The following is a 143,915-nucleotide window of genomic DNA, read 5'->3' on the forward strand; positions in this document are numbered from 1 at the left end:
GTTTAGGTCCCAACACTGACCTTCCCCCATATCGTAACACTATATAGTACACTACTGTTAAATCAGTGCCCACATAGGTCTCTTGTCAAAAGTAGTGTACTACAGTGCCATCCACAACTATTCATCCCCTTTGGTGTTTCTCCTATTTTGTTGCATTACAACTTGTAATTTAAATGGATTTTTATTTGGATTTCATGCAATGGACATAAACAAAATAGTCCAAATTGGTGAAGTGAAATGAAAAAAATTCAACAACAAAAAAAGACCCGGAAAAGTGTATTCACCCCTTTTGCTATGAAGCCCCTAAATAAGATCTGGTGCAACCAATTACCTTCAGAAGTCGCATAATTAGTTAAATAAAGTCCACCTGTGTGCAATCTAAGTGTCACATGATCTGTCACATGATCTCAGTATATAGACACCTGTTCTGAAGGGCCCCAGAGTCTGCAACACCACTAAGCAAGGGGCACCACCAAGCAAGCGGCACCATGACCAAGGAGCATGACCAAGGTCAGGGACAAAGTTGTGGAGAAGTCCAGATCAGGGTTGGGTTAAAAAAAATATCAGAAACTATTAACATCCCACGGAGTACCATTAAATCCATTATTAAAAAATTGAAAGAATATGGCACCACAACAAACGTGCCAAGAGAGGGCTGCCCACCAAAACTCACGGACCAGGCAAGGAGGGCATTGATCAGAGAGGCAACAAAGAGACCAAAGATAACTCTGAAGGAGCTGCAAAGCGCCACAGCGGAGATTGGAGTGTCTGTCCATAGGATCACTTTAATCCATACATTCCACAGAGCTGGGCTTTACGGAAGAGTGGCAAGAAAAAAGCCATTGCTTAAAGAAGAAAATAATCAAAGACGTTTGGTGTTCACCAAAAGGCATGCGGGAGACACCCCAAACATATGGAAGAAGGTACTCTGGTCAGATGACACTAAAATTAAGGTTTTTGGCCATCAAGGAAAACACTATGTCTGGCGCAAACCCAACACCTCTCATCACCACGAGAACCTCATGTTTGATGTTTTTCATCGGCAGGGACTGAAAAACTGGTCAGAATTGAAGGAATGATGAATTGCGCTACAGGGAAGTTCTTGAGGGAAACCTGTTTCAGTCTTCCAGAGATTGGGACGGAGGTTCACCTTCCAACAGGACAATGACCCTAAGCATACTGCTAAAGCAACACTCGAGTGGTTTAAGGGGAAACATTTAAACGTCTTGGAATGGCCTAGTCAAAGCCCAGACCTCAATCCAATTGAGAATCTGTGGTATGACTTAAAGATTGCTGTACACCAGTGGAACCCATCCAACTTGAAGGAGCTGGAGCAGTTTTGCCTTGAAGAATGGGAAAAACCCCCAGTAGCTAGATGTGCCAAGCTTATAGAGACATACCCCAAGAGACTTGCAGCTGTAATTGCTGCAAAAGGGGGCTCTACAACGTATTGACTTTGGGGGTGAATAGTTATGCACGTTCACGTTTTCTATTTTTTTGTCTTATTTCTTGTTTGTTTCACAAGAAAACATATTTTGCATCTTCAAAGTGGTAGGCACGTTGCATAAATCAAATGATACAAACCCCCCCAAAAAAATCAATTTTAATTCCAGGTTGTAAGGCAACAAATTAGGACGAATGCCAAAGGGGTGAATACTTTCGCAAGCCACTGTATATAGGGAATAGGGAGCTATTTGGGATGAAGCCTAAGTAGAGATGCAACTGTTGTCTCAAGAGTCTGCCACCAGTAGTCTGCCACCAGTAGTCTGCCACCAGTATTCTACCACCAGTAGTCTGCCACCAGTAGTATGCTACCAGTAGTCTGCCACCAGTAGTCTACCACCAGTAGTCTGCCACCGGTAGTCTGTCACCAGTAGTCTGCCACCAGTAGTCTACCACCAGTAGTCTGCCACCGGTAGTCTGTCACCAGTAGTCTGCCACCAGTAGTCTACCACCAGTAGTCTGCTACCAGTAGTCTGCCACCAGTAGTCTACCACCAATAGTCTGCCACCAGTAGTCTGCCACCAGTAGTCTACCACCAGTAGTCTACCACCAGTAGTCTGCCACCAGTAGTCTACCACCAATAGTCTGCCACCAGTAGTCTGCCACCAGTAGTCTACCACCAGTAGTCTGCTACCAGTAGTCTACCAGTAGTCTACCAGTAGTCTACCACCAGTAGTCTGCCACCGGTAGTCTGCCACCGGTAGTCTGCCACCGGTAGTCTACCACCGGTAGTCTACCACCGGTAGTCTGCCACCGGTAGTCTGCCACCAGTAGTCTGCCACCAGTAGTCTGCCACCAGTAGTCTGCCACCATTAGTCTACCACCAGTAGTCTGCCACCAGTAGTCTACCACCAGTAGTCTGCCACCAGTAGTCTACCAGTAGTCTGCCACCAGTAGTCTACCACCAGTAGTCTGCCACCAGTAGTCTACCAGTAGTCTGCCACCAGTAGTATGCCACCAGTAATCTACCACCAGTAGTCTGCCACCAGTAGTCTACCACCAATAGTCTACCAGTAGTCTGCCACCAGTAGTCTACCACCAATAGTCTGCCACCAGTAGTCTGCCACCAGTAGTCTACCACCAGTAGTCTACCACCAGTAGTCTATCACCAATAGTCTGCCACCAGTAGTCTGCCACCAGTAGTCTGCCACCAGTAGTCTGCCACCAGTAGTCTACCACCAGTAGTCTACCACCAGTAGTCTGCCACCAGTAGTCTGCCACCAGTAGTCTGCCACCAGTAGTCTGCCACCAGTAGTCTACCACCAGTAGTCTATCACCAATAGTCTGCCACCAGTAGTCTGCCACCAGTAGTCTGCCACCAGTAGTCTACCACCAGTAGTCTACCACCAGTAGTCTGCCACCAGTAGTCTGCCACCAGTAGTCTGCCACCAGTAGTCTGGTAGACCAGTAGTCTGCCACCAGTAGTCTGCCACCAGTAGTCTGCCACCAGTAGTCTGCCACTAGTAGTCTGCCACCAGTAGTCAACCACCAGTAGTCTATCACCAGTAGTCTGCCACCAGTAGTCTATCACCAATAGTCTGCCACCAGTAGTCTGCCACCAGTAGTCTACCACCAGTAGTCTGCCACCAGTAGTCTACCACCAGTAGTCTGCCACCAGTAGTCTGCCACCAGTAGTCTACCACCAGTAGTCTGCCACCAGTAGTCTGCCACCAGTAGTCTACCACCAGTAGTCTGCCACCAGTAGTCTACCACCAGTAGTCTGCCACCAGTAGTCTACCACCAGTAGTCTGCCACCAGTAGTCTGCCACCAGTAGTCTACCACCAGTAGTCTACCACCAGTAGTCTGCCACCAGTAGTCTGCCACCAGTAGTCTGCCACCAGTAGTCTACCACCAGTAGTCTATCACCAGTAGTCTGCCACCAGTAGTCTGCCACCAATAGTCTGCCACCAGTAGTCTGCCACCAGTAGTCTACCACCAGTAGTCTGCCACCAGTAGTCTGCCACCAGTAGTCTACCACCAGTAGTCTGCCACCAGTAGTCTACCACCAGTAGTCTACCACCAGTAGTCTGCCACCAGTAGTCTATCACCAGTAGTCTGCCACCAGTAGTCTGCCACCAGTAGTCTGCCACCAGTAGTCTGCCACCAGTAGTCTACCACCAGTAGTCTGCCACCAGTAGTCTACCACCAGTAGTCTATCACCAGTAGTCTACCACCAGTAGTCTACCACCAGTAGTCTGCCACCAGTAGTCTACCACCAGTAGTCTATCACCAGTAGTCTGCCACCAGTAGTCTGCCACCAGTAGTCTGCCACCAGTAGTCTGCCACCAGTAGTCTGGTGAGACCCCCATTTAACAACAGTTTCACAACTTTGTCAATTAACACACTAATAACGCCTATGAAATTTTTACCAATATAATCTGGCTACACCAGAAGAATAAAACCCTGTATGGTTCTTCAAAAGGATCTACGACCAGTAACCTTCACAAGATCTTCAAGAAGGTTCTTTATAGAAACATTGATCCTAAAAGTTCCATAAAGAACCATCAAAAAGGGTTCTATATAGCACCCACAAAGGGTGGTAACCATAGCGCTGCCCTTCTAGAACCACCAGTAGTCTGCCACCAGTAGTCTACCACCAGTAGTCTATCACCAGTAGTCTGCCACCAGTAGTCTGCCACCAATAGTCTGCCACCAGTAGTCTGCCACCAGTAGTCTACCACCAGTAGTCTGCCACCAGTAGTCTGCCACCAGTAGTCTACCACCAGTAGTCTGCCACCAGTAGTCTACCACCAGTAGTCTACCACCAGTAGTCTGCCACCAGTAGTCTATCACCAGTAGTCTGCCACCAGTAGTCTGCCACCAGTAGTCTGCCACCAGTAGTCTGCCACCAGTAGTCTACCACCAGTAGTCTGCCACCAGTAGTCTACCACCAGTAGTCTATCACCAGTAGTCTACCACCAGTAGTCTACCACCAGTAGTCTGCCACCAGTAGTCTACCACCAGTAGTCTATCACCAGTAGTCTGCCACCAGTAGTCTGCCACCAGTAGTCTGCCACCAGTAGTCTGCCACCAGTAGTCTGGTGAGACCCCCATTTAACAACATTTCACAACTTTGTCAATTAACACACTAATAACGCCTATGAAATTTTTACAATATAATCTGGCTAACCAGAAGAATAAAACCCTGTATGGTTCTTCAAAAGGATCTACGAAGAACCTTAAAGATTTAAGAAGGTTCTTTATAGAAACATTGATCCTAAAAGTTCCATAAAGAACCATCAAAAAGGGTTCTATATAGCACCCACAAAGGGTGGTAACCATAGCGCTGCCCTTCTAGAACCTTTTATTGATGTTTCTGCATAGAACCTTTTGGAAACAGTTATTTATAGCACCGTAAAGGTTCCATTTAGAACCGTATTCATGAGCATGGTTCTTTAAAGAACCTTAAAAAATGATTCTATATAGCACAAATAAGGGATGCTATGGTTACAAGCCAAAGAACCCTTATTTGGCACGATTTAGTGTGTATAAAATAGACTTATTTCCATGTACTGTATTCTTTCAATGTTAATAACTTGTGTAATAATCACTATGTATATTCAGTTATTTGAAATTATTAGGTTCTGGTCGGAAAATAGAATCAGAGTTTGTTAGTCAATGTTTTTGTAGTATAATCATTTCATCTTTCACGTCAATAATTAGACCTGAACGTAAATGTCTAAATACTCATTTGTTTTTTGTTGATATTCAGGAGGTAGTTGTGTGAAGTGGATCAGATCCTCTGTTTTCACCGCGGTAACATCATGGACAATGTGCCTCTTGTGTTATTCTTATACACAGCTTATTTTTCCTAACGGAGTTTGTCCTCACAAACAAAGGACGTCCTTGGAGGGAGTCGTGATGAGATGTGTGTGTGTGTTGGGGGGGAGGGGGGGTGCGTATGTGCGTGGGGGTGTGTGTGTGGGGGTGCATGCGTGCGTGTGTGTGTGGGGATGTGTGGGTGCGTGTGGACGGTGGGGAGTGCGTGTGTGGGGGAGGGTGCGTGTGTGTGTGTGTGTGTGTACATTTTTGCAGATGTATAAAAAATATACTAATTAAATATCACATTTACATAAGTATTCAGACCCTTTACTCAGTACTTTGTTGAAGCACCTTTGGCAACGATTACAGCCTCGAGTCTTCTTGGGTATGACGCTACAAACTTGGCACACCTGTATTTGGGGAGTTTCTCCCATTCTTTTCTGCAGATCCTCTCAAGCTCTGTCAGGTTGGCTCGGGAGCGTTGCTGCACAGCAATTTTCAGGTCTCTCCAGAGATGTTAGATCTGGTTCAAGTCCGGGCTCTGGCTGGGCCACTCAAGGACATTCAGAGACTTGTCCCGAAGCCACTCCTGCATTGGCGTGGCTGTGTGCTTAGGGTCATTGTCCTGTTGGAAGGTGAACCTTCGCCCCAGTCTGAGGTCCTGAGTGCTCTGGAGCAGGTTTTCATCAAGGATCTCTCTGTACTTTGCTCCGTTTATCTTTCCCTCGATCCTGCCTAGTCTCCCAGTCCCTGCCACTGAAAAAAATCCCCACAGCCTGATGCTGCCTCAACCATGCTTCACCGTAGGGATGGTGCCTGGTTTCCTCCAGACGTGACGCTCGGCATTCAGGCCAAAGAGTTCAATCTTGGTTTCCTCAGACCAGAGAGTCTTGTTTCTCATGCTCTAAGAGTCCTTTAGGTGCATTTCGGCAAACTCCAAGCGGGCTGTCATGTTCCTTTTACTGAGGAATGGCTTCCGTCTGGCCACTCTATCATAAAGGCCTGATTGGTGGAGTGCTGCAGAGATGGTTCTCCTTCTGGAAGGTTCTCCCATCTCCACAGAGTGACCAATGTGTTCTTTGTCACCTCTCTGACCAATGCCCTTCTTCCATTATTGCTCAGTTTGGCCGGGTGGTTTTGTGGTTCCAAACTTCTTCCATTTAAGAATAATAGAGGCCACTGTATTCGTTGGTACACTTCCCCAGATCTGTGCCTCGACAAAATCCTGTCTTTGAGCTCTACGGACAATTCCTTCAACCTCATGACTTAGTTTTTGCTCTGACATGCACTGTCAACTGTTGGACCTTATATAGACAGGTGTGTGCCTTTCCAAATCATGTCCAATCAATTGAATTTACCACAGGTCGACTCCAATCAAGTTGTAGAAACATCTCTAGGATGATCAATGGAAACAAGATGCAACTGAGCTCAATTTCGAGTCTCATAGCAAAGGGTCTGAATACTTATGTAAATAAGGTATTTCTGTTTTATATTTTTAATACATTTGCAAAAAAATCTAAAAACTCATGATTTTGCTTTGTCATTATGGGTTATTGTGTGTAGAGTGCCGAGGAAAATGTTTTATTTAATCCATTTTAAAATAAGGCTGTAACGTTACAAAATGTGGAGAAGGGGTCTGAATACTTTCCCGAATGCACTGTACATGTCCTCAAAGATGGAACGCAGGGAGAAGGTGAGAGCAAGAGGGACCATTCTAGCCAATGAGAGGGCATATATGCGTGGACAACATACACCAAATATTCCTCACTCTGTGGTCTTATTGTTGTGGACAGACTTTGGGTGGAGTAATCCCTCTCTTCCTCTCTGGTCCCACCCAGTTGACTACTTCAAAATGGTGGAAGCCTTCAAAGGTAATGTTTAATCCGTCTATCTAGCTTCACTACATGACCAAAAGTATGTGGGCCCCTGCTTGTTGAACATTTCATTTCAAAATCATGGGCATTAATATGGAGTTGGTCCCCCCTTTGATGCTATAACAGCCTCCACTCTTCTGGGAAGACTTTCCACTAGATGTTGGGACATTGCTGAGGGGACTTGTTTCCATTCAGCCACAAGAGCATTAGTGAGGTCGGGCACTGATGTTGGGCGATTAGGCTCCTGACTAACAGTTATTGTGCTGACATTGCATCCAGAGGCAGTTTGGAGCTCGGTAGTGAGTTTTGCAACGGGGGACAGATGATTTTTACGTGCTTCAGCACTCGGCGGTCCCGTTCTATGAGCTTGTGTGGTCTACCACTTCACGGCTGAGCCGTTGTTGCTCCTAGATGTTTTTACTTCATAATATCTGCTCTTACGGTTGACCAGGGCAGCTCCAGCAGGGCAGAACTTTGATGAACTGACTTGTTGGAAAGGTGGCATCCTATGACGGTGCCACGTTGAAAGTCACTGAGCTCTTCAGTAAGGCCATTCTACAGCCAATGTTTGTCTATGGAGATTGCATTGCTATGTGCTCGATTTTATACACCGGTCAGCAGCAGGTGTGGCTGAAATAGCCGAGTCCACTCATTTGAAGGGGTGTCCACATACTTTGATAGTATATATGGTTCCACCATGGTTTAATACTGTATGAAAGTGCCATCTTTTTCCAGGAAGTAGACTTGTCGTTTTTTAAACTTTTGTAGGGTTTTTGAGTGGTATTCAATTGGCGAAATTATCTTCAGAGCAAAAACTTCATAAAATTGCATCTGGTAGAAGTAAATCCATCCACAAACACAAATATATTTGTATTTGTACAGTAACAGTCACACCTACTCATTCAAGGGTTTTTCTTTATTTTCACAATTTTCTACATTGTAGAATAAACTATGAAATAACACATATGGAATCATGTAGTAACCAAAGAAGTGTTAAACAAATCAAAATATATTTTCGATTTTAGATTCTTCAAAAGTGGCCACCCTTTGCCTTGAAGACAGCTTTGCACCCGCTTGGTATTCTCTCAACCAGCTTCATGAGGAATGCCGTGGTCCCGTGTGGCTCAGTTGGTAGAGCATGGCGCTTGCAACGCCAGGGTTGTGGGTTCATTCCCCACGGGGGGACCAGGACCAATTTTGTAAGTCGCTCTGGATAAGAGTGTCTGCTAAATGACTTAAATGTAAATGTAAATGAATGCTTTTCCAACAGTCTTGAAGGAGTTCCCACATATGCTGAGCACTTGTTGGCTGCTTTTCCTTCACTCTGCGGTCCAACTGATCCCAAACCATCTCAATTGGGTTGAGGTCGGGTGATTGTGGTGGCCAGGTAATCTGATGCAGCACTCCATCACTCTCCTTCTTGGTCAAATAGCCCTTACACAGCCTGGAGGTGTGTTTTGGGTCATTGTCCTGTTGAAAAACAAATGATAGTCCCACTAAGCGCAAACCAGATGGGATGGCGTATTGCTGCAGAATGTTGTGGTAGCCATGCTGGTTAAGAGTGCCTTGAATTCTAAATAAATCACAGACAGTGGCACCAGCAAAGCACCCCTACACCATCACACCTCCTCCTCCATGCTTCACGGTGGGAACCACACATGTGGAGATCATCCGTTCACCACCTCTGCATCTCATAAAGACACGGCGGTTGGTGGCAAAAATCTCAATTTTTGACTCATCAGACCAAAGGACAGATTTCCAGCGGACTAATGTCCATCGCTCGTGTTTCTTGTCCCAAGGGCAAATCTCTTCTTCTTATTGGTGTCCTTTAGTAGTGGTTTCTTTACAGCAATTCGACCATGAAGGCCTGATTCACGTAGTCTCATCTGAACAGTTGATGTTACTTTAGAGTTACTTTAACTCTGTGAAGTATTTATTTGGGCTGCAAGCTGAGGTGTAGTTAACTCTAATGAACTTATCCTCTGCAGCAGAGGTAACTCTGGGTCTTCCTTTCCTGTGGCGGTCCTCGTGATAGCCAGTTTCATCTTAGTACTTGATGGTTTTTGCGATTGCACTTGAAGAAACTTGAAAAGTTATTGACATTTTCCGGATTGACAGGCCATGTCGTAAAGTAATGATGGACTGTTGTTTCTCTTTGCTTATTTGAGCTGTTCTTGCCATAATATGAACTTGGTCTTTTACCAAATAGGGCTTTCTTCTGTATACCACCCCTACCTTGTCACAACCCAACTGATTGGCTCAAAAGCATTAAGAAGGGAAGAAATTCCACAAATTAACTTTTAACAAGGCACACCTGTTAATTGAAATGCATTACAGGTGACTACCGTATGAAGCTGATTGAGAGAATGCCAAGAGTGTGCAAAGCTGTCATCAAGGCAAAGGGTGGCTACTTTGAAGAATCTCAAATATAAAATATATTTTGATTTGTTTAACACTTTTTTTGGTTACTACATGATTCCATATGTGTTATTTCATAATTCTGATGTCTTCACTATTATTCTACAATTTAGAAAATAGTAAAAAAAAAATACAGAAAAACAACCTGGAATGAGGAGGTGTGTCCAAACTTTTCTCTGGGACTGTGTCTAAATCTTAAATGACAGCGTTGTCATGGATTTGATGATGTAATTATCAAGCCCATTGAAACGATTTATGGGATCCAGAAGTATGAGACGTCAGAAATACCACGTCAGTGTAGTGGAGGTCTGTGGAGACTGATGCCACTGTTATGCTGTGGCTCGTTGCTATGACACCTTGACTGAAAAACAACATTTCTTCCTCCCCACTTCATTAAAGGTGAAATCCACCTGTGAGCGAAAAGAAGAAGAAGAATGGAATATAATTCTAGCATTGGAGGAGGAAGAAAAAGAGTGTTTCGTTTTCAGTTTCCTTTCAAGTCCGAGTCCAAGTCCAAGGACGAACAGGTTCTCTCAAACCTTTTTCTCTGTTCTTGATTATGGTGATATTGTTTATCAAAGTGCAGCTGCTACTCCTCTTAAACTTTTGGATGCCATCTCCCATAATGCCCTTCGTTTTGTTACAGACAACAATTTTGATACTCATCACTGTATCCTGTATCTATAGGTTGGCTGGACTTGGACTACAGATCCATAGATCTCTACATTACCCCCTTTTTTTGTTTTTCAAGGCACTACTAAATTAAACTTCTATCTTATCTAACTTTGCTGTTGAAGAATATAGACACTTGAGTTGTTTAAACCCGTTCACAGGATTGGGGTTCCTCGGGTCTCCACCCAGCTAAGTAAAATCAGATTTTAGTTTTAATGTTTTGTATTATAGCTATACAGACTGGAACCCAGGCTAACAGTTGGCTGTTTGAATTGGAAGGATCGGGTGTTTAGTTTTAATGTTTTGTATTATAGCTATACAGACTGGAACCCAGGCTAACAGTTGGCTGTTTAAATTGGAAGGATCGGGTGTTTGGTTTTAATGTTTCGTATTATAGCTATACAGACTGGAACCCAGGCTAACAGTTGGCTGTTTGAAGTGGAAGGATCGGGTGTTTAGTTGTAATGTTTCGTATTATAGCTATACAGACTGGAACCCAGGCTAACAGTTGGCTGTTTGAATTGGAAGGATCGGGTGTTTAGTTTTAATGTTTCGTATTATAGCTATACAGACTGGAACCCAGGCTAACAGTTGGCTGTTTGAAGTGGAAGGATCGGGTGTTTAGTTTTAATGTTTCGTATTATAGCTATACAGACTGGAACCCAGGCTAACAGTTGGCTGTTTGAATTGGAAGGATCGGGTGTTTAGTTTTAATGTTTTGTATTATAGCTATACAGACTGGAACCCAGGCTAACAGTTGGCTGTTTAAATTGGAAGGATCGGGTGTTTGGTTTTAATGTTTCGTATTATAGCTATACAGACTGGAACCCAGGCTAACAGTTGGCTGTTTGAAGTGGAAGGATCGGGTGTTTAGTTGTAATGTTTCGTATTATAGCTATACAGACTGGAACCCAGGCTAACAGTTGGCTGTTTGAATTGGAAGGATCGGGTGTTTAGTTTTAATGTTTCGTATTATAGCTATACAGACTGGAACCCAGGCTAACAGTTGGCTGTTTGAATTGGAAGGATCGGGTGTTTAGTTTTAATGTTTCGTATTATAGCTATACAGACTGGAACCCAGGCTAACAGTTGGCTGTTTGAAGTGGAAGGATCGGGTGTTTAGTTTTAATGTTTCGTATTATAGCTATACAGACTGGAACCCAGGCTAACAGTTGGCTGTTTGAATTGGAAGGATCGGGTGTTTAGTTTTAATGTTTTGTATTATAGCTATACAGACTGGAACCCAGGCTAACAGTTGGCTGTTTGAATTGGAAGGATCGGGTGTTTAGTTTTAATGTTTCGTATTATAGCTATACAGACTGGAACCCAGGCTAACAGTTGGGTTTAGTTTTAATGTTCCGTATTATAGCTATACAGACTGGAACCCAGGCTAACAGTTGGGTTTAGTTTTAATGTGTTGTATTATAGCTATACAGACTGGAACCCAGGCTAACAGTTGGCTGTTTGAATTGGAAGGATCGGGTGTTTGGTTTTAATGTTTCGTATTATAGCTATACAGACTGGAACCCAGGCTAACAGTTGGGTTTAGTTTTAATGTGTTGTATTATAGCTATACAGACTGGAACCCAGGCTAACAGTTGGGTTTAGTTTTAATGTTCCCTATTGGAACGTTCCCAATACATTTCATCTCGATGTTCTGGTGTCACTCAGGCAGTTTAGAGTTTTGATTGGGGACTTATTTGTGGAGGAATGTAACTGTTTTTCTGGGTGATTTGTGCTGTTTTATTTGTGCTTCCCATGACAGTGTTTTTGTATTTAATGTGTGTATATATATATATATATATATATATATATATATATATATATATATATATGTGTGTGTGTATATAGACACTGAGGAAACCAAACATTAGAAACACCTACCTAATATTGAGTTGCATCCCCTTTTTTGCCCTCAGAACAGCCTCAATTCATCAGGACATGGACTCTACAAGGTGTGGAAAGCGTTCCACAGGGATGCTGGCCCATGTTGACTCCAATGCTTCCTAAAGTTGTGTCAAGTTAGTTGGATGTCCTTTGGGTGTTGGACCATTCTTGATACACACAGGAAAACCGGCAGCGTTGCAGTTCTTGATTACAAACCTGGCATATACTACCGTACCCCGTTCAAAGAAACGTAAATATTTTGTCTTGCCGATTCACCCTCTGAATGGCACACATACACAATCCATGTCTCAATTGTCTCAAGTCTTAAAAAATCCTTCTTTAACCCGTCTCCTCCCCTTCATCTACACTGATTAAATTTTAACAGGTGCCATCATTAAGGGATCATATCTTTCACCTGGATTCACCTGGTCAGTCTATGTCATGGAAAGAGCAGGTGTCCTTAATCTTCTGTACACTCAGTGTCTATATCTTGTGTATAATGTGTATATTTATATTGTATTATACAGTGCACATTTGGATAAACCATATAGGGCACTACTATCCTATAGGTCCTGGTCAAAAGTAGTGCACTAAATAGGGAGTAGGGTGCATTTGGCCCAAGTTGAAGTGAAGCTTTCCACTCTGGAGGAACTGTTTTGATCACCAGCAGTTACCTCAACCTGTGTGTGTGTGTGTGTGTGTGTGTGTGTGTGTGTGTGTGTGTGTGTGTGTGTGTGTGTGTGTGTGTGTGTGTGTGTGTGTGTGTGTGTGTGTGTGTGTGTGTGTGTGTGTGTGTGTGTGTGTGTGTGTGCACGCACGCATATTTTAACATGGCGAGTTGGACTCCATCTAACAGGGAGAGATCTTCATGTGAGCTGTGTTCCCTAGCAACACTCGGAAAATGGGTTTCAAAATGGCACAGGATCAATAAACTAAACCAATATCTGGAGTAACAGATAAGCAATATACCAGATGAGTTATTCACAATCTCCTTTGTGAGACTGTCTTGATAAACTATTCAAATGAATAAAGAGAGAACGTTTGTGTCCCCCCCCCCCCCAAATACAATTTAAATACTATTACAGTACAGGATTAAAATGTCTGACTATTGATCAAACAAACCATCATGTTGTAGATGTAATCCTAATCCTAATCCCAACCGGGCAGAATACCAGATCTTTAATCTTCAAGTAAAATCCGTTAACGATGAAGTCATCCTATACATTATCCTTTAGGTCATGTTTAAAAACAAAAACACTTTTCATTTAAAAAAGGAGAATAGATTAGATCTGTCTCGAGATAAATTTGTAATGAAGTTTATCGTTTTATCGTTTTAGTCTATTTTTACAAAGGACGGTGTTTTAGTTTTGCTGAGGTCTATGCAGTAGTTGGATTTCCGTGAACAATGTTGGGATATTATCATCTGTGAAGAACTGTGTTGCAGTGTCCTGACCATGTAAAGGAACCTTTTGTACAGACTTTGTACAGAGAACGTTTTTTGGTTTCATAAACAATAATGCATAATAAAGGACTTTGTTCAAGTATAGAATGTTGTTATTACTGTGATTTATACAAGGATGTTCGACATAAAGCTGCATTGTCGCCGAGCACACTGCACTTGACTTTTTAAGGTTAATTACGCTTCAGTGGGTAGCATTTTTCCGTGAATGTGATATCTGCGATATGTCAGGGAAATTGTCTAAGTTCAGATATTTCAGATAAAGATATTTTTAAACCTCACAGCTGAGCCTAGGCGCTTTAACATTGCTTATTGTAACCCTTAGTAATAGACAGTGCTACATCGTGTGTGTGTGTGTGTGTGTGTGTGTGTGTGTGTGTGTGTGTGTGTGTGTGTGTGTGTGTGTGTGTGTGTGTGTGTGTGTGTGTGTGTGTGTGTGTGTGTGTGTGTGTGTGTGTGTGTGTGTGTGTGTGTGTGTGAGAGAGAGCGGGTGTTCTCTGTGTAATTGGCTGCTGGAGATTTATAAAGGTGCCAATCTGTGTGATCTCTTGGACACCACACACACACACACACACACACACACCTGTGATGTAGCTCTGTCCACACTTTAATATCCCCAAATAAACCTTGTCTTCATTCTCCACCCGATGCTATTCTTTGCTGTGGAGTGTTTAGACTACTTTCCACAATATACTATATTATACTATATATATATATATATATATATATATATATAATATATTAACTATATTAACTTATATTATTATATTAACTATATAACTATATTAACTATACTATAATATATATCACTCGCAGCACCGCTGTCTTTACAGTCGGTAAATCATAGGACATTAATAATTCAATTTGATGCAATTCTCTCCTCCAGCAAATCAAAAATCTGCCTTTTGTTCTCTGGATACACCAATACTCTCAGCTCAAGTTGTTTCATGATCAATATATTTTGATGTGCAATACCTAAACCATTGATTGCATTCATTTTGGGTTTGACAATTAGGCTATTGTTGCTATAATGTTACTGTCAAAATTGGGCTCCAGAATTGCAGATTTATTTTGTTCAATAGATTTATTTTCTTACATATTTGTGTGTACAAATAGGCTATCACATAGGCTAATCCACTTGGGGCTAATCACGAAGGAAAGGTTCAACTTTAAACCAAAACCACAAAAGTAGCCTATTGTTTTTTCATGTGATTGCATTTTTAAATGTTGCACAATAATTGAATTTTCTCCTCTCCATCTAGGCTGCTAGGAGCACACAGGGAGAAACCGGGACAGGGTAACACTGTAATACAGGGAGAAACCGGGACAGGACAACACTGCAATACAGGGAGAAACAGAGAGAGGGCAACACTGTAATACAGGGAGAAACAGGGACAGGGCAACACTGTAATACAGGGAGAAACAGGGACAGGGCAACACTGTAATACAGGGAGAAACAGAGAGAGGACAACACTGTAATACAGGGAGAAACAGGGACAGGGCAACACTGTAATACAGGGAGAAACAGGGACAGGGCAACACTGCAATACAGGGAGAAACAGAGAGAGGGCAACACTGTAATACAGGGAGAAACAGAGACAGGACAACACTGTAATACAGCGATAAACAGGGACAGCACTGTAATACAGGGAGAAACAGGGACAGCACTGTAATACAGGGAGAAACAGAGAGAGGGCAACACTGTAATACAGGGAGAAACAGGGACAGGCAACACTGTAATACAGGGAGAAACAGAGAGAGGGCAACACTGTAATACAGGGAGAAACAGGGACAGGGCAACACTGTAATACAGGGAGAAACAGGGACAGGGCAACACTGCAATACAGGGAGAAACAGAGAGAGGGCAACACTGTAATACAGGGAGAAACAGAGACAGGACAACACTGTAATACAGCGAGAAACAGGGACAGCACTGTAATACAGGGAGAAACAGGGACAGCACTGTAATACAGGGAGAAACAGAGAGAGGGCAACACTGTAATACAGGGAGATACAGGGACAGGGCAACACTGTAATACAGGGAGAAACAGGGACAGGGCAACACTGCAATACAGGGAGAAACAGAGAGAGGGCAACACTGTAATACAGGGAGAAACAGGGACAGGGCAACACTGTAATACAGGGAGAAACAGGGACAGGGCAACACTGTAATACAGGGAGAAACAGAGACAGGACAACACTGTAATACAGGGAGAAACAGGGACAGGGCAACACTGTAATACAGGGAGAAACAGGGACAGGGCAACACTGTAATACAGGGAGAAACAGGGACAGGGCAACACTGTAATACAGGGAGAAACCGGGACAGGGCAACACTGCAATACAGGGAGAAACAGGGACAGGGCAACACTGTAATACAGGGAGAAACAGGGACAGGACAACACTGTAATACAGGGAGAAACAGGGACAGGACAACACTGTAATACAGGGAGAAACAGAGACAGGGCAACACTGTAATACAGGGAGAAACAGAGACAGGGCAACACTGTAATACAGGGAGAAACAGAGACAGGACAACACTGTAATACAGGGAGAAACAGAGACAGGGCAACACTGTAATACAGGGAGAAACAGGGACAGGACAACACTGTAATACAGGGAGAAACAGGGACAGGACAACACTGTAATACAGGGAGAAACAGGGACAGGACAACACTGTAATACAGGGAGAAACAGGGACAGGGCAACACTAATACAGGGAGAAACAGGGACAGGACAACACTGTAATACAGGGAGAAACAGAGACAACACTGTAATACAGGGAGAAACAGGGACAGGACAACACTGTAATACAGGGAGAAACAGAGACAGGGTAATACAGGGAGAAACAGGGACAGCACTGTAATACAGGGAGAAACAGGGACAGCACTGTAATACAGGGAGAAACAGGGACAGCACTGTAATACAGGGAGAAACAGGGACAGCACTGTAATACAGGGAGAAACAGGGACCGGGCAACACTGTAATACAGGGAGAAACAGGGACAGGACAACACTGTAATACAGGGAGAAACCGGGACAGGGCAACACTGTAATACAGGGAGAAACAGGGACAGGACAACACTGTAATACAGGGAGAAACAGAGACAGGACAACACTGTAATACAGGGAGAAACAGGGACAGGACAACACTGTAATACAGGGAGAAACAGGGACCGGGCAACACTGTAATACAGGGAGAAACAGAGACAGCACTGTAATACAGGGAGAAACAGGGACAGCACTGTAATACAGGGAGAAGCAGGGACCGGACAACACTGTAATACAGGGAGAAACAGAGACAGCACTGTAATACAGGGAGAAACAGAGACAGCACTGTAATACAGGGAGAAACAGGGACAGGACAACACTGTAATACAGGGAGAAACAGGGACAGCACTGTAATACAGGGAGAAACAGGGACCGGACAACACTGTAATACAGGGAGAAACAGGGACAGGACAACACTGTAATACAGGGAGAAACAGGGACAGCACTGTAATACAGGGAGAAACAGGGACAGGGCAACACTGTAATACAGGGAGAAACAGGGACAGCACTGTAATACAGGGAGAAACAGGGACAGGACAACACTGTAATACAGGGAGAAACAGGGACAGTCCACATCACCTACAAACTATCATGGTTCAAACACACCAAGACAGCCATGAACAGGGCACAACAAAGCCTTTTCCCCCTCAGGAGACTGAAAAGATTTTATATGGGTTGCCAGATCCTCAAAAAATTCTACAGCTGCACCATCGAGAGCATCCTGACCAGTTGCATCACCGCCTGGTATGGCAACTGCTCTGCATCTGAACGTAAGGCTCTACAGAGGGTAGTGCGTTCGGCCCAGTACATCACTGGAGCCAAACTTCCTGCCATCCAGGACCTATACACTAGGCGATGTCAGAGGAAAGGCCCAAAAAATTGTCTAAGACTCCAGTCACCCAAGTCATAGACTTGTATCTCTGCTACAGCACGGCGAGCGGTACCAGAGGTCCAAAAGGCTCCTTCACGACTTCTAACACAAAACCATTTAGAAATGTATTCATTCCTTTCTTTCACTTTTAGATGTGTGTGTTTTGTTGTAAATTGTTAGATACTACTGCACTGTTGGAGCTAGGAACACAAGCAGTTAGTTAGATACTACTGCACTGTTGGAGCTAGGAACACAAGCATTTAGTTAGATACTACTGCACTGTTGGAGCTAGGAACACAAGCAGTTAGTTAGATACTACTGCACTGTTGGAGCTAGGAACACAAGCATTTAGTTAGATACTACTGTACTGTTGGAGCTAGGAACACAAGCATTTAGTTAGATACTACTGCACTGTTGGAGCTAGGAACACAAGCATTTAGTTAGATATTACTGTACTGTTGGAGCTAGGAACACAAGCATTTAGTTAGGTATTACTGCACTGTTGGAGCTAGGAACACAAGCATGTAGTTAGATATTACTGCACTGTTGGAGCTAGGAACACAAGCATTTAGTTAGATACTACTGCACTGTTGGAGCTAGGAACACAAGCATTTAGTTAGATATTACTGCACTGTTGGAGCTAGGAACACAAGCATTTAGTTAGATACTACTGCACTGTTGGAGCTAGGAACACAAGCATTTAGTTAGATACTACTGCACTGTTGGAGCTAGGAACACAAGCATTTAGTTAGATATTACTGCACTGTTGGAGCTAGGAACACAAGCATTTAGTTAGATACTACTGCACTGTTGGAGCTAGGAACACAAGCATTTAGTTAGATACTACTGCACTGTTGGAGCTAGGAACACAAGCATTTAGTTAGATACTACTGCACTGTTGGAGCTAGGAACACAAGCATTTAGTTAGATACTACTGCACTGTTGGAGCTAGGAACACAAGCATTTAGTTAGATATTACTGCACTGTTGGAGCTAGGAACACAAGCATTTAGTTAGATACTACTGCACTGTTGGAGCTAGGAACACAAGCATTTAGTTAGATACTACTGCACTGTTGGAGCTAGGAACACACGCATTTAGTTAGATACTACTGCACTGTTGGAGCTAGGAACACAAGCATTTAGTTAGATACTACTGCACTGTTGGAGCTAGGAACACAAGCATTTAGTTAGATACTACTGCACTGTTGGAGCTAGGAACACAAGCATTTAGTTAGATACTACTGCACTGTTGGAGCTAGGAACACAAGCATTTAGTTAGATACTACTGCACTGTTGGAGCTAGGAACACAAGCATTTAGTTAGATACTACTGCACTGTTGGAGCTAGGAACACAAGCATTTAGTTAGATACTACTGCACTGTTGGAGCTAGGAACACAAGCATTTAGTTAGATACTACTGCAATGTTGGAGCTAGAAACACAAGCATTTAGTTAGGTATTATTGCACTGTTGGAGCTAGGAACACAAGCATTTCGCTACACAGTGTTTTTACACTGCTGCTGCTCTCTGTTTATTATCTATGCATAGTCACTTTACCCCTGCCTACATGTACAAATTACCTCAACTAACCTGTACCCCAGCTTATTGAGCGGTACCCTCTGTATATAGCCTCGTTATTGTTATTTTATTGTGTTACTTTAATAAAAAAGGGTTTACTTTAGTTTATTTAGTAAATGTTTTCTTAACTATATTTTCTTAAAACTGCATTGTTGGTTAAGGGCTTGTAAGTAAGCATTTCACGGGTAAGGTTGTATTCGGCGCATGTGACAAGTAAACTTTGATTTGATTTTGACCAAATCATGGTAGCTGCCCCAAATTAGAAGATTTTGAGTGAGGTGACCAACCACTGTGTCACGCCCTGACCATAGAGAGCCTTTGTTTTTCTATGGTATAGTAGGTCAGGGTGTGACTGGGGGGTATTCTAGTTTATTATTTCTATGTGGGGTTCTAGGTTATTATTTCTATGTGGGGTTCTAGTTTTGTTTTCTATGTTGGTGATTGGTGTGATTCCCAATTAGAGGCAGCTGGTAATCGTTGTCTCTAATTGAGGATCATATTTAAGTAGCATTTTTTCCACCTATGTTTTATGGGATATTGTTTTGAGTTAGGGCACGTAGCATCTCTGTAGTCACAGTTCGTTGTTTGTTTATTGTTTATTTGTTTTCGTTTTTGCTAAGTTTCACTTTATTATTAAATGATGTGGAACTCAACATCCGCTGCGCCTTGGTCCGATCATTATTCCAGCGAACGTGACAGAATATCCCATCACAACAGGACCAAGCAGCGTGCAAAAACGTATTTAATTAACATTGTTTCCACATAATTTCAACAACAATTAAATCAATCTGATGACTTTGAATCAACGTTGAAAACTGATTGGATCATCAACATAAGGGGATTTCGTATTTTTTCCCAAACAACTTTTAACCTAAATCCAATGACATGGTGAAATGTTTTGTTGCTTTCACGTTGAATTCACATTAGCTGACAACTCAACTAAATGTAAATCAAAACTAGACATTGGAACTGAAGTCTGTGCCGGGTGGGCAGCTAGAATTTGTAGTTCACACGGATGCGACTACATCCAAGCGTGGAAGTTTCATTTCCACAGGTGCTCAGCATATGTGGGAACTCCTTCAAGATTGTTGGAAAAGTCTATGTTTTAGGCCTAGTGCTTATTTCTCATTATATACCTTGCTTTATTTCACAGCAGGGCAGCGGGTCATAAGATTAACGAATATAAACACAACAGCACAGTTGATACTGTACCGTAGATTGCTGCATGTTGCTAAATTAATATTACTACTGTGATGCATATTTGCCACGGTAGTTAGGGATGTGCAGTAAATGAGCATTATGGGTAATATTCCCAGTCGGTGTTAGATAGAACTTCGCGGCCCCGCCCACCTCTGGGGAACACAGCAACAAAAAAATAAAACTTTTTCAATCTCCGTTTTCTTGTTGTCGGCTTGTTTTAGACAATTACAAAACAACATTTAAGAAAAGTACAACATGTCTAAAGATGACTTTTCGACATTGCCTGCTCCCGAGCGTTCTCACTACTTAGAGAAATCTAATATGGTAGGGGGTTTTCCCTCATGCCCCTTTCATGACGGTGCTAGCTAGCTACCGACCACAAGACCTAGAACACAAACAAACGGACTGTACAGCTACAAGTAGAGAGTGGTGTTACAAACGGACTGTACAGCTACAAGTAGAGAGTGGCGTTACAAACGGACTGTACTAAACAAGCTAAATTTCTTACATGTGATGAAATATTTTCCACACACGTGTAGTCTACTTAGACACCGGGTCCCACAGTTCCCACTCTCCCACGCCGAATAGCTTGAAGAGACACCAGGCTTTTTTCCCCGCAGGCTCTATTTCCCTACGGGGAGCATTGTGAACCGCAGGTCAGGATATTTGACCTGGTTACATGTACATTGGACACAGCATTTTTTTTGGCATGTTTTTTTATTTCTTGATAACAAAAAACTGACAACGAAGTTGGCTCTTTTACACTGGGGGTCAAGGGGAAATAATGTTTGTTTCCCCAATTGGTGTGGAATTCCTTATTATTATGTGAATATCGTCATGGACTACAGTACCGTTCAAAAGTTTGGACACACCTACTCATTCAAGGGTTTTTCTTTATTTTTACGTTTTTCTACATTGCAGAATAATAGTAAAGACATCAAAACTATGAAATAACACATATGGAATTATGCAGTAACCAAAAAGTGTTAAACAAATATGTTTTATATTTGAGATTCATCAAAGAATCTTTGTCTTTGTTGATAGCTTTGCACACTCTTGGTATTCTCTCAACCAGCTTCACCTGGAATACTTTTCCAACAACCTTGAAGGAGTTCCCACATATGTTGAGCACCTGTTGACTGCTTTTCCTTCACTCTGCAGTCCAACTCATCCCAAACCATCTCAATTGGGTTGAGGTCGGGTGATTGTGGAGGCCAGGTCATCTGATGCAGCACTCCATCACTCTCCTTGGTCAAATAACCCTTACACACCCAGGAGATGTGTTTTGGGTCATTGTCCTGTTGAAAAACAAATGATAGTCCCACTAAGCGCAAACCAGACGGGATGACGTATCGCTGCAGAATGTTGTGGTAGCCATGCTGGTTAAGTGTGCCATGAATTCAAAATAAATCACAGACAGTGTCACCAGCAAAGCACCCCCACACCATCACACCTCCTCCTCTATGCTTCACAGTGGGAACCACACATGCAGAGATCATCCATTCACCTACTCTGCGTCCCACAAAGACACGGCGGTTGGAACCAAAAATCTCAAATTTGGACTCAAAGGACAGAATTCCACCGCTCTAATGTCCATTGCAGTTCCATCAAAGCGATTGATGGTTGTTGTGACTGCACTTGAAGAAACGTTCAAAGTTCTTTAAATGTTCCTGATTGACTGACCTTCATGTCTTAAAGTAATGATGGACTGTTGTTTCTCTTTGCTTATTTGAGCTGTTCTTGCCATAATATGGACTTAATACATTATAGACATATTATAATATAGATAACATGAATACAATACAGATATATAATAATGTAGATAACATGAATACAATACAGATATATAATAATGTAGATAACATGAATACAATACAGATATATAATAATGTAGATAACATCAATACAATATAGATATATAATAATGTAGATAACATCAATACAATACAGATATATAATAATATAGATAACATCAATACAATACAGATATATAATAATGTAGATAACATCAATACAATACAGATATATAATAATGTAGATAACATCAATACAATACAGATATATAATAATGTAGATAACATCAATATAGATATATAATAATATAGATATATAATAATATAGATACCATTAATACAATACAGATATATAATAATGTAGATAACATCAATACAATACAGATATATAATAATCTAGATAACATTAATACAATTTAGATATTTTATAATATAGATATATTATAATATAGATAACATTAATACAATATAGATATATAATAATGTAGATAACATCAATACAATACAGATATATAATAATGTAGATAACATCAATACAATATAGATATATAATAATGTAGATAACATCAATACAATACAGATATATAATAATATAGATAACATTAATACAATATAGATATTTTATAATATAGATATATTATAATACAGATAACATCAATACAATACAGATATATAATAATATAGATATGTTATGATATAGATAACATTATACAATAATATAGATAACATCAAAACAATATAGATATATGATAATATAGATAACATTAATACAATATATTATAATGTAGATAACATCAATATTATAACATAGACAGCATCAATATTTGTCTGTTTTGGCTGCCACAATATCTCTGCCTTGCAAAAGCACAATAATACTGACTCATATTCTGCTTCATAATATGCCAAACAGGCAACCTCCCAACAACCTCCAAACAACCTCCCAACCAGGCAACCTCCCAACCAGGCAACCTCCCAACAACCTCCAAACAACCTCCCAACCAGGCAACCTCAAAACCAGTCAACATCCCAACCAGTCAACCTCCCAACCAGTCAACCTCCCAACCAGGCAACCTCCCACCAGTCAACCAGTCATACTCCCAACCAGTCAACCTCCCAACCAGGCAACCTCCCACCAGTCAACCAGTCAACCTCCCAACCAGTCAACCTCCCAACCAGGCATCTCCCAACCAGTCAACCTCCCAACAATCTCCCAACCAGTCAACCTCCCAACCAGTCAACCTCCCAACCAGGCAACCTCCCACCAGTCAACCAGTCAACCTCCCAACCAGTCAACCTCCCACCAGTCAACCTCCCAATCAGGCATCTCCCAACCAGGCAACTTCCCAACAACCTCCCAACCAGTCAAACTCCCAACCAGGCAACCTCCCAAACCAGGCAACCTCCCAACAACCTCCCAACCAGTCAACCTCCCAACCAGTCAACCTCCCAACCAGTCAACCTCCCAACAACCTCCCAACCAGTCAACCTCCCAACCAGGCAACCAACCAGGCAACCTCCCAATCAGTCAACCTCCCAATCAGTCAACCTCCCAACCAGTCAACCTCCCAACATCCTCCCAACCAGTCAACCTCCCAACCAGTCAACCTCCCAACCAGTCAACCTCCCAACCAGTCAAGCTCCCAACCAGGCAACCTCCCAACCAGGCAACTTCCTAACAACCTCCCACCAGTCAACCTCCCAACCAGTCAAACTCCCAACCAGGCAACTTCCCAACAACCTCCCACCAGGCAACCTCCCAAACAGGCAACTTCCCAATAACCTCCCAAACAGGCAACCTCCCAACATCTCCCAAACATGCAACTTCCCAACCAGGCAACCTCCCAACAACCTCCCAACCAGTCAACCTCCCAACCAGTCAACCTCCCAACCAGGCAACCTCCCAACCAGTCAACCTCCCAACCAGGCAACCTCCCAACATCCTCCCAAACCAGGCAACCTCCCAACATCCTCCCAACCAGGCAACCTCCCAACCACCTCCCAACCAGTCAACCTCCCAACCAGTCAACCTCCCAACCAGGCAACCTCCCAACCAGTCAACCTCCCAACCAGGCAACCTCCCAACATCCTCCCAAACCAGGCAACCTCCCAACATCCTCCCAAACCAGGCAACCTCCCAACATCCTCCCAACCACGCAACCTCCCAACCAGTCAACCTCCCAACCAGACAACCTCCCAACCAGTCAACCTCCCAACAACCTCCCAACCAGTCAACCTCCCAACATCCTCCCAACCAGACAACCTCCCAACCAGGCAAACTCCCAACAATCTCCCAAACCAGGCAACCTCCCAACATGCTCCCAACCAGGCAACCTCCCAAACAGTCAACCTCCCAACCAGTCAACCTCCCAACATCCTCCCAAACCAGGCAACCTCCCAACATCCTCCCAACCAGGCAACCTCCCAACCAGACAACCTCCCAACCAGTCAACCTCCCAACCAGTCAACCTCCCAACAACCTCCCAACCAGTCAACCTCCCAACCAGTCAACCTCCCAACATCCTCCCAACCAGTCAACCTCCCAACCAGTCAACCTCCCAACCAGACATCCTCCCAACCAGTCAACCTCCCAACCAGTCAACCTCCCAACCAGACATCCTCCCAACCAGTCAACCTCCCAACCAGTCAACCTCCCAACCAGACAACCTCCCAACCAGGCAACCTCCCAACCAGTCAACCTCCCAACCAGGCAACCTCCCAACATCCTCCCAACCAGTCAACCTCCCAACCAGTCAACCTCCCAACCAGTCAACCTCCCAACCAGTCAACCTCCCAACCAGGCAACCTCCCAACCAGGCAACTTCCCAACAACCTCCCACCAGTCAACCTCCCAACCAGTCAAACTCCCAACCAGGCAACTTCCCAACAACCTCCCACCAGGCAACCTCCCAAACAGGCAACTTCCCAATAACCTCCCAAACAGGCAACCTCCCAACATCTCCCAACCAGTCAACTTCCCAACCAGGCAACCTCCCAACCAGGCAACCTCCCAACCAGGCAACCTCCCAACCAGTCAACCTCCCAACCAGTCAACCTCCCAACATCCTCCCAAACCAGGCAACCTCCCAACATCCTCCCAACCAGTCAACCTCCCAACCAGACAACCTCCCAACCAGTCAACCTCCCAACCAGTCAACCTCCCAACCAGTCAACCTCCCAACAACCTCCCAACCAATCAACCTCCCAACATCCTCCCAACCAGGCAACCTCCCAACCAGTCAACCTCCCAACCAGTCAACCTCCCAACATCCTCCCAACCAGTCAACCTCCCAACCAGACAACCTCCCAACCAGTCAACCTCCCAACCAGGCAACCTCCCAACATCCTCCCAACCAGTCAACCTCCCAACCAGTCAACCTCCCAACCAGACAACCTCCCAACCAGTCAACCTCCCAACCAGGCAACCTCCCAACATCCTCCCAAACCAGGCAACCTCCCAACCAGTCAACCTCCCAACCAGTCAACCTCCCAACACCCTCCCAAACCAGGCAACCTCCCAACCAGTCAACATCCCAACCAGTCAACCTCCCAACCAGACAACCTCCCAACCAGTCAACCTCCCAACCAGGCATCCTCCCAACATCCTCCCAAACCAGGCAACCTCCCAACCAGACAACCTCCCAACCAGTCAACCTCCCAACCAGGCAACCTCCCAACATCCTCCCAACCAGGCAACCTCCCAACCAGACAACCTCCCAACCAGTCAACCTCCCAACCAGGCAACCTCCCAACATCCTCCCAACCAGGCAAACTCCCAACCAGACAACCTCCCAACCAGTCAACCTCCCAACATCCTCCCAACCAGACAACCTCCCAACCAGGCAAACTCCCAACAATCTCCCAAACCAGGCAACCTCCCAACCAGACAACCTCCCAACCAGTCAACCTCCCAACCAGTCAACCTCCCAACAACCTCCCAACCAGTCAACCTCCCAACATCCTCCCAACCAGGCAACCTCCCAACCAGTCAACCTCCCAACCAGTCAACCTCCCAACATCCTCCCAACCAGTCAACCTCCCAACCAGACAACCTCCCAACCAGTCAACCTCCCAACCAGGCAACCTCCCAACATCCTCCCAACCAGTCAACCTCCCAACCAGTCAACCTCCCAACCAGACAACCTCCCAACCAGTCAACCTCCCAACCAGGCAACCTCCCAACATCCTCCCAAACCAGGCAACCTCCCAACCAGTCAACCTCCCAACCAGTCAACCTCCCAACATCCTCCCAAACCAGGCAACCTCCCAACCAGTCAACCTCCCAACCAGTCAACCTCCCAACCAGACAACCTCCCAACCAGTCAACCTCCCAACCAGGCATCCTCCCAACATCCTCCCAAACCAGGCAACCTCCCAACCAGACAACCTCCCAACCAGTCAACCTCCCAACCAGGCAACCTCCCAACCAGTCAACCTCCCAACCAGTCAACCTCCCAACCAGTCAACCTCCCAACCAGACAACCTCCCAACCAGTCAACCTCCCAACCAGGCAACCTCCCAACATCCTCCCAACCAGGCAACCTCCCAACCAGACAACCTCCCAACCAGTCAACCTCCCAACCAGGCAACCTCCCAACATCCTCCCAACCAGGCAAACTCCCAACCAGACAACCTCCCAACCAGTCAACCTCCCAACATCCTCCCAACCAGACAACCTCCCAACCAGGCAACCTCCCAACCAGACAACCTCCCAACCAGTCAACCTCCCAACCAGTCAACCTCCCAACCAGGCAACCTCCCAACCAGTCAACCTCCCAACCAGTCAACCTCCCAACCAGTCAACCTCCCAACCAGGCAACCTCCCAACATCCTCCCAACCAGTCAACCTCCCAACCATTCAACCTCCCAACCAGACAACCTCCCAACCAGTCAACCTCCCAACCAGGCAACCTCCCAACATCCTCCCAAACCAGGCAACCTCCCAACCAGTCAACCTCCCAACCAGTCAACCTCCCAACATCCTCCCAACCAGTCAACCTCCCAACCAGTCAACCTCCCAACCAGTCAACCTCCCAACCAGTCAACCTCCCAACCAGTCAACCTCCCAACCAGACATCCTCCCAACCAGTCAACCTCCCAACCAGTCAACCTCCCAACCAGTCAACCTCCCAACCAGTCAACCTCCCAACCAGACATCCTCCCAACCAGTCAACCTCCCAACCAGTCAACCTCCCAACCAGACATCCTCCCAACCAGTCAACCTCCCAACCAGTCAACCTCCCAACCAGACAACCTCCCAACCAGGCAACCTCCCAACCAGTCAACCTCCCAACCAGTCAACCTCCCAACATCCTCCCAACCAGTCAACCTCCCAACCAGTCAACCTCCCAACCAGTCAACCTCCCAACCAGTCAACCTCCCAACCAGGCAACCTCCCAACCAGGCAACTTCCCAACAACCTCCCACCAGTCAACCTCCCAACCAGTCTAACTCCCAACCAGGCAACTTCCCAACAACCTCCCACCAGGCAACCTCCCAAACAGGCAACTTCCCAATAACCTCCCAAACAGGCAACCTCCCAACATCTCCCAACCAGTCAACTTCCCAACCAGGCAACCTCCCAACCAGGCAACCTCCCAACCAGGCAACCTCCCAACCAGTCAACCTCCCAACCAGTCAACCTCCCAACATCCTCCCAAACCAGGCAACCTCCCAACATCCTCCCAACCAGTCAACCTCCCAACCAGACAACCTCCCAACCAGTCAACCTCCCAACCAGTCAACCTCCCAACCAGGCAACCTCCCAACATCCTCCCAAACCAGGCAACCTCCCAACCAGTCAACCTCCCAACCAGTCAACCTCCCAACACCCTCCCAAACCAGGCAACCTCCCAACCAGTCAACATCCCAACCAGTCAACCTCCCAACCAGACAACCTCCCAACCAGTCAACCTCCCAACCAGGCATCCTCCCAACATCCTCCCAAACCAGGCAACCTCCCAACCAGACAACCTCCCAACCAGTCAACCTCCCAACCAGGCAACCTCCCAACATCCTCCCAACCAGGCAACCTCCCAACCAGACAACCTCCCAACCAGTCAACCTCCCAACCAGGCAACCTCCCAACATCCTCCCAACCAGGCAAACTCCCAACCAGACAACCTCCCAACCAGTCAACCTCCCAACCAGTCAACCTCCCAACATCCTCCCAACCAGTCAACCTCCCAACCAGTCAACCTCCCAACCAGACATCCTCCCAACCAGTCAACCTCCCAACCAGTCAACCTCCCAACCAGACATCCTCCCAACCAGTCAACCTCCCAACCAGTCAACCTCCCAACCAGACAACCTCCCAACCAGGCAACCTCCCAACCAGTCAACCTCCCAACCAGTCAACCTCCCAACATCCTCCCAACCAGTCAACCTCCCAACCAGTCAACCTCCCAACCAGTCAACCTCCCAACCAGTCAACCTCCCAACCAGGCAACCTCCCAACCAGGCAACTTCCCAACAACCTCCCACCAGTCAACCTCCCAACCAGTCAAACTCCCAACCAGGCAACTTCCCAACAACCTCCCACCAGGCAACCTCCCAAACAGGCAACTTCCCAATAACCTCCCAAACAGGCAACCTCCCAACATCTCCCAACCAGTCAACTTCCCAACCAGGCAACCTCCCAACCAGGCAACCTCCCAACCAGGCAACCTCCCAACCAGTCAACCTCCCAACCAGTCAACCTCCCAACATCCTCCCAAACCAGGCAACCTCCCAACATCCTCCCAACCAGTCAACCTCCCAACCAGACAACCTCCCAACCAGTCAACCTCCCAACCAGTCAACCTCCCAACCAGTCAACCTCCCAACAACCTCCCAACCAATCAACCTCCCAACATCCTCCCAACCAGGCAACCTCCCAACCAGTCAACCTCCCAACCAGTCAACCTCCCAACATCCTCCCAACCAGTCAACCTCCCAACCAGACAACCTCCCAACCAGTCAACCTCCCAACCAGGCAACCTCCCAACATCCTCCCAACCAGTCAACCTCCCAACCAGTCAACCTCCCAACCAGACAACCTCCCAACCAGTCAACCTCCCAACCAGGCAACCTCCCAACATCCTCCCAAACCAGGCAACCTCCCAACCAGTCAACCTCCCAACCAGTCAACCTCCCAACACCCTCCCAAACCAGGCAACCTCCCAACCAGTCAACATCCCAACCAGTCAACCTCCCAACCAGACAACCTCCCAACCAGTCAACCTCCCAACCAGGCATCCTCCCAACATCCTCCCAAACCAGGCAACCTCCCAACCAGACAACCTCCCAACCAGTCAACCTCCCAACCAGGCAACCTCCCAACATCCTCCCAACCAGGCAACCTCCCAACCAGACAACCTCCCAACCAGTCAACCTCCCAACCAGGCAACCTCCCAACATCCTCCCAACCAGGCAAACTCCCAACCAGACAACCTCCCAACCAGTCAACCTCCCAACATCCTCCCAACCAGACAACCTCCCAACCAGGCAAACTCCCAACAATCTCCCAAACCAGGCAACCTCCCAACCAGACAACCTCCCAACCAGTCAACCTCCCAACCAGTCAACCTCCCAACAACCTCCCAACCAGTCAACCTCCCAACATCCTCCCAACCAGGCAACCTCCCAACCAGTCAACCTCCCAACCAGTCAACCTCCCAACATCCTCCCAACCAGTCAACCTCCCAACCAGACAACCTCCCAACCAGTCAACCTCCCAACCAGGCAACCTCCCAACATCCTCCCAACCAGTCAACCTCCCAACCAGTCAACCTCCCAACCAGACAACCTCCCAACCAGTCAACCTCCCAACCAGGCAACCTCCCAACATCCTCCCAAACCAGGCAACCTCCCAACCAGTCAACCTCCCAACCAGTCAACCTCCCAACATCCTCCCAAACCAGGCAACCTCCCAACCAGTCAACCTCCCAACCAGTCAACCTCCCAACCAGACAACCTCCCAACCAGTCAACCTCCCAACCAGGCATCCTCCCAACATCCTCCCAAACCAGGCAACCTCCCAACCAGACAACCTCCCAACCAGTCAACCTCCCAACCAGGCAACCTCCCAACCAGTCAACCTCCCAACCAGTCAACCTCCCAACCAGTCAACCTCCCAACCAGACAACCTCCCAACCAGTCAACCTCCCAACCAGGCAACCTCCCAACATCCTCCCAACCAGGCAACCTCCCAACCAGACAACCTCCCAACCAGTCAACCTCCCAACCAGGCAACCTCCCAACATCCTCCCAACCAGGCAAACTCCCAACCAGACAACCTCCCAACCAGTCAACCTCCCAACATCCTCCCAACCAGACAACCTCCCAACCAGGCAACCTCCCAACCAGACAACCTCCCAACCAGTCAACCTCCCAACCAGTCAACCTCCCAACCAGTCAACCTCCCAACCAGTCAACCTCCCAACCAGTCAACCTCCCAACCAGGCAACCTCCCAACATCCTCCCAACCAGTCAACCTCCCAACCATTCAACCTCCCAACCAGACAACCTCCCAACCAGTCAACCTCCCAACCAGGCAACCTCCCAACATCCTCCCAAACCAGGCAACCTCCCAACCAGTCAACCTCCCAACCAGTCAACCTCCCAACATCCTCCCAAACCAGGCAACCTCCCAACCAGTCAACCTCCCAACCAGTCAACCTCCCAACCAGACAACCTCCCAACCAGTCAACCTCCCAACCAGGCATCCTCCCAACATCCTCCCAAACCAGGCAACCTCCCAACCAGACAACCTCCCAACCAGTCAACCTCCCAACCAGGCAACCTCCCAACCAGTCAACCTTCCAACCAGTCAACCTCCCAACCAGTCAACCTCCCAACCAGACAACCTCCCAACCAGTCAACCTCCCAACCAGGCAACCTCCCAACATCCTCCCAACCAGGCAACCTCCCAACCAGACAACCTCCCAACCAGTCAACCTCCCAACCAGGCAACCTCCCAACATCCTCCCAACCAGGCAAACTCCCAACCAGACAACCTCCCAACCAGTCAACCTCCCAACATCCTCCCAACCAGACAACCTCCCAACCAGGCAAACTCCCAACAATCTCCCAAACCAGGCAACCTCCCAACCAGTCAACCTCCCAACATCCTCCCAACCAGGCAACCTCCCAACCAGTCAACCTCCCAACCAGACAACCTCCCAACCAGTCAACCTCCCAACCAGGCAACCTCCCAACATCCTCCCAACCAGGCAACCTCCCAACCAGACAACCTCCCAACCAGTCAACCTCCCAACATCCTCCCAACCAGACAACCTCCCAACCAGGCAAACTCCCAACAATCTCCCAAACCAGGCAATCTCCCAACCAGTCAACCTCCCAACCAGTCAACCTCCCAACATCCTCCCAACCAGGCAACCTCCCAACCAGTCAACCTCCCAACCAGACAACCTCCCAACCAGACATCCTCCCAACCAGTCAACCTCCCAACCAGACATCCTCCCAACCAGACATCCTCCCAACCAGGCAACCTCCCAACCAGTCAACCTCCCAACCAGTCAACCTCCCAACATCTTCCCAACCAGGCAACCTCCCAACCAGTCAACCTCCCAACCAGACATCCTCCCAACCAGACATCCTCCCAACCAGTCAACCTCCCAACCAGACAACCTCCCAACCAGTCAACCTCCCAACCAGGCAACCTCCCAACCAGTCAACCTCCCAACCAGACATCCTCCCAACCAGTCAACCTCCCAACCAGACATCCTCCCAACCAGGCAACCTCCCAATCAGTCAACCTCCCAACATCCTCCCAATCAGTCAACCTCCCAACCAGTCAACCTCCCAACCAGACAACCTCCCAACAACCTCCCAACCAGGCAACCTCTTAAGCAAACCAGACGGCACAATTTTCTTGATTTTTTTATTTACGGATAGCCAGGGGCACACTCCAACACTCAGACATCATTTACAAACGAAGCATTTGTGTTTAATGAGTCTGCCAGATCAGAGGCAGTAGGGATGACCAGGGATGTTCTCTTGAGAAGTGTGTGAATTGGACCATTTTCCTGTCCTCTTAAGCATTTAAATTGTAACGAGTACTTTTGGGTATATATGGAGTAAAAAGTACATGATTTTCTTTAGGAACGTAGTGAAGTAAAAGTAAAAATTGTCAAAAATACTTTAAAGTACTACTTAATTCGTTTTTTGGGGTAACTATACTTTACTATTTATATTTTTGACCATTTTTACTTTTACTTCACTACGTTCCTAAAGAAAATCATGTATAATCAATATAGAAAACAATATAGAAAACGTGTCATCTGTTTAAGCAGTAGTCAATTGACTAGAACTTGGATCACTTCCTGTTACATCATAATCGTACCTTCTGGGCAGCTGAAAAAAAACAGACTCTGGTTCGATAAGTCAGGTAAAACACAGGGATAAGGATATTTACAATATGGTCAAAACACAAAGGTATGAACAGACAAACAAGTTCCTCACTAAGAGGAAGGAGGACAATAATAACATAAATAACATTTATTTTCGGGCATCTTTTGATGCTAACCCGACAGGTGAAAGACTAGCATGCGCCCTCCAGTAATCAACGTATGGAACCTTTCTTTACCATACTGTACAGTCATGGGTTATTAATGTGTTGGGGAATGGTCTGCTGTTTCATCCACAACTACATATGTCCACAACTACTTCATGTCATTTACACATGTTAACATTGTTTGGCTATATTCTACGGTTTGATTCCAATCACAATATTTCACCTGTGATAACTACCTGAAGAATTATCAAATGATTTGTAGCAACCAAATTGGATCATATTGACTGTACAAAAGCGATCTAAGGATGAGGAGGATTAGGAAAAGCAGAAACATTTCCTAAGGGGGAAGAGGGTTGGGATAAGCAAAAACCTGAAAACTATCTAAGTGGGAATAGGATTAGGAAAAGCAGAAAAACTAACTGAAAGGGAAGAGAATTAGGATAAGCAGAACAACTAAGGGGGAAGAGAATTAGGAGAAACAAAAAGCTGAAAAATGACAGGATATTTAACCAAGAATAGAAGAGCAGGGAGTCAGTCCAGTTAGGCAATATCACAAATAACCTGCTCATGAAATCATGACGACACAGATGGCCACAAGTGTTTTGCAATTGCAAACCAAGTATCTATATGGCGAATGCTTTAACGTTAACTGAAACATGGGTTAACATTACAGTATGCACAATGAACCTGCAGGAGAAAGTGTGTCTGTTTATGTGTGCATGGCTGTGTTTGCTTAGCTGTGTGTGTGTGTGTGTGTGTGTGTGTGTGTGTGTGTGTGTGTGTGTGTGTGTGTGTGTGTGTGTGTGTGTGTGTGTGTGTGTGTGTGTGTGTGTGTGTGTGTGTGTGTGTGTGTGTGTGTCCTTTGCTGGAATAACGTGGCCGACGGGCATTGCCAGTCGCTCCTCGTGGTGGCAGTTAAGATAATGGCTTGTTCCGTCCAACGTTCTGTCTTCATCAGAGAGGAGGAGGAGGAGGAGAGAAGGAAAGGAGGGAGGAGGATGAGGAGAGAAGGAAAGGAGGGATGAGGAGGAGGAGAGAAGGAAAGGAGGGATGAGGAGGAGGAGAGAAGGAAAGGAGGGATGAGGAGGAGGAGAGAAGGAAAGGAGGGATGAGGAGGAGAGAAGGAAAGGAGGGATGAGGAGGAGGAGGAGGAGAGAAGAAAAGGAGGAGGAGGAGAGAAGGAAAGGAGGAGGAGAGAAGGAAAGGAGGAATGAGGAGGAGGAGAAGGAGGAGGGGGGAAGTTGACTTCTTCACTTTTCCCATCAAACCTCCATGATGTTGATAGATTGTAGCGATGGATGAAACTGCAATAGATAGGGAGAGAGAAATGGATGCATGTTATTGTTGTTAAGCAGCTCTATCCTGTCCTGTCAGAGGAAGAGGACTGAGACATCACCTGTTACCAGTCCTGTTAGAGGAAGAGGACTGAGACATCACCTGTTACCAGTCCTGTCAGAGGAAGAGGACTGAGACATCACCTGTTACCAGTCCTGTTAGAGGAAGAGGACTGAGACATCACCTGTTACCAGTCCTGTCAGAGGAAGAGGACTGAGACATCACCTGTTACCAGTCCTGTCAGAGGAAGAGGACTGAGACATCACCTGTTACCAGTCCTGTCAGAGGAAGAGGACTGAGACATCACCTGTTACCAGTCCTGTCAGATGAAGAGGACTGAGGCATCACCTGTTACCAGTCCTGTCAGAGGAAGAGGACTGAGACATCATCTGTTACCAGTCCTGTCAGAGGAAGAGGACTGAGACATCACCTGTTACCAGTCCTGTTAGAGGACTGAGACATCACCTGTTGCCAGTCCTGTCAGAGGAAGAGGACTGAGACATCACCTGTTACCAGTCCTGTTAGAGGACTGAGACATCACCTGTTACCAGTCCTGTCAGAGGAAGAGGACTGAGACATCACCTGTTACCAATCCTGTCAGAGGAAGAGGACTGAGACATCATCTGTTACCAGTCCTGTCAGAGGAAGAGGACTGAGACATCACCTGTTACCAGTCCTGTCAGAGGAAGAGGACTGAGACATCATCTGTTACCAGTCCTGTCAGAGGAAGAGGACTGAGACATCACCTGTTACCAGTCCTGTCAGAGGAAGAGGACTGAGACATCACCTGTTACCAGTCCTGTCAGAGGAAGAGGACTGAGACATCATCTGTTACCAGTCCTGTCAGAGGAAGAGGACAGACATCACCTGTTACCAGTCCTGTTAGAGGACTGAGACATCACCTGTTACCAGTCCTGCCAGAGGAAGAGGACTGAGACATCATCTGTTACCAGTCCTGTCAGAGGAAGAGGACTGAGACATCACCTGTTACCAGTCCTGTTAGAGGACTGAGACATCACCTGTTACCAGTCCTGTCAGAGGAAGAGGACTGAGACATCATCTGTTACCAGTCCTGTCAGAGGAAGAGGACTGAGACATCACCTGTTACCAGTCCTGTCAGAGGAAGAGGACTGAGACATCACCTGTTACCAGTCCTGTTAGAGGACTGAGACATCACCTGTTACCAGTCCTGTTAGAGGAAGAGGACTGAGACATCATCTGTTACCAGTCCTGTCAGAGGAAGAGGACTGAGACATCACCTGTTACCAGTCCTGTCAGAGGAAGAGGACTGAGACATCACCTGTTACCAGTCCTGTCAGAGGAAGAGGACTGAGACATCACCTGTTACCAGTCCTGTAAGAGGAAGAGGACTGAGACATCACCTGTTACCAGTCCTGTCAGAGGAAGAGGACTGAGACATCACCTGTTACCAGTCCTGTCAGAGGAAGAGGACTGAGACATCACCTGTTACCAGTCCTGTCAGAGGAAGAGGACTGAGACATCATCTGTTACCAGTCCTGTCAGAGGAAGAAGACTGAGACATCACCTGTTACCAGTCCTGTCAGAGGAAGAGGACTGAGACATCACCTGTTACCAGTCCTGTCAGAGGAAGAGGACTGAGACATCATCTGTTACCAGTCCTGTCAGAGGAAGAGGACTGAGATATCATCTGTTACCAGTCCTGTCAGAGGAAGAGGACTGAGACATCACCTGTTACCAGTCCTGTCAGAGGAAGAGGACTGAGACATCACCTGTTACCAGTCCTGTCAGAGGAAGAGGACTGAGACATCATCTGTTACCAGTCCTGTCAGAGGAAGAGGACTGAGACATCATCTGTTACCAGTCCTGTCAGAGGAAGAAGACTGAGACATCACCTGTTACCAGTCCTGTCAGAGGAAGAGGACTGAGACATCATCTGTTACCAGTCCTGTCAGAGGAAGAGGACTGAGACATCATCTGTTACCAGTCCTGTCAGAGGAAGAAGACTGAGACATCACCTGTTACCAGTCCTGTCAGAGGAAGAGGACTGAGACATCATCTGTTACCAGTCCTGTCAGAGGAAGAGGACTGAGATATCATCTGTTACCAGTCCTGTTAGAGGACTGAGACATCACCTGTTACCAGTCCTGTCAGAGGAAGAGGACTGAGACATCACCTGTTACCAGTCCTGTCAGAGGAAGAGGACTGAGACATCATCTGTTACCAGTCCTGTCAGAGGAAGAGGACTGAGACATCATCTGTTACCAGTCCTGTTAGAGGAAGAGGACTGAGACATCACCTGTTACCAGTCCTGTTAGAGGAAGAGGACTGAGACATCACCTGTTACCAGTCCTGTCAGAGGAAGAGGACTGAGACATCACCTGTTACCAGTCCTGTCAGAGGAAGAGGACTGAGACATCACCTGTTACCAGTCCTGTCAGAGGAAGAGGACTGAGACATCACCTGTTACCAGTCCTGTCAGAGGAAGAGGACTGAGACATCACCTGTTACCAGTCCTGTTAGAGGACTGAGACATCACCTGTTACCAGTCCTGTTAGAGGAAGAGGACTGAGACATCATCTGTTACCAGTCCTGTCAGAGGAAGAGGACTGAGACATCACCTGTTACCAGTCCTGTCAGAGGAAGAGGACTGAGATATCATCTGTTACCAGTCCTGTTAGAGGAAGAGGACTGAGACATCATATGTTACCAGTCCTGTTAGAGGACTGAGACATCACCTGTTACCAGTCCTGTCAGAGGAAGAGGACTGAGACATCACCTGTTACCAGTCCTGTAAGAGGAAGAGGACTGAGACATCACCTGTTACCAGTCCTGTCAGAGGAAGAGGACTGAGACATCACCTGTTACCAGTCCTGTCAGAGGAAGAGGACTGAGACATCACCTGTTACCAGTCCTGTCAGAGGAAGAGGACTGAGACATCATCTGTTACCAGTCCTGTCAGAGGAAGAAGACTGAGACATCACCTGTTACCAGTCCTGTCAGAGGAAGAGGACTGAGACATCATCTGTTACCAGTCCTGTCAGAGGAAGAGGACTGAGATATCATCTGTTACCAGTCCTGTCAGAGGACTGAGACATCACCTGTTACCAGTCCTGTCAGAGGAAGAGGACTGAGACATCACCTGTTACCAGTCCTGTCAGAGGAAGAGGACTGAGACATCACCTGTTACCAGTCCTGTCAGAGGAAGAGGACTGAGACATCACCTGTTACCAGTCCTGTCAGAGGAAGAGGACTGAGACATCACCTGTTACCAGTCCTGTCAGAGGAAGAGGACTGAGACATCATCTGTTACCAGTCCTGTCAGAGGAAGAGGACTGAGACATCATCTGTTACCAGTCCTGTCAGAGGAAGAAGACTGAGACATCACCTGTTACCAGTCCTGTCAGAGGAAGAGGACTGAGACATCATCTGTTACCAGTCCTGTCAGAGGAAGAGGACTGAGATATCATCTGTTACCAGTCCTGTTAGAGGACTGAGACATCACCTGTTACCAGTCCTGTCAGAGGAAGAGGACTGAGACATCACCTGTTACCAGTCCTGTCAGAGGAAGAGGACTGAGACATCATCTGTTACCAGTCCTGTCAGAGGAAGAGGACTGAGACATCATCTGTTACCAGTCCTGTTAGAGGAAGAGGACTGAGACATCACCTGTTACCAGTCCTGTTAGAGGAAGAGGACTGAGACATCACCTGTTACCAGTCCTGTCAGAGGAAGAGGACTGAGACATCACCTGTTACCAGTCCTGTCAGAGGAAGAGGACTGAGACATCACCTGTTACCAGTCCTGTCAGAGGAAGAGGACTGAGACATCATCTGTTACCAGTCCTGTCAGAGGAAGAGGACTGAGACATCACCTGTTACCAGTCCTGTCAGAGGAAGAGGACTGAGACATCATCTGTTACCAGTCCTGTCAGAGGAAGAGGACTGAGACATCACCTGTTACCATTCCTGTCAGAGGAAGAGGACTGAGACATCATCTGTTACCAGTCCTGTCAGAGGAAGAGGACTGAGACATCACCTGTTACCAGTCCTGTCAGAGGAAGAGGACTGAGACATCACCTGTTACCAGTCCTGTCAGAGGAAGAGGACTGAGACATCATCTGTTACCAGTCCTGTCAGAGGAAGAGGACTGAGACATCACCTGTTACCAGTCCTGTCAGAGGAAGAGGACGGAGACATCACCTGTTACCAGTCCTGTCAGAGGAAGAGGACTGAGGCGTCACCTGCATCCAAAATGGCACCCTATTCCCTATACCCTATATAGTGTACTACTTTTGTCCAGGGCCCATAGGGTGTAGGGTGCCATTTGAGACACCCACTGCAGAAAGAGGTAGAGGGGATGACATGACGTTTAAAAGAACATGCTAATCTGACGTCGTTGCCTCAGCTAACCAATCAGAACATGTGTTGGGTTTCTCTGTAGGAAAAGAGGAAGGTTCAACAACATAACACCACCACATTGTCTCTGTCAGTTATCATACATATTCATAACACCACCACATTTTCTCTGTCACTAATCATACATATTCATAACACCACCACATTGTCTCTGTCAGTAATCATACATATTCATAACACCACCACATGGGCTCTGTCACTAATCATACATATTCATAACACCACCACATTGTCTCTGTCAGTAATCATACATATTCATAACACCACCACATTGTCTCTGTCACTAATCATACATATTCATAACACCACCACATTGTCTCTGTCACTAATCATACATATTCATAACACCACCACATTGTCTCTGTCACTAATCATACATATTCATAACACCACCACATTGTCTCTGTCACTAATCATACATATTCATAACACCACCACATTGTCTCTGTCAGTAATCATACATATTCATAACACCACCACATTGTCTCTGTCACTAATCATACATATTCATAACACCACCACATTGTCTCTGTCACTAATCATACATATTCATAACACCACCACATTGTCTCTGTCAGTTATCATACATATTCATAACACCACCACATTGTCTCTGTCACTAATCATACATATTCATAACACCACCACATTGTCTCTGTCACTAATCATACATATTCATAACACCACCACATTGTCTCTGTCACTAATCATACATATTCATAACACCACCACATTGTCTCTGTCACTAATCATACATATTCATAACACCACCACATTGTCTCTGTCACTAATCATACATATTCATAACACCACCACATTGTCTCTGTCAGTAATCATACATATTCATAACACCACCACATTGTCTCTGTCACTAATCATACATATTCATAACACCACCACATTGTCTCTGTCAGTTATCATACATATTCATAACACCACCACATTGTCTCTGTCACTAATCATACATATTCATAACACCACCACATTGTCTCTGTCACTAATCATACATATTCATAACACGACCACATTGTCTCTGTCAGTAATCATACATATTCATAACACCACCACATTGTCTCTGTCACTAATCATACATATTCATAACACCACCACATTGTCTCTGTCACTAATCATACATATGCATAACACCACCACATTGTCTCTGTCACTAATCATACATATTCATAACACCACCACATTGTCTCTGTCAGTAATCATACATATTCATAACACCACCACATTGTCTCTGTCACTAATCATACATATTCATAACACCACCACATTGTCTCTGTCAGTTATCATACATATTCATAACACCACCACATTGTCTCTGTCACTAATCATACATATTCATAACACCACCACATGGGCTCTGTCACTAATCATACATATTCATAACACCACCACATTGTCTCTGTCACTAATCATACATATTCATAACACCACCACATGGGCTCTGTCACTAATCATACATATTCATAACACCACCACATTGTCTCTGTCACTAATCATACATATTCATAACACCACCACATTGTCTCTGTCAGTAATCATACATATTCATAACACCACCACATTGTCTCTGTCAGTTATCATACATATTCATAACACCACCACATTGTCTCTGTCACTAATCATACATATTCATAACACCACCACATTGTCTCTGTCACTAATCATACATATTCATAACACCACCACATTGTCTCTGTCACTAATCATACATATTCATGTATTGTTGTCAGAGCAGTTATGTTGTCTCCTGCTCTGTCCTTGTCAGTCTCAGCGATCTGTCCAGCCAACTTTGGTCTTTGACAGATAAAACCATCATCACCATTGATCACAATAGGTCATCGGTTAGTGAAGCCTGGCAAGAACACTTATCGATGTCAGACTAGATCGTTTAGGTGAGACGAGGAGGAAGGGAATCGATCTCTATAAAAGCCACTTTCCTATCCAGCCCCCCCCCCCTCAGCAGTACCGCGTTTTATTAAGTCACCCCTTAAAATTAAAAAATATATTTAACCTTTCTGAACAATACATTTGTGACAGAAAAATAATTATCGTAATGCTTCAACTAGTAAATTCTGGAAAATTGTCATGATCCTCATCAGAAACCCTCTCTTTCCCCATCGACCTCCTAATGAGAAGTGGAACAGAGGTTTACGTCTGATCTTCTTCAAACAGAACGAAGTGGAACAGAGGTTTACCCCTGAGCTTCTTCAAACAGGAGGAAGAGGAACAGAGGTTTACCCCTGAGCTTCTTCAAACAGAACGAAGAGGAACAGAGGTTTACCCCTGAGCTTCTTCAAACAGAACGAAGAGGAACAGAGGTTTACCCCTGAGCTTCTTCAAACAGGAGGAAGAGGAACAGAGGTTTACCCCTGAGCTTCTTCAAACAGGAGGAAGAGGAACAGAGGTTTACCCCTGAGCTTCTTCAAACAGGAGAGAGCTCAGTACCTCACTCAGTTCATTTCTCTCTACCCTGGCATGGTGTTCTTTCTGATGCAGATGACCCCTCTGATCGATTGGCTGGTGGCTTCAGTACAGAGACTAAGGATCCTCCCCAAATAGCATTATCCCCATAGCGACTGTAGTGCACTATATAGGGAATGAAAAGTAGTGCACTATATAGGGAATGAAAAGTAGTGCACTATACGGGGAATGACAAGTAGTGCACTATACAGGGAATGACAAGTAGTGCACTATACAGGGAATGAAAAGTAGTGCACTATATAGGGAATTAAAAGTAGTGCACTATACAGGGAATAGGGTGCCAATTGAGAGGCATCCTAAATCTGTTGAAACATGTATGGAGAGCTGCACACTAGGAGCTCAAAAGGAATAATTTAATAACCTAATATTCAACGTTTTCGACAGACAAGCTGTCTTCATCAGTTTGGTTATTTGGTTATTAAATTATTCCTTCTGAGCTCCTAGAGTGTGTGAATCTCCTTTTCTTTCTCAAGTGTTCTACTCCGCTAGCCAGCACCTCTCCTAAACAGGTGTTCTACTCTGCTAGCCAGCACCTCTCCTAAACAGGTGTTCTACTCTGCTAGCCAGCACCTCTCCTAAACAGGTGTTCTACTCCGCTAGCCAGCACCTCTCCTAAACAGGTGTTCTACTCTGCTAGTCAGCACCTCTCCTAAACAGGTGTTCTACTCTGCTAGCCAGCACCTCTCCTAAACAGGTGTTCTACTCCGCTAGCCAGCACCTCTCCTAAACAGGTGTTCTACTCCGCTAGCCAGCCCCTCTCCTAAACAGGTGTTCTACTCCGCTAGCCAGCACCTCTCCTAAACAGGTGTTCTACTCCGCTAGCCAGCACCTCTCCTAAACAGGTGTTCTACTCCGCTAGCCAGCACCTCTCCTAAACAGGTGTTCTACTCCGCTAGCCAGCACCTCTCCTAAACAGGTGTTCTACTCCGCTAGCCAGCACCTCTCCTAAACAGGTGTTCTACTCTGCTAGCCAGCACCTCTCCTAAACAGGTGTTCTACTCTGCTAGCCAGCACCTCTCCTAAACAGGTGTTCTACTCTGCTAGTCAGCACCTCTCCTAAACAGGTGTTCTACTCCACTAGCCAGCACCTCTCCTAAACAGGTGTTCTACTCCTCTAGCCAGCACCTCTCCTAAACAGGTGTTCTACTCTGCTAGCCAGCACCTCTCCTAAACAGGTGTTCTACTCTGCTAGTCAGCACCTCTCCTAAACAGGTGTTCTACTCTGCTAGCCAGCACCTCTCCTAAACAGGTGTTCTACTCTGCTAGCCAGCACCTCTCCTAAACAGGTGTTCTACTCTGCTAGCCAGCACCTCTCCTAAACAGGTGTTCTACTCTGCTAGCCAGCACCTCTCCTAAACAGGTGTTCTACTCCACTAGCCAGCACCTCTCCTAAACAGGTGTTCTACTCTGCTAGCCAGCACCTCTCCTAAACAGGTGTTCTACTCTGCTAGCCAGCACCTCTCCTAAACAGGTGTTCTACTCTGCTAGCCAGCACCTCTCCTAAACAGGTGTTCTACTCCACTAGACAGCACCTCTCCTAAACAGGTGTTCTACTCTGCTAGTCAGCACCTCTCCTAAACAGGTGTTCTACTCCGCTAGCCAGCACCTCTCCTAGACAGGTGTTATATTCCACTAGCCAGCACCTTTCCTAACCAAGAGTTCTACTCTGCTAGCCAGCACCTCTCCTAAACAGGTGTTCTACTCTGCTAGCCAGCACCTCTCCTAAACAGGTGTTCTACTCTGCTAGTCAGCACCTCTCCTAAACAGGTGTTCTACTCTGCTAGCCAGCACCTCTCCTAGACAGGTGTTATATTCCGCTAGCCAGCACCTCTTCTAACCAGGAGTTCTACTCTGCTAGCCAGCACCTCTCCTAAACAGGTGTTCTACTCCGCTAGCCAGCACCTCTCCTAAACAGGTGTTCTACTCTGCTAGCCAGCACCTCTCCTAAACAGGTGTTCTACTCTGCTAGCCAGCACCTCTCCTAAACAGGTGTTCTACTCTGCTAGCCAGCACCTCTCCTAAACAGGTGTTCTACTCCGCTAGCCAGCACCTCTCCTAAACAGGTGTTCTACTCTGCTAGCCAGCACCTCTCCTAAACAGGTGTTCTACTCTGCTAGCCAGCACCTCTCCTAAACAGGTGTTCTACTCTGTTAGCCAGCACCTCTCCTAAACAGGTGTTCTACTCTGTTAGCCAGCACCTCTCCTAAACAGGTGTTCTACTCTGCTAGCCAGCACCTCTCCTAAACAGGTGTTCTACTCTGCTAGCCAGCACCTCTCCTAAACAGGTGTTCTACTCCGCTAGCCAGCACCTCTCCTAAACAGGTGTTCTACTCTGCTAGCCAGCACCTCTCCTAAACAGGTGTTTTACTCTGCTAGCCAGCACCTCTCCTAAACAGGTGTTCTACTCTGTTAGCCAGCACCTCTCCTAAACAGGTGTTCTACTCTGTTAGCCAGCACCTCTCCTAAGCAGGTGTTCTACTCTGTTAGCCAGCACCTCTCCTAAGCAGGTGTTCTACTCCGCTAGCCAGCACCTCTCCTAAACAGGTGTTCTACTCCGCTAGCCAGCACCTCTCCTAAACAGGTGTTCTACTCCGCTAGCCAGCACCTCTCCTAAACAGGTGTTCTACTCCGCTAGCCAGCACCTCTCCTAAACAGGTGTTCTACTCCACTAGCCAGCACCTCTCCTAAACAGGTGTTCTACTCCACTAGCCAGCACCTCTCCTAAACAGGTGTTCTACTCCACTAGCCAGCACCTCTCCTAAACAGGTGTTCTACTCCGCTAGCCAGCACCTCTCCTAAACAGGTGTTCTACTCCGCTAGCCAGCACCTCTCCTAAACAGGTGTTCTACTCCGCTAGCCAGCACCTCTCCTAAATAAGTGTGCGTTTCTTTCGCCTCCAGATGATCCTAAATCTGCTGCCCATCATCCAGTGCTATCCAGTGTTCCTATAAGCCAGGGTTCAGCATTTTTTTTTACTTTTAGGTTTTGTTAAAAAAATGTATCTGTTCCTACGTATTCCCACAAATAACAACAGAAATGGACACCACTATAGATGTTACTGAGAGGGCAGCAACAGAAATGGACACCACTATAGACGTTACTGAGAGGACAGCAACAGAAATGGACACCACTATAGACGTTACTGAGAGGAAAGCAACAGAAATGGACACCACTATAGATGTTACTGAGAGGACAGCAACAGAAATGGACACCACTATAGACGTTACTGAGAGGACAGCAACAGAAATGGACACCACTATAGACGTTACTGAGAGGACAGCAACAGAAATGGACACCACTATAGATGTTACTGAGAGGACAGCAACAGAAATGGACACCACTATAGAGGTTACTGAGAGGGCAGCAACAGAAATGGACACCACTATAGACGTTACTGAGAGGACAGCAACAGAAATGGACACCACTATAGATGTTACTGAGAGGGCAGCAACAGAAATGGACACCACTATAGACGTTACTGAGAGGGCAGCAACAGAAATGGACACCACTATAGACGTTACTTAGAGGACAGCAACAGAAATGGACACCACTATAGATGTTACTGAGAGGACAGCAACAGAAATGGACACCACTATAGATGTTACTGAGAGGGCAGCAACAGAAATGGACACCACTATAGACGTTACTGAGAGGACAGCAACAGAAATGGACACCACTATAGATGTTACTGAGAGGGCAGCAACAGAAATGGACACCACTATAGACGTTACTGAGAGGGCAGCAACAGAAATGGACACCACTATAGACGTTACTTAGAGGACAGCAACAGAAATGGACACCACTATAGATGTTACTGAGAGGACAGCAACAGAAATGGACACCACTATAGATGTTACTGAGAGGGCAGCAACAGAAATGGACACCACTATAGACGTTACTGAGAGGGCAGCAACAGAAATGGACACCACTATAGACGTTACTGAGAGGGCAGCAACAGAAATGGACACCACTATAGATGTTACTGAGAGGGCAGCAACAGAAATGGACACCACTATAGACGTTACTGAGAGGGCAGCAACAGAAATGGACACCACTATAGACGTTACTGAGAGGACAGCAACAGAAATGGACACCACTATAGACGTTACTGAGAGGGCAGCAACAGAAATGGACACCACTATAGACGTTACTGAGAGGGCAGCAACAGAAATGGACACCACTATAGACGTTACTGAGAGGGCAGCAACAGAAATGGACACCACTATAGACGTTACTGAGAGGGCAGCAACAGAATTGGACACCACTATAGATGTTACTGAGAGGGCAGCAACAGAAATGGACACCACTATAGACGTTACTGAGAGGGCAGCAACAGAAATGGACACCACTATAGACGTTACTGAGAGGGCAGCAACAGAAATGGACACCACTATAGATGTTACTGAGAGGGCAGCAACAGAAATGGACACCACTATAGACGTTACTGAGACGATAGCAACAGAAATGGACACCACTATAGACGTTACTGAGAGGGCAGCAACAGAAATGGACACCACTATAGACGTTACTGAGACGATAGCAACAGAAATGGACACCACTATAGAGGTTACTGAGAGGGCAGCAACAGAAATGGACACCACTATAGACGTTACTGAGAGGGCAGCAACAGAAATGGACACCACTATAGATGTTACTGAGAGGGCAGCAACAGAAATGGACACCACTATAGACGTTACTGAGAGGGCAGCAACAGAAATGGACACCACTATAGAGGTTACTGAGAGGGCAGCAACAGAAATGGACACCACTATAGATGTTACTGAGAGGACAGCAACAGAAATGGACACCACTATAGACGTTACTGAGACAATAGCAACAGAAATGGACACCACTATAGATGTTACTGAGACAACAGCAACAGAAATGGACACCACTATAGACGTTACTGAGACAATAGCAACAGAAATGGACACCACTATAGATGTTACTGAGAGGACAGCAACAGAAATGGACACCACTATAGACGTTACTGAGACAATAGCAACAGAAATGGACACCACTATAGATGTTACTGAGAGGACAGCAACAGAAATGGACACCACTATAGACGTTACTGAGAGGGCAGCAACAGAAATGGACACCACTATAGACGTTACTGAGAGGGCAGCAACAGAAATGGACACCACTATAGATGTTACTGAGACAATAGCAACAGAAATGGACACCACTATAGATGTTACTGAGAGGACAGCAACAGAAATGGACACCACTATAGATGTTACTGAGAGGACAGCAACAGAAATGGACACCACTATAGACGTTACTGAGAGGACAGCAACAGAAATGGACACCACTATAGACGTTACTGAGAGGGCAGCAACAGAAATGGACACCACTATAGAGGTTACTGAGAGGGCAGCAACAGAAATGGACACCACTATAGACGTTACTGAGAAGGATCACAACAACAGTAACTGGTGGTATATAGAGGTCACAGTGCTCCAAATGGACTCTGGGAAATAAGGTCTGTGGATGAGGGTGGGTTCCGGTAACCACGGCTATGGAGCAGCAGCCATTCAGCCCAGCTCGATGTGGAAACAGTTCTAGTGTGAAGTGCAGAGAAGAGGAGATGCAGAGTGCCTGCAGGTGTTGCTGCTTAGCCTTTTGACTGCTTCTGTATTCATATGATGTAGGTACATGAATGCATCATCAGGTAGACAGCGTGGTGCTAAATGTAGCACATGAAGTGATTGTTTACTACAGTGTGTGATACGTACTTGTTGACTACGACCTACAAACTGTGTCTCATGGTCTACCATGCCCACCTTGCTCTGTGGCACTCCTCCGCCGCGGTGTTCATTCATTCATTCATCCATACATCTCTCTCTCTCTCTCTCTCTCTTTCCATCGATTCAGTCATTCATCTATGTACCTTGCTCCGTAGCAGTCCTCCGGAGCAGTGTTCTGGCGTGCTCGCCAACGACGACGGTTTAACCTTGTCTTTACCGGAGCTGGAGTCGTTGTCCTTGATGATGTCATACTGCCGACAGAACAAGGCGATTACAGCTGCGGGGAGGGGGGAAGAGGAGGGGGGGGGGGGGGGGGGTTAGACAAGAGAGATGGGGATTAACATACTGTCATTGTCACTCACATGCCTGTCATCACTTCCTGTTGTTGTAACCTGGGCTAGTAGAGGCATGTTGAAAAGGTAGCTGTCTCATTCCCCAGGGAGTGTATGGTGGAGATCACAATGGTGGAGATCACAATGGCGGAGATCACAATGGTGGAGATCACAATGGTGGAGATCACAATGGCGGAGATCACAATGGTGGAGATCACAATGGCGGAGATCACAATGGTGGTGATCACAATGGAGGAGATCACAATGGTGGAGATCATAATGGCGGTGATCACAATGGTGGAGATCACAATGGTGGAGATCACAATGGTGGAGTCGATGGTGATGTCTTTATCTTTCAGCAGGGAAGATTAGTATTTTGCAACACAGTGTTTTCAGAACCAGCAGTAGACTGATGCTCACCGCCTGAGAGGTGGTCGTAGAGTTGCAGAATTTTGGAAAACGTTCCCGTAATTCCATTTGAAATCTGGGACTCTTCTAAATCAAATCAGATTGTATTTCTCACAAGTTTCGTAAAACAAAAGGAGTAGACTAACAGTGAAATGCTTACTTACGAGCCTTTCCCAACAATGAAAAATTATAGAAAAATAATAACACAAGGAATATATACACAATGAGTAACGATAACTTGGCTATGTACATGGAGTACCAGTACTGAGTTGATGTGCAGGGGTAACGTAATTGACGTAGGTATGTACATATAGGTAGGTATAAAATGACTAGGCAACAGGATAGATAATAAACAGTAACAGCAGCTTATGTGATGAGTCAAAAGAGTTGGGAGTCAATGCAGATTCTCCGGGTAGCCATTGATTAACTATTGAACTATTGATCAGTCTTATGGCATGGAGGTAGAAGCTGTTCAGGGTTCTTTTTGTCCCACACTTGGCACTACGGTACCGCTTGCCGTACGGTAGCAGAGATATCAGTCTACAACTTGGGTGGCTGGAGTGTTTGATCATTTTTAGTGCCTTCCTCAGACACCGCCTGGCAGGGAGGTCGGTCCCAGTGATGTAGTGGGCCGAACACACAACCCTGTGTAGAGCCTTGCGGTCAGATGCTAAGCAGGTCCTGGATGAGAATGTTAGCTGGTTGATGTGACTGTGTGGTTCCCTGGATTTTAATGGTACAGTAGCTGTGAGTGTATATAATAGTATATATAATAGTGTATATAATAGTATATATAATAGTGTATATAATAAATCAAATCAAATCAAATCAAATTTTATTAGTCACATACACATGGTTAGCAGATGTTAATGCGAGTGTAGCGAAATGCTTGTGCTTCTAGTTCCGACAATGCAGTAATAACCAACAGTAATCTAACCTAACAATTCCACACTACTACCTTACACACACACACAAGTGTAAAGGGATAAAGAATATGTACATAAAGATATATGGATGAGTGGTGGTACAGAACGGCATGGCAGATGCAGTAGATGGTATAGAGTACGGTATATACATATGAGATGAGTACTGTAGGGTATGTAAACATAAAGTGGCATAGTTTAAAGTGGCTAGTGGTACATGTATTGCATAAAGATGGCAAGATGCAGTAGATGATATAGAGTACAGTATATATACATATGAGATGGGTAATGTAGGGTATGTAAACATTGTATTAAGTGGCATTGCTTAAAGTGGCTAGTGGTACATTTTTACATAATTTCCATCAATTCCCATTTTTAAAGTGGCTGGAGTTGAGTCAGTATGTTGGCAGCGGCCGCTAAATGTTAGTGGTGGCTGTTTAACAGTCTGATGGCCTTGAGATAGAAGCTGTTTTTCAGTCTCTCGGTCCCTGCTTTGATGCACCTGTACTGACCTCGCCTTCTGGATGATAGCGGGGTGAACAGGCAGTGGCTTGGGTGGTTGTTGTCCTTGATGATCTTTATGGCCTTCCTGTGACATCGGGTGGTGTAGGTGTCCTGGAGGGCAGGTAGTTTGCCCCTGGTGATGCGTTCTGCAGACCTCACTACCCTCTGGAGAGCCTTACGGTTGTGGGCGGAGCAGTTGCCGTACCAGGCGGTGATACAGCCCGACAGGATGCTCTCGATTGTGCATCTGTAGAAGTTTGTGAGTGCTTTTGGTGACAAGCCGAATTTCTTCAGCCTCCTAAGGTTGAAGAGGCGCTGCTGCGTGCATTGACATCGTCAATGCACTTCCTAATGAACTCGCTCACCGAATCAGCATATTCGTCAATATTGTTGTTGGACGCGATGCGGAACATATTCCAATCTGCGTGATCGAAGCAGTCTTGAAGCGTGGATTCAGATTGGTCGGACCAGCGTTGAACAGACCTGAGCGCGGGAGCTTGTTGTTTGAGTTTTTGTTTGTAGGCTGGAATCAACAAAATGGAGTCGTGGTCAGCTTTTCCGAAAGGGGGGCGGGGGAGGGCCTTATAAGCGTCGCGGAAATTAGTATAACAATGGTCTAGTGTTTTTCCAGCCCTGGTAGCACAATCGATATGCTGATAGAATTTAGGGAGTTTTGTTTTTAGATTAGCCTTGTTAAAATCCCCAGCTACGATGAATGCAGCCTCAGGGTGTGTGGTTTCCAGTTTACAAAGAGTCAGATAAAGTTCGTTCAGGGCCATCGATGTGTCTGCTTGGGGGGGAATGTATACGGCTGTGATTATGATTGACGAGAATTCCCTTGGTAGATAATGCGGTCGACATTTGATTGTGAGGAGTTCTAGATCAGGTGAACAGAACGACTTGAGTTCTTGTGTGTTGTTATGATGATCACACCACTTCTCGTTAATCATAAGGCATACCCCCCCGCCCCTCTTCTTACCGGAAAGATGTTTGTTTCTGTCGGCGCGATGCATGAAGAAACCAGCTGGCTGCACCGACTCCGTTAGCGTCCCTTGAGTTAGCCATGTTTCCGTGAAGCAGAGCACGTTGCAATCCCTGATGTCTCTCTGGAATGCTACCCGTGCTCGGATTTCATCAACCTTATTTTCAAGAGACTGGACATTGGCGAGTAGTATGCTAGGGAGTGGAGCGCGATGTGCCCGTCTCCGAAGCCTGACCACGAGACCGCCACGTTTTCCCCTTTTTCGGCGTCGCACAGGGTCGCCGGCTGGGATCAGATCCATTGTATTGTGTGGAAGGCAAAACACTGGATCCGTTTCGGGAAAGTCATATTCCTGGTAGGAACGATGATGAGTTGACGTTAATCGTATATTCAGTAGTTCCTCCCGACTGTATGTAATGAAACCTAAGATTACCCGGGGTACCGATGTAAGAAATAACACGTAAAAAAACAAAATACTGCATATTTTCCAAGGAACACGAAGCGAGGCAGCCATCTCTTTTCGGCGCCGGACTAATAGTATATATAATAGTGTATATAATAGTATATATAATAGTGTATATATAATAGTGTATATATAATAGTGTATATAATAGTGTATATAATAGTATATATATAATAGTGTATATAATAGTTTATATAATAGTGTATATAATAGTATATATAATAGTGTATATAATAGTATATATAATAGTGTATATATAATAGTGTATATAATAGTGTATATAATAGTGTATATAATAGTATATATAATAGTGTATATAATAGTATATATAATAGTGTATATATAATAGTGTATATAATAGTGTATATAATAGTATATATAATAGGGCATATAGTAGTATATATAATAGTGTATATACTAGTATATATAATAGGGTATATAATAGTATATATAATAGTGTATATAATAGTATATATAATTGGTTATATAATAGTGTACATATAATAGTATATATAATAGGGTATAAAGTAGTGTATATAGTAGGGTGTATAATAGTATATATAATAGGGTATATAGTAGTATATATATATAATAGTTTATGTAATAATGTATATATAATAGTGTACATATAATAGGGTATATAATAGTATATATAATAGGGTATTTAGTAGTATATATAATAGTTTATGTAATAATGTATATATAATAGTGTACATATAATAGGGTATATAATAGTGTATATATAATAGTGTATATATAATAGTTTATGTAATAATGTATATATACTAGTGTATACATAAAAGGGTTTATAATGCTGTGTATATATTAGGGTATTTAATAGTGTTTATAATATGTTAAGGGCAGGGACACAGAGATCTCACCGCCAAGACCATCAGTAGCACTGAGATTGACGTAGCTAGCAGAACGTCACGTACCTTCCTATACAGGGGTACTATAGTAACACATATATATATATAGTAGTGTATATACAGTGGGGAGAACAAGTATTTGATACACTGCCGATTTTGCAGGTTTTCCTACTTACAAAGCATGTAGAGGTCTGTAATTTTTATCATAGGTACACTTCAACTATGAGAGACGGAATCTAAAACAAAAATCCAGAAAATCACATTGTATGATTTTTAAGTAATTAATTTGCATTTTATTGCATGACATAAGTATTTGATCACCTACCAACCAGTAAGAATTCCGGCTCTCACAGACCTGTTAGTTTTTCTTTAAGAAGCCCTCCTGTTCTCCACTCATTACCTGTATTAACTGCACCTGTTTGAACTCGTTACCTGTATAAAAGACACCTGTCCACACACTCAATCAAACAGATTCCAACCTCTCCACAATGGCCAAGACCAGAGAGCTGTGTAAGGACATCAGGGATAAAATTGTAGACCTGCACAAGGCTGGGATGGGCTACAGGACAATAGGCAAGCAGCTTGGTGAGAAGGAAACAACTGTTGGCGCAATTATTAGAAAATGGAAGAAGTTCAATGACGGTCAATCACCCTCGGTCTGGGGCTCCATGCAAGATTTCACCTCGTGGGGCATCAATGATCATGAGGAAGGAGAGACAGGAGCCTCTGAATAGAGGAGCCTCTGAAGACAGGAGCCTCTGAATAGAGGAGCCTCTGAAGACAGGAACCTCTTAAGACAGGAGATAAGACAGGAGCCTCTGAATAGAGGAGCCTCTGAAGACAGGAGAGAAGACAGGAGCCTCTGAATAGAGGAGCCTCTGAAGACAGGAGAGAAGACAGGAGCCTCTGTCCCAAATGGCACCATACTCACTATATAGAGAGCATCCTATGAAGGGAATAGGGTGCTACGGTGCTATTTGAAGGGAATAGGGTGCTATTTGAAGGGAATAGGGTGATAGGGTGCTATTTGAAGGGAATAGGGTGCTATTTGAAGGGAATAGGGTGCTATCTGAAGGGAATAGGGTGATAGGGTGCTATTTGAAGGGAATAGGGTGCTATTTGAAGGGAATAGGGTGATAGGGTGCTATTTGAAGGGAATAGGGTGCTATTTGAAGGGAAAAGCGTGATAGGGCGCTATTTGAAGGGAATAGGGTGCTATTTGAAGGGAAAAGCGTGATAGGGCGCTATTTGAAGGGAATAGGGTGATATTTGAAGGGAATAGGGTGCTATTTGAAGGGAATAGCGTGATAGGGCGCTATTTGGAAGGAAATAGGGTGCTATTTGAAGGGAATAGGGTGCTATTTGAAGGGACTAGGGGTGCTATTTGGGAGGCAGTAACTGTCAGCTCCATCACCAACTCTACATCTCTTAGTGTATGGTGTAATGGGACGAAGGCGTATAAATTCTTATTGAATAGCTTATAAATGTGTTATGAGTGCTTTATAAACTAGCAATATCATCGTGACACCATTGGCTTTTCTCTGGCGTAGGAAATGAACAGCTACGCTATACCCTCATAAAGTACAGAAGTACAGAAACCTTTGTTTGCAATTACAGAGATCATACGTTTCCTGTAGTTCTTGACTAGGTTTGCACACACTGCAGCAGGGATTTTGGCCCACTCCTCCCTACAGATCTTCTCCAGATCCTTCAGGTTTCGGGGCTGTCGCTGGGCAATACGGACTTTCAGCTCCCTCCAAAGATTTTCTATTGGGTTCAGGTCTGGAGACTGGCTAGGCCACTCCAGGACCTTGAGATGCTTCTTACGGAGCCACTCCTTAGTTGCCATGGCTGTGTGCTTCGTGTCGTTGTCATGCTGGAAGACCCAGCCACGACCCATCTTCAATGCTCTTACTGAGGGAAGGAGGTTGTTGGCCAAGATCTCGCGATACATGGCCCCATCCATCCTCCCCTCAATACGGTGCAGTCGTCCTGTCCCCTTTGCAGAAAAGCATCCCCAAAGAATGATGTTTCCACCTCCATGCTTCACGGTTGGGATGGTGTTCTTGGGGTTGTACTCATACTTCTTCTTCCTCCAAACACGGCGAGTGGAGTTAGACCAAAAAGCTCTATTTTTGTCTCATCAGACCACATGACCTTCTCCCATTCCTCCTCTTGATCATCCAGATGGTCATTGGCAAACTTCAGACGGGCCTGGACATGCACTGGCTTAAGCAGGGGGACCTTGCGTGCGCTGCAGGATTTTAATCCATGACGGCGTAGTGTGTTACTAATGGTTTTCTTTGAGACTGTGGTCCCAGCTCTCTTCAGGTCATTGACCAGGTCCTGCCGTGTAGTTCTGGGCTGATCCCTCACCTTCCTCATGATCATTGATGCCCCACGAGGTGAAATCTTGCATGGAGCCCCAGACCGAGGGTGATTGACCGTCATTGAACTTCTTCCATTTTCTAATAATTGCGCCAACAGTTGTTTCCTTCTCACCAAGCTGCTTGCCTATTGTCCTGTAGCCCATCCCAGCCTTGTGCAGGTCTACAATTTTATCCCTGATGTCCTTACACAGCTCTCTGGTCTTGGCCATTGTGGAGAGGTTGGAATCTGTTTGATTGAGTGTGTAGACAGGTGTCTTTTATACAGGTAACGAGTTCAAACAGGTGCAGTTAATACAGGTAATGAGTGGAGAACAGGAGGGCTTCTTAAAGAAAAACTAACAGGTCTGTGAGAGCCGGAATTCTTACTGGTTGGTAGGTGATCAAATACTTATGTCATGCAATAAAATGCAAATTAATTACTTAAAAATCATACAATGTGATTTTCTGGATTTTTGTTTTAGATTCCGTCTCTCACAGTTGAAGTGTACCTATGATAAAAATGACAGACCTCTACATGCTTTGTAAGTAGGAAAAGCTGCAAAATCGGCAGTGTATCAAATACTTGTTCTCCCCACTGTATATTAGGGTATATAATAGTGTTTAGATCTCACCGCCAAGACCATCAGTAGCACTGAGATTGACGTAGCTAGCTGAACAACCACTGAGATTATTATTATTTGACCATGCTGGTCATCTATGAACGTTTGAACATATTGGCCATGTTCTGTTATAATCTCCACCCGGCACAGCCAGAAGAGGACTGGCCACCCCTCATAGCCTGGTTCCTCTCTAGGTTTCTTCCTAGGTTTTGGCCTTTCTAGGGAGTTTTTCCTAGCCACCGTGCTTCTACACCTGCATTGCTTGCTGTTTGGGGGGTTTTAGGCTGGGTTTCTGTACAGCACTTTGAGATATCAGCTGATGTACGAAGGGCTATATAAATACATTTGATTTGATTTGATGTTTGATTTGTTTTGATTTGAACGTCACGTACCTTCCTATACAGGGGTACTATAGTAACACTGCTGGAAGCCAGCAAGGAAAGACTAGATGACGTTGTTGTCCAGACACACACAACAATGTTGGACAAATTCCCTCTATTATAAAGCAACACCAAATGTGTTCTCATTGCAATTTCATGTCGGTATTTTCTTCTTCTTTAATTCACAACCTCCTCCCGATGGATTCTACTCAGGAGTCAAATCTGAGGTGCCTTTATATCTAGGAAGCAGACGATCCTGAGATTGACGTGAAGTCAGCAAACCATTTATCTACCCATCACCGGGAGAAACTGGCAATTCAATCTTCTGTGTGTTGAATTCTTTATGAGGGTATAGCGTAGCTGTTCATTTCCTACGCCAGAGAAAAGCCAATGGTGTCACGATGATATTGCTAGTTTATAAAGCACTCATAACACATTTATAAGCTATTCAATAAGAATTTATACGCCTTCGTCCCATTACACCATACACTAAGAGATGTAGAGTTGGTGATGGAGCTGACAGTTACTGCCTCCCAAATAGCACCCCTAGTCCCTTCAAATAGCACCCTATTCCCTTCAAATAGCACCCTATTTCCTTCCAAATAGCGCCCTATCACGCTATTCCCTTCAAATAGCACCCTATTCCCTTCAAATATCACCCTATTCCCTTCAAATAGCGCCCTATCACGCTTTTCCCTTCAAATAGCACCCTATTCCCTTCAAATAGCGCCCTATCACGCTTTTCCCTTCAAATAGCACCCTATTCCCTTCAAATAGCACCCTATCACCCTATTCCCTTCAAATAGCACCCTATTCCCTTCAAATAGCACCCTATCACCCTATTCCCTTCAGATAGCACCCTATTCCCTTCAAATAGCACCCTATTCCCTTCAAATAGCACCCTATCACCATATTCCCTTCAAATAGCACCCTATTCCCTTCAAATAGCACCGTAGCACCCTATTCCCTTCATAGGATGCTCTCTATATAGTGAGTATGGTGCCATTTGGGACAGAGGCTCCTGTCTTCTCTCCTGTCTTCAGAGGCTCCTGTCTTCTCTCCTGTCTTCAGAGGCTCCTCTATTCAGAGGCTCCTGTCTTCTCTCCTGTCTTCAGAGGCTCCTCTATTCAGAGGCTCCTGTCTTATCTCCTGTCTTAAGAGGTTCCTGTCTTCAGAGGCTCCTCTATTCAGAGGCTCCTGTCTTCAGAGGCTCCTCTATTCAGAGGCTCCTGTCTTATCTCCTGTCTTAAGAGGTTCCTGTCTTCAGAGGCTGCTGTCTTCAGAGGCTCCTGTCTTCAGAGGCTCCTGTCTTCAGAGGCTCCTGTCTTCTATCCTGTCTTCAGAGGCTCCTGTCTTCAGAGGCTCCTCTATTCAGAGGCTCCTCTATTCAGAGGATCCTTTCTTCTCTCCTGTCTTCAGAGGCTCCTGTCTTCTCTTCCGGCTTCAGAGGCTCCTGTCTTCTCTCCCGGCTTCAGAGGCTCCTGTCTTCTCTCCTGTCTTCAGAGCCTCCTGTCTTCAGAGCCTCCTGTCTTCTCTCCCGGCTTCAGAGGCTCCCGTCTTCTCTCCAGGCTTCTTTTATTTATTATCACAGAGGCTTGTGTCTTCTCTCTCAGCTTCCTTCATTTATTTTTTATTAACCCTCTCCACAGCCGTGTCCCTGGGGTAGGAAACCCTGTGTGCATCCGAAATAATCTCACTGTGCATTCATTCATTGCTTCCCACAAAAGAAAAAGCATTGGATTGGTGCAGGCATGGGCTAGTGGGAGTTACCGCCATGTTTTTATTTTTTTAACTTTCAAATCAGTGAAGAGAAGTAAACAAGTGGATACTTTAGGAAGAAGGAGAGCTAATTGGGAAATAGCCCCAGTTCGTGCAGGTCCATGGGGTATCCCAGCCTGCCACGTCTCATTGTGTTGCACTTCTTGTGTCACACTGCTAATCAATGAGAATAGACGCATGAGACACGGCTAACCAATTACTGGGCTGGAGGGTTGAATATCTGGGACTAGTGGGAGAAGTGTGATGTAGATTTGACGTGATCATAGAGGGGAAGCTATGTAGAAATACTGAGCCATACTGTTAATGTGGTCTTACTTAAAACTTCTCACGAGTCACCAACCCTGATCCGGTAGCACCCCCCACCCCCCCCCCCCCCCACTGAGTAGCATAGCTAGCATAGCGTCACAAGTAACTTGTAGCATCTAAATATCATTAAATCACAAGTCCAAGACACCAGATGAAAGATACAGGTCTTGTGAATAAAGCCACCATTTCAGATTTTTTAAATGTTTTACAGGGAAGACACAATATGTAAATCTATTAGCTAACCACGTTAGCAAAGGACACCATTTTTTTACTCCCAATAGTTTTTTCCTGCGTCAGTAGCTATCACTAATTCGACTAAATAAAAATATATATAGCCACTAACCAAGAAACAACTTCATAAGATGACAGTCTGATAACATATTTATGGTATAGCATAGTTTTTTTTGGGAAAAATGTGCATTTTTCAGGTATAAATCACAGTTCTACATTGCAGCTGCAATCTGAAATAGTGCTGACCCAGCCAGAACAATTACAGAGACCAACGTCATATAACGAATTACTCATCTTAAAACATTTCAGAAAAATACACAGCGTACAGATATTGAAAGCCCAACATCTGGTGAATCCAAACAATATTTCAGATTTATTAAATGTTTTATAACGAAAACAAAATGTAGCGCTAAATTAGCATAGCTATACCAGGCAGATTCGGCTAGGCGCCCACGGCCAGTTCACATGCACAACAGATATGATATAACATCGTAAATTGGGTCTTACTATGGCTGATCTTTCATCAGAATGTTGATCAAAGTGTCCTTTGTCAAGATGAGTCGTTGGTTCCGTTCAGAATTGTTCCTTTCCCACTCCATTTAGCACAGGTACTGGTCGAGTGGCACGGATCTCTCAAACGTAAATAAAATCAGACAACGGAACACCACAAAACTCCCGAAAAAATTCAAATAATCTGATTAAACTATATTGAAAAAACATACATTACGATGATCTGGTCACATGTATCAAACAAACTTCGAGACGGAGATAGTTTTCATCCATAATGGCCGCACAACAGAAGACAATCGCAGCTACAAGCCGCACGATTTAGAGAACCGGAAGTTGTCGGTCACGCCAAAGAATTAGCTCTCATTTCACGTCAGTCCCAGATAAACAAGATATTTTTCCTCTGACGTCCTCTTGACACCCAGAGGAAGGCCAATGAGGTGTGTTTCGGGTCATAGGGGGCACGACCATATATAGGCAGAGAGTTGAAGCTGGCATACACATCTTGCTTTTTTCTTCTTGGTCATGGAAAGTGCTGTCAAATGACTTCTGTATCACTCAGAGACAAAATTGAAACGGTTTTAGAAACTAGAGATTGTTTTCTTTCCAATGGTATTATTTATATGCATATAGTAAGAGCAATAATTGAATAAGAGGCAGTTTAATCTGTAGAGCAAATTATGCTAATGGAAAAATAGCACCCCCTGTATTCTCAAGAAGTTATTAAATGAGAACAAAACCCGATTTTGGCCTATATGGCCCTCTTATTATTGTTGTCAAAAGATGACCTTGAAGTGCTTTGATTGATTAAATAGTTGATTCATTGATTCATTGATTGATTGACAGAGATATAGTGAAACCAGCACCCTGATACATTATCTGAACTCTTAGTCCCTAGCTAATCATTAACGATCCTGTAAATAACTCGTACTCCCTAGCTCATCATTAATGATCCTGTAAATAACTCGTACTCCCTAGCTCATCATTAATGATCCTGTAAATAACTCGTACTCCCTAGCTCATCATTAATGATCCTGTAAATAACTCGTACTCCCTAGCTCATCATTAATGATCCTGTAAATAACTCGTACTCCCTAGCTCATCATTAATGATCCTGTAAATAACTCGTACTCCCTAGCTCATCATTAATGATCCTGTAAATAACTCGTACTCCCTAGCTCATCATTAATGATCCTGTAAATAACTCGTACTCCCTAGCTCATCATTAATGATCCTGTAAATAACTCGTACTCCCTAGCTCATCATTAATGACCTGTAAATAACTCGTACTCCCTAGCTCATCATTAATGATCCTGTAAATAACTCGTACTCCCTAGCTCATCATTAATGATCCTGTAAATAACTCGTACTCCCTAGCTCATTATTAATGATCCTGTAAATAACTCGTACTCCCTAGCTCATCATTAATGATCCTGTAAATAATGTAAAACATATACAGTTAATAAATTATTAAGATCACTGCTGTACCTGTAATAATCACAGCTGTACCTGTAATAATCACAGCTGTACCTGTAAAGCCGGGCTGTACCTGTAAAGATAGTCTGTACCTGTAAACCAGTCCGTACCTGTAAACCAGTCCGTACCTGTAAAACCAGTCCGTACCAGAAAAGCTAGTCCGTACCTATAAAGCCAGTCTGTACCTGTAAAGCTAGTTTGTACCTGTAAAGCCAGTCTGTACCTGTAAAGCCAGTCTGTACCTGTAAACCAGTCCGTACCTGTAATGCCAGTCCATACCTGTAAAGCCAGTCTGTACCTGTAAAGCCAGTCCGTACCTGTAAAGCCAGTCTGTACCTGTAAACCAGTCCGTACCTGTAAAGCCAGTCCATACCTGTAAAGCTAGTTTGTACCTGTAAAGCCAGTCCGTACCTGTAAAGCCAGTATTCACCTGTAAAGCCAGTCTGTACCTGTAAAGCCAGTCCGTACCTGTAAAGCCAGTATTCACCTGTAAAGCCAGTCCGTACCTGTAAAGCCAGTCCGTACCTGTAAAGCCAGTCTATACCTGTAAACCAGTCCGTACCTGTAAAGCCAGTCTGTACCTGTAAAGCCAGTCTGTACCTGTAAAACCAGTCCGTACCTGTAAACCAGTCCGTACCTGTAAAGCCAGTCCGTACCAGAAAAGCCAGTCTGTACCTGTAAACCAGTCCGTACCTGTAAAGCCAGTCTGTACCTGTAAAGCCAGTCTGTACCTGTAAAACCAGTCCGTACCTGTAAAACCAGTCCGTACCTGTAAAGCCAGTCTGTACCTGTAAACCAGTCCGTACCTGTAAAGCCAGTCTGTACCTGTAAAGCCAGTCTGTACCTGTAAACCAGTCCGTACCTGTAAAGCCAGTCTGTACCTGTAAAGCCAGTCTGTACCTGTAAAGCCAGTCTGTACCTGTAAAGCCAGTCTGTACCTGTAAAGCCAGTCCGTACCTGTAAAGCCAGTATTCACCTGTAAAGCCAGTCTGTACCTGTAAAGCTAGTCTGTACCTGTAAAGCTAGTCTGTACCTGTAAAGCTAGTCTGTACCTGTAAAGCTAGTCTGTACCTGTAAAGCTAGTCTGTACCTGTAAAGCTAGTCTGTACCTATAAAGCCAGTCCGTACCTGTAAAGCCAGTCTGTACCTGTAAAGCCAGTCCGTACCTGTAAGTCCAGTCCGTACCTGTAAAGCCAGTCGGTACCTGTAAGTCCAGTCCATACCTGTAAATCCAGTCTGTACCTATAACACCAGTCTGTACCTGTAAAACCAGTCCGTACCAGAAAAGCTAGTCCGTACCTATAAAGCCAGTCTGTACCTATAACGCCAATCTGTACCTGTAAACCCAGTCCGTAGCTGTGAAGCTAGTCTGTACCTGTAAAGCCAGTCCGTACCTGTAAGTCCAGTCCGTACCTATAAAGCCAGTCCGTACCTGTAAAGCCAGTCTGTGCATGTAAAGCCAGTCGGTACCTATAAAGCCAGTCTGCACCTGTAAAGCCAGTATGTACCTGTAAAGCCAGTATTTACCTGTAAAGCTAGTCTGTACCTGTAAAGCCAGTCTGTACCTGTAAAGCCAGTATGTACCTGTAAAGCCAGTATTTACCTGTAAAGCTAGTCTGTACCTGTAAAGCCAGTCTGTACCTGTAAAGCCAGTCTGTACCTGTAAAGCCAGTCCTTACCTGCCCACATGAGAAGCACTACCACGATGATGATCATCTCCCCAGTCTGGAGCTGTCGGGACTTGTCCACTCCCTCCACAGCAGGGTCATCTGTTGGAAAAGAGACACGAGATCTGGTTAGTATCAGTCAATACCAACACTTTCATACACAAGAGAGACCATAGGCCAAAGACTATAATACACAAGAGAGCAAACTGAGACTAGTCAGTACCAAGACTATCATACACAAGAGAGAAAACTGACAGTCATTATCAGTCAATACCAACACAGACTGGCTCTGTCAGTACCAGACAACAGTACCAGACAACAGTACCCAGACAGATGACAGTACCAGACATTAGTCAGTACCAGTCAGTACCAACACAGACTGGCCCTTTCTTCTTCCATCCTTTATCCTGTAGCATGGTGGAACACTTCCATAGCAACTATTCTTTAACCTGTAGCATGGTGGAACACTTCCATAGCAACTATTCTTTAACCTGTAGCATGGTGGAACACTTCCATAGCAACTATTCTTTAACCTGTAGCATGGTGGAACGCTTCCATAGCAACTATTCTTTAACCTATAACATACAGCCGGGAAGAACTACTAGATATCAGAGCGACGTCAACTTACCAACATTACGACCAGGAATATGACTTTCTCCGAAATGGATCCTTTGTTTGCACCATCACACAGGGCATTTGATCTGATTCCAGAGGCTGACCCAAAACATCGTCGTGGCAGAAATGGTAGATGCCTCCTGGTCAGTGCACACCACCCACCTCTTTCGAGTATACTACTCGCCAATGTCCAGTCTCTTGACAACAAGGTAGACGAAATTATAGCAAGGGTTGCCTTCCAGAGAGACATCAGAGATTGTAACATTCTCTGTTTCGCAGAAACATGGCTCTCTCGGGATATGTTGTCGGAGTCGGTACAGGCACCGGGATTCTTTATGCGTTGCGCCGACAGGAATAAACATATCTCCGGGATGAAGACGAGCGGGGGTGTATGTTTCATTATTAACGACTCATGGTGTAATCGTAACAACGTACAGGAACTGAAGTCCTTTTGTTCACCTAAACCTAGTATTCCTTACAATCAAATGCCGACCATATTACCTCCCAAGAGAATTCTCGTCAGTTATTGTCACAGCCGTGTATATCTCCCCTCAAGCCGATATCCTGACGGACATCAAGGAACTTCACTGGACTCTATGCAAACTGGAAACCATATATCCTGAGGCTGTATTTATTGTAGCTGGGGATTTTAACAAAGTACATTTGAGAACAAGGCTACCTAAATTCTATCAGCATATTGATTGTAGCACTCGTGCAGGCAAAACACTGCTAACACTGGATCACTGCTACTCTAACTTCCGCAAAGCATACAAGGCCTTCCCCCACCCTCTTTTCGGCAAATCTGACCACAACTCTATTTTTCTCCTCCCGTCCTATAGGCAGAAACTCAAACAGGATGTACCGTGACAAGAACTATTCAACGCTGGTCTGACCAATCGGAATCCACACATGTTCCGGGCAGCCTCAGTGAATAACATTGAATGATAAGCTGATTTGGTGAGTGAGTTTATAAAGAAGTGCATTGGAGATGTTGTACACACTGTGACTATTAAAACCTACCCTAAGCAGAAACCGTGGATAGATGGCGGCATTCGCTCAAAACTGAAAGTGCGAACCATCACATGAAAGATGACTGAGAGTATGGCCAAATACAAACAGTGTAGTTATTCCCTCCGCAAGGCAATCAAACAAGCTAAATGTCGGTACAGGGACAAAGCGGAGTCGCAATTCAACGGCTCAGACACGAGACGTATGTGGCGGGGTCTACAGGAAATCACAGAATACAAAAAGAAAACCAGCCACGTCACGGACACCGACGTCTTGCTTCCAGACAAACTAAACACCTTCTTTACCCGCTTTGAGGGTAATACAGTGCCACTGATGCGGCCCGCTACCAAACACTGCGGGCCCTCCCTCTCCTTCTCCGTGGCCGACGTGAGTAAGACATTGTCCTGGGTGGTGGGCCAAACAGAGGGAATGTCGTATTCCTTGTCGTAATGTTGGTGAGTTGACGTTGCTCTTATATCCAATAGTTCCTCACGACTGTATGTAATAAAACCTACGATTTCCTAGGGTAACAATGTAAGAATTAACAGAATAAAAAAATTAAAAAATATTGCATAGTTTCCTTGGAACGCGAAGCGAGGCGGCCATCTCTGTCGGCGCCGGAAGTATATGACCGAATACATACAGTGTAGCTATTCCCTCCGCAAGGCAATCAAACAAGCTACGGGTCAGTATAGAGACAAAGTAGAGTCACAATTCAATGGCTCAGACACGAGACGTATGTGGCAGGGTCTACAGTCAATCACGGACTACAAAAGGAAAACCAGCCCCGTCGCGGACCACGATGTCTTGCTCCCAGACAGACTAAACAACTTCTTTGCTCGCTTTGAGGACAATACAGTGCCACGGACCCAGCCCGCTACCAAAACCTACGGGCTCTCCTTCACTGCAGCCAACGTGAGTAAAACATTTAAACGTGTTAACCCTTGCAAGGCTGCCGGCCCAGACGGCATCCCTAGCCGCGTCCTCAAAGCATGCGCAGACCAGCTGGCTGGTGGGTTTACGGACATATTCAATCTCTCCCTATACCAGTCTGCTGTCCCCACATGCTTCAAGATGGCCACCATTGTTCCTGTACCCCAGAAGGCAAAGGTAACTGATCTAAATGACTATTGCTCCATAGCACTCACTTCTGTCATCATGAAGTGCTTTAAGAGGCTAGTCAAGGATCATATCACCCCCACCTTACCTGTCACCCTAGACCCACCCCAATTTGCATACCGCTCCAATAGGTCCACAGACAACGCAATCGCAATCACACTGCACACTGCCCTATCCTCTCTGGACAATAGGAATACCTATGTAAGAATGCTGTTCATTGACTATAGCTCAGCATTCAACACCATAGTACCCTCCAAGCTCATCATTAAGCTTGAGGCCATGGGTCTCAACCCCACCTTGTGCAATTGGGTCCTGGACTTCCTGACGGGCCACCCCCAGGTGGTAAAGGTAGGAAACAACATCTCCACTTCGCTGATCCCCACAAGGGTGCGTGCTCAGCCCCTTCCTGTACTCCCTGTTCACCCATGACTGCGTGGCCATGCACACCTCCAACTCAAGCATCAAGTTTGCAGATGACACAACAGTAGTGGGCTTGATTACCAACAACGACGAGACAGCCTACAGGCAGAAGGGGAGGGCACTTGGAGTGTGGTGTCTAGAAAACAACCTCTCACTCAACGTCAACAAAACAAAGGAGATGATCGTGGACTTCAGGAAACAGCAGAGGGAGCACCCTCCTATCCTCATCGACGGGACAGCAGTGGAGAAGGTGTAAAGTTTGAAGTTCCTCGGCGTACACATCACAGACAAACTGAAATGGTCCACCCACACAGACAGTGTAGTGAAGAAGGCGCAACAGCGCCTCTTCAACCTCAGGAGGCTGAAGAAATTTGGCTTGGCCCCTAAGATGCTCACAAACTTCTACAGATGCACCATTGAGCGCATACTGTCTAACTGTATCACCGCCCGCATCCCCAGGGCTCTCCAGAGGGTGGTGAGATCAGCCCAACATGAAAGCTAGACCATGGTGCTAACCTACAGAGTGCTGTTGAGGCTACTGTAGACCTCCACAGTGTTTTTTAATAAATTATTTATTTACAAGTGAATTTAGTATATATATTTTTTTTTTATGACAACTTTTTCAATGTTTTAACATTTTTATGTTTATGAAATTCACTGAGGATGGTCCTCCCCTTCCTCCTCTGACCAGCCTCCACTGGTGTAGTCAGCTTTTGATCTGTAGAATATAATTATGACTCCGAGGCCGATACTGACAGACATAAATCCTGTTCTCCTTGGGGTTGATCCCTAACCAATACATTCATTAAAACTAACAATTTATTTGACTTTTTTTTTTAACTAGGCAAGTCAGTTAAAACTTCTTGCAACTATAGGGGGTGCTGTTCCGCATTAGCATTTTTTGGTCTCCAAATTAAACTGCCTCGTGCTCAATTCTTGATCGTACAATATGCATATTATTGTTATTATTGGATAGAAAACACTTTCTAGTTTCTATAGCCGTTGGAATTTTGTCTCTGAGTGGTACAGAACTACTTCTACAGCACTTTTCCTGACAGGGAGTCAGATTTCAGAAATTTTGACCCCTGATCTGGGGTCGGTTTTAAGGTGCCTGTAAATGCTATGGAGAAACCGACACTGCCTACGTCTTCCTCTGGGTGTCAGTACGTCATCACGCTTTGAATGGAGTCGATTGCACAATCAGAGCCACTATAAAACAACAAAACGTGGAAGTACCGTTCTTTCCCTTCGCGCGTCTTACGCAAGATGGACATCGGACTTGCCTCCTTCCAAATGGTTGTTTAGCCAGTGATATTTCTCCGGTCATGTTTTTACTCGTTATAGTTGTTAAAAACATCATAATGTAGTTAATTTGAACCGTTTTATAGCAATTTATATCCGTTTAGTGCGATTTTGAGGAATTTCTTTGTCGTGCACTTTGAAGCTTTGGGCACGTTTCGGGGTCTCGGTCGATGTTAGTGGACATTTCGAAGGACAGAGGACATCTATCGACCAAAAGAAGATTAGACCCAAGAAAGGATACATTGCCCAAGAATCTGATGGAAAATCACCTCATAGTAAGAAATATTTAATATGATAAATCGTTGTTCTGTCGAAATATTTTAAACGCATAATCCGCCATTTTGTTTGTTATCGCTTCACTTGGCGAACCCTGTATTGCACAGTAAGGATAATTTTAGAAATGTAAATCAGCGGTTGCATTAAGATCTAATTTGTCTTTCGATTCCTGTCAACCCTGTATTTTTTAGTCAAGTATATGATTAGCTTTCGATTAAACTAGATCACTCTGAAAGATGACGTCCGACATTTTGAGGCTTGATTTGCTAGTATTTTCATTGTATAACCACGGTTTTGTATGGCTAAATATGCACATTTTCGAACAAACTCTATATGTATGTTGTAAAATGATGTTACAGGAGTGTCATCGGAAGAATTCTGAGAAGGTTAGTGAAAAAATTTATATATTTTGGCGATGATTACGTTATAGCTCTCTTTGGCTTGAATCGATGCTCTGGTAACGTTTGCACATGTGGTATGCTAACTTATCGATTTATTGTGTTTTCGCTGTAAAACGCTTAGAAAATCTGAAATATTGTCTGAAATCACAAGATCTGGGTCTTTCCATTGCTATGCTTTGTCTATTCTTATGAAATGTTTTATGATGAGTAAATTGGTCATACACGTTGCTCTCTGTAGTAATTCTAGTCGAGTAGTGATGGTCGGTGCAATTGTAAACTGTGATTTCTACCTGAAATATGCACTTTTTTCTAACAAAACCTATCCTATACCATAAATATGTTATCAGACTGTCATCTGATGAGGTTTTTTATTGGTTAGTGGCTATTTATATCTTTATTTGGCCGAATTTGTGATAGCTACTGATGGAGTAAAAAACTGGTGGAGTAAAAAAAGTGGTGTCTTTTGCTAACGTGGTTAGCTAATAGATTTACATATTGTGTCTTCCCTGTAAAACATTTTAAAAAACAGAAATGATGGGTTTATTCACAAGATCTGTATCTTTCATCTGGTGTCTTGGACTTGTGATTTAATGATATTTAGATGCTACTATCTACTTGTGAAGCTATGCTAGCTATGCTAATCAGTGTGTGGGGGGGGGGGGGGGGGGGGGGTGATCCCGGACCCAGGGTAGAGGCTCGTGAAAGGTTATTAAGAACAAATTCTTATTTTCAACAGTGGGTCCCTAGGCCATGGTTCTCAAACTTCCTGTTCAGGGGAAGAACGACAGATTTATACCTTGTCAGCTCTATACCTTGTCAGCTCGGGGATTTGAACTTGCAATCTTGCAGTTACTAGTCCAATGCTCTAACCACTAGGCTACCCTGATGCCCCCAAACTGCCGTTTCAATAGCATACAATGCATTATGTGTGGATGGATGGATAGGGGAATTTGAATTTGAATAGGTTATTGTTGTGGAATTTGTATAAGAATCAATGCTATGCCCGAGTTTTCCCATGTGGAAAAATAAGCATAGTTCAATTTCATTACTGCCTAGTAAAAATATAAAAACGTACACATGTGCTTTTGCAGGCCATAAAGAGAGGTCTTCAGAAGAGAGAGTGTGCATCCCAAATGATACCCTATCTCCTATATAGTGCACTGCTTTTGACCAGAGCTCTATGGGCCCTGGTTAAAAAGTAGTGCACTATAAAGGGAATAGTGTGCCGTTTGGGATAATGACAAAGAGTTTCTCCTTGCTCTCAGAACAGTCGTCAGGCCAGCTGGGAAAAACACTGAGTGGTGTTTTATTATATTTTATTCATACAGTGTTCTGGAATGGGACAAATCTGGCTCCGGCATGCATACTGCAGCAATGAAACTGACTCTGGGTCTGCTTCCCAAAATGGCACCCTATTCTCTATATAGTATACTACTTTAGACCAGGACCCTGAGGGGTTGGTATATAGTATACTACTTTAGACCAGGACCCCTAGGGGTTGGTATATAGTATACTACTGTAGACCAGGACCCATAGGGGTTGGTATATAGTATACTACTTTAGACCAGGGCCCATAGGGGTTGGTATATAGTATACTACTTTAGACCAATACCCATAGGGGTTGGTATATAGTATACTACTTTAGACCAGGGCCCATAGGGGTTGGTATATAGTATACTACTTTAGACCAATACCCATAGGGGTTGGTATATAGTATACTACTTTAGACCAGGACCCGTAGGGGTTGGTATATAGTATACTACTGTAGACCAGGACCCACAGGGGTTGGTATATAGTATACTACTTTAGACCAGGAGCCTTAGGGGTTGGTATATAGTATACTACTTTAGACCAGGACCCTTAGGGGTAGGTGTATAGTATACTACTTTAGACCAGGCCCCATAGGGGTTGGTATATAGTATACTACTTTAGACCAGGACCCATAAGGGTTGGTATATAGTATACTACTTTAGACCAGACCTATAGGGGTTGGTATATAGTATACTACTTTAGACCAGACATAGTATACTACTTTAGACCAGGGCCCATAGGGGTTGGTATATAGTATACTACTTTAGACCAGGACCCATAGGGGTTAGTATACAGTATACTACTTTCGACCAGGGCCCATAGGGGTTGGTATATAGTATACTACTTTAGACCAGGGCCCATAGGGGTTGGTATATAGTATACTACTTTAGACCAGGGCCCATAGGGGTTGGTATACAGTATTCTACTTTAGACCAGGACCCATAGGGGTTGGTATATAGTATACTACTTTAGACCAGGACCCATACGGGTTAGTATATAGTATACTACTTTCGACCAGGGCCCATAGGGGTTGGTATATAGTATACTACTTTAGACCAGGGCCCATAGGGGTTGGTATATAGTATACTACTTTAGACCAGGGCCCATAGAGGTTGGTATATAGTATACTACTTTAGACCAGGGCCAATAGGGGTTGGTATATAGTATACTACTTTAGACCAGGACCCATAGGGGTTGGTATATAGTATACTACTTTAGACCAGGAGCCTTAGGGGTTGGTATATAGTATACTACTTTAGACCAGGACACTTAGGGGTTGGTGTATAGTATACTACTGTAGACCAGACATAGTATACTACTTTAGACCAGGGCCCATAGGGGTTGGTATATAGTATACTACTTTAGACCAGGACCCATAGGGGTTAGTATATAGTATACTACTTTCGACCAGGGCCCATAGGGGTTGGTATATAGTATACTACTTTCGACCAGGGCCCATAGGGGTTGGTATATAGTATACTACTTTAGACCAGGGCCCATAGGGGTTGGTATATAGTATACTACTTTAGACCAGGACCCTTAGGGGTTGGTATATAGTATACTACTTTAGACCAGGGCCCATAGGGGTTGGTATATAGTATACTACTTTAGACCAGGGCCAATAGGGGTTGGTATATAGTATACTACTTTAGACCAGTACCCATAGGGGTTGGTATATAGTATATTACTTTAGACCAGGACTCTTAGGGGTTGGTATATAGTATACTACTTTAGACCAGGGCCCATAGGGGTTGGTATATAGTATACTACTGTAGACCAGACATAGTATACTACTTTAGACCAGGGCCCATAGGGGTTGGTATATAGTATACTACTTTAGACCAGGACCCATAGGGGTTAGTATATAGTATACTACTTTAGACCAGGGCCCATAGGGGTTGGTATATAGTATACTACTTTCGACCAGGGCCCATAGGGGTTGGTATATAGTATACTACTTTAGGCCAGGGCCCATAGGGGTTGGTATATAGTATACTACTTTAGACCAGGACGCATAGGTGTTGGTATATAGTATACTACTGTAGACCAGGACCCACAGGGGTTGGTATATAGTATACTACTTTAGACCAATACCCATAGGGGTTGGTATATAGTATACTACTGTAGACCAGGACCCTTAGGGGTTGGTATATAGTATACTACTGTAGACCAGGACCCATAGGGGTTGGTATATAGTATACTACTTTAGACCAGGACCCATAGTGGCTGGTATATAGTATACTACTTTAGACCAATACCCATAGGGGTTGGTATATAGTATACTACTGTAGACCAGGACGCATAGGTGTTGGTATATAGTATACTACTGTAGACCAGGACCCACAGGGGTTGGTATATAGTATACTACTTTAGACCAATACCCATAGGGGTTGGTATATAGTATACTACTGTAGACCAGGACCCTTAGGGGTTGGTATATAGTATACTACTGTAGACCAGGACCCATAGGGGTTGGTATATAGTATACTACTTTAGACCAGGACCCATAGTGGCTGGTATATAGTATACTACTTTAGACCAATACCCATAGGGGTTGGTATATAGTATACTACTGTAGACCAGGACCCATAGGGGTTGGTATATAGTATACTATTTTAGACCAGGACCCTTAGGGGTTGGTATATAGTATACTACTTTAGACCAGGACCCATAGGGGTTGGTATATAGTATACTACTTTAGACCAGGACCCATAGGGGTTGGTATATAGTATACTACTGTAGACCAGGACCCATAGGGGTTGGTATATAGTATACTACTTTAGACCAGGACCCATAGTGGCTGGTATATAGTATACTACTTTAGACCAATACCCATAGGGGTTGGTATATAGTATACTACTGTAGACCAGGACCCATAGGGGTTGGTATATAGTATACTACTTTAGACCAGGACCCATAGTGGCTGGTATATAGTATACTACTTTAGACCAATACCCATAGGGGTTGGTATATAGTATACTATTTTAGACCAGGACCCTTAGGGGTTGGTATATAGTATACTATTTTAGACCAGGACCCTTAGGGGTTGGTATATAGTATACTATTTTTGACCAGGACCCTATGAATAGGGAATATGTTTTTTTGGATGTAAACATGCCAACTCTTTGTACTCTCTGTGAACTTCCGTTTGGGTATTCTAGAAATATTCACACATCTGGTAAAGAGGTCCCTTAAGACACAATTACTGTGATACTTCAAATGAAAGACAGGTTCTGACTGATGATTCACTCACTATCTAAAACCAGCTGCACAGGCTTGACAACAGACAACAGTTGGAAAGCAAAACACAACGCTCTCTGCCTCCCAATAAGATGTAGACAGACTGTTTGTGAACAGATAAACACAAACACATCTTTGCAGCAGGAGAAAGATAAGCTTTTTTTTTTTAGCTCACATCAAATTAATGGTGCAATTGATTGTCTACAACTGTAGACAGACTGAATCGTTCCAGAAGTAAATCGAATCATGTAAAACAGCCCCGGACCATTATTCCTCCTCCACCAAACTTTACAGTTGGCACTATGCATTGGGGTAGGTAGCGCTGTCCTGATTCATGACTCCAGAGAACGTGTTTCTGCTGCTCCAGAGTCCAATGGTGGCGAGCTTTACACCACTACAACCAACGCTTGGCATTGCGCATGGGGATCTTAGGATCTTGTGCGGCTGCTCGGCCATGGAAACCCATTTCATGAAGCACCCAAAAACAGTTGTTGTGCCGACGTTGCTTCCTTAGAGGCCGTTTGGAACAAGGTTGCAACCGAGAACAGACCATCTTTTGCGAGCTACTTCCTTCAGCAGTCCGCGGTACCGTTCTATGAGCGTGTGTGGTCTACCACTTTGCGGCTGAGCCGTTGTTGCTCCTAGATGTTTCTACTTCACAATAACATCACTTACAGTTGACCGGGGGCAGCTCTAACAGGGCAGAAATTTGATGAACTGACTTGTTGGAAAGGTGGCATTCTATGACAGTGACACGTTGAAAGTCAGCTCTTCAGTAAGGCCATTCTACTGCCAATGTTTGTCTATGGAGCATGTATGGCTGTGTGGTCGATTTTATACACCTGTCAGCAACGGGTGGGGCTGAAATAGCCAAATCCACCAATTTCAAAGGGGTGTCCACATATTTTGGTATATGCTGTACATATATACACTGTACCAGTCAAAAGTTTGGACACACCTACTCATTCAAAGGTTTTTCTTTATTTTTACTATTTTCTACATTGTAGAATAATAGTGAAAATATCAAAACTATGAAATAACACATATGGAATCATGTAGAAACCAAAAAAGCGTTAAACAAATGAAAATGTATTTTATATTGAAGATTCTTCAAAGTTGCCACCCTTTGCCTTGATGACAGCTTTGCACACTCTTGGCATTCTCTCAACCAGCTTCACCTGGAATGCTTTCCCAACAGTGAAGGAGTGAAGGAGTTCCCACATATGCTGAGTACTTGTTGGCTGCTTTTCCTTCACTCTGCGGTCCAACTCATCCCAAACCATCTCAATTGGGTTGAGGTCGGGTGATTGTGGAGGCCAGGTCATCTGATGCAGCACTCCATCATTCTCCTTGGTCAAATACCCCAGCCTGTTTTGGGTCATTGTCCTGTTGAAAAACAAATGATAGTCCGACTAAGCACAAACCAGATGGGATGGGGTATCGCTGCAGAATGCTGTGTTAGCCTGCTGTTTAAGTGTGCCTTGAATTCTAAATAAATCACAGAAAGTGTCCCCAGCAAAGTACCCCCACATCTCCTCCTCCATGATTCATGGTAGGAACCACACATGTGGTGATCATCCGTTCACCTGCTCTGTGTCTCACAAAGACACAGTGGTTGGTACCTTGTCACAACACAACTGATTGTCACAAACGCATTAGAAGTAAAGAAATTCCACAAATTAACTTTTAACAAGGCACACCTGTTAATTGAAATGCATTCCAGGCATTCCAAGCAGCCAACAAGTGCTCAGCATATGTGGTAACTCCTTCAAGACTGTTTGGAAAAGCATTCCAGGTGAAGCTGGTTGAGAGAATGCCTTGTGACCCCTCTGCGTGGTCACAAGGAACCGGATGCATCTGGTTTTTAAGGGAAAGGGAAAGAGAGTCTGTGACGCTCCTTGGATGACATGGTTCCCGTTATGTTGGGCTAAATCCAAACACTTCATTCTACAGTAAGAACTTCATACCAACGGTCCAGCATGGTGGTGGTAGTGTGATGGTTTGGGGTCAGCGTGGTGGTGGTAGTGTGATGGTTTGGGGTCAGCGTGGTGGTGGTAGTGTGATGGTTTGGGGTCAGCGTGGTGGTGGTAGTGTGATGGTTTGGGGTCAGCATGGTGGTGGTAGTGTGATGGTTTGGGGTCAGCGTGGTGGTGGTAGTGTGATGGTTTGGGGTCAGCGTGGTGGTGGTAGTGTGATGGTTTGGGGTCAGGGATGGTGGTGGTAGTGTGATGGTTTGTGGTCAGCATGGTGGTGGTAGTGTGATGGTTTGTGGTCAGCATGGTGGTGGTAGTGTGATGGTTTGTGGTCAGCATGGTGGTGGTAGTGTGATGGTTTGGGGACAGCATGGTGGTGGTAGTGTGATGGTTTGTGGTCAGCATGGTGGCGGTAGTGTGATGGTTTGGGGTCAGGCATGGTGGTGGTAGTGTGATGGTTTGTGGTCAGCATGGTGGTGGTAGTGTGATGGTTTGTGGTCAGCATGGTGGTGGTAGTGTGATGGTTTGGGGTCAGCACGGTGGTGGTAGTGTGATGGTTTGGGGTCAGGCATGGTGGTGGTAGTGTGATGGTTTGTGGTCAGCATGGTGGTGGTAGTGTGATGGTTTGTGGTCAGCATGGTGGTGGTAGTGTGATGGTTTGTGGTCAGCATGGTGGTGGTAGTGTGATGGTTTGGGGACAGCATGGTGGTGGTAGTGTGATGGTTTGGGGTCAGCATGGTGTTGGTAGTGTGATGGTTTGTGGTCAGCATGGTGGTGGTAGTGTGATGGTTTGTGGTCAGCATGGTGGTGGTAGTGTGATGGTTTGGGGTCAGCATGGTGTTGGTAGTGTGATGGTTTGGGGTCAGGCATGGTGTTGGTAGTGTGATGGTTTGGGGTCAGGCATGGTGTTGGTAGTGTGATGGTTTGGGGTCAGGCATGGTGTTGGTAGTGTGATGGTTTGGGGTCAGGCATGGTGTTGGTAGTGTGATGGTTTGGGGTCAGGCATGGTGTTGGTAGTGTGATGGTTTGGGGTCAGGCATGGTGTTGGTAGTGTGATGGTTTGGGGTCAGGCATGGTGTTGGTAGTGTGATGGTTTGGGGTCAGGCATGGTGTTGGTAGTGTGATGGTTTGGGGATGCTTTGCTGCCTCAGGACCTGGACGACTTGCCTTTATAGAGGAAACCATGAATTCTGCTCTGTATCAGATAATTGTACAGGAGAATGTCAGGCCATCTGTTCGTAGGGGCATTGGGTGTTGCATAACTTTGTTTATTAAAGCAATTAGAGGCCAGTTTTTGTGTTATTTATTTACTCGGGTTGCCTTTATCTAATATTAGGTTTTTGTTGAAAATCTGATTACATTTAGTGAGGAAAAATTGGCAAAAATAGAGAAAATCAGAAAGTGGGCAAATACTTTTTCATGGCACTGTAGGAGATTCGCTGGTGGGAATAACAACACTGCTATTGATTCTGGACTGTATAGCTGTGTCTCATTGAAAGGCCTGTAGATGCATTCGGCTGCTCTGTTAATCAATTCAGTTTGAATGGGAGATTGAATGTGAGATGGGGAAAAAGCTTTCTGCTTTGGCTGTAACAAAATATCCCTGTTGTGAGGAAGCCAGACTAAAAAGGCTTTTCAAAGCACAGCCGTTGCTCGGTCGGTGGGGTCTGAATCTCACATTAAAGAGAGACTTGTGACATTACGTTAAGGAGGTGAGTTGTAACTTAATTGTGTGGTGGAGAGGGGGACAGATGAGGCTATTTTGGGATGGAGGTGGAGGTTGAATTCCAGACGTCCTCTCCTCTCCTCTCCTCTCCTCTCCTCTCCTCTCCTCTCCTCTCCTCTCCTCTCCTCTCCTCTTTAAATTAAATTATGGGCAGAAAGACAAATTAAACTCCATTTCATCGAATCAGATGGCTTATTCATCACGAAACCATTTAATGTTGCCAGTTATTTTAATTATTATTGAATTGGCAAAGTGGGCAAACTTAGGCAGGAAATGCCAAACAACGAACAGTGAGCCATCGTACTAATGTACAAGAAAACAAATTATGAAAGAACAGCATTGCAAGTTTTAATTTTGTAAAGTTAGTTTGGGAGAGGTGGGAAAATGATTGTTAACGATCAATAATGACAAACCTCCTGGCATTGACAACTTAGATGGAAAGCTACTGAGGATGGTAGCTGACTCTATAGCCACTCCTATCTGTCATATCTTTAATCTGAGACGAGAGGAAAGTCTTTGTCCTCAGGCCTGGAGGGAAGCCAAAGTCATTCTGCTACCTAAGAGTGGTAAAGTGGCCTTTACTGGTTCTAACAGCAGACCTATCAGCTTGCTGCCAGCTCTTAACAAACTGTTGGAAAATTGTTTAAGCAAATACAATGCTATTTCTCTGTAAACAAATTAACAACAGAGTTGCAGTCTGTTTTGGAATGGGTGGCCAGTAATAAACTGGTCCTGAACATCTCTAAAACTAAGAGCATTGTATTTGGTACAAATCATTCACTAAGTTCTAGACCTCAGTTGAATCTGGTAATGAATGGTGTGGCTGTTGAACAAGTTGATGAAAATAAATTACTTGGCGTTACTTTAGATTGTAAACTGTCATGGTCAAAACATATAGATTCAATGGTTGTAAAGATGGGGAGAGGTCTGTCTGTAATAAAGTGATGCTCTGCTTTTTTGACACCACACTCCAAAAAGCAAGGCTCTTCTGCAGGCTCTAGTTTTATCTAATCTTGATTATTGTCCAGTCGTGTGGTCCAGTGCTGCAAGGAAAGACCTAGTTAAGCTGCAGCTGGCCCAGAACAGAGGGGCACGTTTTGCTCTTAATTGTAATCAGAGGGCTGATATAAATACTATGCATGCAAGTCTCTCTTGGCTAAGAGATGAGGAGAGACTTACTGCATCACTTCTTGTTTTTATAAGAAACATGAATATGTTGAAATGGTTTGCATAGTCAACTTACACACAGCTCTGACACACACACGTATCTCATCCAGGGTCTTTTCACAGTCCCCAAATTCAAGAAAACATACAGTATTATATATAGCACTTATTGCATGGAACTTCCTTCCATCTCATATTGCTCAAATAAACAGCAAACCTGGTTTCTACAAACAGGTAAAGCAACACCTCGCGGCACAACGCCTCTCCGCTATTTGACCTAGATATGTTTGTGTGTATGTATTGATATGGAGGTTACGTGTGCCTTTATAAATGTATGTAGTTCTGTCTTTGAGCTGTTCTTGTCTAATGATGTTCTGTATTATTTGCCTACCTGGTTAAATAAAGGTTAAATAAAAAAATAAATAAAAATTATGTCATTCTGTATTATGTTTCGTGTTTCGTGTGGACCCCAGGAAGACTAGCTGCTGCTTTTGCAACAGCTAATGGGGATCCTAATAAAATACCAAATATGTCCTCTGCTCCCCTCCTCTCCTCCCCTCTCCTCTCCTTTTCTCTCCCCTCCTCTCTGAGCTATAACAAGCCCATAGATACCAAGATAATGCAACTGTAATTCTGAGATAACAACCACCATTAATCTTCCTGAGGTCAGGGAGTTTTCACTGTTAGCGCTTTTGCTAATAGATATAGTATGTTCTTTGCAGTAGCCTACAAGGAGCAGGAAGTGCTTCATCCTCTCGTTTTCAGTACGTTTCAGGAGTACAGTTCAAGACCGGTGTGGTTGAGAGGTAATGCATTATCATGTGTGGTTGATATGTAAAGCATTATCATGTGTTGTTGAGAGGTAAAGCATTATCGTGTGCGGTTGAGAGGTAAAGCATTATCGTGTGTGGTTGAGAGGTAATGCATGATCACATGTGGTTGAGAGGTAATGCATGATCACGTGTGGTTGATATGTAAAACATTATCGTTTGTGGTTGAGAGGTAATGCATGATCACATGTGGTTGAAAGGTAATGCACGATCACATGTGGTTGAGAGGTAATGCATGATCACATGTGGTTGAGAGGTAATGCATGATCATATGTGGCTGAAGGGTAAAGCATTATCATGAGGTTGAGAGGTAATGCATGATCACATGTGGTTGATATGTAAAGCATTATCATGTGTTGTTGAGGGGTAAAGCATTATCATATGTGGCTGAGAGGTAAAGCATTATCATGAGGTTGAGAGGTAATGCATGATCACATGTGGTTGATATGTAAAGCATTATCATGTGCTGTTGAGATGTGAAGCATTATCGTGCATGGTTGAGAGGTAAAGCATTATCGTGCATGGTTGAGAGGTAATGCATTATCATGTGTGGTTGAGAGGTAATGCATGATCACATGTGGTTGAGAGGTAAAGCATTAACGTGCGTGGTTGAGAGGTAAAGCATTAACGTGCGTGGTTGAGAGGTAAAGCATTATCGTGCGTGGTTGAGAGGTAAAGCATTATCGTGTGTGTTTGTGATGTAAAGGGAAAGGGGATACCTAGTCAGTTGTACAATCAATCAATCAATCAATTTTATTTTATATAGCCCTTCGTACATCAGCTAATATCTCGAAGTGCTGTACAGACACCCAGCCTAAAACCCCAAACAGCTAGTAATGCAGGTGTAGAAGCACGGTGGCTAGGAAAAACTCCCTAGAAAGGCCAAAACCTAGGAAGAAACCTAGAGAGGAACCAGGCTATGAGGGGTGGCCAGTCCTCTTCTGGCTGTGCCGGGTGGAGATTATAACAGAACTATGCCAAGATGTTCAAAAATGTTCATAAGTGACAAGCATGGTCAAATAATAATCATGAATAATTTTCAGTTGGCTTTTCATAGCCGATCATCAAGAGTTGAAAAACAACAGGTCTGGGACAGGTGGCGGTTCCATAACCGCAGGCAGAACAGCTGAAACTGGAATAGCAGCAAGGCCAGGCGGACTGGGGACAGCAAGGAGTCACCACGGGCGGCAGTCCCGACGCATGGTCCTAGGGCCGAGGTCCTCCGAGAGAAAGAAAGAGAGAAGGAGAAAATTAGAGAGAGCCAAGATTTTCAAAATGTTTATAAATGACAAGCATGGTCAAATAATAATCAGGAATAAATCTCAGTTGGCTTTTCATAGCCGATCATTAAGAGTTGAAAACAGCAGGTCTGGGACAGGTAGGGGTTCCATAACCGCAGGCAGAACAGTTGAAACTGGAATAGCAGCAAGGCCAGGCGGACTGGGGACAGCAAGGAGTCACCACGGCCGGTAGTCCCGACGTATGGTCCTAGGGCTCAGGTCCTCCGAGAGAAAGAAGAGAGAAGGAGAAAATTAGAGAGAGCCAAGATTTTCAAAATGTTCATAAATGACAAGCATGGTCAAATAATAATCAGGAATAAATCTCAGTTGGCTTTTCATAGCCGATCATTAAGAGTTGAAAACAGCAGGTCTGGGACAGGTAGGGGTTCCGTAACCGCAGGCAGAACAGTTGAAACTGGAATAGCAGCAAGGCCAGGCGGACTGGGGACAGCAAGGTGTCATCATGCCCGGTAGTCCTGACGTATGGTCCTAGTGCTCAGGTTCTCAGAGAGAAAGAGAGAACGAGAGAATTAGAGAGAGCATACTTAAATTCACACAGAACACTGGATAAGACAGGAGAAGTACTCCAGGTAACCAACTGACCCTAGCCCCCCGACACATAAACTACTGCAGCATAAATACTGGAGGCTGAGACAGGAGCGGTCAGGAGACACTGTGGCCCCATCCGAAGAAACCCCCGGACAGGGCCAAACAGGAAGGATATAACCCCACCCACTTTGCCAAAGCACAGCCCCCGCACCACTAGAGGGAAATCCTCAACCACCAACTTACAATCCTGAGACAAGGCCGAGTATAGCCCACAAAGGTCTCCACCACAGCACAAACCAAGGGGGGGCGCCAACCCAGACAGGAAGATCACGTCAGTAACTCAACCCACTCAAGTGACGCACCCCTCCTAGGGACGGCATGAAAGAGCACCAGCAAGCCAGTGACTCAGCCCCTGTAACAGGGTTAGAGGCAGAGAATCCCAGTGGAGAGAGGGGAACCGGCCTGGCAGAGACAGCAAGGGCGGTTCGTTGCTCCAGAGCCTTTCCGTTCACCTTCACACTCCTGGGCCAGACTACACTCAATCATATGACCTACTGAAGAGATAAGTCTTCAGTAAAGACTTAAAGGTTGAGACCGAGTCTGCGTCTCTCACATGGGTAGGCAGACTGTTCCATAAAAATGGAGATCTATAGGAGAAAGCCCTGCCTCCCGCTGTTTGCTTAGAAATTCTAGGGACAATTAGGAGGCCTGCGTCTTGTGACCGTAGCGTACGTATTCGTATGTACGGCAGGACCAACTCGGAAAGATAGGTAGGAGCAAGCCCATGTAACGCTTTATAGGTTAACAGTAAAACCTTGAAATCAGCCCTTGCCTTAACAGGAAGCCAGTGTAGGGAAGCTAGCACTGGAGTAATATGATCAAATTTCTTGGTTCTAGTCAGGATTCTAGCAGCCGTATTTAGCACTAACTGAAGTTTATTTAGTGCTTTATCCGGGTAGCCGGAAAGTAGAGCATTGCAGTAGTCTAACCTAGAAGTAACAAATGCATGGATTAATTTTTCTGCATCATTTTTGGACAGAAAATTTCTGATTTTTGCAATGTTACGTAGATGGAAAAAAGCTGTCCTTGAAACAGTCTTGATATGTTCGTCAAAAGAGAGATCAGGGTCAAGAGTAACGCCGAGGTCCTTCACAGTTTTATTTGAGACGACTTTACAACCATCAAGATGAATTGTCAGATTCAACAGAAGATCTCTTTGTTTCTTGGGACCTAGAACAAGCATCTCTGTTTTGTCCGAGTTTAAAAGTAGAAAGTTTTCAGCCATCCACTTCCTTATGTCTGAAACACAGGCTTCTAGCGAGGGCAATTTTGGGGCTTCACCATGTTTCATTGAAATGTACAGCTGTGTGTCATCCGCATAGCAGTGAAAGTTAACATTATGTTTTCGAATAACATCCCCAAGAGGTAAAATATATAGTGAAAACAATAGTGGTCCTAAAACGGAACCTTGAGGAACACCGAAATGTACAGTTGATTTGTCAGAGGACAGACCATTCACAGAGACAAACTGATATCTTTCCGACAGGTAAGATCTAAACCAGGCCAGAACTTGTCCGTGTAGACCAATTTGGGTTTCCAGTCTCTCCAAAAGAATGTGGTGATCGATGGTGTCAAAGGCAGCACTAAGGTCTAGTAGCACGAGGACAGATGCAGAGCCTCGGTCTGACGCCATTAAAAGGTCATTTACCACCTTCACAAGTGCAGTCTCAGTGCTATGATGGGGTCTAAAACCAGACTGAAGCATTTCGTATACATTGTTTGTCTTCAGAAAGGCAGTGAGTTGCTGCGCAACAGCTTTTTCTAAAATTTTTGAGAGGAATGGAAGATTCGATATAGGCCGATAGTTTTTTATATTTTCCGGGTCAAGGTTTGGCTTTTTCAAGAGAGGCTTTATCACTGCCACTTTTAGTGAGTTTGGTACACATCCGGTGGATAGAGAGCTGTTTATTATGTTCAACATAGGAGGGCCAAGCACAGGAAGCAGCTCCTCCAGCAGTTTAGTAGGAATAGGATCCAGTATGCAGCTTGAAGGTTTAGAGGCCATGATTATTTTCATCATTGTGTCAAGAGATATAGTACTAAAACACTTAAGTGTCTCTCCCGATCCCAGGCCCTCGCAGAGCTGTGCAGATCCAGGACAGCTAAGCCCTGGAGGAATACGCAGATTCAAAGAGGAGTCCGTAATTTGCTTTCTAATGGTCATGATCTTTTCCTCAAAGAAGTTCATGAATTTATTACTGCTGAAGTGAAAGCCATCCTCTCTTGGGGAATGCTGCTTTTTAGTTAGTTTCGCAACAGTATCAAAAATAAATTTTGGATTGTTCTTATTTTCCTCGATTAAGTTGGAAAAGTAGGATGATCGAGCAGCAGTGAGGGCTCTTCGGTACTGCACGGTACTGTCTTTCCAAGCTAGTCGGAAGACTTCCAGTTTGGTGTGGCGCCATTTCCGTTCCAATTTCCTGGAAGCTTGCTTCAAAGCTCGTGTATTTTCTGTATACCAGGGAGCTAGTTTCTTATGACAAATCTTTTTCGTTTTTAGGGGTGCAACTGCATCTAGGGTATTGCGCAAGGTTAAATTGAGTTCCTCAGTTAGGTGGTTAACTGATTTTTGTCCTCTGACGTCCTTGGGTAGGCAGAAGGAGTCTGGAAGGGCATCAAGGAATTTTTGTGTTGTCTGAGAATTTATAGCACGACTTTTGATGCTCCTTGGTTGGGGTCTGAGCAGATTATTTGTTGCGATTGCAAACGTAATAAAATGGTGGTCCGATAGTCCAGGATTATGAGGAAAAACATTAAGATCTACAACATTTATTCCATGGGACAAAACTAGGTCCAGAGTATGACTGTGGCAGTGAGTAGGTCCAGAGACATGTTGGACAAAACCCACTGAGTCGATGATGGCTCCGAAAGACTTTTGGAGTGGGTCTGTGGACTTCTCCATGTGAATATTAAAATCACCAAAAATTAGAATATGATCTGCTATGACTACAAGGTCTGATAGGAATTCAGGAAACTCAGAGAGGAACGCTGTATATGGCCCAGGAGGCCTGTAAACAGTAGCTATAAAAAGTGATTGAGTAGGCTGCATAGATTTCATGACTAGAAGCTCAAAAGACGAAAACGCCATTTTTTTTTTTGTAAATTGAAATTTGCTATCGTAAATGTTAGCAACACCTCCGCCTTTGCGGGATGCACGGGGGATATGGTCACTAGTGTAACCAGGAGGTGAGGCCTCATTTAACACAGTAAATTCATCAGGCTTAAGCCATGTTTCAGTCAGGCCAATCACATCAAGATTATGATCAGTGATTAGTTCATTGACTATGACTGCCTTTGAAGTGAGGGATCTAACATTAAGTAACCCTATTTTGAGATGTGAGGTATCACGATCTCTTTCAATAATGGCAGGAATGGAGGAGGTCTTTATCCTAATAAGATTGCTAAGGCGAACACCACCATGTTTAGTTTTGCCCAACCTAGGTCGAGGCACAGACACAGTCTCAATGGGTATGGCTGAGCTGACTACACTGACTGTGCTATTGGCAGACTCCACTAAGCTGGCAGGTTGGCTAACAGCCTGCTGCCTGGCCTGCACCCTATTTCATTGTGGGGCTAGAGGAGTTAGAGCCCTATCTATGTTGGTAGATAAGATGAGAGCACCCCTCCAGCTAGGATGGAGTCCGTCACTCCTCAGCAGGTCAGGCTTGGTCCTGTTTTTGGGTGAGTCCCAGAAAGAGGGCCAATTATCTACAAATTCTATCTTTTGGGAGGGGCAGAAAACAGTTTTCAACCAGCGATTGAGTGCTGAGACTCTGCTGTAGAGCTCGTCACTCCCCCTAACTGGGAGGGGGCCAGAGACAATTACTCGATGCCGACACATCTTTCTAGCTGATTTACACGCTGAAGCTATGTTGCACTTGGTGACCTCTGACTGTTTCATCCTAACATCGTTGGTGCCGACGTGGATAACAATATCTCTATACTCTCTACACTCGCCAGATTTAGCTTTAGCCAGCACCATCTTTAGATTAGCCTTAACGTCGGTAGCCCTGCCCCCTGGTAAACAGTGTATGATCGCTGGGTGATTCGCTTTAAGTCTAATACTGCGGGTAATGGAGTCGCCAATGACTAGGGTTTTCAATTTGTCAGAGCTAATGGTGGGAGCCTTCGGCGTCTCAGACCCCGTAACGGGAGGAGTAGAGACAAGAGAAGACTCGGCCTCAGACTCCGACTCGCTACATAATGGGGAAAACCGGTTGAAAGTTTCTGTCGGCTGAATGAGCGACACCGGTTGAGCATTCCAACAGCATTTCCCTCCAAAAGCCATGAGAAAGTTGTCCGGGTGCGGGGACTGTGCGGGGGGATTTATACTAACGTTACTATCTGTACTTACTGGTGGCACAGACGCTGTTTCTTCCTTTCCTACACTGAAATTACCCTTGCCTAACGATTGCGTCTGAAGCTGGGCATGTAGCACAGCTATTCTCGCCGTAAGGCGATCGTTCTCCTGTATATTATGAGTACAGCGACTGCAATTAGAAGACATCATGTGTTACTACTTAGCTTCGGCTGTTGAAGGTGTTGACGAACCATGTCCAGATAAAGCGTCCGGAGTGAAAAAGTTGAATGAGGGAAAAAGTTGCGATGGAAAAACTAAAAATATAAACGGTATTTAAAAACAAAACAAAAAAAACGTAAAGTTGTCAGCTAGCAAAGTAAAGTAAAGTTGGCAGCAAAACGCACAGCAACAAAACGCACAGCAACACGTCTGCAGATTCAACAGGAAGTGACGAAGGAATTCAACAGGAAGCAACTGAATGAATTCAACTGAAATGTGTATTCCGCATTTAACCCAACCCCACTGAATCAGAGAGGTGCAGGGGCTGCCTTAATCATTATTGTGTGTGGTTGAGAGGTAAAACATTATCATATGTGGTTGAGAGGTAAAGCATTGTCATGTGTGGTTGAGAGGTAAAATATTATCATGTGTGTGGTTGAGATGTAATCTTGGACACCCAGCACATCTGTCCACAAGTGAAATGGTGAAAGAGCTTCACCTAGACATTGAGAAATTAATAGATGAGTCTCCTTCAGCTCTTTCACTTCTGTTGATCCTGCTAGCCTATCTATTGTTGATCCTGCTAGCCTATCTATTGTTGATCATGCTAGCCTATCTATTGTTGATCCTGCTAGCCTATCTATTGTTGATCATGCTAGCCTATCTATTGTTGATCCTGCTAGCCTATCTATTGTTGATCATGCTAGCCTATCTATTGTTGATCATGGTAGCCTATCTATTGTTGATCACGCTAGCCTATCTATTGTTGATCATGCTAGCGTATCTATTGTTGATCATGGTAGCCTATATATTGTTGATCATGCTAGCATATCTATTGTTGATCCTGCTAGCCTATCTATTGTTGATCCTGCTAGCCTATCTATTGTTGATCATGCTAGCCTATCTATTGTTGATCATGGTAGCCTATCTACTGTTGATCCTGCTAGCCTATCTATTGTTGATCCTGCTAGCCTATCTATTGTTGATCCTGCTAGCCTATCTATTGTTGATCCTGCTAGCCTATCTATTGTTGATCCTGCTAGCCTATCTATTGTTGATCATGCTAGCCTATCTATTGTTGATCATGCTAGCCTATCTATTGTTGATCATGCTAGCCTATCTATTGTTGATCCTGCTAGCCTATCTATTGTTGATCATGGTAGCCACATTGATGATTCACTGTACAGAACCTGATAGACTACCACACCACCATTACTTAAGCCACACCATCACTACTTAAAACACACCATCATTACTTAAACCACACCATCACTACTTAAACAACACCATCACTACTTAAACCACACCATCATTACTTAAGCCACACCATCACTACTTAAAACACACCATCATTACTTAAACCACACCATCACTACTTAAAACACACCATCACTACTTAAAACACACCATCATTACTTAAACCACACCATCATTACTTAAACCACACCATCATTACTTAAACCACACCATCACTACTTAAAACACACCAGCACTACTTAAAACACACCATCACTACTTAAACCACACCATCACTACTTAAAACACACCATCACTACTTAAACCACACCATCACTACTTAAACCACACCATCATTACTTAAACCACACCATCACTACTTAAACAACACCATCACTACTTAAACAACACCATCACTACTTAAACAACACCATCACTACTTAAACCACACCATCACTACTTAAAACACACCATCACTACTTAAACAACACCATCATTACTTAAACCACACCATCACTACTTAAACAACACCATCACTACTTAAACAACACCATCACTACTTAAACAACACCATCACTACTTAAACCACACCATCACTACTTAAACCACACCATCACTACTTAAACCACACCATCATTACTTAAACCACACCATCACTACTTAAAACACACCATCATTAATTAAACCACACCATCACTACTTAAACCACACCATCACTACTTAAACAACACCATCATTACTTAAACCACACCATCACTACTTAAACCACACCATCACTACTTAAGCCACACCATCACTACTTAAACAACACCATCACTACTTAAACCACACCATCACTACTTAAGCCACACCATCACTACTTAAACCACACCATCACTACTTAAACCACACCATCACTACTTAAAACACACCATCACTACTTAAACAACACCATCACTACTTAAACCACACCATCATTACTTAAACCACACCATCATTACTTAAACCACACCATCACTACTTAAAACACACCATCATTAATTAAACCACACCATCTCTAATTAAACCACACCATCACTACTTAAACCATCACTACTTAAACCACACCATCACTTTAATCATGAAGTAAAGCATGCCACCAAAACGGGACACCTTGGTTTAGGAATGACCATGATTGGCTATAGAGCAGATCTCTTTCACGTTCATTCCACCATGTCCATCTGTGCTGACCGAGAGTACAGACAGCCATTGAAGCCTCAGTCGTTTAGTCACGGCCCCACTGTTTTCAGCCGCAGCCATCGGCGTAGCCCAGGACCCACTTAGAGACACACACTCTAAGTGTTTTAGAGTGTGTGTCAGAATCCTGATTACCCACCCCGGTTTGAGATAGAGGTGATTAATATCACAGCAGCCTGCAGCAATGTGTGAAGAGAGAGTGAGAGAGTGAGAGAGTGCGAGTGAGTGAGTGAGTGAGAGAGGGGGAGAGAGGGTGAGAGAGAGAGACGGACTCTGTCAATAATGCTGGGATAATATAAACTATGGTAGAGAGATGGAGGATGGGGGAGAGAGAGAGACAGAGAGACAGAGAGACAGAGACAGAGAGAGAGACAGAGAGAGAGTGGGAGACAGAGAGACAGAGAGAGACAGAGAGAGAGAGAGAGAGAGAGACCGAGACAGAGATGATGTTAAAGGTGCACTGGTAAATAACTGTAATTCTCAATAATATTGCTATTGATTTGATTTGTATTAAATGATTAACTTCTACTTGGTCACAATCCCAGATCCGGGAGCATCAGTAAAAAAGCTGACTAGCATAGCCTAGCATAGCGCCACAAGTAAATACTAGCATCTAAATATCATGAAATCACAAGTCCAAGACACCAGATGAAAGATACACATCTTGTGAATCCAGCCATCATTTCCGATTTTTAAAATATTTTACAGGGAAAACACTATGTATTTCTATTAGCTAACCACCATAGCAAAAGACTCAACCGCATATTTTCACCATTTTTTTACCGCATAGGTAGCTATCACAAATTCGACCAAATAAAGATATAAATAGTCACTAACCAAGAAACAACTTCATCAGATGACAGTCTGATAACATATTTATTGTATAGCATATGTTTTGTTCGAAAAATGTGCATATTTCAGGTATAAATCATAGTTTTACATTGCAGCCACCATCACAAAATCTCACCAAAGCAGCTAGAATAACTACAGAGACCAAAGTGAAATACCTAAATACTCATCATAAAACATTTATGAAAAATACATGGTGTACAGCAAATTAAAGACAAACATCTTGTGAATCCAGCCAATATTTCAGATTTTTTAAGTGTTTTACAGCGAAAACACAATACAGCATTATATTAGCTTACTACAATATCCAACCACACAACAGCATTGATTCAAGGCAACGGTAGCGATAGCGACAAAACCAGCAAAAGATATTAATTATTTCACTAACCTTCATAAACTTCATCAGATGACAGTCCTATAACATCATATTACACAATACATATATGGTTTGTTCAAAAATGTGCATATTTAGCGGTACAATTCGTGGTTGAACAATGTGAATACGTAGCCAAACTGCACAAAATTATCCGGATATATTTCTGATACTCACCTAATCCTAATCAAATAACTAATCATAAACTTTACTAAAATATAGAGGTTGGACAGCAAATGAAAGATACACTAGTTCTTAATGCAACCGCTGTGTTAGATTTTAAAAAATAACTTTAGTACGACATACAGCTTACGTTATAGCGAGACAGCGCCCAAAATCAGCGCCCAAATTACGACGACACATTTTCGATAGAAATACGAAATAACATCATAAATGGTTCCTACTTTTGATGATCTTCCATCAGAATCTTGTACAAGGGGTCCTTTGTCCAGAATAATCGTTGTTTGGTTGTAGAATGCCCTCTTCATCTGTAGACTTTGCAGCCAACGCTAGCCATGTGGCGCAGCAGTGTCCAAATCACCATAACGCAAGACAAAGAATTCCAGAAAATCGCAATAAACTGATATAAACTGATATAAGTCGGTTTAAAATAACTAGTTTATGATGTTTTTAACACATATATCAAATAAAATCAGAGCCGGATATATCTAACGTCTATAACGAAAGCTTTTCAGAACGCAATCCTGAGCTCCCTCTCGCGCCAAGCTCAACGGTGAAAAGACTAGACCCACTGTTCCAAGAGCTCTTGTTCGGCCTCAGATAGAGCTATACATCCCATTCCAATTCTCACTGCCTACTGACATCTAGTGGAAGGCGTATGCAGTGCATGTAGACCCATAGATTTCATGCAAATTAATAGGCTGACCCTGGAACAGAGCCCCGATTTCAGATTTTTCAGTTCCTGACAGGAAGTTTGCTGCAAAATGAGTTCTGTTTTACTCACAGATATAATTCAAACGGTTTTAGAAACTAGAGAGTGTTTTCTATCCAACAGTAATAATAATATGCATATTGTACGAGCAAGAATTGAGTACGAGGCAGTTTAATTTGGGAACGATTTTTTACAAAGTGAAAACAGCGCCCCCCCTATTGAGAAAAGGTACCTCATTAATACCACACTATAGACACTGAATCGATCATTTAATCAAACGTGCCAATCCCATAGCCCATAAAAAGCTTCTGTGTGATGATACTGAAGTGCAAGGCTTTAGGGTTAGTGTGACTGTACCTTGGTTGGAATGTTAGGGGTCAGTACACAGTTGTCAGGGTTACCTTGGTTGGAGGGTTAGTGTTAGGGGTCAGGACACAGGTGTCAGGGTTTCCTTGGTTGGAGGGTTAGTGTTAGGGGTTAGAGGTCAGGGTTACCTTGGTTGGAGGGTTAGTGTTAGGGGTCAGGGTTACCTTGGTTGGAGGGTTAGTGTTAAGGGTCAGGGGTCAGGGTTACCTTGCTTGGAGGGTTAGTGTTAAGGGTCAGGGGTCAGGGTAACCTTGGTTGGAGGGTTAGTGTTAGGGGTCAGGCTTACCTTGGTTGGAGGGTTAGTGTTAGGGGTCAGGCTTACCTTGGTTGGAGGGTTAGTGTTGGGGGTCAGGGGTCAGGGTTACCTTGGTTGGAGGGTTACTGTTGGGGGTCAGGGGTCAGGGTTACCTTGGTTGGAGGGTTAGTGTTAGGGGTCAGGGTTACCTTGGTTGGAGGGTTAGTGTTAGGGGTCAGAGGTCAGGGTTACCTTGGTTGGAGGGTTAGTGTTAGGGGTCAGGGGTCAGGTTTACCTTGGTTGGAGGGTTAGTGTTAGGGGTCAGGGGTCAGGGTTACCTTGGTTGGAGCTGTTGGTGGGGAAGCGGTCAGACTTCTTGAGGGTTCTGAAGTGGACCCTCTTGCTGGCCTGACTCTCTCCGTGCAGACCAATAGACTGGACCTGGATAATATAGTCCGTCTCCTCTTCCAGATCCCACAGAACACAGCTCCTGCTAGTGGTGTTCACCTCTCTGATGAAGCGCTGGGTGTGGCCCTCCTGCCTCTGAGATATAACACAGAGATATAGGGTAGAAAGGTTTGAGTTGTAATGGAAACTAACTCCCTCCCCACAGTCCTCCATGTTCTCCCTATCTAACTCCCCACAGTCCTCCCTGCTCTCCCTGTCTAACTCCCCACAGTCCTCCCTGCTCTCCCTGTCTAACTCTCCACAGTCCTCCCTGCTCTCCCTGTCTAACTCCCCACAGTCCTCCCTGCTCTCCCTGTCTAACACCCAACAGTACTCCCTGTCTAACTCCCCACAGTCCTCCCTGCTCTCCCTGTCTAACACCCACAGTACTCCCTGTCTAACTCCCCACAGTCCTCCCTGTTCTCCATGTCTAACTCCCCACAGTCCTCCCTGCTCTCCCTGTCTAACTCTCCACAGTCCTCCCTGCTCTCCCTGTCTAACTCCCCACAGTCCTCCCTGCTCTCCCTGTCTAACACCCAACAGTACTCCCTGTCTAACTCCCCACAGTCCTCCCTGCTCTCCCTGTCTAACACCCCACAGTACTCCCTGTCTAACTCCCCACAGTCCTCCCTGCTCTCCCTGTCTAACTCCCCACAGTCCTCCCTGTTCTCCCTGTCTAACTCCCCACAGTCCTCCCTGTTCTCCCTGTCTAACTCCCCACAGTCCTCCCTGTTCTCCATGTCTAACTCCCCACAGTCCTCCCTGTCTAACTCCCCACAGTCCTCCCTGCTCTGTCTAACTGCAGGAGTAACTGCTACTACAACTACTACTGTTACTACTACTACTACTACTACTACTACTACTACTACTGCTACTACTACTACTACTACTACTACTGCTACTACTACTACTACTGCTACTGCTACTGCTACTGCTACTGCTACTGCTACTGCTACTGCTACTACTACTACTACTGCAACTACTGATACTACTGCTACTACTACTACTACTGCTACTGCTACTACTACTACTACTACTACTGCAACTACTGATACTACTGCTACTACTACTACTACTGCTACTGCTACTACTACTACTACTGCTACTGCTACTACTACTACTACTGCTACTGCAACTACTACTACTGCTGCTACTACTACTACTACTACTACTACTACTACTACTACTACTGCTGCTACTACTACTACTACTACTACTACTACTACTACTGCTGCTACTGCTACTACTAAGCAGGCCTACTACTACTACTACTACTACTACTACTACTACTACTACTACTACTACTACTACTACTACTACTACTAAGCAGGCCTACTACTAAGCAGGCCTACTACTACTACTACTACTACTACTACTACTAAGCAGGCCTACTACTTCTTACTACTACTACTAAGCAGGCCTACTACCTCTACTACTACTACTACTACTAAGCAGGCCTACTACTACTACTACTTCTACTACTAAGCAGGCCTACTTCTACTACTTACACAGAGCATCACTCACAGAGCATACAGCTACTACTACTCAGGATGCACAGTGAGTATGTTTAAACATCAGTATGCGTAGGTAGTTCCACTATTCTAAACATTCTCAAAGCTATCCAACCTGAGAATGTCTCTCTGGCAGCTGTGGATATTAACCCTGGAACCGTCTATCTCCTGACAAATCAGACACGTTGACCTTTATTTACATTCTTAGCTGGTGGCGGGGCAGAGTCAAACCTTCCTTCGTGGTCATTTATATTAGCATGTGAACCAAGCCTTAGGTATTGCTAAGAAATAGTGAAAATGTTAATGCCTACAGTGCAATATCCATCCACATGATGCATGAATGGTTGTTCTTCTCTGTATCTATTCTCTCATTGTAGTTGATACCATCATTTGAATGTTTAACTAATGCTTTGTTGCATTTTTATAACAGTGAATATTGGGTCTGAATATGTCATACAATAGTGTAGGAATGTTCATCTCATCTGATGCTGGTGACAACTGGAAACAGGTGAATTTAGACTGAATTTTTGTGGGTGAAATCTAAAGCATTCTAGTCATATAATCGAATATTGTAGTTTGGAGAATATTTTGCTGTCTCCTGCCTTTTGATCATGAGGTGTTTTGAAACTCTTTGGAAAGTTCTCAGACCCCTTGACTTTTTTTTACACAATTTGTTAAGTTACATAAGTTAAATAAAAAAATCCTTAGCAATCTAAACACAATACCCCATAATGACATGGCAAAAAATAGTTTTTTAGAAATGTTTTCTACTTTACAACAAAAACATTTAAAATAGCTGTGCAGCGACGCTCCCCATCCAACCTGACAAAGCTTGAGGTGATCTGCAGAGAAGAATTGGAGAAACTACCCTAATAGAGGTGTGCCAAGCTAGTAGCGTCATACCCAAGAAGACTCGAGGCTGTAATCGCTGCCAAAGGTGCTTCAACAAAGTACTGAGTTAAGGGTCTGAATACTTATGTAAAATGTGATATTTCAGTGTTTTAGTTGTAATGAATAAAGCTCTGACTAAGGCCGTGAGGTACGTAAAGCTCATTAACGATCAGTGACACTATCAAGAGCAGTTTCCTTTTTCCTTCGTCTTGTTCAACTGTCACCTGCAAAACAGATTGCTCAGATGTGCAAGTGCTTTTTTTGAAATGTTTTGAGTTGTAAATGAATTTGCAAACGTTTCGAAAAACCAGTTTTTGCTTTGTCATTATTGGGGGTGTTGTGTGTAGATTGATACAACAACAAAAAAAGTTGGAATAAGGCTGTAACGTAACAACATGTGTAAAAAGTCAAGGGGTCTGAATACTTTCCGCCCCTGCCATGCATAGTCCCATGGGATGTTGGCTATCAACAACAAGGCAACTCCTATGACTAATTGGGAATGGGACGCAAGCGTAGGATTGATCATCCTGTCGCTGGCCGCCTTTGGGGAGGGTGTATAGTGTGAAAGGCCGAAACACCCTAGGAACCAAAGGTACACTACTGACGATGCGCTCCCCAAATTTCACCAGGCTCACTGTTCATGAACTCTTGGAAGTGCTTGCACAAAGGATAGTAACATCTCATCCTGTGTTCTTGGAATCCGTATGCAGACAGTACGACAGAGCTAACATGCACCGTATATGCGTCTGTATTCACCTTAATACACATCAGACATTTAGCACATCAAATACTGATGTAAACAGAAACCTCTACAACAAATGACATTTACTAAATAAACATGTTAATAACAGTGGACTACACTTAGCAAACTAAACCTTTACCCAGAGTCTCATCCACCCATTACGTTTGTGTCTATTTTGTCAACGAGACCACTAGGCTAGATAGTAACTAGATAGTAGTAACCTGCTGTGAGATGGAGAAGCCGATGATGACGTCGCCCTCAGGTATCTCCCAGGAGACCGTGGCGGAGTCGGCCCTCAGGTGCATCACGGACACGTTGACGGGAGCAGGGGGACGGTCTGACGAGAGAGGAACAACAACTTGTTAGGGGGGGAAAAGTACATTACGGTAAGTCTCTGAAAGGAAAGGAGATTTTTGGGGGTTTTGTTTAGTTAGTTTCCAGGTGGGATGACCGACAGAGAGGTGGTCTGAGGAGAGAGGAACAACAACTTATAAGGGGTGAGTATACAGAAGTAAAGACATGTTTTGGTTTGCATCTATGGTGCCAGGGAGTGTGACTGACCGTTTGTATAGGTGCCAGGGGGTGTGACTGACCGTTTGTATAGGTGCCAGGGAGTGTGACTGACCGTTTGTATAGGTGCCAGGTGGTGTGACTGACCGTTTGTATAGGTGCCAGGGAGTGTGACTGACCGTTTGTATAGGTGCCAGGGGGTGTGACTGACCGTTTGTATAGATGCCAGGGGGTGTGACTGACCGTTTGTATAGATGCCAGGGGGTGTGACTGACCGTTTGTATAGGTGCCAGGTGGTGTGACTGACCGTTTGTATAGGTGCCAGGGAGTGTGACTGACCGTTTGTATAGGTGCCAGGGGGTGTGACTGACCATTTGTATTGGTGCCAGGCGCTGTGACTGACCGTTTGTATACAGTGCATTCGGAAGTATTCAGTCCCCTCCCCTTCTTCCACATTTTGTCACGTTACAGCCTTTTTCAAATACATCTGTCATCGAACAACCCCATGGCATGATCAGATGGTGAAAAAACACACCAATCTTTTTTTATAAAGTTATTTAAACAATAAAATAAGGTATAAAATGAGGGAAGGAGGCTGGAGGACTACACTGACTGACTTTGCCCTGTCACTACGCCCTTTATTTTTTAACACAAACCTAATGGATTTTGGGCTTGTGACACTGCGGCAGACTATGCCAATGTGAGAAAAACGGAGAAAGAAAAATGGGTGTTTTGAGAAATATGGAAAGGGGGGGGGGGTCCAAGTCTATTTATGTGAGAAAATAATGGAAAAGATTGCTTTTTAAGTAGCTATCAGCTAGCTGCACGATATGGCAAAAAGTATCAGCAAGCATTGACAGATAACGTAATTGAAAACGTCAAAATTATTATGGAATCCAACTACCTTTAGCAGAATGCAATTAGTTATTGTCAATAGTAATTGGATATTCATTGATATTAGCAATATGTGTTGCATTTAGGGCGCTTTTAGGAAATTGATAAGGCAGGCAAACCTTTAATAAAGTTATCCTGAGCCACACGAGAGGTTGATGACATGAGAGGAGGAAAATGAAAGGAGAAAATGAAGGTGAAATTGGGTAATCCCTCCCTTTCTCCTTCTCCTTCTCCTTCTCCATCTTCCTCTCCCTCCCTCCCTCCCTCCCTCCCTCCCTCCCTCCCTCCCTCCCTCCCTCCCTCCCTCCCTCCCTCCCTCCCTCCCTCCCTCCCTCCCTCCCTCTTTCTTATCTCCAGGTACAATCGATACTGGCCTCCCTGTTCTGTTCTGTTCTGCCACCAAGGTGACCGATGACACACAGTATCAGAAAGAAAATCAATTCCAACCAATGACAGATACGGTAGAATGTCATCAGGACAGGGGTCCAGCGATCACTCCAAGAGTGAGGAGACTACCTTCCCAAATGGCGGTTAAGATATCGTTTAGGACCTTGAGCGTTGCTGAGGTGCACCCATGACCAGCTCTGAAACCAGATTGCATAGCAGAGAAGGTATGTTGAGATTCGAAATGGTCGGTAATCTGTTTGTTGACTTGGCTTTCGAAGACCTTGGAAAGGCAGGGTAGGATAGATATAGGTCTGTAGCAGTTTGGGTCAAGAGGATCCCCCCCTTTGAAGCAGCTGCTTTCCAATCTTTGGGAATCTCAGATGACACGAAAGAGAGTTTGAACAGGCTAGTAATAGGGGTGGCAACAATTTCAGCAGATCATTTTAGAAAGGAAGGGTCCAGATTATCTAGCCCGGCTGATTTGTAGGGGTCCAGATTTTGCAGCTCTTTCAGAACATCAGCTGACTGGATTTGGGAGAAGGAGAAATGGGGAAGGCCTGGGCGAGTAGCTGTGGGGGGTGCAGTGCTGTTGACCGGGGTAGGGGTAGCCAGGTGGAAAGCATGGCCAGCCGTAGAAAAATGCTTATTGAAATTCTCAATTAGAGTGGATTTGTCGGTGGTGACAGTGTTTCCTATCTTCAGTGCAGTGGGCAGCTGGGAGGAGATGTTCTTATTCTCCATGGACTTTAGTGTCCCAGAACTTTTTTGGGTTTGTGTTGCAGGAAGCAAATTTCTGCTTGACAAAGCTAGCCTTGGCTTTTCTAACTGCCTGTGTATATTGGTTTCTAGCTTCCCTGAAAAGTTGCATATCACGGGGGCTATTCGATGCTAATGCAGAACGCCACAGGATGTTTTTGTGTTGGTTAAGGGCAGACAGGTCTGGAGAGAACCAAGGGCTATATCTGTTCCTGGTTCTAAATTTCTTGAATGGGGCATGCTTATTTAAGATGGTGAGGAAGGCATTTAAAAAAAATAACCAGGCATCCTCTACTGACGGGATGAGATCAATATCCTTCCAGGATACCCCGGCCAGGTCGATTAGAAAGGCCTGATCGCTGAAGTGTTTCAGGGAGCATTTGACAGTGTTGAGTGGAGGTCGTTTGACCGCTGACCCATTACGGAAGCAGGCAATGAGGCAGTGATCGCTGAGATCTTGGTTGAAAACAGCAGAGGTGTATTTAGAGGGCAAGTTGGTTAGGATGATATCTATGAGCGTGCCCGTGTTTACGGCTTTGGGGTGGTACCTGGTAGGTTCATTGATAATTTGTTTGAGATTGAGGGCATCAAGCTTAGATTGTAGGATGGCTGGGGTGTTAAGCATCTGCAGGCTGTCTTTGCAGTAGATTGCAACACCGCCCCCTTTGGCCGTTATATCTTGTCTGAAAATGTTGTAGTTAGGGATGAAAATGTCCGAATTTTTGGTGGTCTTCCTAAGCTATAAAATAGCTTCAAGGAATAATGTACAGACAAAGGTATGATAGGATGTGAATACAGTGGAGGTAAACCTAGGTATTGAGTGATGATGAGAGAGATATTGTCTCTAGAAACATCATTGAAACCAGGTGATGTCATCGCATATGTGGGTGGTGGAACTGAAAGGTTGGATAAGGTATAGTGAGCAGGGCTAGAGGCTCTACAGTGAAATAAGCCAATAAACACTAACCAGAACAGCAATGGACAAGGCATATTGACATTAAGGAGAGGCATGTTTAGTCGAGTGATCGTAAGGGTCCAGTGAGTAGAGGTTGGTTGGGGTCACGGCGATTCAGACAGCTAGCCGGGCTATCGGTAGCAAGCTAGCATAGGATGGAGGTCTGTTTTTAGCCGCCTCGTGCGTTTCCGTCGGTAGATTAGTGGGGTTCCATGTGGTAGAGGGGATCAATCCAATTGGCAAAATAGATAGTTATAGTGACCCAAGAAAAAATTGTCCGATAGACTTATTCAGATAGCAGCCGATAAGACAGCTAACGATTAGCGGGCCCCAGATGAGCGTTCAGGTAACGTCGCGACGGAGGTGCCAGTTGGATAACTCCCTCGGGCAGATAACGTCAGTAGTCAGTCCTGAAGGCCCGGTGGGGCTCCGCATTGGCAGTAAAACGGGTCCGGATAGATGATTGTAGCCCAGGAGTGGCTGATGGAACTCTTCAGCTGGCTAGCTCCGGAATAATTTAAGTTTGCTCTGGGATCGACGTAAGCCAATAGACACACGGGTAGCAGCTAGCTAGCTGCGAAATCAAGGTGTAAATGTCCGGAGCTTGCGTTGAAATCCGGGGATATGGAGAAAAATAGGTCTGGTATGTTCTGGTCTGAGTCGCGTTGTACAAAAGTGGCGATAGATTAACGAGCTAAAGGAATAGCTGATGACCACAAACCGTGGTTAGCTGAAATACTAACGTTAGCCAGTAAACTGGCTAGCTTCTGGGTAGCTTCTGGCTAGCTTCAGGTTAGCTTCTGGCTATCTCCCGGGTGGCGCAGTGGTCTAGGGCACTGCATCGCAGTCCTAGCTGCGCCACCAGAGTCTCTGGGTTCGCGCCCAGGCTCTGTCGCAGCCGGCCGCAACCGGGAGGTCCGTGGGGCGACGCACAATTGGCATAGCGTCGTCCAGGTTAGGGAGGGTTTGGCCGGTAGGGTTATCCTTGTCTCAGTATGTAAAAAATAAATTAAAAAAAATGTAATAAAATGTATGCACTCTACTGTAAGTCGCTCTGGATAAGAGCGTCTGCTAAATGACTAAAATGTATCTTCAGGTTAGCTTCTGGCTAGCGTCTGGTTAGCTTCTGGTTAGCTTCTGGCTAGCTTCTATTGTGGATTTTCAGATTTGAGGTAAATAATACTTTTTTTTTGTAATTGGTGAGGCGGGTTGCAGAAAAGCGTTTTGAAGTTGAGTTTTTGGAAAATAAAATATATAAAAGATATGCAAAGAAAGGTGTAAATATATATATATACGGGACACGATAAGACGAGGACAAAAAGACGTCTGACTGCTATGCCATCTTGGATGCAAGACAAGGGAATGGGAAAAGACTGTTAGACTATTAAGACTGTTAAGGTATCTGTGTGTGTGTCAGGTTTTGGCCAAGACTGTTCGGGTTTTGGTCACTAGATGTCCCCATTGCACCTTTTTTGTACCTTTTGTTTTTCTTGCTCTAATTATTGTTTGCACCTGTAGGTCATTCCCTTGTTAGTATTTAAACCCTGTGTGTTCCTCAGTTCCTTGCTCAGTGTTTGTAAGTTAGCACCCAGCCTCAGCCCAAGCCTTGTTCTTTACAGATATTTCTTTTATTGGATTTTCCAGAGGTTCTCTGGTTTAGTTCTTGTGTATATTTTGAGTAGTCTTTTGAGGTTTGTTTTTTCCCTGCTGTTTTTTACCACTTTGTGGAGTTTCTTTTGTATTTTGGAGGATTTCCATTTTGTGCCTCTTGGCTTTATTTTTGGACATTGTGGATTTAGTTTCTTTGCCTGAAGATTTTGTTCTTTAATTAAACCACCATCTCTAGTACTGCTGTGTCTGCCTCATCTTCTGGGTTCTGACGATTATTAGTGACTGTTTCTCGCACCGGGTCCTGACAGTGTGTGTCTACCTAGTGGAGCCAATGCCTGGTGACTCACATGGGAAAAGACTGTTAAGGTATCTGTGTTGGGGGTGGGGGGGTGGAGAGATATTGAGTGACATCATGGGGTCGCAGGGTCAGGTCTACCTCATTTTCCCATTTAATGAGAAGCTCCGATTGTAGATCAGTTGTCTTGGTGGGTGAAGATAGAAGAGATAGGAGGTGGGTTAACATAGATAGATGCTGACAGATGTATAGAGGGAAGGAGGGGGAGAGAGAGAGAGAGGAGAAAAGAGAGAGGAGAGGGAGAGAGAGAGAGAGAGAGAGAGAGAGAGGAGAGGGGAGAGAGAGATAGAGAGGGGAGAGAGAGTAGAGAGAGGGGAGAGAGAGAGATAGGGAGGAGAGAGAGGAGAGAGAGAAAGAGAGGAGAGAGAGGAGAGAGAGAAAGAGAGGAGAAGGGAGAGAGAGAGAGAGAGTAGAAAGGAGAGAGGAGAGAGAGAGGAGAAAGAGAGAGGAGAGAGGAGAGAGAGGGGAGATGGAGAGAGAGAAAGAGAGGAGAGAGGAGTGAGGGGAGAAAGAGGAGAGAGGAGAAGGGAGAGAGGAGAGAGATAGAGAGAGTAAAGAGAGGGGGAGAGAGGAGAAGGGAGAGAGGAGAGAGATAGAAAGAGGAGAAGGGCGAGAGGAGAGAGATAGAGAGAGAAAGAGAGGAGAGAGGAGAGAGAGGAGAGAGAGGAGGAGAGAGAGAGGTTGTGTCCCTCCAACTTGATAGTGTTCCAAAGCGCAGTATGGCATGTTAATGCATCACATCAGACACATTCTGATGTGGACATGGTGTGATGTACAAAGGCAAACAAAAACATTTTGTTTTTGCATTTACAGAATCTGAAAAATATTCTCAGACTTCTTAGACAGTAACACAATGTTATCAAGTAGCAAAGAACCAAGAGGGAGACATTAATTCATGCCAATTACCAGACGCTTTTATCCAAAGCTTGTTTACATATGTGTGGTTCCGGGAAACGAGCCCACTATCCTGCCTTCTTATAGACAGAGAGGTCCAGCCCACATTTTTATACAAACTAAAAGGTTGAGTCCTAAAATTGTCCCCTGTGATAAAACGTATTGCTGAATGGTAGACCGCGTCCAAGGAGCTCAAAGCCAAGGTTGCCACATGCATGTAAACAATATCACCAAAAGGCGTGATTTATTTTGATATAAATAATCTTCCATATGTTACGAAAGACAACTTGTCATCAATCCAGACACCCAGGTACTGATATTGAGAAACGAGTTCAATTTGGGCTCCATTTATAGCGCAGATATGCAGGTCCTCAGGGTCAACATTTCGTGACCTAGAAAACAGCATGAGCTTGGTTTTACTTGAATTTAACGCTCATTTAAGATCTGTAAGTGATTTCTAAATTGAATCAAAGTCATGTTGAAGTTCATGAGTGGCCTGCTGCACTGAGGTGGCACTGTCACGATCGTCTTGCTGAGAGAGAGTGGACCAAGGCGCAGCGTGTGCAAAATACATTCTCTTTTATTTGAGAAGGGGAAAAAAACACGCAACGAACACTTTAACAAACTGAAACAAAACAACAAACGATCGTGTCCGGAGACACCTGAAACCCCACCTCTTTAAGGAATACCTAGGATAGGATAAAGTAATCCTTCTAACCCCCCCCTTAAAAGAGTTAGATGCACTATTGTAAAGTGGTTGTTCCACTGGATATCATAAGGTGAATGCACCAATTTGTAAGTCGCTCTGGATAAGAGCGTCTGCTAAATGTAAAATGTGAAGCTATAGACGTAAGTGCACACACAAGCTACAAACGTACAACATAGACAATTACCCACAATCACCTAAAGCCCATGGCTGCCTTAAATATGGCTCCCAATCAGAGACAACAATAACCAGCTGTCTCTGATTGAGAACCAAACCAGGCAACCATAGACTTTCCTAGACCTCTCACCTGAACCCAACCCCATACACTATACAAAACCCCCTAAACAATACACACACCCTAAACTAGACAAAACACACAAACTTCCCATGTCACACCCTGACCTAACTAAAATAATAAAGAAAACAAAGAATACTAAGGCGTGACAGGCACAGGAATACAAAACTGTGTCATCTGCATAGAGATGAAAGTTACAAGTATTAACAGTGTTTCCTACGTCATTGATATACAAGGTGAATAATAATGGACCCGAAATCGGACCCTGAGGAACACCTTTTTGAATCTCAAGAAATTCAGATTTAACCCCGTCTATCCAGATGGCTTGAGTTCTGTCGCTAAGATAATTCTGATTTAACCCCATCTATCAAGATGGCCTGAGTTCTGTCACTCAGATAATTCTGAAACCATGAACAGGCTGTATGTATCCCAGGCCAACTCTTGATCATTTCTTCAGTAAAACAGAATGATCAACAGTGTCCAACACCTTTGACGGGTCAATAAACAAGGCAGCACAGCTCTTTTTAGCATCCAAGGCATTGACAAGATCATTAACAACTAGCGTGGTTGTTGTGGTAGTACTATGCCCAGGCCTAAACACTGATTGGTTTATATTAAAAATATAATTATCAGATAAAAAGGAACAAAGTTGTACATTAACCAAGAATTCTAGAATCTTAGCTAAAGAAGGTAGTCTTGAAATGGGGCGATAGTTATCAGGATAATTTGTATCCCCACCCTTATGCGGATTTCCATGCTTTTGGAATACTTCCTGATAGCAATGTTAAATAAAAAATGTGGGCTACTGAGCAATAAAGGGAGCTGCACAATTAAGCAGGCTCAGGAAACCCATTTTCATGAATCTCCCGACGAACAGTTCTTGTGCTGACGTTGCTTCCAGAGGCAGTTTGTGGCTCTGATTATGTATGCTGTGAATAAGTCCCTCTATAAAAATGTTTTTATTTTTATTTATTTCACCTTTATTTAACCAGGTAGGCCAGTTGAGAACAAGTTCTAATTTACAACTGTGACCTGGCCAAGATAAAGCAAAGCAGTGCGACACAAACAACAACACAGAGTTACACATGGAATAAACAAACATACTTTTATTTTTTTTATTTTTTATTTTACCGTTATTTTACCAGGTAAGTTGACTGAGAACACGTTCTCATTTGCAGCAACGACCTGGGGAATAGTTACAGGGGAGAGGAGGGGGATGAATGAGCCAATTGTAAATTGTAAACTGTATACAGTCAATAACACAATAAAAAAGTATCTATATACAGTGTGTGCAAATGAGGTAAGATAAGGGAGGTAAGGCAAAAAATAGGCCGTAGTGGAGACGTAATTTAGCAATTAAACACTGGAGTGATAGATGTGCAGAAGATGAATGTGCAAGTAGAGATACTGGGGTGCAAAGGAGACACATTTTTTAAATAAATAACAATATTGGGATGATGTAGTTGGATGGGCTATTTATAGATGGGCTATGTACAGGTGCAGTAATCTGTGAGCTGCTCTGACAGCTGGTGCTTAAAGCTAGTGAGGGAGATATGAGTCTCCAGCTTCAGTGATTTTTGCAATTTGTTCCAGTCATTGGCAGCAAAGAACGGGAAGGAAAGGCGGCCAAAGGAGGAATTGGCTTTGGGGGTGACCAGTGAGATATACCTGCTGGAGCGCGTGCTACGGGTGGGTGCTGCTATGGTGACCAGTGAGCTGAGATAAGGCGGGGCTTTACCTAGCAGAGATTTGTAGATGACCTGTAGCCAGTGGGTTTGGCAACGAATATGAAGCGTGGGCCAGCCAACGAGAGCATACAGGTCGCAGTGGTGGGTGGTATATGTTTGTCTATGTTTGTCTATATCTATGGCTTTGGTGACAAAAAGGATGGCACTGTGATAGACTGCATCCAATTTGCTGAGTAGAGTGTTTGGAGGCTATTTTGTAAATGACATCGCCCATTGCTTTGATACTGTATATTTCTAAAATATAAACCCATGCTTTATTCTGTAGATACGTTATAATAAGGTGTTCGGCAGAACCAAATAGAGCAACAGCTTTTAATTAATGGAGGAACGTCCCCGGTATTCTAACACCCAACAACATCCCAGGCCAAGTTTTGCCAGCTGTTGTCTCGTCTGGATAATAACACTGCTTACACATTTAGCCCCAATGCTAACAAATTCTGCATCAGCCTATCAAAGATCTTCATCTTTTTCTCCACAAACCAATGGAATTTCTTAAAATAGGTCAACTTGGATATATGTAAACCTCTAAATTCGAGGTTTACCTCTGTTCCCCTTCGCTTGGTCTATCTCAAGGGTAGAGTGAAAAAATGGCATGATCATCGCATAAATGCCCAAATCTAACGTGTTCTCCTACATGCCCAAATCTAACGTGTTCTCCTACATGACCAAATCTAACGTGTTCTCCTACATTACATAATCTAACATGTTTTCCTACATTATCAAATCTAACGTGTTCATTCTACATTACCAAATCTAACGTGTTCTCCTACATTACCAAATCTAACGTGTTTATCCTACATTACCAAATCTAACGTGTTCTCCTACATTACCAAATCTAACGTGTTCTCCTACATTACCAAATCTAACGTGTTTATCCTACATTACCAAATCTAACGTGTTCTCCTACATTACCAAATCTAACGTGTTCTCCTACATTACCAAATCTAATGTGTTCTCCTACATTACCAAATCTAACGTGTTCTCCTACATTACCAAATCTAACGTGTTCATCCTACATTACCAAATCTAATGTGTTCTCCTACATTACCAAATCTAACGTGTTCTCCTACATTACCAAATCTAACGTGTTTATCCTACATTACCAAATCTAACGTGTTCTCCTACATTACCAAATCTAACGTGTTCTCCTACATTACCAAATCTAATGTGTTCTCCTACATTACCAAATCTAATGTGTTCTCCTACATTACCAAATCTAACGTGTTCTCCTACATTACCAAATCTAATGTGTTCTCCTACATTACCAAATCTAACGTGTTCTCCTACATTACCAAATCTAACGTGTTTATCCTACATTACCAAATCTAACGTGTTCTCCTACATTACCAAATCTAACGTGTTCTCCTACATTACCAAATCTAATGTGTTCTCCTACATTACCAATCTAATGTGTTCTCCTACATTACCAAATCTAACGTGTTCTCCTACATTACCAAATCTAATGTGTTCTCCTACATTACCAATCTAATGTGTTCTCCTACATTACCAAATCTAATGTGTTCTCCTACATTACCAAATCTAACGTGTTCTCCTACATTACCAAATCTAATGTGTTCTCCTACATTACCAAATCTAACATGTTCATCCTACATTATCAAATCTAACGTGTTCTCCTACATTATCAAATCTAACGTGTTCATCCTACATTATCAAATCTAACGTATTCCAAAATTGCTCTCCTTGTCAAACTTGTCAAATAACTGTCATGTACCGTAACCATCACTGCTTTCCTTATGAACTTGTCAAATAATATAGCCAATCAAATCACCTTTTATTGGTCACATACACATGGTTGGCAAGATGTTAATGAGAATGTAGCGCAATGCTTGTGTAATATAACCTATGTCATATAACCTATGTCATATAATCTATGTCATATACAGTGCCATGCAAAAGTATTCACCACCTTGGCATTTTTCCTATTTTGTTGCATTACAACCTGTAATTTAAATGGATTTTTATTTGGATTTCGTGTAATGGACATAAACAAAATAGTCCAAATTGGTGAAGTGAAATTTAAAAAATTACTTATTTCTAAAAATATTAGAAAAAAAAACGGAAAAGTTGTGCGTGCATATGTATTCACCCCCTTTGCTATGAAGCCTCTAAATAAGATCTGGTGCAACCAATTACCTTCAGAAGTCACATAATTAGTTAAATAAAGTCCACCTGTGTGCAATCTAAGTGTCACATGATCTGTCACATGATCTCAGTATATAGACACCTGTTCTGAAGGGACCCAGAGTCTGCAACACAACTAAGCAAGGGGCACCATGAAGACAGACCAAGGAGCGCTCCAAACAGGTCAGGGACAAAGTTGTGGAGAAGTCCAGATCAGGGTTGGGTTATAAAAATATATCCGAAACTTTGAACAACCCACGGAGCACCATTTAGATCCATTATTAAAAAAAAATGGAAAGAATATGGCACCACAACAAACCTGCCAAGAGAGGGTCGCCCACCAAAACTCACAGACCAGGCAAGGAGAGCATTAATCAGAGAGGCAACAAAGAGACCAAAGATAACCCTGAAGGAGCTGCAAAACTCCACAGAGGAGATTGTAGTATCTGTCCATAGGACCACAGAGCTGGGCTTTACGGAAGAGTGGCCAGAAAAAAGCCATTGTAATATAACCCATGTAATTTAACCCATTGTAATATAACCCATGTAATACAACCCATGTAATACAACCCATGTAATATAACCCATTGTAATATAACCCATGTAATATACCCATTGTAATATAACCCATGTAATAAAACCCATGTAATATAACCCATGTAATATAATCCATGTAATATTACCCATTGTAATATAACCCATGTAATTTCACCCATGTAATATAACCCATTGTAATATAACCCATGTAATACAACCCATGTAATATAACCCATTGTAATATAACCCATGTAATATAACCCATGTAATATAACCGTTGTAATATAACCCATGTAATACAACCCATGTAATACAACCCATGTAATATAACCCATTGTAATATAACCCATGAAATATAACCCATGTAATATAACCCATGTACTATAACCCATGGTATGGCCATAGTAAAGATTCAAACCCTTGTCACAATCTCCAACAATGGAGCTAGTCGCCCAACACAGAGAGCAATTTGACCAGTCAGTCAAATACACCTGATGTCGTTGCTTTGATTATAAGAATGTGCTTTTGAACTTCTGTTTAAGGACGCTTCAATGAACAAGTGTTGAAACACGTCCAACTACGTCAACGATTTTTAATTGGCTGATACAGAATTTGTTACAAGAAATAATTTACAGGCGCCTGGTGAGGTTAGCATAGGGCTAAATGTGTAAGCTTATGTAATGGGAACAGCTAAGATGTAGCCTTTAATCGCATAGCAACTACGTCAGCTTAACCTTCAACTTCTAATGTTCGCAAGTATGTGTTTACCGTAGTATGTACATTAGATAATGGTTGTTGTTTTGGTTGGAAAGCACCTTGAGGATACCTGACAGTGTCCGCAACATTCTCAATCCAATGCAGGTGACACCACAACACCACAACATTCTCAATCCAATGCAGGTGACAACACACCACCACAACATTCTCAATCCAATGCAGGTGACACCACAACATTCTCAATCCAATGCAGGTGACACCACAACACCACAACATTCTCAATCCAATGCAGGTGACACCACAACACCACAACATTCCCAATCCAATGCAGGTGACACCACAACTTCACAACATTCTCAATCCAATGCAGGTGACACCACAACACCACAACATTCTCAATCCAATGCAGGTGACACCACAACACCACAACATTCTCAATCCAATGCAGGTGACACCACAACTCCACAACATTCTCAATCCAATGCAGGTGACACCACAACATTCTCAATCCAATGCAGGTGACACCACAACACCACAACATTCCCAATCTAATGCAGGTGACACCACAACACCACAACATTCCCAATCCAATGCAGGTGACAACACACCACCACAACATTCTCAATCCAATGCAGGTGACACCACAACACCACAACATTCTCAATCCAATGCAGGTGACACCACAACATTCTCAATCCAATGCAGGTGACACCACAACATTCTCAATCCAATGCAGGTGACACCACAACACCACAACATTCTCAATCCAATGCAGGTGACACCACAACACCACAACATTCTCAATCCAATGCAGGTGACACCACAACACCACAACATTCTCAATCCAATGCAGGTGACACCACAACACCACAACATTCTCAATCCATTGCAGGTGACACCACAACACCACAACATTCCCAATCTAATGCAGGTGACACCACAACACCACAACATTCCCAATCCAATGCAGGTGACACCACAACACCACAACATTCTCAATCCAATACAGGTGACACCACAACTCCACAACATTCTCAATCCAATGCAGGTGACAACACACCACCACAACATTCTCAATCCAATGCAGGTGACACCACAACACCACAACATTCTCAATCCAATGCAGGTGACACCACAACATTCTCAATCCAATGCAGGTGACACCACAACATTCTCAATCCAATGCAGGTGACACCACAACACCACAACATTCTCAATCCAATGCAGGTGACACCACAACACCACAACATTCTCAATCCAATGCAGGTGACACCACAACACCACAACATTCTCAATCCAATGCAGGTGACACCACAACACCACAACATTCCCAATCTAATGCAGGTGACACCACAACACCACAACATTCCCAATCCAATGCAGGTGACACCACAACACCACAACATTCTCAATCCAATACAGGTGACACCACAACACCACAACATTCTCAATCCAATGCAGGTGACACCACAACACCACAACATTCTCAATCCAATGCAGGTGACACCACAACACCACAACATTCCCAATCTAATGCAGGTGACACCACAACACCACAACATTCCCAATCCAATGCAGGTGACACCACAACACCACAACATTCTCAATCCAATGCAGGTGACACCACAACATTCTCAATCCAATGCAGGTGACACCACAACACCACAACATTCCCAATCCAATACAGGTGACACCACAACACCACAACATTCTCAATCCAATACAGGTGACACCACAACACCACAACATTCTCAATCCAATGCAGGTGACACCACAACATTCTCAATCCAATGCAGGTGACACCACAACATTCTCAATCCAATGCAGGTGACACCACAACTCCACAACATTCTCAATCCAATGCAGGTGACACCACAACATTCTCAATCCAATGCAGGTGACACCACAACACCACAACATTCCCAATCTAATGCAGGTGACACCACAACACCACAACATTCCCAATCCAATGCAGGTGACACCACAACACCACAACATTCTCAATCCAATGCAGGTGACACCACAACTCCACAACATTCTCAATCCAATGCAGGTGACAACACACCACCACAACATTCTCAATCCAATGCAGGTGACACCACAACACCACAACATTCTCAATCCAATGCAGGTGACACCACAACATTCTCAATCCAATGCAGGTGACACCACAACATTCTCAATCCAATGCAGGTGACACCACAACACCACAACATTCTCAATCCAATGCAGGTGACACCACAACACCACAACATTCTCAATCCAATGCAGGTGACACCACAACACCACAACATTCTCAATCCAATGCAGGTGACACCACAACACCACAACATTCTCAATCCATTGCAGGTGACACCACAACACCACAACATTCCCAATCTAATGCAGGTGACACCACAACACCACAACATTCCCAATCCAATGCAGGTGACACCACAACACCACAACATTCTCAATCCAATACAGGTGACACCACAACTCCACAACATTCTCAATCCAATGCAGGTGACAACACACCACCACAACATTCTCAATCCAATGCAGGTGACACCACAACACCACAACATTCTCAATCCAATGCAGGTGACACCACAACATTCTCAATCCAATGCAGGTGACACCACAACATTCTCAATCCAATGCAGGTGACACCACAACACCACAACATTCTCAATCCAATGCAGGTGACACCACAACACCACAACATTCTCAATCCAATGCAGGTGACACCACAACACCACAACATTCTCAATCCAATGCAGGTGACACCACAACACCACAACATTCCCAATCTAATGCAGGTGACACCACAACACCACAACATTCCCAATCCAATGCAGGTGACACCACAACACCACAACATTCTCAATCCAATACAGGTGACACCACAACACCACAACATTCTCAATCCAATGCAGGTGACACCACAACACCACAACATTCTCAATCCAATGCAGGTGACACCACAACACCACAACATTCCCAATCTAATGCAGGTGACACCACAACACCACAACATTCCCAATCCAATGCAGGTGACACCACAACACCACAACATTCTCAATCCAATGCAGGTGACACCACAACATTCTCAATCCAATGCAGGTGACACCACAACACCACAACATTCCCAATCCAATACAGGTGACACCACAACACCACAACATTCTCAATCCAATACAGGTGACACCACAACACCACAACATTCTCAATCCAATGCAGGTGACACCACAACATTCTCAATCCAATGCAGGTGACACCACAACATTCTCAATCCAATGCAGGTGACACCACAACACCACAACATTCTCAATCCAATGCAGGTGACAACACACCACCACAACATTCTCAATCCAATGCAGGTGACACCACAACACCACAACATTCTCAATCCGATGCAGGTGACACCACAACATTCTCAATCCAATGCAGGTGACACCACAACACCACAACATTCCCAATCTAATGCAGGTGACACCACAACACCACAACATTCCCAATCCAATGCAGGTGACACCACAACACCACAACATTCTCAATCCAATGCAGGTGACACCACAACACCACAACATTCCCAATATAATGCAGGTGACACCACAACACCACAACATTCCCAATCCAATGCAGGTGACACCACAACACCACAACATTCTCAATCCAATGCAGGTGACACCACAACATTCTCAATCCAATGCAGGTGACACCACAACACCACAACATTCCCAATCCAATACAGGTGACACCACAACACCACAACATTCTCAATCCAATACAGGTGACACCACAACACCACAACATTCTCAATCCAATGCAGGTGACACCACAACATTCTCAATCCAATGCAGGTGACACCACAACATTCTCAATCCAATGCAGGTGACACCACAACACCACAACATTCTCAATCCAATGCAGGTGACAACACACCACCACAACATTCTCAATCCAATGCAGGTGACACCACAACACCACAACATTCTCAATCCAATGCAGGTGACACCACAACATTCTCAATCCAATGCAGGTGACACCACAACATTCTCAATCCAATGCAGGTGACACCACAACACCACAACATTCTCAATCCAATGCAGGTGACACCACAACACCACAACATTCTCAATCCAATGCAGGTGACACCACAACACCACAACATTCTCAATCCAATGCAGGTGACACCACAACACCACAACATTCCCAATCCAATGCAGGTGACACCACAACACCACAACATTCCCAATCCAATGCAGGTGACACCACAACACCACAACATTCCCAATCCAATGCAGGTGACACCACAACACCACAACATTCTCAATCCAATGCAGGTGACACCACAACACCACAACATTCCCAATCCAATGCAGGTGACACCACAACACCACAACATTCTCAATCCAATGCAGGTGACACCACAACATTCTCAATCCAATGCAGGTGACACCACAACACCACAACATTCTCAATCCAATGCAGGTGACACCACAACATTCTCAATCCAATACAGGTGACACCACAACATTCTCAATCCAATGCAGGTGACACCACAACATTCTCAATCCAATGCAGGTGACACCACAACACCACAACATTCTCAATCCAATGCAGGTGACACCACAACACCACAACATTCTCAATCCAATGCAGGTGACACCACAACACCACAACATTCTCAATCCAATGCAGGTGACACCACAACACCACAACATTCCCAATCTAATGCAGGTGACACCACAACACCACAACATTCCCAATCCAATGCAGGTGACACCACAACACCACAACATTCTCAATCCAATACAGGTGACACCACAACACCACAACATTCTCAATCCAATGCAGGTGACACCACAACACCACAACATTCCCAATCTAATGCAGGTGACACCACAACACCACAACATTCCCAATCCAATGCAGGTGACACCACAACACCACAACATTCTCAATCCAATACAGGTGACACCACAACACCACAACATTCTCAATCCAATGCAGGTGACACCACAACACCACAACATTCCCAATCCAATACAGGTGACACCACAACACCACAACATTCTCAATCCAATACAGGTGACACCACAACACCACAACATTCTCAATCCAATGCAGGTGACACCACAACATTCTCAATCCAATGCAGGTGACACCACAACATTCTCAATCCAATGCAGGTGACACCACAACTCCACAACATTCTCAATCCAATGCAGGTGACACCACAACATTCTCAATCCAATGCAGGTGACACCACAACACCACAACATTCCCAATCTAATGCAGGTGACACCACAACACCACAACATTCCCAATCCAATGCAGGTGACACCACAACACCACAACATTCTCAATCCAATGCAGGTGACACCACAACTCCACAACATTCTCAATCCAATGCAGGTGACACCACAACACCACAACATTCTCAATCCAATGCAGGTGACACCACAACATTCTCAATCCAATGCAGGTGACACCACAACATTCTCAATCCAATGCAGGTGACACCACAACACCACAACATTCTCAATCCAATGCAGGTGACACCACAACACCACAACATTCTCAATCCAATGCAGGTGACACCACAACACCACAACATTCTCAATCCAATGCAGGTGACACCACAACACCACAACATTCTCAATCCATTGCAGGTGACACCACAACACCACAACATTCCCAATCTAATGCAGGTGACACCACAACACCACAACATTCCCAATCCAATGCAGGTGACACCACAACACCACAACATTCTCAATCCAATACAGGTGACACCACAACTCCACAACATTCTCAATCCAATGCAGGTGACAACACACCACCACAACATTCTCAATCCAATGCAGGTGACACCACAACACCACAACATTCTCAATCCAATGCAGGTGACACCACAACATTCTCAATCCAATGCAGGTGACACCACAACATTCTCAATCCAATGCAGGTGACACCACAACACCACAACATTCTCAATCCAATGCAGGTGACACCACAACACCACAACATTCTCAATCCAATGCAGGTGACACCACAACACCACAACATTCTCAATCCAATGCAGGTGACACCACAACACCACAACATTCCCAATCTAATGCAGGTGACACCACAACACCACAACATTCCCAATCCAATGCAGGTGACACCACAACACCACAACATTCTCAATCCAATACAGGTGACACCACAACACCACAACATTCTCAAACCAATGCAGGTGACACCACAACACCACAACATTCTCAATCCAATGCAGGTGACACCACAACACCACAACATTCCCAATCTAATGCAGGTGACACCACAACACCACAACATTCCCAATCCAATGCAGGTGACACCACAACACCACAACATTCTCAATCCAATGCAGGTGACACCACAACATTCTCAATCCAATGCAGGTGACACCACAACACCACAACATTCTCAATCCAATACAGGTGACACCACAACACCACAACATTCTCAATCCAATGCAGGTGACACCACAACATTCTCAATCCAATGCAGGTGACACCACAACATTCTCAATCCAATACATTCACACCACAACATTCCCAATCCAATACAGGTGACACCACAACACCACAACATTCTCAATCCAATACAGGTGACACCACAACACCACAACATTCTCAATCCAATGCAGGTGACACCACAACATTCTCAATCCAATGCAGGTGACACCACAACATTCTCAATCCAATGCAGGTGACACCACAACACCACAACATTCTCAATCCAATGCAGGTGACAACACACCACCACAACATTCTCAATCCAATGCAGGTGACACCACAACACCACAACATTCTCAATCCAATGCAGGTGACACCACAACATTCTCAATCCAATGCAGGTGACACCACAACACCACAACATTCCCAATCTAATGCAGGTGACACCACAACACCACAACATTCCCAATCCAATGCAGGTGACACCACAACACCACAACATTCTCAATCCAATACAGGTGACACCACAACACCACAACATTCTCAATCCAATGCAGGTGACACCACAACACCACAACATTCTCAATCCAATGCAGGTGACACCACAACACCACAACATTCCCAATATAATGCAGGTGACACCACAACACCACAACATTCCCAATCCAATGCAGGTGACACCACAACACCACAACATTCTCAATCCAATGCAGGTGACACCACAACATTCTCAATCCAATGCAGGTGACACCACAACACCACAACATTCCCAATCCAATACAGGTGACACCACAACACCACAACATTCTCAATCCAATACAGGTGACACCACAACACCACAACATTCTCAATCCAATGCAGGTGACACCACAACATTCTCAATCCAATGCAGGTGACACCACAACATTCTCAATCCAATGCAGGTGACACCACAACACCACAACATTCTCAATCCAATGCAGGTGACAACACACCACCACAACATTCTCAATCCAATGCAGGTGACACCACAACACCACAACATTCTCAATCCAATGCAGGTGACACCACAACACCACAACATTCTCAATCCAATGCAGGTGACACCACAACACCACAACATTCTCAATCCAATGCAGGTGACACCACAACACCACAACATTCTCAATCCAATGCAGGTGACACCACAACACCACAACATTCTCAATCCAATGCAGGTGACACCAAAACACCACAACATTCCCAATCCAATGCAGGTGACACCACAACACCACAACATTCCCAATCCAATGCAGGTGACACCACAACACCACAACATTCCCAATCCAATGCAGGTGACACCACAACACCACAACATTCTCAATCCAATGCAGGTGACACCACAACACCACAACATTCCCAATCCAATGCAGGTGACACCACAACACCACAACATTCTCAATCCAATGCAGGTGACACCACAACATTCTCAATCCAATGCAGGTGACACCACAACACCACAACATTCTCAATCCAATGCAGGTGACACCACAACATTCTCAATCCAATACAGGTGACACCACAACATTCTCAATCCAATGCAGGTGACACCACAACATTCTCAATCCAATGCAGGTGACACCACAACACCACAACATTCTCAATCCAATGCAGGTGACACCACAACATTCCCAATCCAATACAGCTGACACCACAACACCACAACATTCTCAATCCAATACAGGAGACACCACAACTCCACAACATTCTCATCTTCCTTTCTAAACAAAAAGCCAGTCAGTCTCTAAAATGGCTACAGCAAGCAAGCTTAGTGATGGGTCAAATGGAGGACAGCTAGATAGAGTCAGGGAAGTGTCTCACACTGTTCCCTTTGTCATGTCCCTCAGGTGTAACAACGTTCATTCATCCAATAAGAGACCGTCTGTCTGAAATTACACCCTACTCCCTAGTCACTTTATAGTGCACTACTTTTGACCAATGCCCTATATAGGGAGGGTGGTATTTGGGACACAGCTCAGAAGGTGACCAGGGACAGTGTGACAATACACTAGGACCAGATGGGACCAGGGGCTAGTATGAGGTTAATGTAATGACTGCCTAACAACCCGATGTATTTTTCTTAGTTTTTCGCCGTGTGGACCGAGAATATCAGGTCAAGGTTATGTAGTCTATTATAACCGCGGATGACTCCCAACTGGTCTGTCTGTCTGTGTGAGTGTGTTTGTATGTGTGTGTTTCTGTGTATGTGTGTGTGTGCGTGGTTGTGTGTTTGTGTGTGTCTATGTGTGTGTTTGTGTGTTTGTGTGCGTAAGCTTTACATTCTGCACAGGGACTCTACAGCGGGACGAGCAACGATGGTGACATTGCAGATCTCGGTGTGAGTCATTGTTAGGAATTTTGTTAATAAATAGTTAAAACAAATTCTAGCTTTAGATAAAACTATAACTAATTGAACTCTGCACGCCTGGTGAAAAGAGATTTGTGTTGTGGGTCATAAAATAAGCAGAAAGGGTCATTAAACTCTGGTTGAACTGACCCAACTTAGCCCTGAGATGTTTAGATAAGGCTGTGGGTCACTTCTTAGGTCTTCCATTATCTTGAGTTGTCTGCTAAAGTGGTAATAAATTATAGTGAGCCTTCAGGATAATTGATTATATTATGTGTCATGTGTGTGTGCTGTGAAGTTGGAATGAACTTTTGAACCTGTTTTCTATTTGTCAGGACAATGAGACTTATTCTGTAACCTATGACGTCATATCTTGTATATAAGCCTGTGTTTATGATCAAATAGCAGCGTGCTCCGAGAATAAACACTATTATCTAATTTTAATATGACTGTATCCTGTCTATTTTATGTTAATAAGTATCTTACAAATTCTTATAAATAGACAGATTGAATTTAATTAATGAGTATATTAGAGGAATTATTTAATTCCACTAACAGTCGGTGACAAAGCCTCTGGCTCTCAGAGACAACCTTGACACCACGTGGACCACATGTCTTGTCCTGTTCCTTCCTGTCTACATCTCTACAGTAACCACATGTCTTGTCCCGTTCCTTCCTGTCTACATCTCTACAGTAACCACATGTCTTGTCCTGTTCCTTCCTGTCTACATCTCTACAGTAACCACATGTCTTGTCCTGTTCCTTCCTGTCTACATCTCTACAGCAACCACATGTCTTGTCCTGTTCCTTCCTGTCTACATCTCTACAGTAACCACATGTCTTGTCCTGTTCCTTCCTGTCTACGTCTCTACAGTAACCACATGTCTTGTCCTGTTCCTTCCTGTCTACGTCTCTACAGCAACCACATGTCTTGTCCTGTTCCTTCCTGTCTACGTCTCTACAGCAACCACATGTCTTGTCCTGTTCCTTCCTGTCTACGTCTCTACAGCAACCACATGTCTTGTCCTGTTCCTTCCTGTCTATATCTCTACAGCAACCACATGTCTTGTCCTGTTCCTTCCTGTCTACGTCTCTACAGCAACCACACACACACCAGGGGACTCCTGTTAGCTATCGGCAGCAGGCCGAAAAAAGAATAAAAAACTCTTTCAAATAATTTTTATAAAGTAACAGACAAGGTGTCGAACAGGAAGATTGGATTGCTGTGAACCAAGAGGTTGTGAGTTAAAGTCCCAGATGAGGACATGTTGAATAATAACGACTGTATAAATGAAAATGCACAACATAATCATGTATTTAAATGTGTCAAATACGTTTTGTAAGTTGAAAACATTGTTTGTCCAAAGGACTGTGTGTGTGTGTGTAATTAGGTCAACAGACTTTTTTTTTAAAGGTAAAATGCCCAAATAATATTTTCTAGTTGAATGAACATAAGAGACAAGTTGAGCAAACACATCATTTTAAGTTGACCAAATTTTCATCTACATTTTGTCAAGTTGGAGCTACATTTGAGCAAAGCATTTTTGTTCGGGTAACACTAGTTACTTAATAATAAATAATTGAAAGAACTATTTATTTTTTACAGTTTATATGGGCCATTCATGTCCACCTGATTTTCCCCTCTAAAATATATTTCACAACACAATTCCCCATTTTTTTCAATGATGTCATGTTTTTTCGTTACAATAAAACCTAATGGGGAACCATAAAACTTAGCTCTGTTAATTTATATTGGATGTTCGAATTAATATAGACAGATTGTAAATCCCAACTGTCTCGGTGCATTGAGGACGGCCAACCTTAGTGACACAGCTATTTCTTCATCCAGGCCTGTTTGCAGTGAGCCGTTCATATTTATGACAGTCCTAATGATTATTCTAATGATTTTCCTGTTCCTGATGGCTCCGAGAATGTATTTTTTTCCCTGCAGAGATTAAACATCCCACCGGGCAGAAAGCACACAACCAAAGGTGCGTGTAACGCTGATCGTTGGAATGAGGTGAGGAGGACCGATGCGCAGAGTGGTAAGTCTCCATTTTAATAAGAATACGTGAACAATGAACAAAAACAATAAACTGACAAACGACCGAAACAGTTCCGTATGGTGAAACACAGACACAGAAAAATAACCACCCACAAAACACAAAGGAAAACAGGCTACCTAAATATGGCTCCCAATCAGAGACAACGACTGACACCTGCCTCTGATTGAGAACCATACTAAGCCAAACACAGAAATAGACAACCTAGACAAAACAACATAGAATGTCCACCCACATCACACCCTGACCAAACAAAACATAGACACATACAAAGCAATCTATGGTCAGGGCGTGACAGTGGGGCCCATGGAAGCCTCGCGTTTTCAATCCCACTTCAAACGTAGGGAATTGTAGCGTTCTGTGAATTCAGAGAGAGATTAGAGAACGGATTGTGAGAAACCTTGATTAAAGTGTAAAGTTCTGAGCTACAACATGAATTCATCTACTATATGCAGTAGCCTAATGGTCAGTTTATACTTGGTCTAACTACATGTCTGTAGACAATTATATCGCGACAATTGTCACTGGTCGAAAAAGTTTCCTTGTCACACAAACATGAAAAAAAGTTGACCAACGTAAGGTCCGATGTCGTTGTTACCGGATTGCCACAGCTACCAGACCAAATCCTCATGTGACAAGATGATGCAGGACTTTTTAAAATTCTCAGATAGAATGACCTACTTTTATTTATTCACGGTGTGACCATAAGCTATTTTCTGTAAAGCTCACTATTACCTTGTAAATAATGATGCTGTTTTTACATTTATTTTCCTGAAATAATGAACAAAAAGTAGCATTTCAGATGTTGTCATTTATACTCTGTCATTTATTATTTGAACTGGATAGCCTCTAGATAACTAGGTAACTAGGTAAAAATTGTTTTTAGTTGCCTGGTTGACATTTATTGATTTCATTTTGAGACGGATGGGTTTATCGGTGTTGAAATAGTGAAGGTGGAACACCGGGATGCTGATGTCATGCAGAGCCTGTCATTTTGTGTTTATACTTTTTCTTAACGAAAACGACAAGTTTGATGTCGCCACGACAATAGAATGTTCAAGATGTCGCCGCGACAATAGAATGTTCAAGATGTCGCCGCGACAATAGAATGTTCAAGATGTCGCCGCGACAATAGAATGTTCAAGATGTCGCCGCGACAATAGAATGTTCAAGATGTCGCCGCGACAATAGAATGTTCAAGATGTCGCCACGACTATTGTCTACAGACATGTCGATAGACATGTAGCTTGCTATATGTAGCACTGTGAGTTAATGGATGGATACACAATGGTAAATCATTGATCATACAGTAGATGTCCAAGTTTCCACTGTCTTCAAAGAAGCCTTTACTGTAGATATCCAGTGATTTGAATCAACTGTATCATGAGTGAATGCATGGGAATACAAGAAACAATGTCATCCACATTTAGCAAAGGGCACACATGCAATTATACTGTATATCTATGGTTAATATCTATGGTTAATATCTATGGTTAATGACTATGGTTAATATCTATGGTTAATATCTATGGTTAATATATATGGTTAATATATATGGTTAATGACTATGGTTAATATCTATGGTTAATATCTATGGTTAATATATATGGTTAATATCTATGGTTAATGACTATGGTTAATATCTATGGTTAATGACTATGGTTAATATCTATGGTTAATGACTATGGTTAATATCTATGGTTAATGACTATGGCTAATATCTATGGTTAATATCTATGGATAATATCTATGGATAATATCTATGGATAATATCTATGGATAATATCTATGGTTAATATCTATGGTTAATATCTATGGTTAATATCTATGGTTAATATCTATGGATAATATCTATGGATAATATCTATGGTTAATATCTATGGTTAATATCTATGGTTAATATCTATGGTTAATGACTATGGTTAATGACTATGGTTAATATCTATGGTTAATATCTATGGTTAATATATATGGTTAATATCTATGGTTAATGACTATGGTTAATATCTATGGTTAATGACTATGGTTAATATCTATGGTTAATGACTATGGTTAATATCTATGGTTAATGACTATGGTTAATATCTATGGTTAATATCTATGGTTAATATATATGGTTAATGACTATGGTTAATATCTATGGTTAATGACTATGGCTAATATATATGGTTAATGACTATGGTTGATATCTATGGTTAATATCTATGGTTAATGACTAAGACACATGGCTCCTTACTGTCCCTAGAATTTCTAAGCAAACAGCTGGAGGCAGGGCTTTCTCCTATAGAGCTCAATTTTTATGGAATGGTCTGCCTATTCATGTGAGAGACGCAGACTCGGTCTTGACCTTTAAGTATTTATTGAAGACTCATCTCTTCAGTAGGTCCTATGATTGAGTGTAGTCTGGCCCAGGGGTGTGAAGGTCAATGGCAAGGCACTGGAGCGACGATTTGCTGTCTCTGCCTGGCCGGTGCCCCTCTCTCCACTGGGATTCTCTGCCTCTAACCCTATTACAGGGGCTGAGTCACTGGCTTACTGGTGCTCTTCCATTCCGTCCCTAGGAGGGGTGCGTCACTTGAGTGGGTTGAGTCACTGACGTGATCTTCCTGTCTGGGTTGGCGCCCCCCTCAGGTTCGTGCCGTGGGGGAGATCTTCGTGGGCTATACTCGGCCTTGTCTCAGGATGGTAAGTTGGTGGTTGAAGATATCCCTCTAGTGGTGTGGGGGCTGTGCTTTGGCAAAGTGGGTGGGGTTATATCCTGCCTGGTTGGCCCTATCCGGGGGTATCGTCGGACGGGGCCACAGTGTCTCCCGCCCCTCCTGTCTCAGCCTTCAGTATTTATGCTGCAATAGTTTATGTGTCTGGGGGCTGTTATATCTGGAGTATTTCTCCTGTCTTATCCGGTGTCCTGTGTGAATTTAAGTATGCTCCCTCTAATTCTCTCTCTCTTTCTTTCTCTCTCGGAGGACCTGAGACCTAGGACCATGCCTCAGGACTACCTGGCCTGATGACTCCTTGCTGTCCCCAGTCCACCTGGCCGTGCTGCTGCTCCAGTTTCAACTGTTCTGCATTGCTTGCTGTTTGGGGTTTTAGGCTGTGTTGCTGTACAGCACTTTGTGACATCGGCTGATGTAAAAACGGCTTTATTAATACATTTGATATCGTTAATGACTATGGTTAATCACTATGGTTAATATCTGTTGTTAATATCTATGGTTAATATCTATGCTTATTATCTATGGTTAATAACTATGGTTAATAAACTGGGACGTGCTTAACACCCCGGCCATCCTACAATCTAAGCTAGATGCCCTCAATCTCACACAAATTATCAATGAACCTACCAGGTACCACCCCAAATCCGTAAACACGGGCACCCTCATAGATATCATCCTAACCAACTTGCCCTCCAAAAACACCTCTGCTGTCCTCAAACAAGATCGCAGCGATCACTGCCTCATTGCCTGCATCCGCGGTTCCTGAAACACTTCAGCGAGCAGGCCTTTCTAATCGACCTGGCCCGGGGATCCTGGAAGGATATTGACCTCATCCCGTCAGTAGAGGATGCCTGGTTATTCTATAAAAGTTCCTTGCTCACCATCTTAAATAAGCATGCCCCATTCAAAAAATGTATAACCAGTAACAGATATAGCCCTTGGTTCACTCCAGACCTGTCTGCCCTTGACCAGCACAAAAACATCCTGTGGCGTTCTGCATTAGCATCGAATATCCCCCGTGATATGCAACTTTTCAGGGAAGTCAGGAACCAACAAGCAGTTAGGAAAGCAAAGGCTAGCTTTATCAAACAGAAATTTGCATCCTGTAGAACAAACTCCAAAACGTTCTGGGACACTGTAAAGTCCATGGAGAATAAGAGCACCTCCTCCCAGCTGCCCAATGCACTGAGGCTAGGAAACACTGTCACCACCGATAATCCACGATAATTGAGAATTTCAATCAGCATTTCTCTACGGCTGGCCATGTTTTCCACCTGGCTACTCCTACCCCGGTCAACTGCCCTGCACCCCCACAGCAACTCGCCCAAGCCTCCCCCATTTCTCCTTCACCCAAAACCAGATAGCTGATGTTCTGAAAGATCTGCAAAATATGGACCACTACAAATCAGCTGGGCTAGACAATCTGGACCCTCTCTTTCTAAAATTATCTTCCCAAATTTTTGCAACCCCTATTACTAGCCTGTTCAACCTCTTTTTCATATCATCTGAGATCCCCAAAGACTGGAAAGCTGCCGCGGTCACCCCCCTCTTCAAAGGGGGAGACACTCTAGACCCAAACTGCTACAGACCTATATCTATCCTTCCCTGCCTTTCTAAGGTCTTCGAAAGCCAAGTTAACAAACAAATCACCGAATATTTAGAATCCCACCATATTCATCGACCTGGCCAAGGCTTTCGACTCTGTCAATCACCACATTCTTATCAGCAGACTCAACAGCCTTGGTTTCTCAAATTATTGCCTTGCCTGGTTCACCAACTACTTCTCAGATAGAGTTCAGTGTGTCAAATCGGAGGGCCTGTTGTCCGGACCTCTGGCAGTCTCTATGGGGGTGCCACAGGGTTCAATTCTCAGGCCGACTCGCTTCTCTGTATACATCAATGATTTCGCTCTTGCTGCTGGTGATTCTCTGATCCACCTCTACGCAGACGACACCATTCTGTATACTTCTGGCCCTTCTTTGGACACTGTGTTAACTAACCTCCAGACGTGCTTCAATGCCATACAACTCTCCTTCCGTGGCCTCCAACTGCTCTTAAATGCAAGTCAAACTAAATGCATGCTCTTCAACTGATCGCTGCCCGCAACTGTCCGTCTGTCCAGCATCACTACTCTGACCTAGAATATGTGGACAACTACAAAATACCTAGGTGTCTGGTTATATGGGGTTTTGTCACCAAAGCCCCATATACTACCCACCACTGAGACCTGTATGCTCTCGTTGCCTGGCCCTCGCTTCATACTTGTCGCCAAACCCACTGGCTCCAGGTCATCTACAAGTCTTTGCTAGGTAAAGCCCCGTCTTATCTCAGTTCACTGGTCACCATAGCAGCACCCACCCGCAGCACGTGCTCCAGCAGGTACTGGTCACCCCCAAAGCCAATTTCTTCTTTGGCCGCCTTTCCTTCCAGTTCTCTGCTGCCAATGACTGGAACGAATTGCAAAAATCACTGAAGCTGGAGACTCTTATCTCCCTCACTAGCTTTAAGCACCAGCTGTCAGAGCAGCTCACAGATCACTGCACCTGTACATAGCTCATCTGTAAATAGTCCATCCAAGTACCTCATCCCCACACTGTATTTATTTATTTATCTTGCTCCTTTGCACCCCAGTATCTCTACTTGCACATTCATCTTCTGCACATCTACCATTCCAGTGTTTAATTGCTATATTGTAATTACTTCGCCACCATGGCCTATTTATTGCCTTACCTCCCTTATCTTACCTCATTTGCACATGCTGTATATAGACTTATTTTTTTCTACTGTATTATTGACTGTATGTTTGTTTATTCCATGTGTAACTCTGTGTTGTTGTATGTGTCAAACTGCTTTGCTTTGTCTTGGCCAGGTCGCAGTTGTAAATGAGAACTTGTTCTCAACTGGCCTACCTGCTTAAATAAAGGTGAAATAAATAAATAAATAACTATGGTTAATATCTATGGTTAATATCTATGGTTAATATCTATGGTTAATATCTATTGTTAATGACTATGGTTAATATCTATGGTTAATGACTATGGTTAATGACTATGGTTAATATCTATGGTTAATGACTATGGTTAATGACTATGGTTAATATCTATGGTTAATATCTATTGTTAATGACTATGGTTAATATCTATGGTTAATGACTATGGTTAATATCTATGGTTAATATCTATGGTTAATGACTATGGTTAATGACTATGGTTAATCTATGGTTAATATCTATTGTTAATGACTATGGTTAATATCTATGGTTAATGACTATGGTTAATATCTATGGTTAATATCTATGGTTAATGACTATGGTTAATGACTATGGTTAATATCTATGGTTAATAACTCTGATTAATATCTATGGTTAATATCTATGGTTAATAACTCTGATTAATATCTATGGTTAATATCTATGGTTAATATCTATGTTTAATATCTATGGTTAATATCTATGGACAGTCTAGATAAGGAGGTCAAGGAGCTATTTTCGTGGATTAGGGTTGACAGCAGGTTGGTTTTCACTGAATAGTCTTATGTAATGGCTGGCTATTAAGAGATGCTATGGTGTTAATTATGCGTGAGTAATTCAGTAGTAATGTGTTAATAATCACTGGCTAATTAGAAACAGATTTGCAAAATAACCAAGTGAAGGTTACTTGTAAAAGTTGAGGTGAACGATCAAGTCGACATTTTAAATGCGTCTGAATAATTTAAAAATCATCATAATAAATGGTGAATGAAATATTATAGATGTCCCCTCAGCATTTATCCACCAACCTATCGTTGGCGAAAGCGCATACAATGTCCACATGTCCAGTTGGATATTCTGTTTTGGCACAGTGAGTGAGAAAGGATTGACAGAAACAGCTAACTCGTTATAGAAACATAAGAAACCCACGACAAAATTTTTTCAATATTAACTTACTTGCTGTGACCACAAACATGTCGCTGGTGAAGAGCAACTGGACTGCACAGTTCACCAACACCAGCAGACGAGACATGGCTTGGCGTTTGATTCTTCCCAGATCTATAGACCAAAATGCATAAATGTCCGATCTTCTTCAAGTACCCAACTTGTAGGCAACTTAATGACGGCAATTTATAGCAAACTAGGACAACAATTCCTTTCACGAATCATCCCTATTATCCGAAGTGACCGGTGAAACCGAGTCCAATTACACTATTCAGAGTAGGTTAACTACCTTCAGATGTGTGACAAAAGAGATCACATTCACAAACACTCTGTCAACATGTCCCGGTACATTCATGTCAACAATAATCCAATATGTATCCGTTAACCATCCCTCCGATAGCAGAGCCTCCTCACCTCCTCGCCTTTCTCAAACCGTCTTGTCCAAATGAAATCTCACGGCGTTCTGATGCCTTCGATCTTCTCCAATGATTTATTTTTAAAAAGAGGCTTCCACAAAAATCGAACGCTCATGCCATCTTCAAGTGTGATTCTCAATCTCCTATGAGCTAGTCATGTATCATGTACAATGACTAGGCTACAGGTAACCTGTGATTAGGACAATGAGGGGATGCGTTGAGACTTTAAGCACCTCGGACAGCGCTCCAGCAGCGCTTCGGCAGTAGGCAGCGCGCCTTACAGTCTAGTAAGCACTGCTTTCTGATCATTTATTCATGTTGATCTCTCTCTCTCTCTGTCTCTGTCTCTCTCTCTCTCTCTCTCTCTCTCTCTCTCTCTCTCTCTCTCTCTCTCTCTCTCTCTCTCTCTCTCTCTCTCTCTCTCTCTCTCTCTCTCTCTCTCTCAATTCAATTTCAATTCAATTCAAGGGGCTTTATTGGCATGGGAAACATGTGTTCAACTTCAATTTAAGGGGTTTTATTTGCATGTGAAACATATGTTTATATTGCGAAAGCAAGTGAAAGACAATAAACAAGAGTGAAATAACCAATACAAAATGAATAGTAAACATTACACTCGCAAAAGTTCCAGAGGTATAGAGACATTTAAAATGTCATAATGTGTCTATGTAAAGTGTTGTAATGATGTGCAAATAGTTAAAGTACAAAAAAAGGGAAAATAATTCAACATAAACATAAATATGGGTTGTATTTACAATGGTGTTTCTTCTTCACTGGTTGCTCTTTTCTTGTGGCATCAGGTCACAAATCTTGCTGCTGTGACGGAACACTTTGGTATTTTACACAATAGATATGGGAGTTTATCATCATTGGGTTTATTTTTGAAGTCTTTGTGTGTCTGTGTAATCTGAGGGAAGTACAGAGCATTCAGAAAGTACTCAGACCCTTTGACTTTTTACACATTTTGTTTTTACTTTACAGCCTTATTCTAAAATGTATTAAATCGTTTCCCCCCCCCCCCCTCATCAATCTACACACAATGTCTCATAATGCCAAAGCAAAAACAGGTTTATAGAAAAAACTGAAATATTACATTTGCAGAAGTATTCAGACCCTTTACTCAGTACTTTGTTGAAGCACCTGTGACAGCAATTACAGCCTTGAGTCTTTTTCAGGTACGACACTAAAAGCTTGGCACACCTGTATTTGGGGAGTATCTCCCATTCTTCTCTGCAGATCCTCTCAAGCTCTGTCAGGTTGGATGGGGAGCGTCTTTGCACAACTATTTTTAGGTCTCTCCAGAGATGTTTGATCGGGTTCAAGTCCGGGCTCTGGCTGGTCCACTCAAGGACATTCAGAGACTTGTCCCTAAGCCACTCCTGAGTTGATGGAGGTCAATGTATTCTTGGGGACCTTCAATGCTGCAGACATTTTTTGGTACCCTTCGACAGATCTGTGCCTCGACACAATCCTGTCTCTGAGTTTTGCGGACAATTCCTTCAACCTCATGGTTTGGGTTTTGCTCTGACATGCACTGTCAACTGGGGGACCTTATATAGACAGGTGTGTGCCTTTCCAAATCATGTCCAATCAATTGAATTTACCACAGGTGGACACCAATCAAGTTGTAGAAACATCTGAAGGATGATCAATGGAAACAGGATGAACCTGAGCTCAATTTTGAGTCTCATAGCAAAGGGTCTGAATACTTTGTGAAGGCACTGTATATATAACTAGGAATAAAGTGACTAGGCAACAGGATAGATAATAAACTGATTACTTATGTAAATAAGGTATTTCTGTTTTGTTTTTTTACACATTTGCAAACATTTCAAAAAATCTGTTTTCACTTTGTCATTATGGGGTATTGTGTATAGATTGATGTGAAAAAATAAAGTAATTTAATCCATTTAGAATAAGGTTGTAATGTGACAAAATGTGGAAAAAGTCAAGGGGTCTGAATACTTTCTGAATGCACTGTTTGTGTCTCTAACATGGTCCCACATTTGGCAGGAGGTTAGGAAGTGCAGCTCAGTTTCCACCTCATTTTGTGGGCAGTGTGCACATAGCCTGTCTTCTCTTGAGAACCAGGTCTGCCTACTGCAGCGTTTCTCAATAGCAAGGCTATGCTCACTGAGTCTGTACATAGTCAAAGCTTTCCTTAATGTTGGGTCAGTCACAGTACAGGAGCCACTGTGTTCTCTCTGTTAATAGTTTAGATGGATCTAGATCTAATCCAGAACGTTGGCTTCCTCTCTCTCCTCTCCCTGGCCATGGGTGGCTAAATAAAGGCTTCCTCTCTCTCCCTGGCCATGGGTGGCTAAATAAAGGCTTCCTCTCTCTCCCTGGCCATGGGTGGCTAAATAAAGGCTTCCTCTCTCCCCTCTCCCTGGCCATGGGTGGCTAAATAAAGGCTTCCTCTCTCTCTCCTCTCCCTGGCCATGGGTGGCTAAATAAAGGCTTCCTCTCTCTCCTCTCCCTGGCCATGGGTGGCTAAATAAAGGCTTCCTCTCTCTCTCCTCTCCCTGGCCATGGGTGGCTAAATAAAGGCTTCCTCTCTCTCTCCTCTCCCTGGCCATGGGTGGCTAAATAAAGGCTTCCTCTCTCTCCTCTCCCTGGCCATGGGTGGCTAAATAAAGGCTTCCTCTCTCTCCTCTCCCTGGCCATGGGTGGCTAAATAAAGGCTTCCTCTCTCTCTCCTCTCCCTGGCAATGGGTGGCTAAATAAAGGCTTCCTCTCTCTCTGCTCCCTGGCCATGGGTGGCTAAATAAAGGCTTCCTCTCTCTCTCCGCTCCCTGGCCATGGGTGGCTAAATAAAGGCTTCCTCTCTCTCTCCGCTCCCTGGCCATGGGTGGCTAAATAAAGGCTTCCTCTCTCTCTCCTCTCCCTGGCCATGGGTGGCTAAATAAAGGCTTCCTCTCTCTCTCCGCTCCCTGGCCATGGGTGGCTAAATAAAGGCTTCCTCTCTCTCTCTACTCTCCCTGGCCATGGGTGGCTAAATAAAGGCTTCCTCTCTCCTCTCCCTGGCCATGGGTGGCTAAATAAAGGCTTCCTCTCTCTCGCCCTGGCCATGGGTGGCTAAATAAAGGCTTCCTCTCTCTCTCCGCTCCCTGGCCATGGGTGGCTAAATAAAGGCTTCCTCTCTCCTCTCCCTGGCCATGGGTGGCTAAATAAAGGCTTCCTCTCTCTCTCCCTGGCCATGGGTGGCTAAATAAAGGCTTCCTCTCTCTCTCCGCTCCCTGGCCATGGGTGGCTAAATAAAGGCTTCCTCTCTCTCTCCCTGGCCATGGGTGGCTAAATAAAGGCTTCCTCTCTCTCTCCCTGGCCATGGGTGGCTAAATAAAGGCTTCCTCTCTCTCTCCCTGGCCATGGGTGGCTATATAAAGGCTTCCTTTCTCTCTCCGCTCCCTGGCCATGGGTGGCTAAATAAAGGCTTCCTCTCTCTCTCCCTGGCCATGGGTGGCTAAATAAAGGCTTCCTCTCTCTCTCTGGTCCCTGGCCATGGGTGGCTAAATAAAGGCTTCCTCTCTCTCTCTCCTCTCCCTGGCCATGGGTGGCTAAATAAAGGCTTCCTCTCTCTCTCTCCCTGGCCATGGGTGGCTAAATAAAGGCTTCCTCTCTCTCTCCCTGGACATGGGTGGCTAAATAAAGGCTTCCTCTCTCTCTCTCCTCTCCCTGACCATGGGTGCCTAAATAAAGGCTTCCTCTCTCTCTCTCCTCTCACTGACCATGGGTGGCTAAATAAAGGCTTCCTCTCTCCCTCCTCTCCCTGGCCATGGGTGGCTAAATAAAAGATTCCTCTCTCTCTCTCCCTGGCCATGGGTGGCTAAGCAAAGACCTTTTGAAGGTCGTTGGTACATGGAGTCAGGCCTGTGATTGAAAACAAACATGTCTGTCTGTGGTTGACAAAACATAGACGGATAGTGACAGCATGTCCCCTATGGTAAGCCCTTTAAGGGTGAAGACAAACACCGAAAAAAGAAGACTATCATGCTATAGTTATGTGTCACCATGCTGCAGGTCCTCCACTGTAAAAACACTGTTACTTGCAATAGAACATCTACTTTAACAGCTAGTGGAATTCGTTATTTGGTCAAAATACTGTGATCACAGGACTTCATATGCACATTTTGAGAGCATACGGATTCTGTCAAAAGGAAGCATTTATTCACAACAGATCCCCAATACCCTGGACAGTGGCCATCAAATATTGTGTACCAAAACTTACCCAACAATAAAATAATAATATTGATCCCGCAATGGCAACAAGATGGTCTTCACGAGCAACGTAGGGGGGTCTGTATACCGAGTCAGTTGTACAACTGAAATGTGTCTTCAGCATTTAACCCAACCCCTCTGAATCAGAGAGGTGCAAGGGGGGGGGCTGCCTTAATCGACTTCCACGTTTTCAGCGCCCGGGGAACATTGGGTAAAATGCCTTGTTCAGGGACAGAATGACAGATTTTTACCTTGTCAGCTCGGGGATTCGATCCAGCAACTTTTCGGTTGCTGGCCCCAACACTCTAACCACTAGGCTACCTGAGCGTACAAAACACTGCAAATATATCAAGTTATTTCTACAAATAGACAATGTGGGATCTGGACAGCTGTCATGGCAACTCCAGTATAATATATAATAGGCCAATGCTAGGCTGGACAAAAAGCTCTATGTCTAACTCCCAAATGGTACCCTACTCCCTTTATAGAGCCCTATGGGCCCTGGTGGAAAGTAGTGTACTATATAGGGAATAGGGTGCCATAGGGCTCTGGTCTAAAGTAGTGCACTATATAGGGAATAGGGTGCCATAGGGCTCTGGTCTAAAGTAGTGCACTATATAGGGAATAGGGTGCCATAGGGCTCTGGTCTAAAGTAGTGCACTATATAGGGAATAGGGTGCCATAGGGCTCTGGTCTAAAGTTGTGTACTATAATAGGGAATAGGGTTCTATAGGGCCCTGGTGAAAAGTAGTGCACTGCATAGGGAATAGGGTGCCATTTTAGGACTCAACCCCAGTCTCCACAGTAGGCTGATGATGTTGAGCACATAGAAACCATGGCAACATCCATAAAGGACAACAGCACTGTTAGCATCTCCATGGCTGATATTGACGGTAGTAACTTTCCACGTATTCGCTCTGTAGTCAAAACCCCATGATTTATAGGCTATCGCTATTGGTACAAGTGTCTTGCTAAATCATATTGTGATGAACATAGGTTTCCTTTGACCTCTCTTTGACCTCTCACTAGGGGAAAAATGCTGGCTGTGAGCGAGAGTGAATTTAGCAGCAAGAAGAGACAGGACACTCGCTGGTCATCTTTCGATATCGAGTTTCAACTACACTATAATCTCGAATTAAACACCTGCTCCAATTGAACATCATCGTACCATAACACTAGATGCCTGCTTGAAGGCTGTGGTGTCAGAATGTCGAGAGAGAGAGAGAGAGCGAGAGAGCGAGACCGAGAGCGAGAGACAACAAATAAGGCATGCAGAGCAGAATTAGGCCGATACCCGCTAATTGTCAAAATCCAGAAAAGAGACGTTAAATTCTACAACCATCTAGAAGGAAGTGATTCCCAAACCTTCCATAATAAATCCATCACCTGCAGAGAGATGAACTTGAAGAAGAGTCCTCTTAGCAATCTGGTCCTGGGGACTCTGTTCACAAACACAAACACACCCCACAGAGCCCCAGGACAGCAACACAATTAGACCCAACCAAATCATGAGAAAACAAAAAGACAATTACTTTACACATTGGAAAGAATTTACAAAAGAACTGAGCAAATGACATTGCTATTTGGCCCTAAAGGTTAATAACTTCTCATGTTCAAAATTGTGCACTCCTCAAACAATAGCATGGTATTCTTTCACTGTAATAGCTACTGTAAATTGGACAGTGCAGTTAGATTAACAATAATTTCAGCTTTCTGCCAATATCAGATATGTCTATGTCCTGGGAAATGTTCTTGTTACTTACAACATCATGCTAATCACATTAGCCTACGTTAGCTCAACGGTCCCGCAGGGGACCCACTAATCCTGAAGACGAGGTCATCACCAGTGATTTAGAGAAAGGAGGTCATCCCCAGTAATATAAAGAGAGGAGGTCATCACCAGTAATACAGAGAGAGGAGGTCATCACCAGTAATATAGAGAGAGGAGGTCATCACCAGTAATACAGAGAGAGGAGGTCATCACCAGTAATATAATGAGAGGAGGTCATCACCAGTAATATAGAGAGAGGAGGTCATCACCAGTAATATAGAGAGAGGAGGTCATCACCAGTAATATAGAGAGAGGAGGTCATCATCAGTAATATAATGAGAGGAGGTCATCACCAGTAATATAATGAGAGGAGATCATCACCAGTAATATAAAGAGAGGAGGTCATCACCAGTAATACAGAGAGAGGAGGTCATCACCAGTAATATAATGAGAGGAGGTCATCACCAGTAATATAATGAGAGGAGGTCATCACCAGTAATATAATGAGAGGAGGTCATCACCAGTAATATAGAGAGAGGAGGTCATCACCAGTAATATAATGAGAGGAGGTCATCACCAGTAATATAGAGAGAGGAGGTCATCACCAGTAATATAATGAGAGGAGGTCATCACCAGTAATATAATGAGAGGAGGTCATCACCAGTAATATATTGAGAGGAGGTCATCACCAGTAATATATTGAGAGGAGGTCATCACCAGTAATATAGAGAGAGGAGGTCATCACCAGTAATATATTGAGAGAAGGTTTCATCACCAGTAATATATTGAGAGAAGGTGTCATCACCAGTAATATATTGAGAGAAGGTGTCATCACCAGTAATATATTGAGAGGAGGTCATCACCAGTAATATAAAGAGAGGAGGTCATGACCAGTAATATAAAGAGAGGAGCTCATCACCAGTAATACAGAGAGAGGAGGTCATCACCAGTAATATAGAGAGAGGAGGTCATCACCAGTAATATAATGAGAGAAGGTCATCACCAGTAATACAGAGAGAGGAGGTCATCCCCAGTAATATAGAGAGAGGAGGTCATCACCAGTAATATAAAGAGAGGAGGTCATGACCAGTAATATAAAGAGAGGAGGTCATCACCAGTAATACAGAGAGAGGAGGTCATCACCAGTAATATAGAGAGAGGAGGTCATCACCAGTAATATAATGAGAGAAGGTCATCACCAGTAATATATTGAGAGGAGGTCATCACCAGTAATATAGAGAGAGGAGGTCATCACCAGTAATATATTGAGAGAAGGTGTCATCACCAGTAATATAAAGAGAGGAGGTCATCACCAGTAATACAGAGAGAGGAGGTCATCACCAGTAATACAGAGAGAGGAGGTCATCACCAGTAATACAGAGAGAGGAGGTCATCACCAGTAATATATTGAGAGGAGGTCATCACCAGTAATATATTGAGAGGAGATCATCACCAGTAATATATTGAGAGGAGGTCATCACCAGTAATACATAGAGAGGAGTCATCACCAGTAATACATAGAGAGGAGGTCATCACCAGTAATATAGAGAGAGGAGGTCATCACCAGTAATACATAGAGAGGAGGTCATCACCAGTAATACAGAGAGAGAAGGTCATCACCAGTAATACATAGAGAGGAGGTCATCACCAGTAATATAAAGAGAGGAGGTCATGACCAGTAATATAAAGAGAGGAGGTCATCACCAGTAATATAGAGAGAGGAGGTCATCACCAGTAATATAGAGAGAGGAGGTCATCACCAGTAATATAGAGAGAGGAGGTCATCACCAGTAATATAAAGAGAGGAGGTCATCACCAGTAATATAGAGAGAGGAGGTCATCCCCAGTAATATAGAGAGAGGAGGTCATCACCAGTAATTTAGAGAAAGGAGGTCATCCCCAGTAATATAAAGAGAGGAGGTCATCACCAGTAATATAAAGAGAGGAGGTCATCAGCAGTGATTTAGAGAGAGGATGTCATCACCAGTAATATATTGAGAGGAGGTCATCACCAGTAATATAGAGAGAGGAGGTCATCACCAGTAATATAGAGAGAGGTCATCCCCAGTGATTTAGAGAGAGGAGGTCATCCCCAGTAATATAAAGAGAGGAGGTCATCCCCAGTAATATAAAGAGAGGAGGTCATCACCAGTAATATAGAGAGAGGAGGTCATCCCCAGTAATATAAACAGAGGAGGTCATCACCAGTAATATAATGAGAGGAGGTCATGACCAGTAATATAAAGAGAGGAGGTCATCACCAGTAATATATTGAGAGGAGGTCATCACCAGTAATACAGAGAGAGGAGGTCATCACCAGTGATTTAGAGAAAGGAGGTCATCACCAGTAATATAAAGAGAGGAGGTCATCCCCAGTAATATAAAGAGAGGAGGTCATCCCCAGTAATATAAAGAGAGGAGGTCATCACCAGTGATTTAGAGAAAGGAGGTCATCACCAGTAATACAGAGAGAGGAGGTCATCACCAGTAATATAAAGAGAGGAGGTCATGACCAGTAATATAAAGAGAGGAGGTCATCACCAGTAATATATTGAGAGGAGGTCATCACCAGTAATACAGAGAGAGGAGGTCATCACCAGTGATTTAGAGAAAGGAGGTCATCACCAGTATTATAAAGAGAGGAGGTCATCCCCAGTAATATAAAGAGAGGAGGTCATCCCCAGTAATATAAAGAGAGGAGGTCATCACCAGTGATTTAGAGAAAGGAGGTCATCACCAGTAATATAAAGAGAGGAGGTCATCCCCAGTAATATAAAGAGAGGAGGTCATCACCAGTAATACAGAGAGAGGAGGTCGTCACCAGTAATATAAAGAGAGGAGGTCATCACCAGTAATACAGAGAGAGGAGGTCATCCCCAGTTATTTAGAGAAAGGAGGTCATCACCAGTAATATAGAGAGGAGGTCATCCCAAGTAATACAGAGAGAGGAGGTCATCACCAGTAATATAAACAGAGGATATAGGTAAATATAGTACATTTAACCATACAATCAGCCACAGACTCCAGGATGTACAACAGCAGTGATCTGAGGTGGGCTCCTTGAACATCATATGTTGAAATTCAAATCCGTATCAAGCAATGGAAACATTTACGGCTCGACACATTTAAGCCAGTATCAGTATCGGACTTTACTCGTTGATGTTTTGTACCTGCATTTCTAATGGCCATCATTCATTTAACAATATCAAAGCTATGATGGACAAAAAACTGTTTTGTTGAAAATCTTATTGACCAAAGCAAACAGGGGCATCATAAATGTAAAATCAATCAAAATCAATTTCTTCATTTCTGCAGTGGCATTCAGCAGGGTGTATAACCACAGAGATCCCCCGTCGATCTGGGTACAAGCCATCAGGACTCCCATTGTTATCTTGGAGAGGACGGGAGAGGAGAGGTATTTAGAAGGCTAATATTGCCCCCACACTTTAATTTTCTGTCTGTCCACTTCTCTCATGTCCATCATACTGGAGAGGAAAGGGAAGTGATACTGTATTTATCACAAACTGCGGTGTTATGTCATATTATTATATTATACTATGAGCTGTTGAGTAGTTGATTGGTTTGGTGATTGTGTCCCAATATATTCTGCTTCATGAGAAGACTTAATGATGGGTAAAAACACATCTGAAATGTTTAAAATCTGAAATTGCTTTCACCTATCCACATCTTTTCAATTAGGCGTTATCAAAAGAAGACGATGCTAAGGAAATGATGTAAGGAAGGGAAGACTATTTGACAATATTGGGACACAGCCAGTGAATCGATATAACCTTGGCCGCTACTTTGACTTCTCTCTTTTCTATTCCTTTTTTGGTTGTTTTATAGTTTTTGACTTCCACCCAGGGTTTTCTACTTCTGTTAACAGTTTTATAGTTTTTGACTTCCACCCAGGGTTTTCTACTTCTGTTAACAGTTTTATAGTTTTTGACTTCCACCCAGGGTTTTCTACTTCTGTTAACAGTTTTATAGTTTTTGACTTCCACCCAGGGTTTTCTACTTCTGTTAACAGTTTTATAGTTTTTGACTTCCACCCAGGGTTTTCTACTTCTGTTAACAGTTTTATAGTTTTTGACTTCCACCCAGGGTTTTCTACTTCTGTTAACAGTTTCAAATTAAGTTAATCTCATCTTGTAGAATGTTTCTCTGGCAGACATTCAGAGGCTGCATCCCAAATGACACCCTATTCCCTATATAGTGCACTACTTTTGACCAGGACCCATAACCACCCTATTCCCTATATAGTGCACTACTTTAGACCAGGACCCATAACCACCCTATTCCCTACCTAGTGCACTACTTTAGACCAGGACCCATAACCACCCTATTCCCTACCTAGTGCACTACTTTAGACCAGGCCCATAACCACCCTATTCCCTACCTAGTGCACTACTTTAGACCAGGACCCATAACCACCCTATTCCCTACCTAGTGCACTACTTTAGACCAGGACCCATAACCACCCTATTCTCTACCTAGTGCACTACTTTAGACCAGGACCCATAACCACCCTATTCCCTACCTAGTGCACTACTTTAGACCAGGACCCATAACCACCCTATTCCCTACCTAGTGCACTACTTTAGACCAGGACCCATAGGCTTCTGTTCAAAAGTATTGCACTATGTGGGGAACATAGTGCCTTTTAGGAAACATTCACAGTGTCCCAAAGATCCAGCCCTGTGAAACACAGAGCAGAGAAACAAAGGCACAAAGAAATACCACCGAAGAAATGTACCTGTAAATATCATAATATCACAAAGAAATACCATGTTAACCATGTTTTGACGTTATACAACCGCCATACATCAAGGAGAATGTCATAGTATGTAAATACAAAACAACCCAACAACAAAGACGGCCTATTGTCTACAAAGTGTTGCACAACAGTGGATTTCTACGCTAACGTAGATTTTCAAAATGTTTAAGTTTTATCGTTGATATAGAATTTCACTAATTGCTGAGTTTTCTCTGAAAAGGTCATTAGAATAAACCACTGTAGGTCTGACTCATAATGATGACATCATTACATCACAAATGGCTCCCTATTCCCTGCATAGTGCACTACTTTAGACCAGGGCCCATAACCACCCTATTCCCTACCTAGTGCACTACTTTAGACCAGGACCCATAACCACCCTATTCCCTGCATAGTGCACTACTTTAGACCAGGACCCATAACCACCCTATTCCCTGCATAGTGCACTACTTTAGACCAGGACCCATAACCACCCTATTCCCTACACAGTGCACTACTTTTGACCAGGGCCCTGTTTAAACGTTGTGCACTATATACTGTAGGGAATAGGGTGTCATTTGTGTCCGTAGCCTGATATTTGTCAAGGGCACACGGGGGTAGAGAGAATTAGCAGCTCTCTGTCTGTATTCAGCCTGACGATTACAGGCAAATCGACATCAAAACATTGACCAGACAGTCACTACTAGAAGGATTGCAGCACTAATGGAATCTTGCATCATCTCACTCAATTTCACCCCTTTAATATGAACTAATATAACCAATATAAAGTATGTTTTAAAAATATATATACATAGATACAGCCCACTTTTCACATTTGACATCCTTCTGGTGATACTTGTCTACTTTCTACTAGTCTTTCTGACATCCATATACAGTAGGTAGACATATCCCAGGACATATCCCATATCCCAGGACATATCCCATATCCAAGGACATATCCCATATCCTAGGACATATCCCAGGACATATCCCATATCCAAGGACATATCCCATATCCCAGGACATATCCCATATCCCAGGACATATCCCATATCCCAGGACATATCCCATATCCCAGGACATATCCCATATCCTAGGACATATCCCAGGACATATCCCATATCCCAGGACATATCCCATATCCCAGGACATATCCCATATCCCAGGACATATCACATATCCCAGGGCATATCCCATATACCAGGACATATCCCAGGACATATCCCATATCCTAGGACATATCCCATATCCCAGGACATATCCCATATCCAAGGACATATCCCATATCCTAGGACATATCCCATATCCCAGGACATATCCCATATCCCAGGACATATCCCATATCCCAGGACATATCCCATATCCCAGGACATATCCCTTATCCCAGGACATATCCCATATCCCAGGACATATCCCATATCCCAGGACATATCACATATCCCAGGACATATCACATATCCCAGGGCATATCCCATATACCAGGACATATCCCAGGACATATCCCATATCCTAGGACATATCCCATATCCAAGGACATATCCCATATCCCAGGACATATCCCATATCCCAGGACATATCCCAGGACATATCCCATATCCCAGGACATATCCCATATCCCAGGACATATCCCATATCCCAGGACATATCCCAGGACATATCCCAGGACATATCCCAGGACATATCCCATATCCCAGGACGTATCCCATATCCCAGGACATATCACATATCCCAGGACATATCCCATATCCCAGGACATATCCCAGGACATATCCCATATCCCAGGACATATCCCATATCCCAGGACATATCCCATATCCCAGGACATATCCCATATCCCAAGACATATCCCATATCCCAGGACATATCCCTTATCCCAGGACATATCCCATATCCCAGGACATATCACATATCCCAGGACATATCACATATCCCAGGACATATCCCATATACCAGGACATATCCCAGGACATATCCCATATCCCAGGACATATCCCAGGACATATCCCATATCCCAGGACATATCCCATATCCCAGGACATATCCCAGGACATATCCCATATCCCAGGACATATCCCATATCCCAGGACATATCCCAGGACATATCCCATATCCCAGGACATATCCCATATCCCAGGACATATCCCATATCCCAGGACATATCCCAGGACATATCCCATATCCTAGGACATATCACATATCCCAGGACATATCCCATATCCCAGGACATATCCCATATCCCAGGACATATCCCATATCCCAGGACATATCCCATATCCCATATCCCAGGCTCACCCTTCCTAAGTGCCCAAAACTCTGTCCGTCATTGGACACCACCCCCCCAGTTCTTCTCTCCTTTTCGCCAAGAGGGATCCCTGGGACGTCCCTACCCTAATTCCTAACCCTAACCCATGCACTTACCTTAACTACAACCCTTACCTAAACCCTACCCTAACCCCTACCCTTACCCTAACCCCTTAACCCTTACCTTAATCCTTTTTCTTTTTTTCTACTTCAATGGGGTGAAGGTTGCAAGTTCATATCCCCGAGCTGACAAGGTACAAATCTGTCGTTCTGCCCTTGAACAGGCAGTTAACCCACTGTTCCTAGGCCGTCATTGAAAATAAGAATTTGTTCTTAACTGACTTGCCTAGTTAAATAAAGGTAAAATAAATAAAAAAGTCAGAGTAGGACATCCCAAGAACCCCACTTAGACAATTCCTTCACTTTTCTCTCAATACAATTTCCTACAGCACAGTTCCCCTTGAGAGCCAGACAGATATTGTGTGACACTGACCTCTGCAGGACTAAAGGAAGATAAAAAATAAAAAAACATTAATGTTTGACAGATTATTTCTTAAAAGTCTAAGCCATTGTGAGGTGGTGGGGGTTCTAAACTGACACAGGGAATTGTTTTAAGAAGGTCAAACTATGGATCATTTAGCTGTTTGAGTAAGAATTTTAGGACCTCTTTAGGGATATAAAAAACAAATATTACAAAATTATTTGATAAAATATTGAATTTGTCCTTTAACTACCATAGCCCAGAGAAATGCATTAGCGGTTTAAAGAAAAATACGCTACAAGATGACATACTAGGGGCTCGATTCAATCCGTATCTCGGAAGATTAGCGCTATAGTACGATTGAAATTGCCCCATACAATATGTCTGCTCAATCAGAAATGACCTTTAAATTTCAATCACAATATAGCTCTAAACTTCTGCGATACTGAATTGAGCCCTAAATCATATGACACAGATTTTACACAATACGCTCCTCCTTCCTAAAAAAAATCTAAAAGGTATAGAGACATGAAATGCAATTACTCTGACGAAGAAGTCCCTCATGATAAAGTGAGTCATCCTCTTTACTAGTGGTCGAAGCCTCTCTAGAATTTATCATAGGTTCTCAAAGAAAAGTATTTTCCTCAGCCGCCTGTAATCATCCCAATAGGATTATTCTTGTAGTATTTTTGCAGATAAGCATTTTCTGATGATACATTAGGCTGATTGTCCCTCACTACATAAAGCTGTGACAGATGCCTGGCATATCTAGAAGCTCCCTGAGGTCACACAATAGCAAAGACATATGACACAAACACTTGTAACATGAAGCATATTATGAGATGTATTGCTGTCCAAAGATGCTGTTCAGTCCTTTTTTAATAATGGGATGAAGTGACCATTAAATGTGATGGTGGAATGCACTCAACATAATCAACCATTAGCCTTGTGTTGCTATGCGTCATCTGTAGTAGGTAGGGAGTTATTGTGATTGGTGGGTTACTTGGATATGTGTTTGACATTTTCCCTCTCTCTCTCTCTCTCTCTCTCTCTCTCTCTCTCTCTCTCTCTCTCTCTCGCTCTCTCTCTCTCTCTCTCGCTCTCCTCTCGCTCTCTCGCTCTCTCGCTCTCTCTCTCGCTCTCTCGCTCTCGCTCTCCTTCTCTCACTCTCTCGCTCTCTCTCACTCTCTCCCTCTCTCAATTCAATTTCAATTTCAATGTAAAGGATTTATTGGCATGAGAAACATATGTTTACATTGCCAAAGCAAGTGAAATATATAATAAACAGAAGTGAAATAAACAATAAAAGTTCCAAAAGAATAAAGACATTTCAAATGTCATATTATGTGCAAATAGTTAAAGTACAAAAGGGAAAATAAATCAACATAAATATAAGTTGTATTTACAAAGGTGTTGGTTTTTTGCTGGTTGTCCTATTCTTGTAGGAAAAGGGCAAAGATGATGTGATGGCACACTGTGGTATTTCACCCAGTAGATATGGGAGTTTATCAAAATTGGATTTGTTTTCGAATTCTTTGTGGGTCTGTGTAATCTGAGGGAAATATGTGTCTCTAATATGGTCATAAATTTGGCATGTTAGGAAATGCAGCTCAGTTTCCACCTCATTTTGTGAGCAGTGTGCAGACAGCCTGTCTTCTCTTGAGAGCCAGGTCTGCCTACGGCGGCCTTTCTCAATAGCAAGGCTATGCTCACTGAGTCTGTACATAGTCAAATCTTTCCTTAAGTTTGGGTCAGTAACAGTGGTCAGGTATTCTACCACTGTGTACTCTCTGTTTAGGGCCAAATAGCGATCTAGTTTGCTCAGTTTTTTTGTTAATTCTTTCCAATGTGTCAAGTAATTATATTTTTGTTTTCTCATCATTTGGTTGGGTATATTTGTGTTGCTGTCCTGGGGCTCTGTGGAGTCTGTTTGTGTTTGTGAACAGAGCCCCAGGACCAGCTTGCTTAGGGGACTCTTCTCCAGGTTCATTTCTCTGTAATTGATGGCTTTGTTATGGAAGGGTTACCGAATCGCTTCCTTTTAGGTGGTTTAGGTAGAATTTAATGGCTCTTTTCTGGATTTTGATAATTAGCGGGTATTGGCCTAATTCTGCTCTGCATGCGTTATTTCTCTCTCTCTCTCTCTCTCTCTCTCTCTCTCTCTGTCTCTCTCTCTCTCCCCTTACAGAAAAAAACTGGCTTCTGGCAAACAGTCGTAGTAAATCTTCAGCCAATTTGCGGCAAGCTCATATTTTTACATGCAAATTGGTTTTGTGTCAAAATGTTGCGGGAACTTTGCTATGACTTGTGAACTTCTGGCAAACAATGCTGTAAAACTTGTGATGAACAATCTACCGTTTGCCACAAATTCGCTGCAAACTCATTATGAATATACAAATTAGATATTTATTTGTGTTTTAACAACATTTAAATGACGTATCTACATGAACTAAATCACATATAAGTTTAAAATAACTAAACATACAAAATGTACTAAATACACTAAACATGTATTCAATGTCTTACCAGACAACAATAAATCCAACTCAACTTGAAATCATCAGCATGCTAATGAAGAAAAGGACAAAAACTCGATATTTCCCAAGTAAATTGTTGATTTATTATGTTTATGTAGATACAACATTTACACAAGAGAAATGTAAACACTATGGGGATGTTAACCTTAGAATGTACATGAGCCAAGTGATAACTGATAACTGACCAATGAGCATTCAACCAATTAATTTTTTTAAAGAGAACGAATGAATTTGAAATAATTAAAACAACAAAAAACTCAATCAAACTCAGTTCAGAACTATTGCCTTTTAAAGTGGAAGTCTTTAGTCCAAAGCTTGATGAAAACACCAAATAAAAACAACGTTACGATACTGAAAACAATTACTGAAAACATGTTCTATTTTGACATCTTAAAAGGTAGACAGTGGCTAACGGGCGAGTTTAGCTGTTACAAAGTTGTCTTGATGTTGCTATGCTTCTCACTGAAACTGACAGGGAAACAATGTTTCTGCCTTGTATTAACTGCTATATAAACAATGTAGCTAGAATAAACTGGGAGCCTACTACAGTAAATCTACCTTTAAATGTGTGGCCAACTGTTTCTAGAGACTCACAGTAAACAAGATATTTCTCCAGTCAAGCCTCAAAACAGTTGATTCAAACTAATCAACTAATTATGTTCTCTAATCTAGACTGGGGACTACTAGTTCTCTCTTCTTCCTGAAAGGAATGAAGGCACCATAAAATGTAGTTATGCCTAATATGGCAATTTTTATTATTTTTAGTGTTAACTTACATCTCAAAGCCTTGACCTGGTGAACACACATGTCTCTGTCTTCAGTTTGATTGAAGGCCTCATCTGTCTTTTTGCTGTGTAACTGAAAGATAGGAGGAACATCACATGATGAAGATGAGCTAACTACTAGTTTAAAGCAATGACATATCGAATTGTTACAAAGAATGAATGTATGAGAATAATACATGCATTTACTTAACTGTGTGCGTGTGGTTAGTAATAGTGCCTTGTCGTGACGTGACTATCATTCATCTGATAACTGTTATTTATTTGATCAACTAACTATGTTTAATTGTTGCTCGATTTAAATTAATCATGTAACAATTATCTAATTGGGAGTTTGGGGCACCACGGGAAAAGTTGTTTAACGAGTTATTGTCTCCCGATTTAAACTCTAAAGATATATAGATATCTCTTACATCAATAAAAGTCAATTATGAATTATTACCTCATCAGTCTTATTCTGAACGTCATATAATCCTCGGATCCGCAAGAACCCTAGCCTTTCTGAATATTCAGCACCACACAAATTGATTTAATAATTTATTTAATAACTAACTAAATAATAACACAGAATACACATACACACGTACATGAGATAAAATTCCCTAGTGGACTGACAAGATATGATGGCTTGTTACACATATGGAGAGGGAGGGGTAGGTAAAGAGAGGGAAAGAGAGAGACAAAGAGATTCAACTTATCGTTGTTTCATTAGGTACCTACGCACAAAGGAATAGGAATACTTTGCACATGAATCACCGCTCATTCGGATAAGAAATCCAATATACATATTTACGCGTTGCTGTCCTTGATCGTCGTCTCTCTATTGAACCACTTTCTCAAAAAGGGTTTGAGTGTCCTATCCCACTTCGGTGTGCGACTCGGCTGGTCTTGGAGTGTTCGTTAGAATAGGTACAGTGATAGTCTGAGATGGGGTTTCTTCATTCCAACCTAAAGTTCTAGGACCACCTTTACATGCACAATTCAGTACTGAGAGAGACTTGGTCTTTTCTTCCAAGAAATCATCTTTATTTAATATCGATTCATTATTGCAATAATGAAACCAGTCAGCCCTGAGCAGCCTTCCCTTTTCAGACAATGCACAGTTTATATAGCTGATACCCAGAATGCTTAGTTAAGATTGGTTCAACCCCTCTCATATAGAATGGGGGCCACCATAAGCCACTTTGAGTTCATCCTCTGGCCATCTGCCTCTGGTACTGTCTCCCAAATGCCAGGATAATTAGGAATACTGAGGCCTTTGTTCTCTTCCTCCAGGCTATCTCTATCTCGGTGACACCCACCACATCTTATCTATGGAACACCAGCTGTAGGTTTTTGCCTAGACATCACTTCATCAGTTGTCAGTTGCCAAAACTCCTCTCAGTTCACTCAGAATCAAGGGAAGAAAGGAAGAAATATCTTACCACAGTATTAGTTAAGAAAATAATAGTTAATTTTATGAAAGTTAAATATTTATAATTCTGTAGTTTGAATTTCTCGCTCTGCAATTTCACCGGATGTTGGCCAGGTGGGATGCTACCGTCCCACCTGCCCATAAGAAGTTAAATCAGGTAAATATGTAATTTTCTCAAGCTGCAGACTGTGAATGTTTCTGTTCGCATATTGGAGGTTATATTTTCATCTGGTGTTGAGGTTCAGAGCTTCAGAGTTTCTTACCATTTCAACACGTGGACCACGTTCTCACGTTTATTGGTCTCAGTGGTAAATTATTCAGGGTTCAGCTCCCGACCACTAGTAAGTAGTAAAGTAGTAAGTAGTAATCCGGCAATGGTCTCACCATTTTCAGCACTGTAGCCACCGCTCCACACTCTGGTCGGATAGTTTCAACCGTTCGTAACGTCCGACTCGCCGTCCGTCTACTTGGTCTCATGGAAATTTTGTTACCAAGGCTTTTATCCTCGGGTAAAAAGCGGATGTTCCATCACGCTGACACAATGTCTGTGCTCACTTGGGCGTGGTTACTGACTTGGCGCAAGTTTATATGAAAAACAATTATCTAATTTAGAAGGCTAAAATCACATTGCTATCTTCACAAAAGTATTATCATATTTAATCATACAATTTATACAACATTTAGATGTAAAATTGAAACATAGACTCAGTACACTTTCAAAGTTACAGTTACTTTGTGATACCATCCTTAATGACATCACAAAATAATAAACAATGTGACAGGATTATTCTTTAGATCCCCCCCAGACTATTCTTAACAGTACTATCTTATGAATATTGTTACAAAGTTCATTGTCTTGGAGAAAACGGTTTTGCCTGCCAAAGTCTCTCTGTAACAAAGATATTTCGTTCCCAATACTGCAGGGCAAGAAAGAGTCATCTGCTGCAAACTATTTATGACCGGGTGTTAAGAGTCATAAAACCGGCCCAACTCCCCCCCTCTGGCTCTCTGTCAGCCATTTGCCAAGCTGATCTGTTACCTTTGAGTCATGACAACCTTCAGAAATTATTCACAAATATTGACTTTCTTCACATTTTGATGTGCTTACAAAGTGGGATAAAAATGAATTTAAATGTCATTTTTTGTCAATGATCTACACAAAATTCTTTGTAATGTCAAAGTGGAAGAAAAATTCAATTTCTTTTTTTAATTATTAATGGAAAATAAAACAAAAAATGTATTTTGAATAGAAATTGTGAATATGTAAGTATTCAACTTCCTGAGTCAATGCATGTCAGAAGCACCTTTGGCAGCTTTCTGGGTAAGAGCTTTGCACACCTGGATTGTACAATATTTGCCCATTATTATTTTTTAAATTGTTCAAGCTCTGTCACGTTTGTTGTTGATCAATGCTAGACAGCCATTTTCAAGTCTTGTAATATATCTTTAAGCTGATTTAAGTCAAAACTGTAATTAGGCCACTCAGGAACATTCAATATCATCTTTGTAAGCAACTCCAGTGTATATTTGGCCTTGCGTTTTAGGTTATTGTTCTGCTGAAAGGTGGTTTTCCTCTAGGACTTTGCCTGTGCTTAGCTATATTCATTTTCTTTTTATTGTTAAAAGCTCCCTAGTCCTTAACGATTACAAGCATAAACATAACATGATGCAGCCACCATGCTTGAAAATATGGAGATTGGCACTCAGTGATGTGTTATGTTGGATTTACCCCAAACATAGTGCTTTGGATTCCACATTTTTGCAGTATTACTTTAGTGCCTTATTGCAAACAGGATGCATGTTTTGAATATTTTTTATTCTGTACAGGTTTCCATCTTTTCACTATGTCATTTAGTTTAGTATTGTGTAGTAACTACAATATTGTCGATCCATTCTCAGTTTCCTCCTATCACAGCCATTAAACTCTGTAACTAGCTTCATGGTTAAATCCCTGAGCGGTTTCCTTCCTCTCCATCAATCTTTGTAGTGTCTGGGTGTATTGATACACCATCCAAAGTGTAATTAATAACTTCACCATGCTCAAAGGGATATTCAGTGTCTTTTGTAAATGTGTTTTACCCATCTACCAATATGTGCCCTTCGTTGCGAGGCATTGGAAAACCTCCCTGATCTTTGTCATTGAATCTGGGCTTGAAATTCACTGCAAGGCGAAGGACCTTAAAAATAATTGAATGTGTTGGGGTACAGAGATGGGGTAGTCATTCAAAAATCATGTTAAACACCATTATTGCAAACAGAGTTGGCCCATAAAACGTATTATGTGAATGACTACCCCATTATTGTCATTGTTACTTCTGATGTTATTTAGGCCATAACAAAGGGGTTGAATAAATATTTACTTAAGACATTACAGCTTTTGCTGGTCTAAAGTAGTGTACTATGTAGAAAATAGTTTGTGGCCTCTTATCGACTATAACGCTCCCGCGGTGGTATGAGAGGAATTCTGAGTCACACTTCCTGTTTCTTGTTCAATCTGACCACTCAGGAAGCAGCTCAGGAAGCTGTAGGATCTGTCCTCTGGGTGGTGGATCCAATCACCTGTCTTTTCTCTGCTCCTCAACAATTCCCCTGAATTCTTCCTAAATGCCACACTATTCCCTATGTGGTTCACTACTAACCCATAGCGCTTTGGTCAAAAGTAGTGCACTAAATAAGGAATAGGGTGCCAGTTTCTTTCTGTTACACAACCATACCCTATTATAGGATCAAAACTTTAAATGGACCTGACTCCAGGGTGTTTGGAAGAGTATCAATAGGGGCGTTTGTAAACCTGGGTCAAATATACAGAAAACCTCATTTCTGCAGACTATATTCAGATAAATAGAATGGCTGATACTCTGAATAACACTCTGCAAATAAAATAACCAGTGAGATCAAATCTAATCAAATGTATTCATAAAGCCCTTCTTACATCATCTGATATCTCAAAGTGCTGTACAGAAACCCAGCCTAAAAACCCCAAACAGCAAGCAATGCAGGTGTAGAAGCACGGTGGCTAGGAAAAACTCCCTAGAAAGGCCAGAACCTAGGAAGAAACCTAGAGAGGAACCAGGCTATGAGGGGTGGCCAGTCCTCTGCTGGCTGTGCCGGGTGGAGATTATAACAGAACATGGCCAAGATGTTCAAATGTTCATAAATGACCAGCATGGTCAAATAATAATAATCACAGTAGTTGTCGAGGGTGCAGCACCTCAGGAGTAAATGTCAGTTGGCTTTTCATAACCAATCATTAAGAGTATCTCTACCGCTCCTGCTGTCTCTAGAGAGTTGAAAACAGCAGGTCTGGGACAGGTAGCACGTCCGGTGAACAGGTCAGGGTTCCATAGCCGCAGGCAGAACAGTTGAAACTGGAGCAGCAGCAAGGCCAGGTGGACTGGGGACAGCAAGGAGTCATCATGCCCGGTAGTCCTGACGCATGGTCCTAGGGCTCAGGTCCTCCGAGAGAGAGAAAGAATGAGAGAAAGAGAGAATTAGAGAGAGCATACTTAAATTCACACAGGACACCGGATAAGACAGGAGAAGTACTCCAGATATAACCAACTGACCCTAGCCCCCCGACACATAAACTACTGCAGCATAAATAATGGAGGCTGAGACAGGAGGGGTCAGGAGACACTGTGGCCCCATCCGATGATACCCCCAGACAGGGCCAAACAGGAAGGATATAACCCCACCCACTTTGCCAAAGCACAGCCCCCACACCACTAGAGGGATAACTTCAACCACCAACTTACCATCCTGAGACAAGGCAGAGTATAGCCCACAAAGATCTCCACCACAGCACAAACCAAGGGGGGGCGCCAACCCAGACAGGAAGATCACGTCAGTAACTCAACCCACTCAAGTGACGCACCCCTCCTAGGGACGGCATGAAAGAGCACCAGTAAGCCAGTGACTCAGCCCCTGTAATAGGGTTAGAGGCAGAGAATCCCAGTGGAGAGAGGGGAACCGGCCAGGCAGAGACAGCAAGGGCGGTTCGTTGCTCCAGAGCCTTTCCGTTCACCTTCACACTCCTGGGCCAGACTACACTCAATCATATGACCTACTGAAGAGATAAGTCTGCAGTAAAGACTTAAAGGTTGAGACTGAGTCTGCGTCTCTCACATGGGTAGGCAGACCATTCCATAAAAATGGAGATCTATAGGAGAAAGCCCTGCCTCCAGCTGTTTGCTTAGAAATTCTAGGGAAAATTAGGAGGCCTACGTCTTGTGACCGTAGCGTACGTGTAGGTATGTACGGCAGGACCAACTCAGAAAGA

General features: G+C 43.7%; 1 protein-coding gene across 1 annotated transcript; it reads right to left on the reverse strand.

Moving 5' to 3' along the window:
* Nucleotides 1-31,931: 31,931 nt before the first annotated feature.
* LOC139556686 (fibronectin type III domain-containing protein 4-like) lies at nucleotides 31,932-121,653 on the reverse strand. The gene is made up of 6 exons (XM_071370928.1): nucleotides 120,973-121,653; nucleotides 91,144-91,259; nucleotides 87,670-87,874; nucleotides 60,385-60,474; nucleotides 46,700-46,833; nucleotides 31,932-33,885 (listed from the first exon to the last, which is right to left on the reverse strand). Exons 1-6 carry the CDS (start codon nucleotides 121,046-121,048, stop codon nucleotides 33,844-33,846), a joined length of 663 nt encoding a protein of 220 aa, XP_071227029.1. The 5' UTR covers nucleotides 121,049-121,653; the 3' UTR covers nucleotides 31,932-33,843.
* Between the last annotated feature and the right edge of the window lie 22,262 nt (nucleotides 121,654-143,915).

Source organism: Salvelinus alpinus, chromosome 27 (assembly GCF_045679555.1).
Source record: "Salvelinus alpinus chromosome 27, SLU_Salpinus.1, whole genome shotgun sequence".
NCBI classification, from domain to species: Eukaryota; Metazoa; Chordata; class Actinopteri; order Salmoniformes; family Salmonidae; genus Salvelinus; species Salvelinus alpinus.

Coding starts and splice junctions, on each gene's coding strand:
- LOC139556686 (XM_071370928.1), bottom strand. CDS start 121,048: ATGTCTCGTCTGCTGGTGTTGGTGAACTGTGCAGTCCAGTTGCTCTTC. Junction 87,875..91,143: donor GCTTCTCCATCTCACAGCAG/GTTACTACTATC, acceptor GTTATATCTCAG/AGGCAGGAGGGCCACACCCA. Junction 33,886..46,699: donor GAGGACTGCTACGGAGCAAG/GTACATAGATGA, acceptor TATCTATTGCAG/TTTCATCCATCGCTACAATC.